Genomic DNA, 125300 nt, shown 5'->3' with positions numbered 1-125300 from the left:
GTCCTTGTTTGTAAATCATTTCTCTTTACTGGCACATGCTTACTATTTATTGAGTAAAGACAAAGTCAGTCATATTGAAGTAAGGGTAGCTCAGTCCAAATCATTAAAGTTTGTTGCTTTGACAGAAGCTATTCACGGTCAAGTTGCTATGACATACAATGTTCATCAATTTATGCATTTGGCACAGAGGGTATTTGATTGGGGTCCGTTGTGGAGTCACAGTGGCTACTGTTTTGAAACTGGTAACAGAAAATTGACGCGAAAAATTCAAGCAGCAAAAGGGGTCATTCATCAATTGTGTAGAGTTCTTAACATGAAACAAGCTGAGTATAAAATAAAAGAACATGTTAAAACTAAGCCGTACTCTAGATTACAAGGCTTTATTTCATATTTGGACAAAAAAGAGGCAAAAGTTAGTTTTAAGATATCACATGCTAGGTACTTTGGCATACACCAAAAAACAGAAAGTATATGGCTTAAAAGGTTGGGACTATCGGAATGCAGCCCGACATATAAAAAAATTGTGAAAGACCAATGCATCTACACATCGTGGACCAAAACAAACTTTCGTTCTAGTAATTCGTATGCAATAACGAAAGATCGCAAGTATATTCGCCTTGTGGATTTTATAATTGATGAAATGACCAAAAAGGAAATAACATTATGTAACATTATTAACATCGACAATTTTCTTGACTCACCGATCCATCTAAAACGAGTTAATATAATATTTCAGATGAAATTACTGTTATTGAAACAGACGACATCGATCGTATATGTATTTTTATTAATGCAAATAACAATTTTTTTATTAGCACTTATCCAAACCTACATTCTTTTAAAAAAAATATCACAACCATTGCACAAAACAATATGTAAATATAAAAAAATTCAGCTAGCAAGAGAGATACACATGCATCTTAGCCATTTTTGTAAAAAAATAAATATTCTTATGTCCTATGTAATTATTTTATTCGATAATACCGTTTTTTAACTTGTTTATTTAAGAGTCTATAATAATCTGATTGAATTATTTTGAACCAGAAATTTGATTAAAAGTTGTAATCTAATTCTCCCATGCAAGTACATTTTTTGTATAAAGTCGAAATAATTTTTTGTTCGCAAAAATGTTTCTGTAAATAATTATATCATAACTTCTTTATGGTTCTGTAATTTTGTTCTGTACAGGATACATCATACCCCCCATCTACGACAATCAAGTGAGATCTCATATGAGATATCAGGTGACTATCTCATGCCAAAAAACTCATCTGAGATTGGAAAAAAAAATATCCTCACCCAAAAAAAATTCAAAATCAATTTTACGGTATTCAAAGTTGCCCCGTTGACGATACCATTTGGATGGTACATCGAAAAACACATGTTTCAAAGTTTTTCTGTCGGTTTTTAAAAATCACATTAATTTTTCATATTTTGTGGTGGGATCTCATCTGAGAAAGTACCTGAGGCCAAACCTGAGGAATTCATTTTATTTTTAAAATCTGACATGAAACACTTTTAAAGAGGTGGTTTTCGATGTATCATACGAATGGTATCTCAACGAGGCAGCTTTGAATACTCTAAAATTAATTTTTCCTTAGTAAGGATACTTTTTATGAAATCTCAGGTGAGTTTTTGGCATGAGATAGTCACCTGACATCTCAGGTGAGATCTTACCTGATTGTCATAGACAAGGTATATAAAAAAAAACACTATCTTACGAAGTAATATATTCAACAAATGTCATGGTAAGTGTCACTTATGTGCATTACAATCAAACGTATTTCAGTGTGTAATAATATAAATACGTAAAGAATTTTCCTCTTTCTTTATTGAGAGGACAACTCATCTACCAAAATAGTATTGTTCTTTTTCAATAATTGTAGTATAAGCGTCAAGTCGTATGCTAAACTTTTGCCAGTCAACGAACCATAACCGTAAATTATAAAAACAACTTTTGTTATCATTTTTTGTCATCTTTCGAGTAGCTTGTGCTTGAAATAAAAAATGCACATGCATCATTGATTTTTTGGGTTAAAACATTTATTTTGGTGTACATGTAAGGAAATATATATTTTTTCAGTTGTTGTTTTTCGTGAAAAACATATTACCTTCATTATTTTTATGAAATTAGAAATAATATTGTAAACGACAATTTTGTGAATCATAAATCATGTTGCGTCAAGTAGGTCGAAAAGAACGATATAATTTCTTGTGTTATGCATCCTATTTACACGTAAAAGTATTATTTTATATGTACATTTACAAAGATATAATAATGCGTGTTACAACTATTACGTATACGGACTTAGATGTAGCATATTGTAATAACACTGTTGTACAAAATTCTTGCATTTTATAAGCATTGTACATATTATGTTGCAACACAATTAGATTAAATACAGTTATTTATTACGCAAGTATTATTTATTTTTCCTTTGTTACCTCTGACCACCAGTTATACACTGTATCACAATTGACTTAATAAATAGTCAAATTCTAATTCTATCTGTGTTTATTATTTCAACATACTTCAGTATCAAATATTTTAAAATTGTGTCTGATACCGTATGACTTTTTTTATATTATTGTGAATGATAAGCCTTGTGAAAAACCTGTAAGCCTATTACTTTTCAACACATCAAGTTTTTTTTTATGCTGAAATAGTAAATCATGTAGTCTGTTGAACTTACACGATAAATAAATTAACACGTAAGGATTGCATGTTTCGTCTTTGACGCACCTTTCATTAAAATTTACTAAATAATAAGAATCTAGATTCAGTCATACTTTTTACAAATTCGACAGCGTATATTGAATTTTTTTCAGTGTTTTACACAATATAAAGAATTACAATTACGACGTTCCGTATATTTAAAGTTTCTACTAGTATTATACGCGATCGGAGAAACCATGGCTTTGTTCATTTGTAATTTTATGAACATAAATTGATGGTCTCAGTTTAAAAAGTAAACAAAAAGGCATCATGAAATTGCTCCAGTTATTCGGTGTATCCTAATTATTATACCTAATATTCATTCACGTTATATCGACCGGAGAATATTTTTTTCCCGAGCGTATGATCTATTATACCGGAATATCACAACTCTTAAAATTTACTGACTTCCACGTGGCTTATCAACTTCCATATGGTCTCCTACTTCCATATGGTTTACCTACTTCCATATGGTTTATCCATATGGATATTTGAAATAAAAGCCATATGGAAGAACCACATGGAAAATCTATATGGATTTTCCATGTGGTTTTTCCATATGGAAAATGTATATGGTTTTTTTCAATAGAGAGACGAACCAAGTCTTCTTTTTGATTCTTCAAAGTTTGAGCTAAAAAAATATGGAATGTTAAGACATGTCATGTATTATATTTTTTACGACGCGCATCGTTATATCAACGATGATAAATCAGTTTTTGTACACATAATGCAACTTTGTGATATTTATTTGAGTGTGCAATGTTCTAAACACATTAAAGATATTTCAAAAATTTTTAAAAGATGATAAGACCTTGGTATTACTCGATTTTTGACGATTTTCTATTCTAGAAACATTTTTTTCAATCAATGCACTGTTACGAGATAGTAGAAATTATCATAATAACACAGTAAATGTAACGTAACATTTGGCACAGTTTGACTATTAATACAGTATTATGCATGTATATCATTTGTTTTTAATTTTACCTTACAAGTATGTATCATTACTACTACAAGTATGTATTCATATAATATTGTTTACTCTTAAATTTCTAGTATTCATATTAGTATGTAATTCGGTGTTGCGTTATACGCATACGACGAAACACATCGATAAGGCATCTCGTGAAGTTCGAGCAGATATGTCTGTCAAAGCTTTTAAGTGATTAATATTTTTACGCTTTCATCAAGCAACCTCATATTTTTCTGTAACTTTATCCAATTTTTGTTTATTTTAGTCAGACGCACTGGGAGAAAAAAAGAGCACTGTCCCTCTTGATGCCCAATGAAACTAAACTGAGAAACCTTACAAGCATGAGTTGAACGAGGGGCCATTAAACCCAAGAGATTATTTCATCATCAATGGATTAGAAAAGATACAAGTAGTCTTGCATGAACATTAATGGGAAAGAGTGGAGTAGTAAATGATAAACTTCAGCTTTGTATTTGCGATGGTGAGCTGGCCAAGCCCCGTTGCTGCATAACACACTCTGGAGGTACGTTATGTCCTGCGGAGACCCTTTGGTCACTTTATTATGTGCATTCTGGGCAAAAGATTATAAACATCTGCAGGCACTAGTATCAGTGGACACAAAAGAAGGAAGGCTTGATTGAATTATTCATTTTGTATTTCAAAGAATTATTTGAGCCCTAAAAAATTTCACAACAACAGATATTAATTTATTTATTTTCAACGTACCAACTATTATTTATTTTTCTTAAAACTTTTCAATTCTAAAGTTTGTATTGATACATAAAGAGATTAGTGTATTAAACGCAGTATTTATGTATGTGCCATTGTATTATGCTCATATTAGATTAGAATTATTATTACTGGGATTATCAGGAATTCAAAACCAAAATTTCGTATGTACAAGAATCCAAGGAGCATTTTGAGCAATTGTTAGAATGAAGTATCTGAAAAAATTGAATCAAAAAACATTGTTTTGCTAAGTAGACAAATTATCTAAAAATTTCTGGACGAACTGCTATGGAAAGAGATGCATTGTACTAAACTACTAAACAAAACAACAAAAACTAAACAAAACAAACAATATTTATTCACCAGACATGAATTTTCTTGCTTTGCTTGATAAACTTATTTTTCAAAATGTTGTATTGAAGTTTTTTAATCATGTTCAGATAACGATATTTATCTGTTATAAAAATAATCGACAGAGAAACAGGTTACTCAGCTAAAATTAACTTATATTGTATTTTGTTTATTCATAAATAAATGTATTTTTCATACAAAGAATGAAAAATAAATATACAATTAATAATTTAGTAAACGAACATTTTATTTGCATGTCTAAAATACTATTTTCATGTACAAAGTAATCAATATTTGAAGTTTATCGCTATGTTTAAGTTGCCCAAGTGATATCATTTAATGCATTTTGTACGATATAACGAATATTTGCATGAAGAAGAAATCCAGCAGGGGTAAAAATACTTTGATGGGACACTATGTCACAAGTAGTGTGGACACACTAAGTTCTAAGATAAAATAAATGTAGGTATTTGTTTCCATCTTCCTTGATAACACTTTATAGTAATTAATTTTTAATGTAAATATATTTGTATGATTCATGAAATGTTATCTTAAGAGTCCATATGTATTTGAACAGTTGCAATTATACTTGCTGCACATTGTGTAACGTGTGCATTCATACATGATTATAAAATAATAATTATAGAATTACACAAGGCTCATTATCCTTCTTTTTCATTTACCTACGGATGTTAAAGAAAGAATTCTACATTGGAATCATAATCGTTTAGAAAATTTTTTTGTTACGTATTATTTTTCCTCACTGTTTGACTTTAAATACTTTTTAGTTCATTGGAAAAGAGCGAATGTTTTTGCAACAAAAATGTGCAAAGTTTAAAAAAAAACTACAAGTATACTTATGCCTCAAAAAATATGAATTTTATAAGATATAATACGTAATTCATTAAATGAGAGCCACTGGTGGCTGGTGCCAGTTTGGCAGACGACGCGTTCCGCGCATGCATGAAGTAACCAAGTGTAGCCAACTCACAGCAACAAAAACTCCTATCTACCATTGGTTCACCCAAGCTATTTGTTATTTCATATTTTATTGATATTAATTACTTTGAATCTGCAATTAAATCATAGAGTAATTTGAAGCGCCCTAAAAGCAGTTTTTTCTAATAAAAATTTCTTTTAAATATTGATTATTAGCTTTATAATGACTCGCGAAGTATTGCCTGTTACCGGGCACTTTAATTTGCATTAATTAAATAAATAGAAAGGAGAAGTTTTTACTAATTGCATTTCTGAAAAGAGCAGTTTTTAATACGTCGATTCCATTAATTTGTTTATTGAATATTTAATTTTTCTCGGGCTAGGGTGGCGTTGGTCGACGCAGCGACTGGCTGCGGCCAACAGCAATTCCGTCTATAGTTTATCCGTAGGCCAGTTATTTATACAAACTGTACATGAAGCTGCGGCTAGCTACTGCTCTCTGCAACCAGCCGCTGACTTCTGTGATTGGCTGCTGCTAACTGTATAGACAGCAGTGACCAGCGACAGCTCCAACTGCTCACTATAAACGATCCCTCAGCAGCCGGGGCTGGCTGCAGAGAGCAGTGGCTAGCCGCAGCCTCATGTACAGTTTGTATATACAACTGATTAATGGATGAACTATAGATTGAGTTGCTGTTGACTGCAGCCAGCTGCTGCCTCGTATCTTCTGTGATTGGCTACAGCTGCAGTAGCCAGTGACAGCTCTGACTGCTCACTGTAAACGATCCCTAAGTCTGCGGCACCACTACGACGTTCTTTATTTTTTTCTCTTTCTGTCACTTACAACAAACACACATGTGCACATACATACTCATCTACGTATATATGAAGATGTATAAATAGGAGTGTGTGATAGCTGGAAAGGAATGCTACTGAAACTAGAATCTGGACTTGTGACGTTTAATAAAGGTTGAGACTTGTCACATTGGTACTGTAATTGTTGCTAGCGCATGAATAAGGGTGCCTGTACATGGGTGTCTGAATGTCTTAAGACTGTAAGCCAAACCTATGGCGGGTGATTCAATTCGAACTGATGTTAACTGAATACTAATATATATTGTTTTAAACAAGATAATAGGCGTCCTGTTCGTAACAAGACTATATTACGTGATTGCTTTATAATATTGGAAAGATATTTAGCCACCAAAACTTAAAAAAATTTTGCTAACGCTGAGTCGTTAAATAGAGAGGTTATGTTGACAAAATTGTATTCACATGAATTGTAGAAATTTTTCATTGGATGCCTTAAAGACGTTCTAACCTTATAATGTAATCACGTTACATAGTTTTATCATGAATAAAGTGTCCATTTCCTTGTTTAAATCATTTTATATCGGTATTCAGTTAACGTCAGTTTGAATTAAATCAACCGCCATAGGTGTGGCTTACAGGCTTAAGACTGTAAGACGCCCAAGTACAGGCACCCTTACTTTTCTAATTTATTTGTAACCAGGTTTTAAAAGATGGTTTTTGAACTGATTGCTTGGATAATAATAGTATGATAAAGGTTTAGTAGAAATACTGGAGTTTATCAAACTAAAACTAACTTCGGTAAATGAAACTAGCTACAAATGTATTACGGTCTCTTAAGAATGTAAATCAAAAGTGAGGAATTGTTCCGAAGATTTTTTTTCACCAGAAAAAGTTTTTAACAAGATAATTTGATGTTCTGCAAAGAATATGATTTCTAACGGTGGGAGCCTATGCTAAAAAATTAAAAAGTTAGACCCTTACTAAGTAAAATGTCGTAGAACGAAGTTACTGCGTCCTTTATATCTCACATGCTAGATTTTAAAACAAAAACACTCTAAGTTGAGGAACAGCAACGTTTACACTTATTCAAATATTGATTCAGGGTCTCTTAAGCTTTTTTCACATCACAATATTCAAACTTGAACTGTAGCTCTTACTTAATGTAACTGCTGAAAGTTTTGAAAATATTCTTAAACTTAACTGTCAAGAGAGATTCAGCTTTGCCATATAAAAAAATTAGATTGGTAAAAGGTCTGAAAATTAAAATTTTTTCTATTTGGTCCTCACTATTGAATCTACAACTTATTTCTGAGCATCGATATCTCTTATAAATAATATTTTAGTTTGAAAAATTATTATCGACAATTATTTATTCTTTTCTTGTTATCTTTAATGTCGTAGGAGATAGCAGTAATGATGATCAGCCAGACCAAATTAATCCAGATAGACCTGCTTTTGAACCTGATCATGCTCAACGTGGTATATTGGAAAGAGTTCCTTAGCAGATGGATGTTAATTTAAAGAACGAAGAGACAATCGGTGTGCTTGTACAATGATACCATTGTTTTAGTGACTCTATAAAATGTTTTTCGTATTGACTGAAATAATTTAACCTCAGAGAACAACAGTGACTCCGACAGTAACTCCAATCAATCTGGTAGATTAGATCGAAATTATGAACATCTTTCAGAAAATGAAGATGAAAATTTAAACGAAGAGCAAGAAATTATCATGCCTGTAGTATCAGCAGTTTCTGTTATTCGAAATGGTATTATTATATATTTAATATTTATATAAATAAATATTAACAATGTATACATTCTTGTTCGAAGTTCATGCATATGATAAAATACATAATCTTATGAAATACTCATCATTCAATAGATGACTGTGTGAACGTATCTACTGGAGCATCTGAAGACAATGCAGTTATACGTGCTTTACCAATAGAATTAGCCAATCCTGTTATTTCTGGTCCCGCTCAGTCCAACCAGGTAGTAAAATCTTGTTTGTTAATAAACATACATATTTTTTTAAGTATATATCTAGCGTAATGTTGTATCTATATACACTGAATTGTCATAAGCTTTCATTTTTTTGTGTGGAAAATTGTATTCTTTTTTAAATTAGGTAGAGAAAAAAAATTGTGGCCCGAGTAGGCGAACACGTCGAAACCAAAAGCGCAGAACAAAAGCACGTCAGCAAGCATCAGGTCAGTATCTCTCCCGAGGACAAAGAAAGAAAATGCACATCAAGCAGCAAAAGAAAATAACAGGTAATAACATTGTTGATAAGTCTAGTGCATCGTTAATTATGTAACTGTTTATTTTATTACTGGTTAAATATATTCATCAGCCACATGATGGCTCTGTCGGTAGCGTGTCTGCCTACAGATCTTGATGGCCGGGGTTCAAATCCCACTCTGGACAAAAATTTCATCAATGAATGAGGTTTTTTTCTGGATGGGATTTGTACTTCAATAAACCTACCGATCTATCTACCGTATTCCCCTACTGTTATTAAACCCAACGTATGGCTAAATACACTTTATAGTGTCAAAATAGCTATGTCTGAGCCCTTAAGGGGCGATGATGAATATAAAAAAAAAATATATATATATTCATCACCAAAATATATAAGAACTATGCAAAAGAAACTTAGTCGAGAAGTATACTCAAAATGTAATGAATCTTTAATATTGAAAAAATTTTTAATATTGGACGTATATTTCTGAATTGTCTGTTACATAATTTATATTGCCTAGAGTATCAGGGAAATCGTTTTTCTATATTCTTTAAATTTTTAAATTAACTTACATTATAAATTTTATTAAAAAATTATCCTTTTTTTATTCAATACGTCCAAATGGCTTGAGTTTTAAATTATTTATTTTTTAGTGTAGTAATTTTATATAATGTACATAGTTAGAAAGTGACAAACGATTTCCCAATGTTATTACTGCCGTAAGGCAAAACATGATAAAAGAAATATAAATTATACATAATACATACATGTTCAATTAACAAATATATCTGAATTTCTTTTTATGTGTTTGCCTTCTGGGAAGTAAGACATGTCATTAAGATTTTTATAGATAAAACATATACTGAACTGATTACTTGGCAGATTCATTTTAAATTAGAGCTAATGATATTTGATTTGCTAATGTAAGTTGCTGTTACCAAAAAAACATGTTTATGAACATTTAATTTCGTTTATTTTTTAATAGAATGCACATTGACTAGCGGAAAAATTTCGGAAAAAAATTCAAAAGCTGAGAAAGAATAAATTTTTATATAAATAACCGAAAGGTATTTCTAAAGAAAAAAACTACTGTTGTCTTGCAACATTAGTCAAGTAATGCAATCCAGAGACTTTTTGAAACATGGTATTAAATAATTTATTCTTAAGCGCGAAACCTCGTCTTGCTCATCATAACAGTATAACTATGTACAATCAGTCTTAATACAGTGACCACTTAGGGCGATACGAACATGAATGCATAGTGTCTATGATTAATTTTTAAAATTGAAGGAAATTACCGGCCCAAAAACTAAGTTTTTCTACCTTCAATTAGTTTTTTTTTTTTTTTTTTTTTTTTTTTTTTTTTTTTTTTTTCCAGCATTGCAATACTTTTTTTCATTTATATTGTTATACGGTTTCAAAGTGCGAACCCAATGTCAGAAAAGTAAGTTACCTGAATGTGTTTTTTCCGAAGCGCATGAGGAGAGGTTTATCTTGTCATTATTCATGGAGTATGATGATAGATCAATTCTTGAGATACGAATAGTCGCAGTAAAAGCAAGATAACGTAAAATCTGTTTTACTGATACTTGATCGTGGCTTCAGAGTGCAAGCTTGATGGCATTGGTGTAAGTTACCTGAATGCGTTTTTCACAAATTCTGATAACTACACAAATTGGGCCGATTCGGATACGAATAGGGATAGACTACGGAGTGATACAGCACCTACCGCGCCCCAATGTACAGAAGATACATATGCTACACACAATCATAACCATCCACAAAGACCGCAGAACGCGCAACTAAACATTCTGTCCACTCTAAGTCATATGGCAAGTAACATTCCGTTCTTTAATGGAGACCCAATCAACCTGCCACTATTCGAAAGGATGGTAAGGATGACTGCGGAAAAGGTGGGCCCAGAAAATGAATTATTTTTTCTCGGCACACTTGCGAGTAGACTAAAAGAAAGAGCGGCTGAACGTTTCGCGCCCAGACCGGCTCGATTCGCGACAGTTCAGGAATTTCTTCGGAAACTTGCAAGGAGATGTGGGAGCATAAATAATTCGGACACGCTGATGGCACAGCTGAAGATAATTATACAGTGGAACGAGGGGCACAACCAACCCGTAGATAATACCAATACCAACAGAAATGCCTATAATTACGGGAATGGAAATGATAATCTTCACAACTATAATGATTATAATTATAACAAGGGCTATAACAATGGCCCAACAGAAGCTTATAACGGGAATAGTAACTACTACGACAGGCATAACAACTACAATAACAGAAGCAACAATTACAATAATGGAAATAACAGAAATAATAACTACAACAATAGAAACAACAATTATAATGATAGGAATGATTACAATAACAGGTACAATAACTACAATTCCACAGTCAGTAATTATTACACCAACCGCGGCTACGGTGACCCGTATAATAACAACAACGTGGAAACACTCAAACGTTATGAAAATAACAATAAGAATCAAGACAGCAGGAACGGCTATAACAGGGATCCAGTTAGGGACGAGCCACCACAGAATGGGAGTCCACAGCAGCGAGATAACGGCGTATACGCCCCTGACAACAGGAGAGACGCACCCGCAGCTTTAAACTCGCAAGATGTTCAGCGTGCTCCTCAAACGTCGAACATAAATTAGAAAAAGAGACGGAGAGAAGCGTGTCCGGCAAAAAAGAACGTGCGAGAGAGAGGCCGCAAGAGTGTAGCAAAAAATAGTGGAGGCAGAATTGCGCATCAATAGCCTGAGTACTTACGCAGTGCGGAGAAGTACAGAATGCAATACTGCAGAGTGCGAAGACACTCCTACACAACAGGGGAGCAGACGCACGAGGAAAGGCAGGAGGGTCCGCAGAAAGAGTAATCGGATAAGGGCGCCGGGCACATATGTAGAAAATGACGAACCCAAGCTTTCAGAGTGTGACGAAGAAATTGAGCAGCTTCCCAAAATAACTATAAAACTTTCGGGAACAGGGCATATGCCACCATCGGTCTAGTTACGGGGACCACAATTAAAGAATGGAAAGGCGACTTTTTATGCGGATACAGGCGCAGAGATTTCGATTATAAAGGAAAATTTTCTTAGCACAGACATGCTAATAGAGAGTAGGTATCGAGTGGCTATTATCGGCGTGACTCACGGAGCACGCAAAACACTGGGCACAGTACAGGCTCAGTTGCACAGATTAGAGTACACATCATATGTCGTTCCCTATGACTTCCCTATTGACGCTTAAATTAGATGATGTAAAGATACTACTGTTAAAGCCGGAGTGTTTTAAAATACCTGCAAAATCAAGACAAATAATTTATGTGCGAATAATAAAAAGCAGGAATGAAGCATAATATGGCTGGATACCCCTCTAAAAGATGGAGGGAGGAATATTATTTGGAAACTTTATAGCCAGAAATATTAAAGGGAAATTAGTCGCAAAATGCATTAAAATGAGTAACGAGAAAAAATACGTGCCTGTTCCGGAAGTAGAGCTGCTAGATTATGATGAAATTTACTGGGATCATTTGAAAGACGTTGAAGGGAAAATATCGAAAGCTTGGGGGAAGCAGTGATAAGGTTATCTAATGAGGGAAAAAATTATGATAAAGAAAAAACAAAATTTTTTGAAAAACGAAAAGGAGTTAGAGAAACAAAAACGGGTGGACAAGATAATGCAACTTGTAGACACAGCCGGTTGCAACGATAAAGAAATAGAACATGTGAGAAAACTGATCGAGTCAAACCCTTACGTATTTGGCCTTGATGGAGAACTTCTCAAGGCAACACACCTATTGAAACATCGAGTTATAACGACGTCGGACAAACTTATCGTGGCGAAAAGATTTAGATATCTACTGGTGATAAGGGATCAGATAAAAATCGAAATAAAGAAGATGCTTAAAAAAAAGATAATTGAACCCTCCACCTCGCCATATAGCTCGAACACCTGGATAGTGGCAAAACAACAGGGGCTGAACAATGAAAAAAAGGGGTGAGAAAAGTCACGGATTTTCGACTACTAAACGAAGTTACGGTAGGCTCATGTTACTCGCTACCATTTCAGAGTGGTATCTTAGAGAACCTAGCGTCGGCACGTTACATCACGGAAGTGGATCTCAAATCGGGATTTTTCCAGGTGGTAATATGGGAAGACGATGCACATAAGACAGCATTTTCAGACCTAGATGGACACTACCAATACAAGAGAATGCCAATGGAGTGTAAGGACTCGCCTAACACATTTCTAAGGGCTATTGCACTAGCACTCTCAGGATTACAAGGCCATGAAATAGAAGTGTATCTTGATGACATAATGATCTTTGCCCCTGACCTTGCGGAACATGAGAGACGATTCACAAACCTGGTAAAACGGCTGGCAGCTGCAAACCTCACGATTAAACCTAAAAAGTGTCAATTCTTGAAAAACGAAGCAAAAGTGCTCGATCACATTGTAGGCAATGGACAAATAATGACTGACCCAAAGAAACTTGAAATTAACCTCGACCGACAAACGTAAAGAGAGTAGAACAATTTTTACGATTCGTAGGCTACTACAGGCGATTTGTAAAAAATTATGCACGAATTGCCCAGCCTACATCAAGTCTCCTTAAAGCAGGCACTGCATTTAAATGGGATGACCAAGAGGAGAAGGCATTTAAAACTCTCGTAGATACACTGTGCAGTGGACCTGTACTCATCGCCCCAGATTTGGAAAAACCCTTTATCGTCACGACGGAAGCATCAGATTAGGCGATTGGAGCGATTCTTAGTCAGGGAGAGATCAGAAAAGATAGACCGTGCGAGTACGCGTCTCACTGCCTTAAAGAGAGCAAACTCCGCTACTTTTATTTTTATTCGTCTAAAAAAACTGACATTCGCTTAACTTACTTGAAGTGGAACTGAGAGCGTATGAGTTCAAAGATATTATGTATATATATATATATATATATATATCGCCCGGGTGTAAACAACAGACCACCTAACGCATTATCATAAAACCCAGTACTACAAGAGGGGGAAGTGAGTCCCGAACGGCCTCGCCAAGAGCTATATCAACTAGCGAATGAATAAGAGAATGAAGAACTGGCTGATAGCGATGGACCTCCGGCGCACATATTTGAAATACGGGCAACTTTCAGGAAAAGAATTCAAGGTAAGCCGATGAAAATAAAAGTCCATTGTACCGATTCAGAAAACTCGAACGTCATAATACAGAAAAAAAACGATATTGCGGTGAGAATATTGAAAAAGCTTTAGATATGAGTACAGAAGGTCAAGAAAACGGCGATGTTGACTCTGAATCAGTGGAGCCTTACGAAAAGAATTCGCCGCCTTAACAAGCACTGAAGGGGCAAAACGAATTAGAAACATGAGATGCTGCAGATAAAGGAGGACTTATTTCACAGGGGCCAGCAAACGGGAAATTAAGCTATATCATGAAAGGACCAGGCTTTAGAAAGGGTATAACGGCTACAAGCACGCTAGCAATATTAGAACAAAAAAAAAAAAAATTACGAAAAGCACGTAAACGACAACTTGACACTTTGCACAGACACAAACCACGTTTTTCAGCCACGCAACTGACGACAAACCCGTCAAAAGAATTAACAATAGCGAACGGTGACACAATATTACCTAGCGTTGCAAATAAAAATCAAGACTTAATTACAGAAAAGCAAAGAACTGATATAGGAGCAAAAGAAGGAAGCACGAAACAAGCGAAGGAATTTTTAACAGACAAACAAGAAGAGCCAAGTATACATGATTTATTAGAGGGAAGGACTGATGAATTGGGGGCTCTAGTTATAATCGACATTAAAAAGCAAGATGTATAAGGCAGATCAGGAATAAGGATAAATATGTGGAAGCCTAGCGAGATAGTAATGACAGACAAAGCAGCGCTATGCACGAGAGACGAAGTAAACGAAAACACACATAACGGGGGGAGTATGACTCAGTCAGTGAAAAATGAGAACACGGTACGAAACGAACGCGATGAGCAGCTAGAAAAAGTTGAACCGCCAGATAAATGGCTAGAGTATTTGAAAAACGAAACGCGAAGGAAAACTTGTGAATGCGCACAACCTGGTATCACTCTGGCAAAAATATCGGAAATACCGACCCATCCGACCCATCCGACCCACCCGGAAACTGTTTGTTTCACAGCCTTATATGGTTATACGAACTTGATATCTCAACTACTGAGTTAAGAACGATTCAGCGCAATTCTAATTTATTACAAAAATGCAGAGAGCCGGAAGAAACAAAGGAAATTTTGGAATCTTAAACAATGTACGGAAACAGCGATTGTACTTATCTGTTCTCTCAAAAATTTAAGAAAAATATTTGTGTACATTTTGCATTAACCAATGGAAATTATATTTATACTCATTACATTGCTACGACAGATGGTGAATTTGGCTGTTCACATCTAGAAGGCGTAGGTGAAAATGCACATTATACGCCTCTTGTACGAGTTTCTAGCGCGATAAATACAGAACTTGAGTCAGGGGTAGAGAGCCCACAAAAAGACCGTAGCATTAGTGAAGGAAGTGAGGAGCGTAAGCATAGGTCCGAACTAGATAAGAGAGTGGACAGAGGCAAGCGAGGGAAGGAGGACAAAAGTCATTTAGAAAAGGAGCAAGACACTTTCGAAAGTGTAGTGGATACAAGTAATCATACGGAAAAACGGAGAGAGAACAGACAGCAAACAAGCAGCGACGACGACAGCAATGAAAGTACAGCAGAGGAAGAAGGAGAGCAAGCCAACGAACTGAATGACGCGCTATGCGAAGCAGAGAGCGAAAACAAAGCCAACACAGTAATACACTCACCATCGATGGAAAAATATAGAGTATGTAGAACACGCCTACCAACGGCAAGGCCACCATGAGCACCAAAAGAGGGGGAAAACCCACCCCTACTACAAAAACTAAACAGGATCGAGGGCCACCCATTTAAGTACTTCGACAATCTAGCGTTTATGACGATAACAGAAGCAGTACCCAACACAGAGGTCATAGATGTGCTGCACGAGAGGGGATACATCAATCCGACATGCAAGAACAACGAATAAAGAAACGTAGGAGAAACCAAAATGACAAATGCAAGAAGAATAAAAATTATGCACATGTATGTAAAGGAGCACTTTAAAGAAACGGTGCTTAAATCAAACATTAAAAAGTGTATTAAGGCCTTTAAAGCGGTAGTAGTAGCAAACGAAATAAAAACGATTGGAATTGTCAGGGATCCAACTATTCTCAGTCTAACCCAGGGGGGATACTTTGTCGATACTTTTGAGGAAGTATTCGGAAATATTAGACTAGCAGCGGTACTCTGCACGAACACTCTAGTAATCCCACCAGTAGATCAAAGATTTATAATCATTAGAGAATACCACGAAGCGGCAATAGGTGGACATAGGGGAATGAATAAGACATATATAACAGGATCGCCAAAGACTACTATTGGAGAAACATGCGCCCGGATGTGAGACAAGTCATCTTGGGATGCACATCATGCCAAACAAAAAAAACTCGTCCGAATTAACAGGAAACAAGCCATGCTCATCACCGATACACCCAGTAGACCGTTCGAAAAAATTTCTATGGACTTCTATGGGCCCATTAGTAAACCCTCAGCAAATCAGTATACACATATTTTATTTATACAAGACTGGCTAACGAAATTTACAGTTCTCGCACCTGTGAAGAGAGCAACAGCTGAAGAAACGGTAAGAGCGATAACAGATAAGTTTATAGCGTACTTCGCTAGTTTATAGCCGCCGGAACATTTATTACCGGACCGAGGCACTCATTTTATGAACAAAAGTATGAATGAACTTGGAAGGCTGTTTAAAATAGACAAAATGGGCAGCACAGCATTCCACCCACAAACGAACGGCGCCATCGAACGCATGCATCATACTCTCACAGAGTACATCAAGGCCTATGTATAACAAAATGTTCACTCGGACAAACATTTACCTATGTGCATGCACTCATACAATACCACGGACCATCAGAGTACGGGATACTCACCGCACAAACTATTTTTGGGCAAAGAGCCAGAACACCATCCAGTATCAAACTACCACCGAAGGGCCAAACTTCGGATGAATATTTCGAAGAGTTAATAGAGACCCTGACAGAAATGAGAACCAACGCAGCAATGAACCAAGTTCAGGCGAAATACCGATCACAGTATTACTATGACCGCCAACTGAATACAAGATATTTCTTATAGGAAGAAACGGTTTATGTGCTGAAAGAGCCATCAAAAGGTAAATATGATTCACAATACGAGGGCCCGTATAAAATAACAGGTATTGATTATATCAACAAAAACGTACAACTGCAGAGAGGTAACGAAATAAGAGTACGTAGACAAAATCAAAAACCATGTATGGTAAAGGTACCGCCAGAGAATGCAAACAAAGTGAGGGACATGAAGGTAAAGACTTGAACATTCGACTTCGCTTAAAATTTTCGCGACCCCCGGACGTGGCGCAAAAATATGACAGAAAAGAGGGATCAATTAGATTTACGATAAAAGTTTTTGCAGCCCCCGGACGCACCACGAAATAGATATATACATATATTAGACTTAGATACGCAAGCTCACAGAAAAAAATATAATGGGGAGGTACGCATAAACAAAGCATTAATAACATCAATCAACAGTAGAATTTGCATAATATGAATTGAAAAAAAACAAAGCGAATGAGGGGCGCGTGTGGCACTTTCTAATGAGGAGACATTCTCCAATAAGCGTAGAATTGATTCACAGGATAAATATACGTATTATAGATGGTACAATAGAAAAAATTATGTATACGTGTAGGCTGAGATAAACATGTAAATTTAATTAAATATATGCGAGAGGCACACAAACAAAAATTAATGTTACATTAGCAAACGAAAAAAGTATGAACAAATAACAATTTCTTTTTGTAGCCCATTTATATCGTTGTTGTGTAAGAAAAACTTATTTTAGCAACTATTGTTAGGTAGAGAGGAGCACAGAGAAATGAAAGTAAAATAAATTAGGCAATCGCAGAGAAAAAGTTTATTCTTTAACAGGTCCACAAGTTCACGTCGAGTACGAGAGGTTGAACCTCCTTTTCTTTCCCTTTTCCGTCATTCTCCATCAGAAAAAAAGCCTACTCCTTTCGTTATGATCCGCTGACAATCAGAACGTCTGAAACGACATACACAGTCGTCATGAAGTATCGAATCGACTGCCACGTCCAAGGCAACGAACAGACTGTTCGTCAAACCGTCCACCTCAAAGTCAGCATAATTTTGCAAAAACTACATGGACCAGAAGTTAATCGTTCATTTAAGGAAAACTAATAACAACGCACCCAGATCACCGGTCGACTATCGAGAGGAATAATCGACCAAACCGGGTGTGCGATAGTTTTTCTGAAAACTTGGCCATCGAAGGACAACGTTACCAGGCCACCCTTATTCAAACAGGGTCGTCGATATTGAAGAGAAAGCATACAAATCTACAACCTGCATGCTTAACTGAAAAAAATCAAAGGCGACTGCAATCACATAAGCTGTTACTTACAAAACGACATTACGCAATAGTGAACGGGAGCTGCTTCTGCTTTTGCAGAAAGGGAAAAAAATAAAATTGCGTCCATAAGGACCACACACGGAGATTCTACTGGCACAAAAAAAAAAAATCATGTGACACGAGTAGAGTTAAGCTTAGCTTTGAGAACTCAGTCAGACGCGCAAACACCTTAGAAAGTACACTTTCTCTAGACATTATAGAGGAAAAATAGAAGCTTTGCTGTTGTAAGAAAAAATAACGAAAAAGCAGCGAACGAAATCAGCAAATACGTCTACGGCGTCGAGAGTGGAAGTCAACAAAAAATACCCTTATAATTCCTTCCCTAAATCCGACTTCATAATAAAAGAGAGGAGGAGTATGAGGGATAACATAGAATGTAATATAATAAGATAACATAAACATAGAATAAAAAAATGTATGGACGAAAAATACTAGAAAAATGTACGATACAGGTCAAAACTTAAATGTGGAATACACCGCCCTAAAATTATCTTTTTTTTATTCATACCTCTAAGCTTGTCTCGACCAAAAAATACAAGTGAAATATAAGGCAACCAATCGTCAAACTATCTAACTCTACAGTGTTTTCGAATATGTTATATGACTCCACAGGCAATATGGGGCGCAAAATATTATAACCGACTACTCACAAACTCAATAAGCGACTCATATGCGCACGTAGAGCCAATGCGAAATAAGAGATAACGTAATGAAACATAAATAAGATTGAGAATTTTTAACTAAAAAAAAAAGTACCCACATTGACAAAAACACTAAAATAAATTACAATAATTATACAAAAAAAGGAAAGAAAGAGAATAAGAAGATATACGTTCATTATTATATACTCAAAATGTAAGGGGAGAGCCACACTCGAAGTTCAACGCTGACAAAAAAAAGGGGGAAAATAAGAAAAAGGGTATGTTTCATACAGTAATACACTTAAATAAATAGATATCGATAGAGTATACATAGTATATGGGCAAATATTTAGCACATGGACTAAAATTCGTGCTCTTAGGCAGGAACCAGGGTTAGCAACTAATAGTTAACAGTTTTATATATTACAGGGTTGATAAATTTAGCAATGGGGCTTCTTTTTCTTATGTATAAGTGCCTTCTCTATCGGGGGGCCCTACTACTAATACGTTATAGAATGTTCGCACGTAGTCAGCGTGGAAACAACTCTGAAAGAGATGGGACTGCGGCAGTCAACTCGTCATTGCCTCAGCCAACATCCTTCAAGGGTCGCGAGTCCGCATAAAACACGTGACGTAATAGAGCGATTCTCATTACCGGAGGGAAAATAAATAAAATTAAGGAATATAAAATAATAAGTAATACATAAGTAAAATGACAAGTATATTGCAATGGCAATAATAACTATAATTTAACAACAATTCTATCATGAGAGTAATAATGACAATGATATTAATAAGAAAAACGAGAATGAGCGCCGGAAGTCGCTCAACTGTATCGGGGGGCGTAGTCCGTAGAACAAGACTCAGAAAGAATTTTTTTTTTTTCCAAAACATGTAATGTCAAGAAAATTATGTTAAAGCTTAATGTTAAAAAAAAAAAAAAAAAAAAGAAAAAACTACCTATCGTCGATCACAATACATGGTAACTGTAGCTAATATAATTATAAGACTAAGCAGACAAAAATGAGTGCCGGGAGTCGCTTGACTGTATAGGAGGAGGGGGGGGCGCAGTCCGTAAGACAGAGATAAGAAAGAATTTTCTTTTTTCCGAAATACGTAATGACAGTAAAGTATTTTAAGTTTGATTATATACGAAAAGTACTACCGTCGACCACAATACATGAAGTAAATCAATAAGAAAATTAGTAGATATGAGCGCTGGCGCTCGACTGTATCGGGGGGCGCAGTCCATAGGACAAAAACAAGAAAGAATTTTCTTTTCTCGTTTATACTAATGGTAAGAATTTTGTATGGGAATTTTTTTTTTTGCAAAATAAACAAATGATAAATAGGTGTATGGGAAATGACAAAATAGGAACTTCATGTAAAATAACGTAATGTATAATTTCAAATTTATAATTTTTTGTATGCGAAACAACACTTAGCCTAAAGTAGTCTTAAGCAGATGCCCAATTCGCGGCAATTTCAAATATAATTATAATATAAGGCAAAGCGCATACAAAATCAATATTGTAATACACTTAACATATAATGAGAGAAGACTGAATGATTAAAAGAGGGAAAGTATTAATGCAAAGGGAACAGCGGTTCTTTACAATTAAATGTAAGGATAAGTGTGAAATACTAAACAACATAAACAACACGGAAAATAGAATACAGCACAGCACACACACGCACAATCGTAAGCAAGTCTACAGGCTTAACTCTGGATAAATTGAAAGGTCAGCATCGTCGAGGGAGACGACGTTGCGGCCTCGGACGTGTAACGTACGATATGCAAGGCATATCATACTGACTCTCCCTAGTAACAGCGAGGCTACTTTATCAAGAAGGCATCGACAGGTAGGAAACAAGGTAATATAAGGCCCAGCGAGCCTCAAATCGCAATAGTCGGGCACTCGCGCAATCGGGAATTGATTCGCGCTCTCGGCCTTCCGTAGTCGATCGCTATCAAGAGGGTCGGGCGTTACCAAGGAACTCGAGCGTTACCGAATCAAGACGCCAAGCAATAACCACGGAAGGACACAACGAGCCTAGAACGGAACCACACGCTCGATTTTGCCTTATAGATGGGTATTTCGAATAAAAGTGTTTAAGAAAATATACATACTGATCGTTCTCACGACGCACTTCCTAACCAATATCTTCCCTACATAACAACGAGAAAGAAACAGTTGATTTAAACTCTCAAGTTGAAAGAATTATGAAAATCATTGGATGGTCTCACAGTAATGGTCTGCAAATAACCGAAAAAGTGGGTAAGATTAGTAAGTACTGATTTGTACTTTTTTTCAACATTTCGATCAGCATTGAACTTTTCGAGGAACTTTTACATAACCTATACTTGAAATTTTTAAGATACGGTCGAAAGCATTTGTTACTTGGATCGTAATTATGTGATGTCTTATTCAGTCACAGTATGGCTAAATGTTGGCAAATTATAGTAAAGAAGCATGGACTGCGGAAAAGCTGTATGCCTGGTTCAAACATGGTGCGTTACTATATGCGTAAATAGGAGAAAGAGAGAATGTGTATCGGAGAGAGGGAAATCCAAGCCTAGCCGTAGCTGCCTCACTCTAAGAAAATTGACCAATATTTCGCTATTCGGTAACAAAACAAGACGCAATAAAAATCAGCTATTCATTATTAACATATCAACTAAAAATGTGTTCTTTTCTTTATTATGTAGGTACTTCCACTCAAATAGAATACGAGTTTCTAAGTGACAGCAGCGACGTTGAAATGATTTTTACTGAAGGTATTTTGTTAATATTTAAAAAGAAATTTCTACTTTGTTAAGCTATATATAATAATTGTATGAATTTATGTTTTTGTACAGAAGAGACCGAGAAAACATTTGATGAAGAAACAAAAAATGTGTTAAATACCACGACTAGTACAGTCTTCCAAGATGTTACTAGAACAAATGAAATTGATTTTAAATATTACATTGATCCACACTTAAGTACAGTTACGAAGTCTTAATATTTTTTTGGAGTATACAATTTTTCGATCTATCGCTCTAACAGAGACAAAAGAGGAAAAAACAACTCTAGAAACTCCAGTTATCGACCTTACAGAGTAATAATTTTATTGAATTTTGATACGATCAATGTAAGTTATAAAGATTTGGATATGAAAATAGATCTCATAGAAACTGGTATTAGTTTAAATGTTCAATATTCAAAACTAAAATATATAATTAATGCATTAATTTAATACATACGGAATTTTTAAAGGATTACGAAAGGAAAAAAAAAATTAAAAAAAAAAGACTTTAAGTTAAAAAAAGAGCAGCTAATTAAGACGACCCCCGAAATACCAACAGAATCTACTGTGAAGTCAAACAACAAACAAAAGACCATGCCACACCATACTACAACAGACCACAACATTAGCCGATGTATGACAATTTATAACATTTAAAACTTTGCATGAAACAACTTTTAAGTTTACAACTTAATTTTTACTATACAGCGATGAAAGATAATATAAGCAGTGCAGTCAACGCTGTTTTAGAAAATACATTATCTATGACTAAATTAATCCATAATTTACAAAATTTGATGGTGGTCTAAGATAAAAATAATAAGGACAAAATGAAGAGTTAAAAAAAATGAATCAAAGTTTAATTAAAATTACTAAAGTATTAGAAGCGAGATATGTGAGGCTAAATTAAGCCTAATCATTGATAAAAATGAAAAGGCATGAGTATAAGTAGTATTTTATAAAATCAATTATTAAGTTCTTAAATTTAAATCTACATTTTATTTTTATTGGAATGAAGAAGTCAACAATAATTAAAATAATTATTCATGTTATTTTAATTGAATTACCTCTTAACTTACTTGCATTATTTTATAGTAAAGTGTACACTGACTTGTTGTAAGGTGTTTCCTCGGATGTTTCTTTAAAGATTAACTTTGATTCATTAAAATGTTTTTTATGAAATTTCTGTCTTACTAATTATATTTAAGTATAAATAGAAAATTATTACTATAATACTGGTCCCAATATATTACTAATTTGATCAATTAGCAAATATCACACGAATATACAGACTAAACTTAAACTTAAATTCAGACCGTTATTTTCGATTTTGCCTGCGGTGTATGTATTTTTTTTCTTTTTTTTTTAAATAAATACCTACTAACGCAGTGTATTTATTTTTTAGGCTTCATTGTAAGCGAGTACATATAGCCTTGGTACAGTAAGGCACATTGTTACATTATATTACTTATCTAAACTTATAATATTAATTTTACATGATTTTTTCGGATTTTATCTCTTAAATTACACTTTCTATGTTGTTTACGTCCAAAAGTCAAGTAAAGGTTTCATGACATATTTCTTTCAAAGCAATACCAATGCGTTGCTAGTTCAAGTCTTTGATAGTTTTTTTTACGTTGAATAATATACAAATAAAATAATGATGCACAAAAAAGTTTTTCCTGGTTCTGCAGAACCATTAATAAAAAAATTTTATAAATTTGTTTTCATATGATTTAAAAAAAATTTTTTTGATTATAATTTAACTGAAGAAACTTGAAATAAAATATGTATTGACGTGATACATATTTTTTATGTTATTATTTTAGTTCAAGATAATTTTTATCTGGACAGGTAAGTTGAAGATACGCATAGTTTATCTCCAGGTTTAAAAATGTGAATTATGTATTGTAAAGCATGGTTTTTTTTTTATTATCAACAAAATCTTGGACAACTTTTGAATTATTTCTTTAATAAACTTTTTTTAAATCCAGAGATCTCAATCTAGAACAGTTTTTGTCATGTATAATAATGATACTTGTAATAATGATCGTGAGAGCACTGGAATAGTACTTAGTAAAGTCCTCAGAATCTAAAATATAAACTTTCTGAAATAAAATTAGGAAAACTAAGTAAGTTTTAGGAAGTTATTTCACTAGAATTTATATTTACTAATTGGGTTTCACCCCCTCGTATGCTAAACACGCCAACCCTTCGCTACTCTCACGTAGAATAAGACAACTTTTTTTTTAATATCTGAAATATTAACGTACTAACATTTAAGTTTCTTTGTATAACTATGAACTTTATAAATCTACATAAATTTATGAATTGATCATGTTTGTTCACATTTTAACAATGGACATAATGTTTGGAAGTCTTTAATTTATTTCATTGGCAACTGCAATTTGTAAGTCATAATTATTTGTCATAGATTCATTTTGTATTAATACAATAAATACATTTTGTTTTAAATTTGACAAGGTATCGAAAGGAAAATACATTTCTACACTGCATTTTTTATTTGTGAACTATTTACTGACTTTATCAGTATAAAATTGTTATTGGGATCCTTATATCTTGAGAAAGCAGTATATAATTTTTTATTTAAAACAATTTTTTTTTCTTATGAAAAAGTTAAAAAAATACTTTGTTTATCTCTATTGTACCAGTTATGATTTTGAAACATGTTCTTTCCGAAAATGCGAAAATATTTTCTTTCTGTTTTCAAGTTGGACTGATAAATTAAAAAAGGTTAGGCAAGTCTTATTATCTCTATTTTCACACTTGGCGACGATTTGTCAAAAAAAAAATGATCCATACCTGATACGTATTTTAGACTTTAAGAGCATTGCGAGTTCTTTCTTGGGCAGAGTGATGACTAGAAGTGCATTAAATCCTCTTGGTTTAAGTAGTGTTTTTTTTTTTATATCCTTGTAACCGTCCTCTCGGTATTGTTTGCTTCCTTGACTATTCAGTGCCTCTTGCTCCCAAAAAGCTGCAAGCACCTACCTTCTTCTTGTGAAAGGCGTCAGTCAGAACTTCTTATCTATAAGAAGAGGAGTGTATGTGCTTAAACTTGCTGCTTTGGGATATGGTGGCCCGAGCTCCTGTCCCTGAAATACAGCAGGTCGAGCCCTGAAAAGCAGTAGCCAAACCATGAAAAGCCCTAATTACTTTTTTTGCTGTGTTTATTTCTTTGTCGTCATTTATGTCTTCACAGTTACTACAAAAATCAGGTATTCTAAGTTTCTCGCTTGTGTGAGATTCGAGCGGTTAAAGATTTTACATATATGTATATGTGTATTGTTTTTATGTAAACGTCTATCAAATATCGTAAGGGTTAGAAAGAAGGTAAGCTCCTCATACAAGATATCGTGAGATGCAAAGATTAGATCTAATATTATCTGCTCCACGTGCTGTCATCTCATGAAAGTCCTTTCTAAATAGATATTTTTTGAATTTACAATAATATATGATTCTTCAAGTTAACATTACGAATCACTGGTCAACTTAAACAGTAAGTATTGTAGTAAATGGACACTAAAGAATTTGAAAGTCTGTATATCTTTTTGGTGCATTTACAATATTTACTGTGGCTACTTTGTAAGTTTTCAATTGAAAGAAAACAGTTTTTTAGATTTCTCCTTTAAAAGGATCTTATAATCGATTTCAGCCATTAATAGTTCAACACCTTTATCTGATTTGTAGAGTTGGGACGTTGCATTTTTCAGCCCTGTTCATGTTTACGCGTCGACCTGGAGCCGCCCCGAATACAATGCTCAAAAATTAGCATATACACGAACACTACTTAATACACCAAAATACTCTGATACGACACACCTTCTGACATTTTTGTTTTGCTCTGCTATGCTCTACGACTTCCGTTTCTTTGAGTGTAACCCCGACTAGTTGGCGGTATCTACCTGAAAAAGAAAGACGGAATTCCATGTGTGATTACTTCTGTAATACCTTCAGGAAAGCCATGTGGCATTATATATGGATTTACGTATGGCATTACATAAGGGGCTTAAGCTTGGTAATGCCATATGTAATTCCATTTGAAAAAACACATAGAATTACAAATTGGAAGAAGGAAAAAAATTTTGTTATCTAGAAATAACTGCAGAATACTGTAATGCGTCATTTACTGTGAGCAATTAGTGTTACCATCAGGATGATAACTCCAAAACAAGGGGATTCAAGTTATATTTTAGGAATAAAAAAAAAAAATTGAAAAATTAAATTTTTTTATATAGAAGCAAAATCAGCTGAACCCTCTTGTTTTGGAGTTATCATCCCGATGGTAAGACAAATTGCTAACTGCAAATAACTTATTATAGTATTTTGCAGTTATTTTTAGATGATAGAAATTTTGTCTTTTTCCAATTAGTAATTCCATGTGTTATTCCATATGGAATTACGTATGGCATCACCAAGCTAAAACCCTTTATGTAATGCCATATGTAAAACCATGTGTAATGCCATATGACTTTCCTGAAAGTATTACAGAAGTAATTCTACATAGAATTCCGACATTTTTTTTCAGGTGGGTAGTCAAAGAATGGCTAAGAATTTTATCTGTGTCGGTGAAACTCTAGGATTAAGAACCAACACACAATCGAACACAGTAATTACATGTTAAAGGGCGGGTTCGTTGCCTAGTGTAAAAAAGCAAAATTGCTCGGGTTGCCAGTTCTGTGAAGAAAAATATCTTAAAGTAGCTTTTATCTAAATTGAAATTAAGTGTTGAATAATCTATAAATCCCTGCAATATATACTAAATTACAAAATTGCTTATAATTAAATTCTCAAATAAACCTTAAGAAATATTAAGACTCACAATCACCTATGGAGGGGTAGGTTTAAATAAATAAGTACAATTAATTACTCTCTTTCTTAAATTTATTCACTTTTATTTTAATAAGGAAATTATGTTTTCAATCACTAGATTTTTTCTTGTATTGATTCAAAGAAATAGCGCAATTTTGAAATTAACAACCAAAAAGTTTCTATTTTATTTCAAAGGATGTGAGACACTTCAGGATGAGTTGAATTTCGCGCTTGAATACAAAATGAATTATATTTTTAACTTAAAATTTTGCCAAACTATAATTCAAAAGATTTTTAAATTTTCCTGCACAAATTATCTGCGACGTACACTTGGTTGGACTAGGATAGATAATTTGCACAGCCACGGAGTGTTAGTTCTGGGCTCTATGCCTATCCTGGAAGAGTAACGTAGGGCTAGGTCGTTCTCGGGGCCTTGGGTACCTGGAGTAAAGCTCTAGTAATCTACCCAAGTACTTCGCCAAAGAAGCGCCGTCGCTATCCCTAGTATCTCTACAACGTGGTCGCTCTCTCTCTCGGCGCGTGCTCGTCGCAGTTAGCACCGGTGCAAGGAGAGTTCCAGGGTTGGGTAGGCAGCGGATCTCCGTGTCCCAGGTCCGCTGGAGGAAGAACGTGTTTCCCCTCACGTCGGCGCCTTCTATAGCCGACTTCGAGATAATTCGCCACCGTAATCTGCGCTTTCTCTCTGCACACTATCGATTATACATATTTGCCAATAATCCTTGTAGGCCAATTAATCTACGAAGGCTCAATGTTAAATTTGACATAATTGTTAACAGTAAACAAAAAATACGTTGATATAGAAGAAAATGATTCAAGAAACATAGCGTTTTGTTTTTTCGGTTATTCAGTGGCTGAGTTAACCTAAAAAATTCGTGAAAGTCCGAAAATCACTTTTTTCGCGTTTGAAAAAAAAGTTGACCTCCAATGCCGAAAAGTTAAATGACAAAGTTGTAGATCTTAAAAAAACCTATCGATTGACGCGCGTTGAATATAATTTGAATGCGTAGTTGCTGAGGAAACTTGAAAAAACCATCGAAAATCGTCTTTTTTTAATTTGTTAATAACTTTTTTTTTTTTTCAGATTTTAAAGTTGGTATTTGGTCAAATTATGAGTTTTTAGTTCACAAACCTTTAGTTGTTTTTTTAGCCAAAAATATTAAAAATTTTTCGAAATATCGCATTTTTTCGAAAAAAAACACCTTTCGTAAAAACTTCAATAGACGTCAGGAAATAATGCTGGAGCGATTTTTCAGGGCTTAATCTCTTTGTCTAGACTTATTCTATCATGCAATGTTTGTAGTAAGTAAAATTTTTAAATTTTTCATGCCAAAATCGGACTCCGAAAAAAGTACTTTTTTTTTCTATCGGTTTTTTGTATTTTTTTTACGTATTTTGATAATTGCACGTATATAACTAACTGCAATGCATTGTACTTATTTTTTTACGAATTTAAAAAAAAAAAATTTTATGATACGACCATGTGGAGCCAAGTTAGGTTTTTTTTTTTAAAAAAAATCCCTATGCGACGGTGAAAAGCGTAGAACTCTGAAACTTGCACACTTTACTAACAAATACCCATTTTGCATTAAAAAAATTATTCGCAATCGTTAACTTTAGCGGAACGATGGGTATGATAACGTTACAGTTGAGTCTTTTTTCGCGTCGCGCATCGACTGCCTGCTGGTATGAGGTGTGTCTGGCTGGTTGCTCTTACTCAAGCGCTCCGATACGGCTCCGAAATGGAGTCGGAGTGGTGAGAGAAAGATGTTCTCCCCTCACGCAGCTGCTCCGGACCGTGAGTCTCTGGAGTACATTAGTGCAGAAATGAAATGTATCATTGAATGACCTTCGCTACCAACAATTCAGCAAGTGCACCGTTCGTTATACGTTTCACTTGCCCAGTATACCGCCCACCGAAGGTGCAGCAAAACAGCATGTATTTCGAGCTTACCTGCAACTACAAAAGTGGTTGGGAAATGACATAGAACCAACCCTTTGGAGATGGAAGTTATCGAACAACGTAATTCTACCCAACTATACCGACGAAGCCCTAGTACCGGATGAAATATTAAAAATAATTGCATGTGGGTGCGAAGGTTCTTGCAAAACAAAAAATTGTAGTTGTTTCAAGCACGGTCTGAAGTGTTCCAATGTATGTGCTCATTGCCAGGACTCGCAGTGCACAAATTTTGAAGAACTAGATCATGCTATCTCACATGAGCAGTCTTTCGTGGAGAATACGGATATTGGTGATGTAAGTATTTGACAATTTCCAACTAATGAAGACATGTTTTGCAATTTGCAAATACCGGCTTTTAATGATCCAGTACTGGAATGTACCATGGATCATGAATAAAACGAGGATGTGCTTGATGACATTACTGAGCAACCCTATAAAAAGGTGCGAACATATAATATGAATTAGTTTTACTTTTTTTAAAAGAATGTGTATTATTGAATAAAAAAAAAGAATTAAAATATATTGCTTTTTTTCGTTAACCCATTACTTATTTTTAATGAACCTGTGATAACATCTACAAATAAAGTCAGGTAACCATAATAAAGGTAATATTTACAAGACTTGACGTCCCCAAGCAGCGTTGTCCGAGCGCCCGAGTAAGAGCAACCAGCCAGACACACCTCATACCAGCAGGCAGTCGATGCGCGACGCGAAAAAAGACTCAACTGTAACGTTATCATGCCCATCGTTCCGCTAAAGTTAACGATTGCGAATAATTTTTTTAATGCAAAATGGGTATTTGTTAGTAAAGTGTGCAAGTTTCAGAGTTCTACGCTTTTCACCGTCGCATAGGGATTTTTTTTTAAAAAAAAAACCTAACTTGGCTCCACATGGTCGTATCATAAAAATTTTTTTTTTTAAATTCGTAAAAAAATAAGTACAATGCATTGCAGTTAGTTATATACGTGCAATTATTAAAATACGTAAAAAAAAATGCAAAAAACCGATAGAAAAAAAAAGTACTTTTTTCGGAGTCCGATTTCGGCATGAAAAATTTAAAAATTTTACTTACTGCAAACATTGCATGTTCTTATCACAAACATGATAGAATAAGTCTAGACGAAGAGATTAAGCCCTGAAAAATCGCTCCAACATTATTTCCTGACGTCTATTGAAGTTTTTACGAAAAGTGTTTTTTTTCGAAAAAATGCGATATTTCGAAAAATTTTTAATATTTTTTGCTAAAAAAACAAATAAAGGTTTGTGAACTAAAAACTCATAATTTGACCAAATACCAACTTTAAAATCTGAAAAAAAAAAAAAAGTTATTAACAAATTAAAAAAAGACGATTTTCGATGGTTTTTTCAAGTTTCCTCAGCAACTACGCATTCAAATTATATTCAACGCGCGTCAATCGATAGGTTTTTTTAAGATCTACAACTTTGTCATTTAACTTTTCGGCATTGGAGGTCAACTTTTTTTTCAAACGCGAAAAAAGTGATTTTCGGACTTTCACGAATTTTTTAGGTTAACTCAGCCACTGAATAACCGAAAAAACAAAACGCTATGTTTCTTGAATCATTTTCTTCTATATCAACGTATTTTTTGTTTACTGTTAACAATTATGTCATCTTTTTCGTAGATTAATTGGCCTATTGTGCATATCTTATCTATCTTCTTGCGCGTACTTGACAGTGCACACTATATGCTTCGCATCGACTCTTTAAATTTAAACTTGACGAATGAAATGTATTTTTATTTATTACTTAAAGGAAAGTAAAACAAATAATAGGACCAAAAATTGTATATTATAAATTCCTAGGTGATAAAGAATGCTCCCTTGATTGTTTGTCGGTAAGCAAACAGTTCTGGTGGGAAATAATCAGGACACACTCATTAGACTTAAACAATAAAATACACAAAATACAATATTCGTATCTAAAGCTCGATCACACCTACACCCATAAACTTGCACCCGTAAACCTACACCCACACGCTTACACGCACATACTAATCTTCACGCACGCCACCCAGAGAACAGCCAGCATAGTACGCATGACTGCGCATTGTCTCTTTTTCTTGCACGAAGTCTGACCACAGTGAGCTGTTGGCCCCACCAGCTGACCAGCTGATACCCGTAAAATCCTGCGAACTCTCTCTCTCGCGCACTCATACACACTCTACGATGTCCTACTGCAACGGACAGATGGCCCCTCACCAGCTGCTAAGATTCGGACAGCACTATCCAACCTCAAATTTTCACTACACTTAAGATACCTGTAAAACGCACAGTGTAAAAACTTTCAATCGTCTTAAATGCATTGGTTCGCCCACGATTATGGTGATTTTGGCCCACGACTTTTTATCAAGTAGCGCGGTTGCGCAACAAGGCCAACAAGCAAGTTTTAGCGGACGACACATGGCCTGGTGCTATTATCTGCTTTTAAATTCAGCTCCGGAAAATTATTTTATTTGTTTGTTATTCAACGTAAAAAAAATTTATCAAAGTTTTGGACTAACAGCGCATTCGTATTGCTTATAAAAAAACAATCTGTCATAGAACTTTTGGTTCATTTTTGAACGTAAACAACATAGAAAGTGTATTTTACTCGTATGGAGTCATTCTTTAAGACGTTCAACATTGCAGAGACTAATAAGTCCTACTATGTTATACTGTTAAACGCTGCTGAAGCCAACTCCAACATTAATCTCCAAGATAAAAATGACCAGGCAATAAAAACTGTGTTAAATGGAATAGGTCTGTCTACGTATATCAAATCTCAGAGACTAAAGAAACTTTTACCATTATCTAAGTCAAGATCTGTTCAAGTAACCCTTGCAAATAAGAGACGTTATTCAAATTATCTCTTATAGAACACAACTATCAAACGAAATCAAAGTCTCAACAGACAGAATAAAAAATAAAGGACACACTTGGCTAAACTACATGGCAATATGAGGGAGTACAATGCCACTAATCCACCAATAAAATGTAGAATAAAATACATTATTAGTGTTTCTACAGTTATTGATGATAGTACCTCACATCAGCTACCATTTTGTGGATTAGGAACAAGCCTTCAACATGCCTTTGAAGGGGTACAACTTTTACTGATGCAATACACAAGAGGTACAATCTTTAGATTAGAGAGGAGGGGTTCTCGGCATGGTCACCAATTAACATCAGTCTTCTTAGATAAAAGTCGATTCCAACGTTAAGTGTCTTTTAGTATGATTACTGCTATAAGGCCAGAACTGCATCGTTGTATGTGCATATATACATACTACCTGATGAATCTGCACCTTTAGACGACGAACTTTGCAGAATAATAAGGAATACGAAACAAACCTTCAACATCTGCAAATTTATAACATGTGATAACCTCAATACTAATTGAAAATAACTCTTCCACCGTTTTATGACCTTTAAGAAAATTAAATTTATTACGGTACTTATAAGTACAGGATATTCTCAAAGAACAAGTAAAGTGAAAATTAAAATAATAGTCTGAAACGCTCTTAACATGACCTTACAATATAATATTCTTAAAAATTCAATAATAAAGTAGTATGCAAACGCTTCGATTACAAGTTTAAATTTATGTATCTTTTTTATTTTTCATGCTAAGTGTTATGATCGACCCAGGTGAGTCAGTGACATCTAAGAAGCCAACAAAGTTTTCAACTTAAGCATGTATAACATATAGTAAGGAGAGGTAATACTCTTCGAAGTGTTAACAAAGGGAACGATTGTTTTCACAGCAGCTTATGTTTGCAAAAATGAGCTTCACTAGCAAATAACCATCTTCATTTTATATATCTTTGATTTAACATATTTTCTTATAAACTGTAGCGGTACGCTTTAACATGATAATTTATCTTCGTTACTTGAATTATGACGATCATAAGCCCCTACACAATGAATTGCAAAATCTTATGATTTTTAATGCTTTATTTAAAAAATGAGACAACGACTTACAAAATAAAAAAAAATAAAAAAAAGCAAAAATAAAAAACAACAAATCACTCGATATTTTAGATATTATAAGTAATAAGCACGGCAAAGAGGTCAAGAAATATGTTGGATCAATTTTGACGTGGCTGTTCCAGCCGGAAAACAGTCATCCCGACACTTTGTCACAAACTCACTCATATGTTACCCTTCTCGTCCCTACATATTGGATTTCTCTCCTCCATTTAGTCCTCATATATTTATACTCTAAGAATCGTAATCGCCTCTTTTTCTTAGATAAATATACGCATTGATACACGGTGCATTCAATGTCGGTACATCTGTGTTGATGTATATGTGTTTCGATCGTCCTCACTGTTGAACTTCTCCTTGGCTCAAACTTATCTCACATACACACTTTATCTTGCACACTTCGTACCGGCCATCATCCTCGCGTTTGTCATTGACACAAAAACGTCGCTCACACTTACTTACGCCTCTTTGAGATTTCCCTTATACCCGCATGCACACACCCACTTGTTCGCTCGGATCGATCGGATACCTCTATCCCCGTATTTGATTCAACTGTACTATGCACAGTACACTCATCTTTCTGATATCCTTACGATCAGATTGCGCTACCGGGAACTCATCCTAGTCTCGGCGGTGGCTCGGTCACAGCTGACTTCCGGTAATTCTCTTCACGGAGGAGAAAATCATGGAGCAAACGCATAGCGGCGATGAAAGTGCCCCCTCCTTTTTTGAACCTATGTGATTGGCTCACGTGTGTGCTTTCAACGCATGTAAGCTATAGCCCACAAGCATAAGCGCTGAGCACGGAGCAAACGCATAAAGGCACTGGCTTTTTTTCCATCGTGCTTATGCGTTTTCGAGAGAGAGGGGATACCGTCCTATAGTCAGCTATAGTGCGTAGCAGACAAGAAGTGTATACGTACCTATACTGACTGTTATAGGACGGTATCCCCTCTCTCCCGAAAACGCATAAGCACGATGGAAAAAAAGCCAGTGCCTTTATGCGTTTGCTCCGTGCTTAGCGCTTATGCTTGTGGGCTATAGCTTACATGTGTTGAAAAGCACACACGTCATGAGCCAATCACATAGGTTCAAAAAAGGGGGGGCACTTCCATCGCTGCTAAGCGTTTGCTCCATGATTTTCTCCTCCGTGTTTGCGGCAGCAGTCTTCTCATCCATAGCTGGCTACTTTATATTATTATATCGCTCGATTCTTCCTTGACACTATTTTTTGCCTACTTTAAATCACTAATCTCTCTCTCTCTCTTTGCTATTCTCTACTATCTCACCTATCACTTTCTCTGTATCTCTCACTATCCTTCCTCTCTGATTACTTCTTATGCTCTCTCTTTCTCTCCTCTACCCGATACAATACTGTCTACACTATGCAGTAGGCTTGCATAGGCGCTCGCGTCCCTCCCTTTACATTTGAAACCTCCAGTGCTCCTAAAAACTGGCAAGTAGTAAAAGGTTTTAAAAAAATAAGTCATCGATGCGACCAACCGACCCTCGATTCGTTCGAGGTGCGTCGCGAGGTTCTGTATGTTTTCGTTCTCTCTCTGACACACATATATCATTCAATCATACTTCACAGACATCCAACTTCTTTTAGCGTCTGCTCCTTCTCTTTCCTCTTAGCTCGTAGTTAGCGGCACCAAGAACCAACATTAAATAATGCGTCGTAAAGATATGTATAAAAAATATAGAGGACTAAACTATTTTGAGACTCGGTAGCAATTGATGGCTTGCTCTAAATGTGCAACAATACACGGTGAATTCAATGTCGATACGTCTGTGTTAATGTATATGTGTCTCAGTCGTCTTCACCGTTGAACTTTTCCTCGGTAGGCCGATAGAGTTAGCAAATTCACGGGATAAAATTCCTTACAGTATCTCACATGGTTTATTCGAGTTATTGGGTGGTAAGGAACACATCTTTAAAAAAGCGCGCATTTAAAATGCGGCCATAATTTTTTTATGAACAATTTTTAGGTATTATTAAAACGGACGTTTTGCGACCGTAGTTTTTAAAATCGATTAATAAGTGTTTAAAGTAATCGACAAATAACTTCAAAGAAATTGACCTTATTAATTTTTTATTCCGTCAAAAAATTTTTAACAGCTCTGTAACTCAGTGAAAATGTGTTTTCCGTAAGCATGAAACTACTCTAATTTTTTCGTTGAAAAACATTTTTTACTTTTTGAGAAAATGCATTTATGTATTCAAAAGGTGTCAAATGTTTCATTCAATCTTATCTGGTTGCCGTTATCTGACAGGGCCCAGCGGGAGCATATTTTTTTTTTTCTTTACAAGTTGAGACTTTTTGACGAATGTTTTTTTTTAGAATATCTTATTAACAAATTAACATATCGACATAAAATTGTTATATTCTATAAGCTGAAATCTTTTTACTAATCAAAAGAAAAAAATTTATTGTAAAATGTTCACAAGGCGAGATATTTTTTGAAATTTTTTTTCATGCCATTTGTTTATTTAACAATACAGACGTTTGAAATGTGGACTATAGGTAGTTTAAGGATGTTATCGTGATATTTCATTTTTTATAGAATTAAAACAAAAAATTATGAGACACTTATTTTATCACTACACATAACATTTCAAAATTTTAGAGGAACTAGCTTTGTAGTTTTTGAGAAAAAAAACTTAAATTTGTTCTGTTATACACGAGATCTTATGGAGAGGTCGTCGTGAGCTCGCTGCCAAAGATACGTATTTCAATAGAACTCGTTTGATTACTTATAGATTTTCGTAAAAAACTAGTATGTTGAAGCTGACTATATTAAGAAGCATTGTCCGAAATTTTGGAAGGCTTAGCTTTATAGTTTATGAGATGTTGCAATGTAAAGTAGCACATTTTTCCTACAATTTGATGAAAATGAAGCAAACAGATGACTAGACTCGAACTTCGCATGCACGAATACATTTACTCGTAAAAATTTATCGTTACGGGAAGAGAAAGGTGTACAATCAGCTTGGATTTTGATACACCAAATTTTTAACACGTATTGTACCACGATAACCCCTGTAATACTTGAATTTTTTGGTCATATATATATATATATATATATATATATATATATATTTTTTTTTTTAATATTATGTTTGTAAGGGCTTATTTTAATGTTTATTGACAGCCGTACAATCGAGTCGCAAAGACACGCTTGTCATTTTTTACTAGAATTTTTTCAATTGAACGACTTTAAATTCACACGTTGAGGAAAAAAATATGTATCGCGGTCATTTGTGATCCAATTTTGACTTTATGTTTATGTATGGTAGTGTGGTAAATTGTTAACAACTATCATATTGTTATTGTTGAGTATTTGTTAATAACAAATAATTTTTTTTTCTTTAGGCATGGAGTTTGGAGAATACATGAAAATGAAGACAGTTGTTTTTAACACTAGACATTTTCAGATAATTGTAAGATTCAGTGATCACACATTATTTTCTAACCCATTTTATTTTGCTTGTGTAGGAAATTCGGTGTTTGGAATATAGATTTGTATTAATCAATTATGAATACTATATTTACACAGATTGTATTTTGTTGTAAAGGCATTGTTTATTTACACGTATTATTGAATTGTTGATACAGAATACTTTCGTTAATAGAAATACAAGGAAGATGCGCATACATTCGTACAACTTATTTATATTTCATTAAAAGTACGTTTTCGTGACATGGGATGCACAATGCTGCTGTCGGTTATTTCTTTCACTTCTTTGTCCTCTTTTCTTTCTCTTCTCTTAATCCTAATTTGATGAGCGCAGCGGGGATTTCGAAAGGTAAAAGAAGACCTACTAAATACTTAAAAGTACACCAAAACAATTAAAAAAAAAAAATTAATGAAAAATAATAAATAAGTGTGTACCACATCAATTTTGATACAATGTAAAAATGGTACAATTTTTTTCATGCTGCTCTCCAGCTTGCTGTTTTGTATTTTGTTGTTAAAGTGCACCTATTTAAACAATTTTTAACGTTTATTTCAACATGAGAACCCTTACTGAGAGCGCCAATTGAAAAAAAAAAAATTATTTGTGTATAATAAATAAATAAACAAATTATCAACAGTAGCAATACGGTATTTGTTAATATTTCATCATGCTACCCCCAATAACAAAAAGGTTAAAATTGATAGATACTAATTTTTTTCCTTAAGATTTGAATTTGAAGTCTTTCGCTTCAAAAAATTCCAAATAAAAAAGACAAAGATACACGACTCGATTAGATGATTGTAAATAAACATTCAAATTAGCCCTTACAAACATATTAAAAAAAAAAAAAAAGTGCATGACCCAAAAATTCAAGTATTTTACTACCTATAGTCCAAATTTCAAGCGTCTGTGTTGTTAAATAAACAAATGGCATCAGAAACAATTTAAAAATTATCTTAGCTCGATAACATTTCACAACAGTAATTTTTTTTTTGATTCGTAAAAAACTCCAGCTTATAGAATACACCAGTTTTATGTCGATATTTTAATTTAATAATGATATATCAAAAAAAAAACATTTGTAAAAGAGTCGCACTTTTGTAAAGACTATTTGGTTGATGAAAAATTGCAAACATCGATATGCTATCAAGAAATTCTTAAACGAGATGTTACAACAAAAAAAAAATTAGCTCCCGCTGGGCCCTATCATAAAGCGGTAACCAGATAAGATTGAATAAAGCATTTGACACCTTTATAATACTTAAATGCATTTTCTCAAAAAGTTAAAAATATTTTTTAACGAAAAAATTTAAGTAGTTTCATGCTTACAAAAAACGTATTTTTATCGAGTTTTAGAGCTGTTAAAATTTTTTTGACGGAAAAAAAAATTAATAAGGTCTTCAATTTTTTTGACGTTATTTGTCGATTACTTTAAACAATTATAAATCGATTTTAAAAATTCCGGTCGCAAAATGTCGTTTTAATAATACCTACAAATAGTATACCACAAAATATAGGTATTGTTGTTTGGCTTAAAGATATCATTAAAAAATACGATTTTTAGCGTTTTATTGCATAAAATCGTTACTTAAAAAATGATGCCCACATTTCAAATGCGCGCTTTTTTGAAGATGTGTTCCTTATCACCCAATAATTCAAATAAACCATGTTAGATACTGAAGGAAATTTTATCTAAGATTAGCCTTGTAACCAGCTAATTCTATTGGCCTATATATATATACACAGCATGTTCTCTAAACAGAAATATAAATATTTTAAAGAAAATTTCTTTATCTCTCAGATTTTCTGTAGTTAAATAAAGGTTGAATATAAAAAATGAAGATAGTTTCGTTAGAAGTAAGTAGCTACAAAAGTCCCTATAGTAAATGCATGTGAAAAAACGCGCTGCTGTCTGCTATTTGATGATTTTAACCAATTTTACTGATGTTTCTGGAACAGATATTAGCAGGTCGCAAGAGCCCCCTTAAGAAACCTCAATTTTTTATAATTTTTTTATTGTTTCATTTTTAGATCGAAAAATTACATTTCTTTTTTTAGCTGTCTAAGTGTAAACAACATTTTTGTTCAGTTAAAATGATTTGCGAATAAAAGATGTGACAAAAAAAGTCACCTGTAATTAGTCAATTTTTTTATTGAGAAAATGTGTACAATTTATTTATATCAATAGTTAATGAAAAATGTATTAACTAAGTCCTTTGTTTTAGGGTTACAAAAAGTCAAAGCTGCGCTTGGACCCAATTCTTTGAAAGTCTAAGTATTTGATAATATATTGAAGCAAATACGCTGTACAGGCAACAGTAGGCGTGAAACAAATTGCGATTGCGTCAAATAAGGCTTACGGTGTCCAGAATTTCGTTTGAACTGCGAAGTTGACTGTTGGAACTGCGAGACGGATTTGTACAATTAGATCAACGAGAATGAGATTGAAGACAATGCTAAACAAAAAGAAATTGTAGATGATTTGATGATCCTTTCACTGAAAGATTAAGATTGGGAAGATGTTGTTACTAAGATGGATTTAAGATATCGAAATAGAGTATTTATTTGTCGAAAAATAAACAAAATTCGGCCTATTTAAACAAAATTTAGGTACATTCGTACATTAAATTGTATTACGAATAATCCAAATGTTATGTACATTACTACATGATGTATTTAAAACTTAACAATGTTTAAAAAGCATTCTTGGAATTACAAAAAAAAAGTATCGGAAAGTTTATTTAATTCTGTGGCAGAACCTTGAATGATCCTAAAAAAAGCTCCAAAATTAATAGATAAAATTTTACAAAACCTACTAGAAACAAACAAACCTTTAAGAAACAAAAAAATTGTCATTTGGGGTGGTTTCTGACGAATTTTTCCATTAAAATTTTATGAAAAAAAAGTAATAGAAATAGAATGACAACAGAAACAATGAAATTTTAACATTTATGGCCATCATTTCAAATTCATACATTAAGTGATAACCTTTGTTTAAATGAAACCAAATTTTCGAAATTATGATTAAAAATTGAAAATGGACATGTAGAGTTATTCGTCGTTCCAAGAAAATGGTTAATGGATGATGCATGTTTTAAAATATTTGGTGAAAAATCAGATTCTTATTTAAATAATATAATTTTAAAAATACACATTGCATGTTTATATTTCTTAAATACAAATTTTGAGTTTAAATCAAGGAGAGACAATTACTCATTATAGTGTAGATAAAGCAACATCTAAAGATATTGAGAAATCTGATAAAATTTCTATAAATTTTGAAACAGAAGTTTCATTTGTGAAGGTCTTCCAACTGATAAATTGAATTTAAAAATTGGAGCAGTAGTATGAATCAGAAATTTTAATACAATAGATGGATTATAAAATGAAACAAGATTAATAATAACAGAATTATTGGAATAAAATGGAGAAGCAATAATGACTGACATTTAAATCGCGAATGAAGTATTTATCGCACGTATAACCTTGTGCGTAGGAAATTTAAAATCTCTACGGTTTTCTTAATTCAAAAATAATTTTCGATAGTTTAAGCGTTTTCTATAACATTATATATGTATATATATATATATATATATATATATATATATAAAATCAATTAATATATTATCATATATATATTATATATATCATATCAATATATATTTATTATCAATTAAGGCCAAGTAACGATGAAATAACACAAGGAGCCACTTGCGCGCTGCTATTGCCATGGCTAGAAGCATTGAATAGGAAGAAAATTAAATATAGGAGCTACGTAGGCCTGTATCTAAAGTTAAATATATATCATTTAATAGGTAAGGAGAGCGTACGTGGAGAGGGGTTAGAACCATTTTAACCAGTGACGCCTACCAGCTTTTATTTGCACTCACTGCAGCATGAGATTTACGGCTGCCTAGCACGGATTTTTCCGGTACCAGTAATATCCGGTAAATTATAATATTTTAGTTATATATATTAAATAACATTTTTTTAAAGTATACTTACTATGAATGTCATTAAAAATATCGATTTGGGATGTAAACCGATTTTCCAGAAGACCTCTCTTTTGTTAGAAGAAAAGGCGTATTCTGATACTTGTTAAAATTCTTATTGCATTTATTATAATACACGGGAAAAAAGCTGTACTAACATATTGAAAAAATACGGTGCCAAATGTTGAAAGTTATTCTGGACACTGATAATTTTTTTTAAATACCTTCAGTTTTTTTGTAAAAAGTTGGCAAAGTTTAAAGGAATGCAGTTTTTACAAATTTTATTACTTTTTAAATGATCGTAACTGTAGTTTTTTACATTGTTAACACTTTGCGTTGAACTTTGAACTTGTACAATACGATAACAATCATTCAAGAGGTATATTGTATGCTTTGAATGTCAGGAGTTTTTACGTATGCATGCATGCCATGGCGTAGAGGTTCAATGGACTTCAAGAGTTACAGTTTACTGTCAATAAGTGCTATAACAATCACATATAAATGATATATCTCAAAGTTTTAAAAATTATCAACACCAAAAGGAACTCTTGTCTATTTTTCTAGTAACTCAAAACTTATTAAATTTTATACTCGAACATTAGATTTGTTGGGACCCAGTATGTACATAATATTTTCATTTCTCATCAAAGTCCCAGTGTTTCTACGTCTCTGTAATATATACATTCATTAGGCAATTTACACATACATGAAAATACCGGATATAAATATGTAATAAATATGTAAGTATCGGATAAACTTTAATATATATATATATATATATATATATATATATATATATATATAAAGTACAGGGTTCAATAAAAATTTAAAGCTGGTATCGATTGGAAAAAAATTAAATTAAAATTTTTATGTACTGTTTGAAATTTTTTCAAAACCGCTTTCCTTCAAACTTTGCTAATTTTTTACGAAAAAATGGAAAGTTTTTGAAAAAAAATAACGAGAGATTTTTTTTCTGCTTTAGATAAGCTACAGATGCTTAAATAATTAGGATTGCATAAAAATACGTTTAAAAAATAATGAATACGACAATGGTTGTACTACGAAATTTTCATTCGTTTTTAGAACAAAGTTTTGGCTCATGCAGAATACAGCTTGAAGGCCTTCATCAGATTCGAATAATTGATCACTCATAATTAAAAATACCAATAATACCAATGTTACTCTTAAAAATCATTTATTATTTAAATCTAATGAGGGCTTCAAGTCTTCATTCTGCACCAGCTAAAACGTTGTCTTAATAACAAATAAAATTTAGTAGTAGTGTAACTATTGGTTACACTTATTTTATCATCTACTGTCATTTGAACCATTCAACATACATTATAAAAGTCAAGTGTCCTCATAGAATTTCTAATGGCCATTAAGACCTCTTCAGCGCTTAGATTTAGTCATCTACAGTTGGCCAACAAAAATTATTACATTAAAAAAAACTTTTTCTAATAGTAACTATGGTACAAAGTTATCGCTTATAACTATTAGCACTGTATTACTGGTGCATCTGTCAAACCTACCAAAACAAAAAAATATGAGTACAATTATAATTATTGCTTTTGATCCACTTCTGATTTTTGTAAAGAAGATGATGTAGGCTTCTCATTTGAACTATGATGAGTGGGAGATTCCCGTGTTTTATTCCAATCTTTTAAGCCTTCTGGCAAGCTCGTATCTTCTTCGAAGGATCCTGTACCTTCAACGAATTGTTCATAAGTAGATTTTTCTGGGAAGGGTCTTGGTCCAAGCAGCTCGATCATATCATCTCGACTTAAAATTTCTTGCTTCAATAGTCGCTCAGCAACCTATAAACAATATAAATAGAAACAGTAAAATTATTATTCTGTAAATTTTTTAGAAACTTACGGCTTGTATTTGATTTTAAGATAAAAAAATCTCAAGAATTTTTACTATTTTAAATTTTAGTTTACAGATCTTACAAAATTATTATACACAATCAGCTCTTTACTTTTGTTGTTAAAATCTGGAGTTCGAGTAATTTAGTATTTAAGATACTAGTAGATAATAACACCTTAATGTTGAAGTACCTATTATTATAAGTACACATTACGCTATTGATTTTTCTTTTATTCTATGAAAACATTTACAACTTAAAGAAAGAAAGTTTTTGTGCCTGTCAGCACTTTTATTAAAAAAATATATAATTTTTTTGGCATCAAAATACTTTTTTATACAAAACTGACGTGTCCAACATTACGCTTTACACGGAGTACTACAAAAAATTGGTCTTTAGCTACAGTGTTGCGGTCATAATTGACTTTCTAAATGCTTATCTACAACTTAATGTAATTAAATATAATTTAATTCTTAAGAAAAAAAAAAAAAAAATAGTAACAAACAAAATTAATTTAACAAAGGCAGTAATCCCTTTTTTTTAATATAACAGAATGTCAAAAATTCTTCATTTTTCGCGTTCAATATCTTTAAATTTACATACTCTTATTCCCATCTATTTTTTTTTTTTTTTTTAACAATAAGCTCTCTATTGGATTCTTTGTTTCATAAAATTTTCTCACTTAAGATATTTATGCTGCTTAGAAGGTCTAAAAGATATTAAAGCAATCATGGAGTAACTTGAAAATATCAACGTGGCAAGTCAAGCAATCTGAGTGCTGTAAAAAGAGTAACAACAATTATTGTACTGCGTATTCGCAGTCACAAACATTTGTTAGAGTACGTACTGCGTACTTGAAAAAAATTTATGATAAATATCTTTATATAAAATGTGGTTGTTAAGTTAGGGTATTCTGCACTACCTTCACCTCTGCCCAACCAACCTCCCTTTACCCTCACAAAATAAGAAAAGTCTTATTTTATCTTTGTTATTTTAACCCAATAAAATTACATCTGGGGTCTGCAGAGCTTAGTCAATCTGCACAATTATTAGAGACCTCTTTCAGGACCCGCTTGCAAAATATGAAAAAATCCCGTACATTTATTCGGTAGTTTAACCCAATTAAACTTTTCGTTTTTTTTTGTGACCCCTAAACGCTCACCGTACAATCATCCCTTAGGAACTCAACTGCCTGATTTTAAGCTCCTTTCCCTTTAACCTAACCCCAGAATACTCAGCACTGTATTCAAAACACATACCGCTGCTTCAGCACCCTCCCCCTTGCGAAATTGAGGAAAATTCCATAGGTTTGTCAGATATTTCACTGAATAACATTAGTCATATTTTTTGTCATGTCCGTTTTCTTTCCAATTGCAAAAAATTTAATAAATGTATCTGTTATTTTTATCTAATACAATTGTTATGTATTTTTCTCACTCCACCTTCTGCAATACATTTAAATCCACTGTTTTCCTCAGCTGTACATAGTTATCTCTTTAAGACCGATTATCTGTCGACAAGAATATCAAAAAAAATCTAATACAGTTATTATTTTATTGGAACTTGCATAAGTATACAATCTTAGGTACCATAACTTTTTCTTTTGATTCTATTATTTATTTTACACCTTAAGTTTTAAATAATTGAATACATCATATGACATAATATAATCATACATATTTTTTTATATCGAGCAATATAAAAACTAAAAAACCATGGTAGTCACCGCTAGTAGCCCTAAGAAATCATAAAGAGACAAAACACTCTGATACCCGATTTGAAGGAAAAAAATAACAATTGATTAATATAGTAATTTTATAACTTATTCTAATTTTTTCAGATTGTAAGGGTTATACTTATATATAGATTTATGAGGTTTAACTCTTTTTTAGAGGAGTTCGTAGACATGACGTTATGTATTCATCTGTGTAAGTACGTATAGGATACACCTTTAAAAAGGATAGAAGACAATAAGGGTTCGTAGGTACAAAGTTGGATTCGTACTGGCCATAACACGTATTACGAGACATCTTAGTGAGACAATGTAAGGACGACTCCTGACCTGCTCCTGACCACAGTACACAATATTTCGGTGTTACTTACTCCATTATGTACAAGTATATACTCTCTTACACTACTTTTGGGCTCAAAAATTTACCAATGCCTTAGGATCGCTTTAGTCTGCACTGCCTTAAAGCTCAGCCGGCTTATCAGTTACCTTACCTAGAGGATCGCTCTAGTTCACATTGTCCCGAAGATCCACTCATTGCTCTGTTAACATGAGAGAGTAGCCATTCGTAAGTGCAGAAAACTAGGAGACTGCTATAGCCTTGTCGTCAGCCGTCTCGCGAGGATATTATATATTATATCGGGTACAAGTTATAGAGTGAGAGTTGAATATCTCTATATTACATGATAATTAGTGTGGGACGGTTCACAAAACCTCTACAACACTCCCAAAGCAACTCTCTATAAAATAAGAAAAAACTATGTATTTCTCCGTTACTTAAACCCATTTAAAAACTAGGTATAAGTGGCCCATGAGAAAATAAACGTTATTTACTCTAACAAAACTAAGGCTATATACTTAAATGAATGTACTACTTTTATACTTGCATCTTGAAAAGGCTAAGTATGATTGGCTCTCAGAAAACAAAGGTTTTCTTAAGTGTAAACCTACATAATAAAATTTTTTAACCTGAAATTTATTAATAACCATAGGAAATTCCACAGTTGTTGAGAATTGCTTATGATGTAAAATAAAAAGTACTTAAGAGTCTGTTTCAATATATGATGTTTAATTCTTGGAATACGAACTGGATATCAAATTTTTTCTTTAATTGTTACTTCCTTATCTACGCTGTACTTTAGTTACTCTTTATCGTATACCTACTTACTTCAGTAACTCTTTAACTTGTACCATTAAATAACTTATTTGGTATACTTGAATTTTTTTAACCTTGATTCGATTAACAATGAAATAAAAAGATGAAAAAGATAACAAGTCAGAAAAACCAATTATAATTGATAAATTTGATGTTATTCCTCCAAAAGATCAGAAGCACCCAAACGGAAATTATTTTTATGGTTGATTATCACTATCCAATACTTGACTTTTAAAATTTATAACAAATAAATAGTTATTAATAATTCTTCTGTTGATCTGTTATAAAGAGATTATTTTTATTGTGTTACATTATATACAAAATTAAAAAACTATAAAAATAATCACCTTTGTAGGGATTTGTTATACCAATCGATCTCACGAACAAACAAAACTAATAATAAGTATTAAAAAGTTGCAGTAAGAACTTGCAACAGATTATTGTGTAATAATAAGTTCTTTTAGTTTTCTCTGATCTAGACTTTACAAACTGTTACTATTTTGTTTATAATCAACTTTTATTTACATCATACTTTAAGTTTGAAACTGTTGTAACTAATTAATCAAATAAAATTATTCCTGGTTCAGATATTGTTAAAAAATTGATATTAAATAAAAAATGGTGCTTTGTGTTTCATACATTCAAAAACACATACAAATATTTAAAGAAACTGCAAATAGCATAGGTTAAAAAAAATACAATTTGCAAAAAAGTTCTTGAGTAAGCAGTTGTGGAGTAAAACCATTTTTATTACAAAGATTTATTTCGTAATTTTCTCTTTTGGAAGACATTCTAGGTAATAAAACTTATAATAAACAAAAGTGATATAACCTACAGCATAAAAATGTTAAGTTAACTGTATTCTCTATCAAACAATGAAAAAACCAGTGGGCAGTGGGTGCTTAGGTACCGAAGTATGAAGTTATACTTCTATGAAAGTATAAGGCAGACAATATAATTATCATTATAAATATACCTTCTATAAAAGTATATTAAGTACAAAGGTAATGCAATTATCGATGGAATAAGTATACCTACGTTAATTGGGTGTAGTTTCAGTTAACATTTTAATGTTTAACAAATGAACAATCATAAATTAAATATTACGAATAATACAATAACCAGTGGACAGTGGGTGCTTGGGTGCCCGAATAAGAAGTTATATTCCTATAAAATTATATGGCAAATAATATAATTATAAACATAACTATACCTCGTATGAAACGATATTATGTACAAAGGGGGTGCAATTATCGTTGGAATGAGTATACCTACGTTAGTTGGGTGTGATTTCAATAAATATTTTAATATCTAATAACAGATTAATATAAACAACATTTTATGGCACAATTCAATATAAACAATATGGCAGCTGGCCAGTACAAGACTGTGTTCTTTCATCGAATCTTCCGATGGTTTTTGCGCCGATGACTTATCCAAAATATACAGATGTAGTGGCGTCATAGCTTCACCTCACAGAAAATTATAAGTTAATTTAGGGGTGTGGAGGAGCTATGAGGATGAGTATTCCACAACAGTCCTGTGATAAAGTATCTTTACAATACATTCTAAGGTTTTATAGGAAGATGTGATGGAGGGCGAATTACCCTACATATACCCATCTTCAACATATTTTCATTATAACAGCATTATTATAACATTTTCTTGAAAATATTGTAAGTTTTTATGGGGGATTGTGGGGGACACTAAATTTATGTGGACGGCTGAGGGGGCAGTAGAGGGCGTGGGTGTGGTTCACACAAATTTTGTTGGGTTTAATTCAGAGAAAAAAAAATTTTTCCTTGTATTGTGGTGGAGTTAAGGGGAGGCTGTGGAAAGACCATGGGAGATATGGGGGGGTATGTGGAGAGCCCCACCAATAATGGATATGTACATGTATATACTAGTTGGGCTTCGTCCCCCTGCGCGCTTCGCGAGCCAACCTCTAAGAAATATTTAAAACTTAGAAGTTTAATAACTTTAGATGATGTAAATTTAATGTCTAAAAAGTAATGGACTTGTTAAATAAATAATAAATTATTACCCAGTTTGTTTACTTTTCTTAATGCTGTTTCTAATATTTCAATATACTTAAAATATACGTACAACATATAGTTTCGTATCACAATATTTTATTTTATGAAATAAAATTATTCAAAACCTCTGCGCGCCAACCCCCCGGTTTTAAATAAGGATTGCTTAACCTCTAACAAAACTCTTATTGATTTTCCTCGGGGTCGATTGGTTAGAGTCTATTATGATTTATTTGTGTGCGTTTGGTGTGCGTGTGTGTATGTGTGTGTACGGAATAAACCCGCCCCGAAACAGCCGGGGTTACATAGGAACTCTTACCGATCAAAACAGTTTTTGAAAAAATCTGCATTCACCGGGAATCGAACCTACAACCCCTAGAACAGTGTTGTATCAGTAACAAGCACGCTTTCCACTGAGCCAAAGCCACTCTTATTGAAATGACAAATTAAGTCATTTCAAATTGATCACCAATGACATGTGCTATAAATAGCGGTTATCCACCGCACTGTCCCTCAACCCACTGTACCACAAGTCGGCCACTCCCCCCACTTCAGCACAGTTGTCAGTGCCAAAGCACTAAGCTAGAATGTTTTAAATTAACCATATTTTAACAACAGTTAAAGGCTAGCAAATGATTCTAAATTATTTATCAGTGATATCAATGTAGTTTATAGCAAGCGTTATCATAATAGAGTCGATAAAAGTATGAAGATCCTATAAAAGTATGATAGATACGCAGCATTCAATGTATGTAAATGGTACGCCTGCTCAGTGTTTTGTTCTCAGCGTTGCTATATATATGGTTAAGCAGACGCAACAAATATTTTTGCTTAAATTTTTAACGGCTGTTAAGACAGAATGCCAGCAATGATTTACATGGGGTAAAAAGGTATTTCCTAATAATAAAATTTACTTCATGTTTTACGATTTATGTATTATCATGCATGCTTACTTTTCAAACTATTCAAAGATATCTATGGACTACGTAAATTTAATGTTATGGGCTTCGCTCCAAATTTTACTTAATAAACACCATAGCATTGGCACATTTCGTTTTATCCCCGCCAGGTTCATACTCGGTGCCAATAAGTAAATGTGGCTAACTGCAATTATATCCTGATAATGTTTGTTACATGAAACATCGACTAACGTGATTTATAGAAATATAATTTTTAGAATTTTTAATTTCTGAATTCGTTATTTTAGCATCTTAAACAAAACGAAAGTCAGGATTACCAGCACATCGGCTTCAATACTCTTTAATGTACCTAGAAAAAAAAAGATATAAAAAAGTACATTAACACAAAACTCAACTTTTACAGTGAAATATAATTTAATGGACATGTTTCATAATCCCATAAATAAAACCATTATTTCGAATACACTCAATTAACGACAAAATAATTTTCGTAAAACTACATTATCGTATCTCGATCGATATTCTACAGGCTCCAGCATCAAATTCAGAAGTGTATTCATGCCATGAGGCATTACGATAACCTCTCAATTGAAATATTATCACTTAACCACAAATTAACTTTTGTCATCTTCATCAAAAGTATGTAGATCAATACATCACTTGCTCTACTGTTTCATCTCGAAATTTATTGTACTGTGCAATAATTTTACTACGTCTTTGTATTAAATATGCTCACTTAACAACCAACAACTTTATTATGTAGTTGTTTTTGTGGGTTATTTTGCTTCAAAGTCTTGATTATAAAAAATAAAGATTCTAGAGCGAACTAAAAAGTATGTATGATGTCAGAGTTATGGATTGAATGACTGCAAATCATCGAGAAGAAAGAGGTACTAACAATGATGCTCAATATACATTTTGTACCTTGAGAACGTATCAAGAGAGGTCGGAAGGAATAGACATTGATATTTTTTTATCTTTAAACAGTGTTAGAAAATGTGCTTGACATGCAGTTTACAAAATCTTAACATAAAAAAAAAGAAACTGGTTGTTTTTCAAATAATGTTTAAATCGCAATAATTACAAAATTTTGAACCTCTTAAACTCGAAGTTAACTTAATTTAGCCTCTTTATGTCGAATAATTTCTTAACTCTAATTACTCTCTTATTTGGATTTATCGGTCCTTTTAAATTCGATTTACTGAGGTTCTACTATATTATAAAGTGAATCAGAAGGGCTATTTTAAATGTAATATTTTTAGTGGTTAATTGGGGTAAAGAAGACTTATTTATTTTTTTTAATAGCTAATTTAGAGTTATAGTTTATTTCTGAAATTGTGGCTAAATTTTTTCCAAGCTATAAAGTGAATATATAATCAAGTACTTCTTCAATACACAAAAAATATGTATTTGAATTATATTTTATTAGATCTATTCACTTTAGGAAAACGTTTATTAAAAAAGGCTACTTGATAATCTGGCACAATTTTTTCTACGATCTATTCACTACTTAATGTTATAAATGTTTCATGATTTATAAAGAAAATTATTAATTTAAAATCCACAGGAAAAAACAATATTTTTAATGCAATAAATCGCCAAGATGGAAAATAAGCAAAAAAAAAAAAAAAAAAACAAGCAGAAAATATTTATATCTGGGAATACATTATTTGTCAATTCCAATTACAAAGCAAAGCACATTTTAATTGATATCTTATATTTTATAAGAATAATAGAAGCTATAATTGTAAATGTGAAAAGTCTTTTCAAGGAAGGACCTTAAAATTACTATTATTATTATTATCATCACAGTCATCATCATCATAACTGACGTCGTCGTCATCATAATCATAATTATGAATATGATCATTACTATTATTGTATTATTTTTTTGAAATATTATGATGAATATTATTTTCATTACATTACAATAATCTTTGTCACTATCACTATTATTATCACTATTATTGTTATTATTATTATTATTATTATTATTATTATTATTATTACTATTATTTTTACTATTATTATTACTATTATCATTATCATTATTAATATCAGTATTACAATCATTATCGTCATTATTAACAGCAAATTTGTCATTATTATGCAGCTCCGTCACATTTTCACGGATTGGTTCGCAAAAATATAATTTAATGAAAGTTTTTCAGAAGTAAAACGAAAGTCATTGTATCTTGAAACTGTAAACAAGGTGCGTATGATCTTGTTGTTTAACAGTATATTAGAGTCAAGAAAAAATTAAAAACAATTTTTGTAGCAGAGTTTAATGCAACATTTAATGCAAATGTACCGCAAAGTAAAGCAAAGCAATTTATGATTAAAAATGATAAAGTCAAAATTGTCGTAACTATTCTTTTACTTTAGAGGTTTAACGTAAAAAGTCACTTATACATACATAACGATATTATAACCATTTAAAAAACATTAACATTGAACAAAATAAGTAAAAGAAATCACATTGAAATTTTAAAATAAAATTGAAAGGAATATCATATAAAAAAAAATTATCAACATTTATTATGATCTACAAATATGTTAGTTGACAAACTGAAAATGTATTTTGAATTAAAAAAGAAGATAAAAAATAAACTAATGGCAAGCAAATAAAAAGCAATAATTTTATCAAAAACTAAAACGATTACAAATTTTGACGCATAATGGGACAAGTTATCACAATTCGTAGACCGAATGATATGTCACTTAGTGTTTCCCTTGGAATATGTAAGTTGGATCACAAACACTTTTAGAAAATCATAAGTGTGATTAATGTATCCTAATTAACACTTATTGTGAACATACTGTTTACTGTTAAAAAACTAAAAAAAATTTAATCCATCAACATACGTTAGTAACGATTTATAAAGTATATAGTAATAAAAAAATTTTAATGTTATATACATTACTGTTTTATATAATAAATTGATAGACTCATATTTTTCGTAAGAGAAGTGGGGGGATGGCACGCAGAACAAGGGGTGGTTAATATATATCTTCATAAATTACATAGTTGTTATTAGGTTCATGCTTACCAGCTGACCTGCCACACCCTTGGCCATTCTGTACCGCCCTACCAGCCTATCATATAAAATCACGTAAAATTCTGCGTGTTTTTAAGTAATTAATAAAAAAAAAAAAAGTTAAAATAAACACTACCCCACTCTGCTCCTTACCTCTCCACGGAGATTGCCTTAGAAAGCCTTAGAAAAAGTATTCTGTAGAACCGCTTCATTTCATTTTTTTATCGGGTTACCACATCAGCCTACTGGCCTAGTTGCCGGGGCCACCCACTTACCACCTATGTGGTGGTGTATTGACGCACCCATTTCCAACCTTTTTACTGATGTTATACCTAATCCATGAGCATAGTGTAAGTATCTCCGGTGAAACACCTTGTCAGTTAAACTGACACTCTCTGCACCAATGGTGCATTGGGTCCACTCGTCACTGTGTAGCCTTTCCTTAAAGAGGACTCTACGTTTCAGGACGTCCACGCCTCACCGATTAAGGCAGTGCTCTCGGCCGAAGCATCGGATTCAAGCTAATTAACATCCCCAGAGAAGTCTCAAGTTTCGGGGACCACTTCTTGCCAGTAAGGCCAGCGATCCTTGCCTAGCACATTGGATTCGCTAATCCCTACCTATAGCCCTAACACTGTTTCGCATTCACCCAGGCCCGAAGACCTGTGGGGCAAGAAAAAAATCCTGGAATTACTCCAAAGGAAAATTCAACAAAAAAACCCGCCCCGAAACAGCCGGGGTTACATAAGAACTTTTCCCGATGAGAACAGTTTTTGAAACAGCGTTGTAATCAGTAATAAGCACGCTTACCACTGAGACAACGCCACCCCTATAGAACCACTTTATCTTTCATAAAATATTATTACATGCCAGTGAATATCGCTTCATGACGTTTACTACACATAGATTTTAGATGAATTTTACTGAAACATCTAACTTACAATTGTTGTCGTATGAAAAATACCTACAAAAAATTGCGATCGTTCAACTGTACTGTTATTTATACGTTAAATTAAACAAAATCTCAATTTAACATGTCACCTTCTGGATGAATCACATGAAGTCGCAGTTGGATGATCTGAAGAAACTTTTCAATTTTTTTTGTACGGTAGATTAATACAAGATAAACTAATTACATTTTTAAATGGGTCGATTAGGCAGAAAAGCTTTATATAGGTATATCCGTATGACGGAAGTAATTGCTAGATTTGCTGCGTACTTTCATATTTTCTCTCCTCTTACCTTTCTGAACACTCACCCTGCTAACTGCTATGAACGTCCTTAAGTAAAAAAATCACGTTAGTCCTAAATGAAAAACTGTAAGAGAATATTAAAAAGAAAAATTGTTAAAGAATTGATTTAATTATTTTAAAAGTACGAAATTCTTTAATGTTAAATAAATATTCATCATTATTTAAAAATACAGCGACAAAAAAATATTTATCTTTTAGTTTTAGAATGAGTCATTGTATTGTATAAAATAAATTGTTACTTCAGTAAATAATTTATGAATTGACATAGTCGGTAGTGGATTCTAATTAATTAAAAAATAGTAAATAAATATCAAAACTACAGATAAGTTACGAACCACACTATAACAAGAAAAAAAAAGTTATTGTATAATAGGAACGGATTGTAGCAGAGTAAATAGGGTACTTGGCTAGTATGCAGAAGATCGTTGGTTTGATTCTTGAGGAAAATGTTTTTTTTATTTATTTTTTTCGGAGAATTAGGTGTAGTGTGACGTCCGAACTTCTAAGTGAAGGGCGGAACTCATAGATTCGTTCTACAAACAAATTAATTCAATTTTTGTTCGTCAGAAACCAGCCATCGGCCTAAAGGCCTTATTTGCTCATACTTACAATATGCTTTTCTTTTAAGTCGTTGACTCGGCGTTGTGGTGTTAGGTTTTAACGAATGGTATGTGTAGAGAGGTGTTGGTATATCGTACGCCGAGCTGGCGTTGACCTACTATTTGAATTTATCTGATGTAATACGGTCGTAGCGTATTTTATTCGTCTCTGTATCTTACGTCCTTGTAAGGTCTTTGTCATCGCTTATGTATTTAATTTTTCCTTGGTATATAATTTACTTATCAAAGTAAAATTTATGTTTCTATCAATTAAAATTTCTAATTCTTAGAATACTTTATGTAATTTAGTGATTGGAGTATTTTTATTAAGAAAAGAAACATAATCAACAACCAAGTTATGTCTTATCTGATGATTTAATAATTTAAGTGATGCCAAAAATAATTAATTTTACAAATAATATAAATTATCAAGGTTCAGATTCGCGTTTACAAGTTTTTATTTTTCTTAACTTAACTTACTTCTATGATCGTTGGTTAACCGCTGCTTGCGCGAACGCAGTCGCAAGATCTTACAAAGTTGACCGCAATGATGATCTTAATCCTACACGAGAGTACTCGTGGCGATGGAAATAATTAGGCTGCTGCTTTTAACGTCAAAACCCAAGTCGACGTTCTTTCTTTCTTGTTCCTCCTTGATTCACTTTTTAGGCGAGTTTACAGTGGCCTGGTTCGCTCAAGTTTTTTTCACACAGCTTAGTCACCGAACTAAGTCTTACATCCGCTTTAAAGACGCAACAGAACTCACTCTCCAACCTTTATAGTTACTTTGGAGCACTTGATGAAAGAGAAAAGGCAATTATTGGTACGTGCAAGGAGTTTTTATACTCTTGTATTTAAAGAGGACATGTCAAGTTGGGGATCCGAACGACCAATCAGAGCTTAACCGAATTACTCTCAATTTACACAAGCATAAACGTGGTGCAACAACTACACCGCGAACAATGGTAAAAATCGCTGATCTCGCGGATTTTGCATTTGGTACAGTTGATGTTGAAACTGTGCACGACATTCACTGTGGATCATTCTCAGTAATAAATGTTGAAACTGTTGATTGTTTTCATTCTTGCTGACATTTACTTCAAATTGATTTTGTAAGATTAGCGCTATATAAGATTATTTAGTACCACACTTGAATTAGTTGGTGCAATTAAATCGACGAAAATCAACTACCCAACAAAACGCAATCAATTCAGAAACTATTGAGCTCATCAAATCTAACTAGACCTGTGATTTAACCGCACAAACAATTTATCCCTAAGCGATTAAACCAACGCCAAGGTAACTAAATTAACTCTGGGAAATAATCTTGACCAAAAAAAATTGTTTAATGTATAAATATAAATTGAGGGGCATGGGTGGGTGGTACAGAGGGATGGGAGGAGGAAGAGGATCAAAAGGGATGTTATATAATATAAATAAACAGCAAAAACGTCCTCTGGAGCCTCAGCAAACTACAGCCATAGTCATTCGGCTGGTCGTATTCACTCTACAGATCGCGGTAAATACTTTAATCCCAGGCACCCGTTCATGGCAGAGTGTCCATGCAGACAACACAGCCGTGTGTCAGCTGAATGTTCAGCCCCAGGAAAAATCTTTTGCTTCGACCACGAAGGACATGGCAACCATGAGGGAAAAAACTGTCCTAAGCGAAAGGAGGATGAAAGGTATTGTACCACAAATAAATATGATAAAGGAAAACCTCAACGATCTCGTCATTCGAAAAACTCGCGCAAAAGAAAAGTTAGCTATTCGAACGACAATAATAAAAATTATAAACATGTCAGATTCGACAACAGAAAAGAAAAACCCAAGTACAACAAGAATCAGGGCAGTTACGATGAAAATAAAAACAAAACCAATAACAAAGGTGAGGATTCTTTAGTCTGTACAAACTTTCTGTTCTCTAAGTTTGACTTGAATGCATTCAATAACACAAGTCAACATGGTTTTGTTATGAGAAAGTGAAGGGTCATTTCCGAAGTAATTTTTGTGTAGAGTCAGAATCCGGAATCCGAATCGCTCTATCACGTCAGGATTTTGAGATATCCTAACCTAAAAGTGCCAAAATCGCGATTTTTGGCTATATTTGAGGTTATGTAGCATCGCAATATTCTTTCTTCTCAAAAATCGACCAACGACAATGTAAAGTAGAAGACTTGTTCTGTGAAATGCCGTTGAGTTTACTCAAATAGCTTATTTCTGCATTGAGATATTCCATTTTAAAGTTTTTGAGTATCATATTTTTCGTTACTTTTGAAATGTACACGATTCTGCAGTTTTTGATGTTGAAATTGGATACTCATGTTGATTTTCTAGATCCTACATTTGTCTTAATTCTTTTTCCATCAATAGGTTCTTTAAAACCAAAAATTAATAAGCATTAGGTTTCAGCACCCAAAACCATCCTAAGTATCTTAGCGGGGGTGAAAAACTCTAAAAACGGTCTAAAAGTATTGTAACTCCTGACTTTCTACATATTTCTGTATAGTTTTATCTAAATAAGTTTAGTAATGTGAGAAAAAATTTTACACAAACTTATGTCTGTAAGAACCACCCATGAGCACTTAAAAGGGGGGAGGGTGCAAAGGGGATGAAAGTCTTCAAAATCGATCTTAAAGTATTCTATCCTTTGATTTTTCTCATATTGTAACGTTTGTCCTTTCGCATAATTTCTTTTACCTAAATTTTACCCCAAATCCACAAACCCCACATAAATCCGAACCCCACATAAATCCGAACCCCACAAATCCACAAATTTACCGGACAGTTTTGGACTGTTATTTTTAAGTTCAGGGTTCATCAATTTAGGGTTTGTAAGTATCTAACAAGCAAGGGGACTCACATTAATCAAGCACCCCGATCGTGAGAGGCAAGGCGACTCACGTTAATCGAGCACCCCGATCGTGAGAGGCAAGGGGACTCACGTTAATCAAGCACCCCAAAGGAAACAGCCCTTACTACGCCCACGTCGTTGTTTCTGGGTAGTGCTGAAAGGAAGGTTATTACAGTTTGTGAAAGGCGAGGAGATTCATGTTAATTAAGGGATTGGGATACGTGCGTTTGGCATACGTGAATTTAGGATTTTCTCATTTGAAGTAAGACTAGTTCTTGACGGTTCTTAGCATTTTTCACCCCTTTTCATCTCCTTCAAAGTACTTAAGGGTCAGTTTGGGTGCTAAAATTTAGTGTACATCGTCTTATTACTCTAAATAATTGATTTATATAAAGTACACCAAAAAATATGCTGAAAGTCAAAAGGTAGAATACTTTTAGATTGATTTTAACAATTTTCACCCCCCTTAAGATACTTAGGGGGTTGTTTGGGGTGGTAAAACTTCGTTTACATTGTTTTCTTACGGTAATGAACTTATTTACTTTAAACTACACTGAAATATGAGGAAAATCAAAGGATAGAATACTTTTAGATCGATTTTGGTGACTTTCATCCCCTTTGCACCCTCCCCCCTTTTAAGTGCTCATGGGTGGTTCTTACAGACATTAGTTTGTGTAAAATTTTTTCTCACATTACTAAACTTATTTAGATAAAACTATACAGAAATATGTAGACAGTCAGGAGTTACAATACTTTTAGACCGTTTTTAGAGTTTTTCACCCTCGCTAAGATACTTAGGATGGTTTTGGGTGCTGAAACGTAATGCTTATTAATTTTTAGTTTTAAAGAACCTATTGATGGAAAAAGAATTAAGACAAATGTAGGATCTAGAAAATCAACATGAGTATCCAATTTCAATATCAAAAACTGCAGAATCGTATACATTTCAAAAGTAACGAAAAACATGAAACTCAAAAACTTTAAAATGGAATATCTCAATGCAGAAATAAGCTATTTGAGTAAACTCAACGGCATTTCAAAGAACAAGTCTTCTACTTTACATTGTCGTTGGTCGATTTTTGAGAAGAAAGAATATTGCGATGCTACATAACCTCAAATATAGCTAAAAATCGCGATTTTGGCATTTGTAGGTTAGGATATCTCAAAATCCTGACGTGATAGAGGGATTCGAATTTCGGATTCTGTATCCAAACAAAAAATTACTTTGGAAATGACCCTTCACTTTCTCATAACAACTCAAACCATTTTTTTTACAGACCTGTGTAATTGTTCAACTGTGAGATTTGTCACTGATTCGGGTGCTACGGAGCACCTCGGAAATTCGACAAATTATTCTAAAATGAAATTCGGAAAGTTTGGAAAAATTAAATGCGCAAACAAAGATTTGACAGCTGATTTGCAAACACAGGGAGTTGTCAAAAACAATGGATTTATAAACAATAATGGAATTAAATTGAATAACGTAATTTGCTCTGATCAACTGGTTTAAAATCGGCTATCACTTCGAAAGTTTGTTGACCAAGGTTTATCCATATATTTAGACAATCAATATTAACATATTCGACCTAAAGTCCAGAGAGTCAATTATCTTGGGCATTTACCAACAATCTCATTGGTTCGTAGAAGAAAATCTCTTGAATAGAAATATTTCTAAGAATGAGCTCATGGCTTGCATCGCCAAAAATTCGAGCTATTAACAACCCAAATACTTGACTCGAAGGGCTGCTGCTGAACTTGCCAAAAATAAAAACTAAAATCACCTACCATGAGCATATGGAAGTAGATCTGTTGTCCAGTGAAACTTCCACTCCTTACGTAAATGAATCATCGATAATAAAAACGAATCAGGATTCGAATGATAACGAGTTAAGTGAAAAACCTGCAGAAGAAAACTTATCTGACTCAAAAATAGAAAACTTTAAACAAACAATTTGTGACAGGAAAATTAACTGAAAATACAGTAACCGATGACTTTTCTGGTGAAAGAAAAAACGACTGGTTCTTTAAAAATAACAAGGCCATGATGTGGCACGTTCGTTTTGGTCACGCATCAGTGGATTATCTAAAGGCTTTGCAAAAGCGTTTTCCTAGTTACAAGTCTCTAAATGACGCCGTCTTTGACGATTTAATCTTGGACTGTAAAGTTTGTAAAATATCCAAGGCTACCAAGCTACCTTTTAAGAATACTCGAACCAGAGCCTTGAAACCTCTCCAGATTATCCATGCTGACACCATGGGTACTATCAACCCGCCATCTCATCCGAAGAGATATAGGTTTATATCTGTATTCGTTGATGATTATTCGAAACTTGTAATGGCATACCCCATGACGGCGAAAAGTGAAACTGGAAAGTGTTTCGAATCATTTGTAAAATCAACTAGAAATATTTTAGGATTCGACGCCAAAGTTTGCTATTTGAGATCAAATCAAGGCACTGAATTTACGGGCGGTTACACCCGTGAAGTACTAGAAAGACCAAATGCAGAATTGCAACTTGAGTGCCTGGACACACCAGAATACAACGGTGAAGCAGAAAGGTTCAATCGAACTATCCAAGTCAAGACGAGATGCCTTCTATATGACTCAGTTCTCCCGGAAACCATGTGGGATTTCGCTCTAGCAACAGTTGTTTACGCATATAACCGGACACCGCACAAGTCAAATGGTATGCAGGCTCCATTGGAAAAATTCGAAGAAAAATATAGTTTTGGTATAAATGAAATTCAGTTGTGCAGCCTATGTGCTTGTGCAAAGAAAAACTGGCCCCAAGTTTGGATGCGTTCGGAGAAGAGTGTTCTTGATTGGATACACCACAACTGGATATATATTGTTGAAGCCTGAAGAAGGAAAATACTATGAAAGCAGAGATGTTCGTTTTAATGTAAAGCTACTATACGGTAACTTGTACAAGAAAAATAGTATTTTGAATTGAGAAAATCTATCCAAAGCCGTGGATAAAGAGAATTTCTTCAAAACATTCGAAGATGAAGAAGAAACTTTATATACCAATTGCAAAAAAAAAGATACTCAAATTGTAAAAAGGAAACAAGGAAGACCTCGCAAAATTTCAAATTTGACTAATTACCATGTGAATGACTCCAGTTTCACAGAAGTACTAACCAATAGTGACAACAGAAAGAAAGTTCATTTTGTTTTTGGCAGAGGAGACGAGAACTTTCTAAACTCCAATGACGAAGTCTCTCGAACCGTGTTGGCAAAATTAGATTCGAATATTGCAGTAAACAATAAGTCTGATTCGAATATACCTGTGACAGATGAGCTGCTTCATGTATTACTGGCTAAGATCAATAAAGATCCTTCCACTTACAGAGAAGCTATGGTTTCTGACGACAGAAAGTTGTGGAAACAAGCTATTGAAAATGAGTTGAATTCCATGAAGAAAAATCAAGTTTGGAAAATAATGAATTGTCCTATGAGAATAGAATTCAGTAAAAGACCAAACATCATCGACTCTACATGGATTTTAAAAAAGAAAACAGATCAGGACGGTAAAGTCAAGTACAAAGCTTGACTAGTGATTCGAGGTTTTAAAGACAAACCAATATGATCTGCAAGAAACTTACGCTCCGGTTTGAAGACTTGTCCTAGTGAGAGCAGTATTTGCCATCATCAACAAATTTGACTTAGAAACCTGACAATTAGATGTCAAAACTGCGTTCCTGAACGGTGAAATTAAAGAGGATATATTCATGGAAATCCCTGAAGGCATGGAAATTTCAAGTAACGATCGAAAAACGAAAGGGTGCAAACGACAGCGTTCACTGTATGGACTGAAAATAAGTCCAAAACGCTGGAATGAGCGTTTTACACAAGCAGAAGTCAAAATTGGGTTAACTACCCACGCCACTGAACCTTGTCTGTTTACTTGGCGAGAGGAAGGAAAATTCGTTATCTTGCTATTGTATGTGGATGACATGATTATCACAGGAAATGACATTCGTAAATTAAATAAAATCAATTATCAACTGCAAAAGGAATTCGAAATTACTTACTAATAGGGACAAAGAATCTTGGACTTGCTTATCGAGGAAAAGGAGATAAATTAGAAGCATATGCATATGCTAGTTTTGCAAATTGCAAAGGCTCTTTAACAACTAGTGGCTTTGTAATTCGATTATTCGATGATTCGATTACCTGGAAAACGCACAAACAAAGTTATGTGTCTTTATCAACCTGTCAGGCAGAATATGTCTCAATGAGTGATGCCTGCCAAGAGTTGGTAGCACTGAACAACTGGATTCGATGAATACTTAACTATTCGCTTGTCCCGATGAAATTATAGTGCGATAATAGTGCGGCTATCGTTGCCGCAAAAATAGGAGGGAGCGGCAAGCTCAGACATATGACTGAAGTGTGTGAGCACTATGTAAAGGAATGTCTCACGAGGTTACTTGTGGAAATAGCTTGGATTAGTTCTAAAGCTCAGATTGCTGATATTTTCACGAAACCGTTATCATTCGAAGTCTTTCGTAACCTGACAAATCTATTGTTGAATTCATTCGAAAAATAATTTTCTACTTATATTACTTATATTATTTATATGTACAACATGATATTTATATATTTATTGTCTGTGCAGGCTCGAAGCCTTAAAAAGACAAAGGGATTAGTCAACAAGGCATATAAGGGTCCTTTCGTCCTGCCAGAAGCCGTGAATATGCATTTGACGATCAATATTTGAAAGTTCTTATTATAATTATAATATTTAGTTCTTTAACTCTGAAATCAATAAGATATAAAGATTCATTAGTTTTAAGATTTTAAAGCCACTTTGATAAAACCTTGTATAATGTTTAATTGCCGTAATTCAAGTACATTCGATTGTGATTATATTTGACGCTTATATTTGACTGATTATATTTGACTGATTACAATTATCTTGTAAAATAATACATCTTACTGCGAATCATTAAGGGAAAATTTTCCCGGGATATGTTCATTGATGTAATGTAATTTTTGATTACTGAAAGCTGTGCTTTTGTAGTAAGTTGACAGTTCATAAGGAAGGAAGTCTTAGAAATATTAGTAGTTCAGGCTTCCTCGCACATGCTGTGTATGTTGCCTGTATGTACAGCTATATACAGTCGCAGCGACTCACTGTGTTCAGCGGTGCCTCACTCTCTGTAGACCACTCGGGCTGGACAGACGTGCTCTCGCTGTAAAAAGCCTACGGCTGTTTGTATTACTCGAAACCTCTAAATAAAGTTGTATTTTGTATTCCTGCCTATTTTACTTCAGGTGTACCTCACCCAAAACTCTGCCCACCTACGTAATAGCCAACAATTATAAATAATTTTGGTTACATAAAAAATACTTTTGAACAAAAAGTTACAGACTATTGAAGACTTGAGTGTTAATATAATACTACTTCCTTATCATGCTAGTAATCGGTCAAATCATTCTTTTATAAAAAAATTCATTCTGCTTGTATCATGTTGTGATTTGGTTACACAAATGAGTCCTTCGGAATCTTCTCCAAACAAATCTTCAACACATTTTGAATTATTATTAATATATCGCTTTATAATATCTGAGAATGAGATATTAGCATTTACATTTTTCTTTCCAATAACAACTTATGTCATGTTTACATATGACACCTGCTCATATGATCGTATGTCACACGTCACCTACGCGTCTCATCGAAACATTTATTTAGCGCTAAGATTGGTAGAGAAGCATAGTTACATTTTTCTAGTGACATTTTTCAGACATTTCTAGGTTGGCATTTATGACTGAGGTATCTCCTTGAACTTAACATCAATATTTGCTCAACTAACATTTTTTAATTATTATAAGATATTGGAGACGGAAAAATCAAGTAAGTACAAGTGAAAAATAAATGGATAACAACTGTTTGTTCTGATATTTTTGGTAAAGATATTAACTTTTCAATAAATGACAATGTTTTTCTCTTAACTTTTTAATAAATGTAATCTTTAATACACTTCAATAAAGAGGGAAAGATGCTTTTGATCTTTTCATAGACACTACAGTTACGAGCAAGGTCTACGGTTTCAATATTTTATAAGATTATTCGTTCTTTTTTTATTAAGTATAAAAAAAAAATTATGTCATATTTGTATGCATATTTGATAATCCAATGAATAAACTTCTTAAGAATTTAGAAAAAAAAATTATGAGCGTACCATAGTGCTACCTCAAGGGTGGTGTGAAAATGTGTTAACAAATTATATAAATAAAATAATTACTACGAGAGTAGTGGAAAGTGGCTAAAGAGGGGTGAAACAAATATTGGAGTGTTGCTCAGACAATATGTTTAGAAATTGAGAAGGCTGAAGGGGGATTCTTACAAAGTGTAGGAGAAGCTAAAAGGGGGGATGCCAAAACTAATAACTAAAATTACTGAAACAAAAATTTAATTCAATGAAAATAAGTAAAAACCCGATGAATTTTTACCTTATTTAGAAGGCGGGCGAAGGAGGGGAGGGCGTTTGAAATCGAGCAGAAGAGCTGGGGGGGGCGGCTAAACAAAAATTTAACCTTATGAATATAAGGTAAAAACCAATAGATTTTAATATAATATAAGAAGTTTTATCTAGGAAAATATATTAGCCCCCCTGTAAGCTGCGCGCACCAACTACCCACTACTTCAACTTTAAAAAAAGACTTTTCATTTAATACATGAAATAGAAACATATGTAAAATTGAAATTTTAGATTTCTAAAACCAACGATTTTAGATGAGTGACTTAAAAAGAAATGTAACGGAATTAAATACATCATTTCATTTCACCAACCCCACTACGATTGCAAAGAAAGAAAATTTGTGAATTTTAATTTTTTATTCTACACCTCACAGTCAACTACCCTATCCACTCAGCTACAATCCATCCCTATTATAGTTTAACTTCTTTTTTCATGTTGAAGTACGGTTCGTAACTCATCTCCACTATTGTTATTCATTCACCGTTCATTAATTAGTCAGAATTGATTATACATTATATCAATTAATAAAGTGTTTATTTGACTAAAAATTTTTTTTAAGTAAGTGAATAATTTCTATCCAAAACTCAGTTATAAGTATTTTTTATTAACTGCTTTTCTTGTTTTTCTATCAACTTATTCATTTTATGGATCCTATCATGATATGAAAATACAAAGTTTGGCGTTGCACATCCATTTTGATTGATTAATCAAGAATGTTTCCAACGCGCCGCCATGTCTGTCTGTGAATTTCAAAAGCTTTTAAAATATAAAGCATATTAACATCAAGAAACTAGTGAAACAATAAATATTTCATATTTCAATATTATTATCTCAGTTGTTTTAGTGACCAAACACACAATTCATGAATATTTATACAGAAAAAGCTGACTAAATAGTTAAACATTCATCAATTGATGTATATGTATATTCATATGTGTGCCTATATCTATGTATATGTCTCAATTTGAGGTGGATGCGGGGGATAGATTTTAGTTTTAACTTTGGCCAGTTCGTTTCATTGTAAAGGCTTTTCGGCGCTGTAGTAGTCACATCTCCCTCAAATATGGCGTCGCGATGGAAGGCGCAAAATGGCACGAAAATAAGACCTCGGAACGCCACCCCTTGTATTTCTGCATGATGGGTCCTATGGCTTTCCCTTTTTTCTAGGGAGATTTAGGATGGAGTACAAGTTACTTCTGAAACTATTCCAAATTAAATGAAAAACTTACTATGTTGCAACATTATACAAATATACTGTCTTACAGATCAGATAATGAAAATTTTAGTCCCTTAATAGAGAAAGGTTAACTCAAATATACTTACACATGCATAGGGTTACATTAAACATGATTTCGAAATTAATAATATTTTCGAAGAAGCGAAAAAATTGTTTGTATACCAGTTAAGGCAACTTTCAGCTTGGTTTTTAATATCAGAAAACATTGAAGGAGATAAAATACGAAATAAAAATAAAAAATTTTCTACGGAACACTTTCACAATGATATTGATAATTGTACTCTTCTACAATTTTATTAACTTTAGAACCAGAAACCAAATCATGTGAGTCTTTTAATTTACCAGTACTAACCATCGGCAACTATATAAAATATTGTAACATTAAGAAAATATCTTTGAATTAAAAAACATTTGATATACTGTAAATAAATATGAATCAAGTTTTAAAAAATAATTTTAAAACTATTTGAGAACGAGATGAAAAAGTATATCCCATAGATGATCCTGAAGCATCCGAAAAAACCTACTTATATCGGACACTAATTTATTACAAATAACTATAAGCTCCCTTTACTTGATTAAATGAAAAAGTGGACTTATTATGTACTGTCGATCTTCACTTTATTCGTTAAAAACGTGTTACAGCTGTTTCGGTATCACAGTACCTTCGTCAGACAGATGTACATCAAGACTTAATAATATACAGCGCTCTCTCAAGAACATACACGTTGCGCCGTGGTCGACAATCAGATAACAGGGGCTATACGCGTACATACATTCACACACTCATACGTACACACATAAATGCATACAGTTTGTATATAGTCAATAATACTGGTCATTTCAAAGCTAAATTAAGTAGAGGCGAATTATTCAAATTTAAAATGTCATTCAACAAGATATTAGAGTCATTTAATTTATTAATTTCTAGTGCTTCTAATGCATCTAATTTTAATCCTTTGTTACATGTGTGTAAAATCTTAAAATTGTTATTGTAAATATGACTACATTTGAGAATGTGATTGGCATAACTAGAAGTATCTAGTTGTTTTTCGTAGGCATTTTCGTGTTCCTTGAGTCTGAACTTGAAAGCTCTACCTGTCGGTCCTCTATATTTCTTATCACAAGAACCACAACTAAGTTCGTAAATACCTGATTTGTTTTCTTTTTCCGTCTGATCTTTATTATTTTTGATGATAGTTTGTAAAGTTTTGTTTGATTTAAAAGCTATGTTTATATTGTACTTCTTCAAGTGTTGTTTAATCTTTTCTGACAATTTGCCTACGTAAGTAATTACATGATACGGTGCAGTTTCTCTTGCGGACTGAGGGAAAACTTTGTTTATAGCTTTTTTATACTGTATATTTTTAATTAACTTGTCGATAATGTTGGAATCATAGCCATTATTGTGAGCTATTTGTTTAATTAATTCTGATCTTTTTCCTTTACTTGCTTCTTTGTCATCAAGAATAGTGAATGAGCATTAAAAATTTTGTATTCTGGAGTATCACTGTTCATTTAATATTTCACCATCATACTAACAGCCTTTTCAGGATTTAACAACTGTACTTATACATAATTAACCATCGTAAAAAAAACAAAAAGCAATTAAAAATTATAATTATCTACCAAATTTATGTATACATTTTTTAAAACATTAATTAACCATGTAGATGCCAAGATAATACGTAGAACAGACACTCGTCAACGCTCCATGGCTCCTAGAGATTCATCTACGAACTACAGCAGAGTACCTTATAAACTTAGGCAGTACCAAATCCATATTATGATAGTTAGAAAGTACATTGTAGAATAAATAAAAAAGTCTCAAAAAATCACATGAAGTCAAAACACAAATGTTTACGGCAAAGTTAGTTAGGTCAAAGACATAAACTAAATAAACACCAAGAGAGCAGTACCTGAAAGAGACCTAATACTAAGAATGTAAAAATAACATGTAAAATGTATATAAAACCATAAAGTTCGTATAAAAATTAGAAAATATTTTATATATACTAATGAAAAACTGAAAACTATAATTTATTTTAATTTAATTTAAAGTCTAAGCCCTATGAACATTGTACAGAATGGGCGTATAATGCAGACCTCTTGACCCTGTATTTAATGCAACGTTCATGCACACGCATGTTTCAACTCGATACTTGGTTTTCTTCATTGTTTATGAAATTCTTAAAGAAATCTAAATATTGTGTTGAAAATTCTTATGAAGTGAGAGTTCAATAGTAATGTTAATTTGAAATTTAAGTACATCAAACGGCTTGTGTAACGGTACGTTATTACGAATTACTAAATTATTGAAGTATCACGTAGAAGGTAAAATAGTTACAGGAGAAAAATTGATATTCAAGTTTTCAGTACAAGAATATCATTAAATATTGGAAATACTTCACGATTACCTTTAATTTTATGTAGAACACAATTTCTATTGGTTGTAGCATTTACTATAACTAAAAACAAGTCTCAAGATGAAAATTTCGATAATGTGGGATTATACTAGGAAAAATGTCTATTTTCTCACAGTCAATTGTACGTCACTTTATCAAGTTAAAACAATAATAATTTTTTAAGTAACTTCTGTTAAAATTAATGGAGAAAACATTTTAGATATTGAATATTAGCAAAGAAATTTTTTATTAAAAGTTATAACGGTTATATATTAAATAAGTATCTAATAGTAACAAGATGATTTCAGTATTCTTATGCATATAAACAAAGTCATTACTAAATGATACATCTCATGAATGTATATTACGTTCATCTATTGTATTAATTTCTGAAATGATTTCATATTACAAATCTGATTTGAAAAACAGAATAGAAATAAATCAAAGTTTTCGTGGTTGAGTAGAGCTCTATGAGTTGTCTCATAATAAGTCATCTTAATGCGAAACTTCTATGGTTTGTATTAATGATAAACGAAGTGTAATTTGAATTTTTGTATGTATTGTTATCATTAATACATATACAAATTAATATAATAAATACATGTTGAAGATTAACATTTTAAACACAGTTTATCATTATTATTAACTAATGCAAGCTTAGCACACCAAGAACTTATTATTTACAAATAAATTCAAATACACTTGTTTAAAATGGTTCATCATCGTACTATTAGTTGTATAGATAGAATGGTTATTTCTTATTCGTATGTATACAGTCCATTTATTTGCGTTCTGGGCAGTGTGAAAAAATAAATTTAAATATATTGATAAGTAAATATTAAGTATGTTTAAAGTCAGTAAGAAAAAGAACATGTTATTGTTAGTTAAAACTTCCTTTACAATTGAATATGTATACTATTGGCATAATTACTCCCACTGCGAGAGACTTTTGGGACATGACGTATTGCCGGGAAGTAAATAATAATCAATAAACTCCACAGTACACTAAATACAGAATCTAAAAAAGCGTTTATTTATCTTATCCGTACTGCCGTTTTACAAAGGCTTACCGTCGTATCAAAATCTGTCTAAGAGGCACACACTGGCTAACAACAAACTAGACCATTGCGCAGCATCGGGCACACATTTACGTACTACACATTCATATGTACAAATGGCGCTCTATGTAAACTCCAAAATCAACATATACAGTATAAAATTATATGCAAGATATTATTATTAAGATATATTTAACAATATTTTTATCGAAACATAATTAAAAAAATAAATAAATAATCTTTTAGCTACAATTAATTGTAAGTCAATTAAAAATAATAAATCTAAATTGATTTAGCCATGTAGAATTTTTTTGTCTTATCGCAGTTTGATGATAAAGTGGATCAAAAATAAAACCAGTCGTGAGGGGTCTACGGACCCCCGGTCTAAACGAAGTTCCATTCGCTTTTTTGTAGACGATGGCTACATACAGCCATAATGTATAGGATAAAACATCAAGTTAATGAAATAAAAAAATTAATAATTAAATATATTTATCATGTATATAATAAATAACGATAACTTACAGGAACATTTAAAAAAAACAACAACACATTATTAGAAGTGAACCGATCAAGTGACTTGGTAATCTAAGTATGTATTAGGTTCGTGAGTACAGTTATAAATTTTGTTTGGTGTTCGCACATGTCCTACGGAATCAGAAAAAAGTAAAAAGATGAATTGTGACTGTGTCAACAGAACAGCACAATTATTCTTGCAAACCAATAATTAAGTTTGTAATAAAACTTTGGTGTATCACTTTAAAAAATTAATTAACAAACAACTAATAATTATTTTCTTATTTTAAACATAGCTTCTTATTGTGTAACGTTATACCTATGTTTTCTTACGGTTATTTTCAAATTGACTAAGTAGTTCTTTTTTCTACGCCGATCGAAGGTTTTTTAGTTTACAAAATTTGTTTTTTGCCCTTTGTTACCATTAGTATGTTATAACAATAAATAATGAATTTCCAAAGATGTCTATTTTGTACAAAACTTGATGACTAAAAGATTGACGGTCGTAAAATTACTCTATGAGTAATAGAAGAGGAGATAAAAGCCAAAAACTAAATAAAAAGTTGGCAACTAACCGTACACTTTTAAATAAGTAAATGAAATCAACTTCTGATTTGGACAAAACTATTTATTTCATATACCTGGAGAAATTTTACAGGAAAAAGACCAATTTTCTCTCTACTAAAAAAGATAAGATTGAATTGTATTGTTCGTTTTCAGGCAATGGACTAAACAGACACTTTTACAGCCAGTGCAATCTGTGCAATTGTGTGGGGCGCAGGAAGCGGTAAGGGACTAATACGTTATAGGTCGAGTCAAGCTATATGTATATACTTACAGCAGCCGCTGTAAAGGTGTAAGTATAGTGCTGACGGTACGCGGCGCGGGGAGAAGCTACTGGCCGAGTACAACAGAAGGAGGCCGAATAAAAGAGAGCCGTCGCGTCGGGTCCTTCAGTGCGCGTGCATGAAGAGAGGGAGAGAGCTGCGCGCAGCAATGTATATAGCTTTATACACGGCTGTATTACTGTATATAGGGCGTCCTGGGGCTAGGAGTGAGCTGACAAAAAGTGACAGATTTAAAATGACCGACACGCTTTCCCCACTCCGCTCAGTACCACAATAACGGGACGTGTGTATACATATATATAGCTGCTTCTACTACTGCTGCACAACCAGTTTTAGCGATATTCCATTTACATAGATTTGCAGCACAAAAAAATACCAACAAGTCACATAACGTAACCAAACCGCCCGATGGCTCAAAAGAAAAGAAACAAGAATCTTAATTAATTTTAATGCTCCGAGAAAAAGTATCAACACTCAGAGGGGCTCGAAAAAAGTTAGTAACTCTTCTAGAACTCTGTCTAAAAATAGCAACACTCAAGTTCTCTAACGAGCAGAAGTATTCTATACCTTTTGACGAAAGCTAGTGGCAATCATAGTGCTCTGAGAAAAGCTAGCAACACTTGGAGTGCTACGATGAAAAACAGCAACAGAGGTCACTATTGGACAAAAAGAACAAGTTTTAAGATACCTTCAACAAAAACTGGCAACATTCATCCCGCTTTGACGAAGAGTAGTGACTACTGCTACACTTTAACGAAAAACAGAAACTGCCATGATATCTCCGGTGAAAAGAGACAAATTGTTCTCAATTTGTTTTATGCTATTGTCCAAGATTGTATATCCCAAGTATGTCATTTCTTTTCGTGACAAAATACATTTTTTGGTATAGTTTTAAACCATGTTATTGTAAGACTTTCAGGATTTTGTGTGATTTAAATGATCTAGAAAGATGGTTTAACGATCTTAAATATCTTTTATGTTATCTATGGTAAAAGAATCCATAAAATTATTTCTAATCATACTTCAAAGAATTATTTTTGCAAACTAGAGTTACTGGCAAGGCATATAGAATATACGACTTTATTACATGTCCTGCATTCAATAAGTTTTTTTTGTATTTCTATTTAAAATCTGTCCAGAATTGAGCATTTCTATGATTTTTTTTAAAAGGATTTGTTTTCAGTTAATTTTAATGTCACTTCAAGATACTTAACCATACATATCAGTATAAAGTATTTTTTAGCAAATATTGAATTATGTTTTGCTGAAAGATTATTTAAATTTTTTATTTGATATTCGTTTCTAAGTGTTATTTTAACACTTCGATTGATTCTTATACCTACATTTTCAATAGTTAAATTCAAACTCTGAACTATTTCTAAATTTTTATTTTGATATAAACGAAATTTAATTGTACAATACAAGGGGTTCAACAAATCGTCTTTAAATAAATCACACTTAAAAAGTATACATAATTTTTTTTAATTTTAAGGATCTTTGAAACTATCGTGGGTATTCCATACATATGGATCATTCTTTTACAAACCGAACGGATTTTGCTAAAAATTAATCGTCACCTCTTCGATTCGGCTGAAAATTTTTTTCCAGTTTCTGTATTGAAAAATAAGAGATAAGTGTCTGAGAAATTTTTTTTTTTATCGCCTATTTTCGAATTTATAAGTTATACCAAATTTCATAATAGTGGTTGGAGCCTTATTTTAAACGATATATAGCTCCGAATCCTTAAGAGCTACAAAATTTTCACTAATGGCACTTTTGTAGCTAAAGAGTTGAACTTGAAGAAAAAAAAATGAAAAAAAAATTATCCATAAATTAATATTGTTATTAAAAATTAAATTAATTTAATCGATTTTTAACAATTGCCCCAAAAATGGTTCAAGTTTTTATTATTACTATCGTATTCAGAGTCAAATTTTACGTAAAAGTCGTGTTTTTAAAATATAGAGACTTTTCAACTGTTATTGTTAATATATTAATTTATGTAGCGCGTGATGGTAAAAAAAACTGTTTTTCCGCCCTCGGGTGGTTTTGGAAGGCTGGTACTTCCTCGGGCGAAAAAGCAGTTTTCCGGAACTTGTTCGAAAAGTCTCCTTTACGAACCTCGTTACGTCCCTCGCCTTCGGCTCGGGCCGCAAACCTCTCGGTTCGCAAACAGAGACTTTTCAAACTCGTAGGAAAACTACTATTTCGAGTATAAAATGATATTTTCGCAATAGTGTGCGGAAAATTAATTTTCCTTACTAATATCAGTGCGGAAAACACCTATTTTCCTCACACTTATTGTGAAAAAACTTGTACGCAACTCGTGCGGGACGATTTCCCGCACTCGTATGATTGACTCGCACTCGTGGCCGGTAACGGTAACTCGTGCCGTGCGATCACACTCGTGCTACGGGAACTTGTTCGCTGCTACACACTTATGTGCTCAACTGGCACTTGTTCCCGTCAACTCCGGCCACTCGTGCGAGTCAATCCCGACTCGTGCGGGAAATCGTCTTTTTCGCACTTGTTACGTAAATAACTATTGTACCTCGGAACAAAAAAAGTCTGAAAGGTCTACAACTTTTGTATTTACCATTTGTCAGTATAACCTCAAATTTTCATATTATCATGCAAAAAGCGAGAAATCACCATTTTATTAATTGTTAAGAGTAATTTTTTACGTGTAAAATGGAGATGAGCAATAGTAACTAAAGAAATTATATTTTATTGAATTTATAAAAATGTGTAATAAAAAAATAAGTAAGCATTGATTGCTTAATATTTATTTATAGATGTAAAAAAATGTTCATGTATAAATAAAACTTTTTTTACAGTTTTATAACAAAATTATGTCACTTGAAAATTTTTACAATATTTGTTTTTTCGCGCAAAGAGAACAGACTTGCTTCTAACTCTTGACAAGATAGTGGAACCATGCTATGATATTTTAGCGCTACTTTAATTTTTATTGTTTTGTTAATTGTCTGCTTTAATACAAAAAATAGATTTTTCATCTCTTTGATTTTTTGGAATTTTAAAATTTCGAGGGGAAAGCCTTCACACAGTACGATTTATGATTCAAAGTATTACCCACGCCACTCGCGTACATTCCCCGTATTACAAGTTCCTTGGTTTTTGGATCAGCTGTGCGTTAATTTTGGTCCGCTACCAAGACATATTCTCCCTCGTAGCTATAAAAGCCTTTAAGGTCTTAATAAAGCTTATTTTCAAAACTAAAAAAAAAAAAAACTATTCTCCCTTGTTGTAATTTAAAGTTAAATAATTTTTACTTTGCAATAATGCCACGGAAAGAGGCACGTAAAATGCAAAATACTAGTTATTGATCAGACTGATGTTCAATCTTTTTAATCTCAAACATCCAACAACAAACACTTCTGATTTGAGGACAGTAAATGAAAGCCAACTTTTGAAACTGGACTTGGCAATTTCGTCAGATGCATTACAACAAAAAATTTGTTCTTCTTGCCGCTGGAAGTTATCAATTTGAAAAAAGAAGATACAAACAATGGGTTACGGTTGAAAGAACCTTATTGCATACCCTAATATCTCCAGTTGATGAATTTTTACAGAAGTTAAGTGAAGGTTTGTAAAAACTGTTGATTCATTTATTTTTGGTTAACAAACAAAAGAATTTTTTAAATGAGATGAAAAATGAACTGTGAGAAAACGAGTGTATCGTGATTTGCGACTTCTTAGAAAATTATGCTTTCACAATTTAAAATTCGGTTCAGGGTATACATTGGAACAACGATTAGGCAACCGTACACTTATTTTCAATTTATTACAGGAATGATTTGGATGAATTAAAAATTTCAAGTTTTGTTTGCATTTCTGAATGCCTACATCACAACACTATTGCCGTATATCTGTATCAAAAGCAGTTGATTGAATTTATTAAAATAAATTTACCGTGTGATAATAAAAGAATATACATGTCTGACGGTGCAAGTGGACAGTATAAAAATAAAAAGAACTTCATTAATCTTACTCATCATTTTGAAGACTTTAAAATAGCAGCAAAGTGGCATTTTTTCCCACTTTACATGGAAAGGGGCCATGCGACGGAATAGGCGGGACTGTTAAACGACTAGCTGCCAGAGCAAATCTTCAGAGAATAAATAATCCCATTCGAACGCCTCAAGAACTTGTTGATTGGGCCACAGAATCACTGCCAAATATTACTTATCGTTATTCTACAAATGATGATTCCGAAGAAGAAAGAAAATTAGCGTCAGAGAGATTTTTGAGAGCAACAACGATTAAGGGAAAGCTAATCAAAAATATCATAGCATGGTTCCACTATCTCGTCAAGAATTAGAAGCAAGTCTGTTCTCTTTGCGCGAAAAAACAAATATTGTAAAAATTTTCAAGTGACATAATTTTGTTATGAAACTGTAACAAAAGTTTTACTTGTACATGAAAATTTTGTTACATCTATAAATAAATATTAGGCAATCATAATGCTTACTCAGTTTTTTATTACACGTTTTTATTAATTCAACAAAATATGATTTTTTTAGTTATTATTGCTCATCTCCGTTTTACAAGTAAAAAGTTATTTTTAATAACTGATAAAATGGTGATTTCTCGCGTTTCTACATGATAATACAAAATTTTGAGGTTATACTGACAAATGGTAAATACAAAAGTTTTAGATCTTCCAGATATCTACAACTTTTACTTTCAATTTTTTTTGATACGAGGTATAGATATCATTTTATACTTAAAAAACAGTTTTTTCACCATTACGCGCTACATAAATTAATATTTTAACAATAACAATTGAAAAGTCTCCATATTTTAAAAACATGATTTTTACGTAAAATTTGACTCAGAATACGATAGTAATAATAAAAATTCGAACCATTTTGGGGGGCAATTGTTAAAAATCGATTAAAACAATTTAATTGTTAATAACAATATTAGTTGTGGAAAATTTAAAAAAAATTTTTTTTTCTTCAAGTTCAACTCCTTAGCTACAAAAGTGCTATCGGTGACAATTTTGTAGCTCTTAAGGATTCGGAGCTATACATTGTTTAAAATAAGTCTCCAACCACTATTATGAAATTTGTTATAACTTATAAAGTCGAAAATGGGCGATAAAAAAAATTCTCAGTCACTTATCTCTTATTTTTCAATGTAGAAACTGGAAAAAAATTTTCAGCTTAATCGAAGAGGTGACGATTAATTTTTAGCAAAATCCGTTCGGTTTGTGAAAGTATGACCCATATGTATAAGCCTATTCAACGTTTTCATCATTTTTATCTTGTTTATTTTGTTTGTTAATTGGAATTCCTTATGAAATTTAGGGTTTATTAGTCAGTTGAAAATTTATCAAAATAATTTTCAGAGTCATTCAACAAATTTTATGTGCTAAGTCGCTAATTTTCTGCGCATCCATGTTGATTTAAATATTACTATTCTTAACACATTGTTATAAGTACAATTTTACCATCAGTAAGTTTAATTAGTAGAATGTTGTATCAAAAACATTTAGAAGGTCTATGTTTAAATGACAAAAATTGCTATAAACAACTTTTGTGAACTACATTGTTTAATTTTTTATTGAACATTGATCATGTATGGATAGAAAATTTTATTATTAACGGCCTGAGAGTCATTTTCTAGAATCTTATGTGGTATTAAATGCATACTCAATTATTTTGTCACGATTCAAGTAAATGATACTTGTTTGAATAGTTTACTGTAATATATGTAATTATTTCTGCATTAAAAAATCAATGATAATATTTATGATAAATTTAAAAAAAAAAGATTTTTTTTTTTTTTTTTTTTATAGTACCCCTATCATCGAGCTCTGAAGAGAAATCAGTTACATTGTCTGTTTATTTTAATATGTATGTATTTTATGCGTATGTATGAGTTAATAAGTTCTGTGTACATTGATACTTATGTACATACATTTTTCAAAGGTTCATTTCATAAATAAATTATCTAAAAAACAATTGTGTTGCTAATCACCAATGCTTGCCTGCCTAAGAATGTAGTTCGTTAACTTATACTAAAGGGAGCAGCGTTGGCTCAGTGATAGGCGTGCTTGTTACTGCAACAACACTGTTCTAGGGGTCATGGGTTCGATTCCTGGTGAATGCAGATTTTTTTTAAAACTGTTTTCATCAGGAAAAGTTCCCATGTAACCCCGGCTGTTTCAGGAAGGGTTTTTTCATGGAATTTTCCTTCGAAGTAATCCCAGGATTTTTCCCTTGCCCCACAGGTTATCGGGCCTGGGTGAATGCAAAACAGTGTTAGGGCTACAGGTACGGATTAGCGGATCCGATGCCAGGCATCGGGCAGGGATCGCCGGCCTTACCGGCGAGGAGTGGTCCCTGAAACATGGGGCTTCTCCAAGGATGCTCATTAGCCTGGATCGGATGCTTCGGCAGAGAGCGCCAGCTTAACCGGCAAGGAGTGGACGTCCTGAAATACGGAGACTTCTCCGAAAAAAGGCTACACAGTGGCAAGTGTGACCCGATGCACTATTGGTGCAGAGAGTGCCAGCTTAACTGGCACGGTATTTCACCGAAGATACTCACACTGTGCCCATGGTTTAACATCAGTAACAGGGTTAGAAATGGTTGCGGCAATACACCCCTACACATGGGTGGTGAGTGGCTGGTCCTGGCGAACTAGGCTAGTAGACTGTCGCGGTAACCCGATAATATATATATATATATATATATATATATATATATATATATATATATATATATATATATATATATTCACTAAAAGAGCTTTGATGGCTTAGCAGATAGCTTGCTAGCCTCCTAACTAGAGATACTTAAGGAATCGTGGGTTCGAATCTTGTCAAAATCTTTCAAGCTATTTTTCTCGGGCTTTTTCGATGAATGAGTAATAAAGATGCCGAAACACTACTTATCCGATTTTTAAAACTAATAGTCGATTTTTCTGGTGATGTCTGGACCTCCAGTACAGCGAACTAGATGATTCATTTGAAAATTAAATTCCGGAATTAATAATAGCTGGGTTGTGCTTGAGACAATCGCTGCGCCCTGTTAATAGTACTCAGCAGGATGATTGACCGAGTTATCTGAGGACAACTTTGCAAAGAGCGCGCACGGAAGATTCGCACACCGTACAATTAGGGCAAAAAAATTAAAAGCAAAAAAGGTCACTTGTATGGTAAAAGCCGAAAGACAGTCCTGAAAATCAATATACCAATACTAATACCAACTAACTGTACTAAAAATCAGTTTGACCGATAATGTCGGTTCTTGCTTGCTTGCGAAAGGGCGCATTTAGTAAATAAAAAATACTCAAAAACAGTCTTGTGGCCAATCACCAACGCTTTTTCGTGCAAGGATATATATTGTTACTTTACTGTACAAAACAACGGTGCAACCGCAAATCGCTGATGTTTGTATGTCTAAGGGATTATTTCATTAATAAATGATACTGAAAAACATTTGAATTGCTTATAGCCAATGCTATTTAACCTAAGGATCTTTTTATATTCAACTATGATAAAAAACAGTTAGGTTACTAATAGCCATTGGTGCTCACCTCAAAACACAATGTTAAAAAATACTAATAGAAACTAGTTAAGTTGCTAACTACAAAGACTTGCCTGCCCAAGGATACATTTTGTTACTCAGTTATACAAATAAGCCGGTTGGTTTGCTAATCGCCATTGGTTGTTTGGTGAACGGCACATTTTATCTTACTTACATCAGTGTTGGCAAAAAGAATCTTCGCATACCCCTACCAGTATCGGAACTTTCCGTTGAAAAAGTTCCGAAGCCAATCAGAGCAGACCCACAACAAGCATGCAAGGAATACTTATTTTTCCTACGGTTCCCTTATACTAAAGCGTGTTCCGTCAATGTCCCCAAAACTAGTATCGAACGTAAGCGCGAAATTCAAATAAGGTCCAAAAACGTAAACGCCTATCACCCGATGACCCGAGGTGCTTACTGGCCACATTATTAAAAAATTAATTATTAATGAATAACACAAGCGCCTACCACCCAATGATCCTAGGCGCTTACTAGCAACTCAATTATTTAATTAATGATTGATAAATAACACAAGCGCCTACCAGCAGATGACCTGGGAAGGTTACTGCATACTCAATTAAGTAATAAATTATCAACTAATAACACAAGCGCCTCCAGGGTGATTACTGGCCACTCTAATAAATAATTAATTATTAACTATTAACACAAGCGCTCATCACTCCATGACTCGGGGCGCTTACTGGCCACTGTACTAAATAACAAGACGATAATTAATAACCAGATCGCCAATTACCAAAGATGTTTGTAATATCAGACAATTATTTAAAATATTAAGTGCTGACATATGTTTTAAATTGTTATTAGTGCATGTTCGCATGTGTTATTAGTTGATCATTTGTTATTAAACAGAGTAGTCAGTAAGGGCTTCGGGTCATCGGGTGTTAGGCACTTGTGTTATTTACTAATAATCAATTATTTAATAGAGTGGCCAGTAAGTGCCCCAGGTCATCGAGTGGTGGGCACTTGTGTTATTTATTAATAATTAATTATTTAATAGAGTGGCCAGTAAGTGCCTTAGCTCATCGGGTGATAGGCGCTTGCGTTATTAATTAATAATTAGTTATTTAATAGAGTGGCCAGTAAGTGCTCTAGCTCATCGGGTGATAGGCACTTGTGTTATAAGGTAATAATTAATTATATAATAGAGTGGCCAGTAAGCTCCCCGGGTCATCGGATAATAGGCGCATGTGTTATTAGTTATTAACTTCTTATTTCACAGAGTAGGCAGTAAGCTCCCCGGGTCATCGGATAATAGGCGCTTGTGTTATTTATTCATAATTAATTATTTAGTAGAGTGACCATGAAGCACCCTGGGTAATCGGATGATAGGCGCATGTATTATTAGTTAATAATTTGTTATTTAACAGCAAAGTCGCTAAAACCGTTTTAATCGCTAACAGCGAAAATTACTCAACCAATCTGGCCGAAATTTTGCAAACCGATTATTGGCACTTCCTAGATGGTTTCAATATAGTTTTTGTTTTGAAAAAATTAATAACAATAGCAATAATTAAGCTTTAAGTTTTGCAAAAAAACGCTAGAATTTCCCATTATTTAATACCAGTTATTTTTAGTTATGTTCTGACAACAGATTTGTAGTAAGCGACTCTAAAAACCTCCCATACCTATTTTTAAGTAAATGATATTAATTTTTTACTTTTATACATTAATACGATCAATAGTATACAAGCGAATCTTGATACATCTAAATCATTGTATCAAAAGGTGCATATGCATAGATGGCGGCACTTTCAATACAAGCACTGTATATCCTCCATACATGCCCTTTTTTTCAATATCCAAAATACCATTGTACTAATATACCAGCATTAGAGTCACATAACTACTTCATCGAGCTTAGGTGAAAGACAGCTCTAAAAATTAAGAGTAAGAAACTTATCTAAACTTGCGGTGCGAGTAAATGTACAGCTCTTCGGTAGCTCAAGGGGTAGAGCAACTTTCTAGTAAACAGGAGGTTGTGTGTTCGATCTGCACCTGGGGAGGATATTTTTCTCATTCTTATTTATTTCTAAGAAAATTTTCTTGAAGAAGAAACTATGTAGTTTAGTATTATGAGTGTTAAGTATATTGGATATTAAAAAAAAGGCATGTATGGAGGATATAGAGTGCTTGTATTGAAAGTGTCGCCATCTATGCATATGCACCTCTTGATACAATGATTTAGATGTATCAACATTCGTTTGTATACTATTGGTCGTATTAATTTCTAATTTACCAACAAGCATTAGAGTCACATAACTACTTTTTACTTTTATGTCTAAACCTGCAATTTTGTACTCTCCTTTTTGACAGCATATTCTTTCTCAGCGATCTGAAAAACAACTTTTATTTGTTTTTAAGAAAAAGAAAAATCAATTTTTTATTAAACATTTTCTTCGACATTTTCGATCTACTTTTTTTCTAGGTAAGGGTATGTTAAAAATGGGACAGTCATACATTGTACTGTACGCTAGTAGGAGTAATGCCTTTTTTTGAACTGTAACTTATGGATAAAATGTTGATGATTCCGTTACAACTCATACAAGTGCTGTTAATTTACTATCTGAGATTACCGTCGTTGTAAATTCTGAAGCGCTAACTAAAGATAGCGGAGGGAATGTATTGAAAAACGCAAAACGACTTGACAATATTGAACTGCTAAGGCATTTACAGAGCAAACGCCAGCCAGTCTTCCAATGAAATTATAACTGAAATCAATTAAAATAGCAAGTGTAAGTTTCTTTGCATTTCAAATACGACTATACGCAAAGCCAGGCGTAGTCACCCTACCGTCAGTCTATACCTAAATATGTATTTGCCATTATAAGTAACAATAAGTGTGTCTTGAAGCAGCGTTTTCATCCTTTCACCTTAGTATACTGCAAGAATCGGCACAATTTTATGTCCTAAAAATTTTCTAACTCAATAAAACTATTTACTTTTTATATTTGTTTTGTCTTTATTTTTATTTAATAATAAACATAAAAAAACGTTAAAGAAACTCCTTTGCCAGGAATCGAAGTCTTTAGACTAACAGAAGCAAAACCTACTTAACCATCGTTAAGATTAATAAAAATAAATAGATAACTGTATTCAAATTGTTCACAGTGAATTAAGTGTGAAAATGTCCCTTACGCTTCTAATGTCAACTGTCACTACGGTACTTAACTAAGCTGGGATATCGAAAAAACTGGCTGCAAGGTTTGTCTAAAACATGGCCATCTATGCTATATTACGCTGCGCGAGCGCTCAAAGTCACTGTTTTCAGCTAATTTTCTCGGCCTTATTCCTATCCTACACAAAATGTTCCAAACAGCATTTTCGATGTATTTTTCAGTCAGCTTTTTGATGATATGGTTAGTTTTCCGAAAAAGTTTAATTTTCATTAAAAAAAACACAACACATGCTATATCTCGAAAAAGGCATTTTTAATTTGTATTTTGATTGGCTAGATGGAAAGCTGAGGTATTTTTTACATTAAAAATATCTTGCTACACAGTGTGCTCTCACTGAAAAATTCGAGTAAAACAATAACAAAGTGTAGACGTTCGGCCTTCTAAATGCGCGCCAAAGGCCGGTGCCACGCCGCGCACCACCCAAGTTAACTAATGTTAATTTATAAATACTTTCTAAACAAATACTTTCTATTATTTTTTAGTTTAAGATGAAGTTTGAGATGTAGGCTTTTTGGTTTTATTATTTTGTTTTAGAAAAAGTTGATACTCAGAGTTCATAGATGTTTTTTTTAATTTCAATGGTTTATCATCGATTGGAATGACAGCATGGAATTGCAAAGTACCTGGTATTAATTTTGTTTCATTCAATCGAGATTTGAGTTTAATTTTACATTTTTCATACGACTCTTTGTGCAAATAAAGAACTTTTGTTTCCTTGCAATAATTCTTTGCCTAGTCGTACAAGTTTTCTGCTGTTAAAATTCGGTCATTAGAGGAAACTTGAAGACTTGCACGCCTTGCACCTCTATTTAAGTTGGCTCAAATACCGTCTCACGCTCCCTTTCCATGAGCAGTAGCAAAAAAATGCCATTCATAATTAATTTTAAATTTTTTCTTGTGGAAAAGTATGTTTCTAAAATTGCTCTTAATTTGAAATGGTGACTGGTCCCATCAGTTACGTAAAAAATTTTCTTCACTACAAACTTGGATTTCAAATAATTTATTATAAGTTTTTGATACCCATTTACAGCAATTGTATCATGATTCAGATTATCGGAAATAACAGCAATACTTTTGTGTTTAAGCTCACCTTTTTCTTTATAATTAACTACAACTGTGAAAATGAAAGCTTGGTTATTGTTCCCATGAAAAGATTGGGTTGAATTCTGTATAACAAACGCATAATTTTCCAAAAAATCACAAGTTACAATAAATTCTCCACTTTTAAGATCTTTTTTCAGTTGATTAATAAAAAAAAATTGTTTCTTAGAAGATAAGAAAAATTTTTCAATAGAGTTACTGCACACTACTACTTTAATACAAACGTGGTAGTTTTCAAGAGGCAGTTCAGTATTCTGTATTAAATGTTCCAGATCTATAGCTTCAATAATTAGTTTGAAATAAAAAATCAAAGATTCTATTTTAATTATACAATAAAATATTAAGTTATATCGTATAAGCATACTTCATCAATAAATAAATAATTAAATGTTACAAAACTAATAATATTAGTTAACTTAGGCGGTGCGCGGCGTGGCACCGGCCTTTGGCGCGCGTTTAGACGGCCGAACGTCTACACTTTGTTACTGTTTTACTCGAATTTTTCAGTGAGAGCACACTGTGTAGCAAGACATTTTTAATGTAAAAAAAATCTCAGCTTTCTATCTAGCCAATCAAAAAACAAATTAAAAATGCCTTTTTCGAGATATAGCATGTTTTATGTTTTTTTTTTCAGTGAAAATGAAATTTTTTGGAAAACTAAGCATACCATCGGAAAGCTGACTGAAAAATACATCGAAAAACTGTTTGGAACATTTTTGTAGGATAAGAATAAGGTCGAGAAAATGAGCTGAAAACAGTGACTTTGAGCGCTTGTGCTGCAGGCCTGGGACGCTTGAAACGCCCCATATATATATTATTTATATTATATATATATTATATAATATATATTATATAATATATAATACAGGGATATTCTTAAGTACTTGAGAAGCGGGGACCAGCGTGTGAATCAGCTTCCCCTGAGTCAAAATCCGTTTACAGAATAATTTTTTAACAATTATTCATTAAGTAAATGGATTTACAAAAGTGCTCAATTTCAGCGTGTTTAGAACGCAAATTTCAATGGCGCGGGCTGCCATGAAGTGCAGTGTCATGGATCGCAACAACATAGCAACAAACCTCTAGGTCGGTAAACAAAGTCTGAATAGATCCCCTAGCGGGCATGAGATGGCGCTCAAATGTGATTAAAATAGTAAAAACGTGTAGCTATAAAATTATTAGAAAGAGATGAAGGGCTGAGTATCAGAAACGTAAAAACAAATAAATAAGCATACAAAAAGGTTATTTAGTTAACCAGAGATATTATTATGAGATCATTCTACATACGATGAAATTGACAGTGACGATGAAGATGATGATGATAATGATGAAGATAATAAGCATGATAATTAATGTAATAAAAAAAAGAAGATACAATTGTAAACAACATTAATAATAATAATAAAGAAAATGTTTAGCTTGAGGGGTTATCAGGTAAGACTTGGGCCGCACTTGGGTAGTACTTGAGCAGTGGCGCTTGGGCAGCACTTGGGCCGTACTTTGGCGGTACTTGAGCGGCACTTGGGCCGTACTTTGGCGGTACTTGGGCCGTACTTTGGCAGAATGTGAAAAGCGGCACTTAGGCGGTACTTGGGCAGAATTTGAGCAGCGGCACTTAGGCGGTACTTGGGCAGCACTTTGGCCGTACTTTGGCGGCACTTGGGCAGAATGTGAAAAGTGGCACTTGGGCGGTACTTGGGCAGTGTGTAAAAGCGGCACTTGGACGGTACTTGGGCAGAATTTAAGCAGCGGCACTTTGGCGGTACTTGGGCGGTACTTGGGCCGTACTTTGGCGGTACTTGGGCACAATGTGAAAAGCGGTACTTGGGCCGTACTTTGGCGGTACTTGAGAAGAATGTAAAAGCGGCACTTGGGCGGCACTTGGGCCGTACTTGGGTGGTACTTGGGCCGTACTTTGGCGGTACTTGGGCAGAATGTAAAAGCGGCACTTGTGCGGTACTTGGGTAACAACAAGTGCCACCCAAGTGCCGCTTTCACATTTTGCCCAAGTACCGCCAAAGTACGGCCCAAGTGCCGCCCAAGTACCGCACAAGTGCCGCTTTTACATTTTGCCCAAATACCACCAAAGTACGGCCCAAGTGCCGCCCAAGTACCGCACAAGTGCCGCTTTTACATTCTGCCAAAGTACCGCCAAAGTACGGCCCAAGTGCCGCCAAAGTACGGCCCAAGTGCCGCTCAAGTACCGCCAAAGTACGGCCCAAGTGCTGCCAAAGTACCGCCCAAGTGCCGCTTTTCACATTCTGCTCAAGTGCCGCCAAAGTGCCGTCCAAGTGCTGCCCAAGCGCCACTGCTCAAGTACTACCCAAGTGCGGCCCAAGTCTTACCTGATAACCGCTCAAGCTAATCATTTTCTTTATTATTATTATTAATGTTGTTTACAATTGTATCTTCTTTTTTTTATTACATTAATTATCATGTTTATTATCTTCATCATTATCATCATCATCTTCATCGTCACTGTCAATTTCATCGTATGTAGAATGATCTTATAATGATATCTCTGGTTAACTAAATAACCTTTTTGTACGCTTATTTATTTGTTTTTACGTTTCTGATACTCAGCCCTTCATCTCTTTCTAATAATTTTATAGCTACACGTTTTTACTGTTTTAATCACATTTGAGCGCCATCTCCTGCCCGCTAGGGGATCTATTCAGACTTTGTTTACCGACCTAGAGGTTTGTTGCTATGTTGTTGCGATCCATGACACTGCATTTCATGGCAGCCCGCGCCATTGAAATTTGCGTTCTAAACACGCTGAAATTGAGCACTTTTGTAAATCCATTTACTTAATGAATAATTGTTAAAAAATTATTCTGTAAACGGATTTTGACTCAGGGGAAGCTGATCCACACGCTGGTCCCCGCTCCTCAAGTACTTAAGAATATCCCTGATATACATGCACACGCACACGCACACACACACACAATCACATAAGTACTACGTACCAGTTACATTTCTGCGCGAGGCCCACCAATATCCACGAAAAGTTCCGACGACGCCACAACTCTGGCCCTTGTGACCCAAGGCTCCCAGATTTTCGGGAGTTTGACGCATGTGCAGTTTTTTTAAAATTTTTAAATCAAAAATTCCAGTATTACCGTAATTCAAATTATGAATGCAGTTACAATGAGCGTGCGAGTTTGCAACACCACGGAAAATTCAAGCAACGGTTTGTTTTTCTTAAGCTTAACATACTTTTTTCAAATTTACTTTCAATTTTTTTTTCTAGCCCTAATAACGCTGTGCTTATTGGATGCATTTTCCATTTTCTATTATTTTTATTACATACACCCTTCTTTCTTAATACAATTGAGTGAACAATAAAGTAAAATGAACTATAGGATTATGGTTAATTACGCAGACAATATTGTTCTTTGCATCCAGCCAACTTGTATATATAGTCACTCAGTGATGTTGTCATGCTCGAATCTCCTTCAGCTAATTTTTTGCATGAATTTTAATAATTATTGATAAGTAATATTAGCTGTTGAAAGCTTACCTTGATTACATTATCTTTATGTTCATTTAAAAGTTTAGTAGTACGTTCATGTGCGAGATGAATCATGGTTCTGACTTCTTGATCTATAAGTTGAGCTGTGCTTTCAGAATACGGCTTGTCAAGAACCATATCCCCTGGTTGCGGCATTTCAAAACTTACTTGTCCAACTTTTTCATTCATTCCATAATGAACAACTTGAGCATATGCACTCTGTGTAACCTAATAAAATTTCCAGGCTTCAACTTATATATTTAAAGATACATGTAATAATTATAAATGTCCTCAACAGACTAAAAATTGTTTTGAAAAAGGGTTTTTAAATACTTAAATTAAATTTATATACCTTTTGCAAGTCATCCTGTGCACCTGTAGTAATGCGACCAAAAAAAATTTCTTCTGATACTCTACCACCTAAGGTCATGCATATCCTATCAAACAGTTGTTCTTTAGTGTAAAGATATTGTTCTCGAGGTAAATACTGAGCATAACCCAATCCTTTTCCTCGTGGGATAATGGATACCTAAATAGGAATTTTATGAATGTTTTGTAGTTTTCAGTTTCGTTTGTGTAGGGTTACTACTTGAAATTACTTTTAATAAAGGATCTGCATGTTCAAGGAACCACCCAGTTACTGCGTGTCCCGCCTCATGATAAGCCACAGTTTTTTTTTCTTCAGGTTGCAAAACATTGGTTTTCTTCTCCATCCCTGCTACAACTCTTTCAATTGCTTGCTCAAAGTTTTTCATTTCTATGCTGTCCTTATGATCACGAGCAGCAATTAATGCCGCTTCATTACATACATTTGCTATTTCAGCTCCTAAAAGTCACAGTAGCACATTTCAACGAATTTTTGTGAAATACATCAATAAATCGCTAACGAATATAATGAAAACAATAGCAATAAAAGTTTACCAGTAAAACCTGGAGTTAGAGCAGCCATCTTTCTTGCTAAATCTATTTTGTCTAAAGTCGTTTTTAAATTTTCTAAATGAACTTTAAAAATCGAGGCTCGTCCCTTAATGTCTGGTGCTGGTACAAAAATTTGTCTGTCAAATCTACCTGGACGTAATAAAGCTTTGTCTAAAATATCAATCCTATTAGTTGCAGCCAGAATAACAACATTAGTTGTTGTATTAAAACCTTGAAAATGAACGGATACTGTAAGCTTTATGATTACTTCAGAAAACAAATAAATGAAACAACGTACCATCCATTTCTACCAAAAGTTGATTTAACGTATTTTCTTGTTCCGAATGTGATCCAAAACTTTTTCCACCTCGTTTTCTACCCACAGCATCAATTTCGTCGATAAACAAAATACACGGGGCATTTTTTCGAGCCATAGAAAACATGTCTCTTACTCGAGACGGTCCAACACCGACAAACATTTCTAAAAACTCAGAACCAGATACTGTTAAAAAAGGTACTGCTGCTTCTCCAGCAGTAGCTTTGGCAAGTAAAGTCTTGCCCGTTCCAGGCGGACCTGAAAAAAGAGTAGATAAATTTGCGTAAAACATGATGTTTCGTGTGCAAGACACGACCGATATACAGATCGCCAAAGCAAAAAGTGTGATTTTAGTAAAAAAAATTTATTGTTCGACTATTCTTATTGTTTAATCTCACATGCAAACAACTTTCTTAATATTTGTCCTTTAAAATATAAAACTAACTACAACTTACATAATATTTTGACAGTTAATGTCCACTGAAATAAAATAGTTATATTCTACAAAACAATTATTTGGCCATTTTGTAACAGTTTTGGTTCTTTCTTGTACATAGAGATACTAGAATAGAGAACGCCAAGGGCCTAGCAGCCTGTAAAAGTACATCTTTACGATTTGTTAGAAACTGCTTATGGTGTGCAGCGTATTGACGTCACTACATGTGAGAATTTGAGATCATTAAATATTGTATAATAAATAATCAAAACACCTGTTTAGTCACTTTGTTTGGATATACATAAAAAAAAGAATCAGTTATAACTATGAGTTAAACTTAGTGTGCAACGTTAAATCACTAGAAAAATTATATTTACTTCATAAAAATAGCTAAACCTCTTAAATCATCGTCTGTTACACAACATACCCACTTTTGCGCGCTTTGTACGTCAACACGGTTCAACTTACTTTACCCACGCTTAATTAAATCTGAAGCAATATGTTACTATGCTAATGACTATAGCATATGTATAATTGCTGTAAAATATTTTTAAAAAATATGTACATCAGTCATTACGTTATGTATGCATCACACTGCAAGTGGCTTTCAGCAAACCATGTGTTAGGTGAGAGTCGATGCTTATGCACACATATGAGCAAACGCGAAAGAGTATGTGTGTGCCGGTCTGTGTATGTATGGCGTAGAAGTGAGAACGGATAGGTCACAAGTGCGAGATATGTAAAGCGAGCGACCAGCAGTCAGTCCATAGATAACTGCAAACTAGCGCACACATGTAATTAGGAGCACTGAATAAATTAATTGTTAAGTTACATCTCCAGTTAACTCCTTTATTTGATCCCTAACTACAAATACACAACAACTGGCGATGAGGATGGAATCCTTGTAAGTGGGCGAGATCTCGAGTAAAGTGTTGTGGGAGCATGAAGTGCTGACATAGTGCAATTGACTTTTTGTGGCATGCCATGCGTCTTTGGGTAGCACAGTCTGTTATTTTCTGTCGGTGTAATTAAATTAAAAATTCCTCATCCCAAAATGACTACAACGAGACAAGTAACGATACTAAAAAATAGGACTACAACAGCTATTACGTACATGCAGTCTCCATCATGATATGTGGAGCCTTTCGTCCCAGCAAGTTCAGAATCATGCAAATGGCTACAGAGACTGGAAGGAGTTTTTACAATTATAAAGCTGAAACTAGAAGAAAAGATTCAGCACCTACTATACTACATAGGTGAAACCGCACTTAATAATTTGTGTAATAATATTGGCACGGAAAATCTTTACGAAAAATCACACGACACTCTGAAAGAAAAATTAAAGGAGTTATACACCGCAGCAGTAATCGAGATCGCAGAATATTTTAAATTTACAAGCAGGAGGCAGTTAACACGAGAAAATACACAAAACTATGCAAATACTCTAACAAAGATAAGTCTTAAATACAATTTCGGAAGTTTTAAAAAAATCGCTTTACGAAATCAGTTTGTTTACGGTATTTCAAATCGCCAGATTTAAGGTTGACTTATAGAACAAAAGAGACAACCCTTACAAAGTCTCTACAAATAGCATTAGCAATGAAACTTTCCGAGAAGAAAGAAAATGCGTTACATTAAAATACGGTACAAGTTAACTACAACAACACAAGTACACGTAATTATAAGCAGCGTACATCAAAACTAAAGTCGAGTTAAAGCTATGATGCAAAGGGCAAGCAAGTTTACAAAATATATTCAATGCAGTTTATGAAATACACGAATTACTCGCGTGTGGGGGCACGCGCGTGCCCGTGTGTGTGTCTGTGTGTATACGCCCGTCGAGCGCCAATTATTGATGAGCTCTCAGCACAAACTCGTGAACCTGGCAGACTTACGAGAGTTACTCAAGGGCCGCTGCCCTTTACAAACGACTACCTGCTGACAGGTACTTATGGCGACGCTGATATGGCTTCGCTGTACGAACGCTCCCCTGTTATGGTGTGGCGTCGTGGAGGAGCACCAGCTCGAATCAACAGGCGTCCCTGTTGACTAAAACCAAGAGCTGATGTTCGTCGCTCGTCGTCTCGCTGATCATCAGCTGGCTCACGAAAACAGGGTCACAGCACCAGCATTTCACCAGGAAGTCACGTCGAAGATGAACGCCGAGGACCGCTGAAAAACAAGAAAGTTCAAGAAAACGCCTCTCGTGTGCAACAAAAACAAAAACCTCACTTCAAGCGCGTTCAACTGCCCAAGCTAATCGAAGCTCTCCTCGCTTTTCCTCTTTTCCCTCTTCCCTTACCTGACCTACTAATAATGGCTGGACGGTATCTTACTGTCACAATACATAAGGCGTCTATCGGTCTATTTTATATAATTCTCCTAAAGTATATATGTATACTGTACTTACAGATTATGACCTGCCACGAAATTTTCATTCAGATCGTTTCGAATGAATAATTGCTTGCGGACCCATATTTGCTCGTCAGTACACCATTCGGAACGAGTCCTATATTGCGAGTAGAATACATCTACAAGATTTAGTGTGTGCAAGTGGAATCTTGGCACGCATTGATTAGACAAGGACAACAGGAGACTCTTGTGGACAACTCTTTTCTCTACCTCTGCGTAGCGTTACCACTTTAAGGTACATTTTCACGGTGTTCTGTATTTGTAGTTAAGGATCAAATAAAGGAGTTCACTGGGGATGTAACTTAACAATTAATTTATTCAGTACTCCTTATTACATGTGTGCGCTAGTTGGCAGTTATCTATGGACTGACTGCTGGTCGCTCGCTTTACATATCTCGCACTTGTGACCTATCCGTTCTCACTTCTACGCCATACATACACAGACCGGCACACACATACTCTTTCGCGTTTGCTTATATGTGTGCGTAAGCATCGACTCTCACTCAACACTTCCTTCCAACGAAGAATGCCTGTATAATGTAATCCTTTAAATGAGTTGGAATTTTCCGTTCTCTTACTGGATTTATGCAAATTATTTTTAGTGTATAGAATTCTTTGTCATTTGTGGAATCATCATTACTTTGTTGGGACGGATCTTTTCTTAGTCTTTTTCCGTTCTCTGGCTCGTTTGACAAATGGACTACTGTATTTTCTCAACTCTATAGAGATATTACTGTCTACAAACGAAGTTGACTTTGAAGATATTGAAGTGTTAGTCTTATGTGTAATGCATATCTTTTCCTTCACAACGAAAAATTCTGGAAATTTTTCTTTCTTTTGTACATTCCCTATACCCCGCAATTGATTCATATGTTGTCATCATCCTCTTCTATCGTGTAATCTAACTTCATAATGCAATTTACCTGTTCGACGCACTATTTTACCAAAAATCCATTTTTCTTTGTAGCCGTATTTTCTTACTTCTACGTTGTCTCCTACTTAAAAATCTCTGTACTTTTTATTTTCGTTATACATTTCGTATTGTTTTACCTCACTACGTCTTAGTAGGTCAAGCTTACATCGTATTTTTCTACCAAACTTTAATTCTTTCGATGGAATTTCTGTTTTCGCATGAGGCATTTGCTGGAAATATCGTCTAATAAAATGAAAAAAGTCAAGCCAACGCCGTGTGGGCTTGCATCGGTTGCCAGTACGAGAGGTAAGTTTAGGTTATAATACTTTAAGTATTCCTTTGTTGACTGGTAAGAGGTTTTTTTTCTTCAAGAAATGCTTTTTCCTAGCAGTTTGGCCACAAAAATTTATTTTGTGTGCGTAAGTGTTCATGCAAAAGTTCTCAAATTAAACTTACATTTTTTACGAATCTACCAAAATAATTAACAAATCCGACGAAAGCTTGTTACTTGCCAAAAAGCAATGCTGGAGCTACACCGTACATTAGTCGATTACATTTAAATATCTCTAATATGTAATAATTGTAAGTAAGTTGGCACTCTTATCATTGACTTGTAATTGTTAATAAGCTAATTTAAAATCTAATTTTGCAAACGCAGTACGACCAGCCATTTCTGAGAAAAGTTCTTCTACTGTACAGGTACCGGGTATGTATTAATTTTTAATAGTGGGTTTATTGTAACGCTATAGTCTCTGTAAATCCTTACTTGGTTATTTTTCTCAAGTACAGGTACAATAGGAGTTACAAAATCTGAAGTGTCAACTTTTTTTACAACACCTTCTTTAACAAGTAAATCTAATTCTTTATCTACCAAAGGTATCAATTTGAACGGTGAGGCCTTGGGCTTAAGAAAAACAGGTTTAACTGCGCTATATAAGAATTAATCTGCCTGCTGTTTTGTCGCAAGGGTATCATTAATAATCAACAAAAGTTATAACCTATCTGTAAAATAATCTGAACATCGTGTTGTAAAATACTGAAGTAAATTAAGTACCTTGATATTTATAAAGTAATAATTAAGTGGATACGGACTTTTTTGTAACTATCTATGTTCTAAAACTAACATAGTTGGCATCACTGACGCAAGAGAACATAGGCTAATCTGTAGAAATAAAAGTATTGTTTGATTTTCAAAAGAATAGCTCGAAACTTTTTTGGGTAACACTTCCTTCAATAGGCATTACTTAAACTCTGCCTTAAGACTACGTGTTAAAAAGCGCTGCTTAAAATTATCTGGAAGTTTTGCAGCATAAGCAATGTAAATAATAATACCATTCGATTCAGCAGTTTTGAACTATTGAATTTATCTGGTGTAGGTTCGGGAACCGTCACAAAAGAGCCTCCTTAAGTAATAATGCTACAAGATTCAAGTCACTTAAAGTTTTCACAGGCGTGAATAGGTAATAAAACCAGAATAATAAAATCGGTAAAATAGGTTACAAGGACGATGAGATTTTTCATTTTGGTCGATTTGATTGACTTGTTCGTGCAAGAAAAATCATCACAACTTCGTGATTTACAATTTATGAAAATTTGTTATTTCTCAGCAATCTTCCATTAAAGCACTGTTATATTTATTCATAAAGTTAAATAAAATTGAAAAGAAAAAAAATAAACACTGCACCTCACCAGACTGTTGGGCTTATAACTAAAATTTATGCAGTTTACATGTCAGATCTGCTACAAACAAAGTTTCTGGCGATGAATTTTATTGATCCTTGAGGTACTGTGATATCATAAAAACTGAGAATTGGTTTTAGAACAGTGATAGTTACAAAAAAGTACGTACCCACTTACGGGGTATGTCTGGAAAGTATCGGACTTACAACTCCGCGCTGGCGTTATTCTTCATCATCCAGTGCAGGGCATCCTTCAAAGTGATCCCCATTTGATTGAACAACACGGTTACAGCGATGTTTCCACTTCTCGGAACAGTCTTGGAACTCGTTTTTAGGGATGGCCTTGAGTTTTCTCGTCACATTATTCTCAACCGTAGTTTTGTCATCAAATCATTGTCCTTTAAGTGATTTTTTCAGTTTTGGAAACAGCTAAAAGTCACAGGGGGCTATATCGATACTGTACGGAGGTTGTCGCAATAATGCTATGTTTTGTTTAGTCCAAAACTGTTGCACAAGATTCGATGAATGCACTGACGCATTATCGTGATGAAGGAGCCAGTCACTACTTGACCAAAAGTTTAGGCGTTTTTTTCTCACTGCTTCACGCAAACGTTTTAAAACTTCAACGTAAAATTATTTATTGATTGTCTGACCTGTTGGTGCATATTTGTGGTTCACAACACCTTCCTAATAAAAAAAAAACAATCAACATTGACTTAACATTACTTCGACTATCAACAAAAGTACAGCCTTCTTTGAAACGATTAAACCACTCTTTTATTCGTGTTTTGCTCATGCATTCATTCCCAAAAGCCTTCCGCATTATCTGAATAGTTTCAGAACTCGTTTTTCTGAACTGAAAGCAAAATTTAATGCAAATTCGTTGATCTTGCTTTTCAGTCATTTTTAGCAATCACAAAATCTACCAAACTCAAAAATAATTTTGGAAACAAAGACACGCTGCACATGAACTATGCGTCCGAAAGGTATCAACAAGCAACCACTGAGTTCGTAAGGCCTTACTGTTTATGTTTATGCACTACAGAGGTTGCTCGAACACTACGGCGCGGAGTTGTAAAGGTAGGCCCGATACTTTCCGGGCAGACTTCGTAATTATTACTTTATAAAAGTTAAGGTACATAATTTACTTCAGTATTTTACAACACGATGTCCAGATTATTCAACAGATAGGTTATAACTTTTGTTGATTAATTCGCTATGCGCCTATGTCAGGTGGCGCCGTCGAGTGAGAGAAATTGTCCCTCGCTAAAATCGCCAGAATGCATGGAGCCTCATAGGAAAACTTTTTAATAAGTTAAAAAAAGTTTATTAAGAATGGATTGACCAAATGAATCAGTGATTTAAGTGTGTATTATGTTAATGTACAGTAATAAGTTTTGGTTGGTGTTGTCATATGTACTACAAGATTGGAAAAAATAAAAACATGGATTGCGACTGTGCTAACACAACATATATGTGTGTATACACAGCATATGCTTGCACTTGTATGGAGCTTAAGAAACACAAGTACTGCTTACATTTATCTATTTCTCACAACACAGTGTTCAATAAAAAGTAATACTAATGACAGGTTAGGTTAACTTTTACACATTTATACTACGTTTCCATGGATTACTTGTGTTTTTTTAGCTTTACACAAGTGTAAGCATGTATATGCACTCAAATATGCTGTGTTCTCATAGTCGCAATCCATATTTTCATTTTTTCCAATCTTGTAGTACACATGGCAACACCAAACAAAATTTATTACTGTACACTAACATAAGACACACTCAAATCACTGATTCATTTGGTCCATTCACTCTTAATGACCTTCTTTTTAATTTATTAAAAAATTTTCCTATAAGACTCCATGCATTCTGGCGATCTTAGCGAAGGACAATTTCTCTCACTCAATGGCGCGACCTGACATAGGCGCATAGCGAATAATGATAACTTTGCGACGAAGCAGCAGGCAGATTGATTTCCATACGAATTAAAAAAAAAAATCTCATGAAAGTCGTGGTTAGTCCAAAAGCATGATCACGATGTTAACGAAAAATCGAAGTCAAGCCTTAAAAAATAAATAAAAAATTTACCGAACAAAATGAATAAAAAAAAAAAAAAATACAGTTTTAGGATTTTCATCTATAATGTTTTTTCTTTCTCTTCTTTTTATTAAGCTACTTAATTGTATGATTCTCAGCAGTTTGTTTTTTCAGCTAATAACAGGAATTCTTTCCAACAAAATGTGTAAAGAAAATACCTAATAATTCTACGGATTAAAAGTCCCAAATGTGTTATTCATTCAACTAGCTTTTACTATTACGTCTTTTTTATGTATTGATGGAATCCAAGCATTTCAAATTAGTTATTTAGTAACTAAGAAATTCTGACAACAAATAGTTATTTATTATGAAAAAACGTACGAAAATCGTACAAACAATGTACAATATACAAACAATTATTTTTATTAAATGATTTCTTATTTCACTACTACTTAAAAATTTATTATTAATGTCAAATTATTAACAACCCAAATTTCTCAGTTAAATGTAATTTGAATTATAATTTCTTAGTAATAACCCAATATTTGTTAGTGAAACTGTACAATAGGAATAAAGAGACTAAATTAAACCAAAATTTATCAGGCATAAGTACTAGCAAAAATACTTATTGTTCGATATTTGAAAATTCGGGTATGCAAATCTGAAGTAAATAGCGTGGTCACCAAGGCTTTGTCTGCTTTCCCAGTTTTACCTCCTCACGCTCCCGTGCGACTCAATTTTAAGCATGCAAGGGTTTGTAACTATTCACGTTTTGTTTAATGCATGTGAGTGGCTCTATTTCTACACTTGATGCCCTGTGCGTGATACTGACTAAGTTTGACTAAGTGACTAAGCACCTAAGCACGTCAAAGCTTGTCCACCTGACAAGTTACATATTGTACATAGTTATGTATAGTTATACAACTTTGAATTTCTTCAAGTTTACTCATTCACAATTCCAGGATAGGCTATGCCCCTATGTACTAAAATTCCAAAGCTTGAATGAAGCCAACTTAAGGACAAAAAATATTCGAACTTCTTTAATTTTTTTTTTTTTTTCAGTTTTTGTAGCTAAATATTATAATACAATTTTGCAATACAGTATTCATACAAAAGAGGCTATAATTTCTTGGTTTGAAAATAATTGTATCAGTATTCAGTATACGTTAGTTTAAATTAAACTACCTTCCAAAGCTTTGAATGGCAGTGTCCAGACTTTAATTCTCCCATATACAGATGTACAGCTACCCTAACCTTATTACAATGTTTAAAATTTAAAATATATTGTTGCATCTTTATTTAATACTATCGTAATACTTAGCCAGGAAACATTTCGTGTCAAAATAATCTAAAAATAATTTAACAATAAGAAACAAATCAAGACAAATCAAAAAACGTATCAGCCGTTTGGTTTTACTGCAGATGTACAGCCAGTGGGCAGCGTACACCATAGGCCCAATAATTAAATCATCATTAATGAGATTAATACACAAGTTTTCGTTAGTGTTGACTTTTATTTGGAAAACAGTTTTGAGGAGAAAGCAATCAATTACTGTGCTTTTACTGTAGTCTAGTTCATCCTCAAAACAAAGTTTTATCATTGTGAAATTATTTGGTCTACGCATGAACCGTAGAAACGGAATTGAACCAAAAGTCACTGGATAAAATTAATCAGATATTCTCAATTAATAATTGAATTCATTAAGCTTTGTTATATTAAATTAAATGTATAAACGCACTTCCATTATCCGAAAGTGAGGAGGAATCGAATCATTAAGAAAGAATTAATTTTTAATTCAATCAAGCACTTAATACGTTTTTTTATAAATGGGAGCTGGACTCCTTGAAAACTTTTTTTTTGCAAATATTTCATAAACTATTGATGTGCAAATGATAATTCGAATATAGATGAATTATGCATGAGAGGAAGAATTGTTTCTAAATGGCTGTGAAACAATAATATTCAATATTAACGGACGCTAGCTTTACAGGAAGGTGGACTTACTGGCTAACATGGCAATACACTACTCTGCAGAAGTGTACTCCACCTACACCTACACCTATACGTGGGAAGGTATATTGGCATGAGCATCTACATCGATGATTCGGGTGTACTTAATTTACGTGTATATCTATATCTATATATATATATATATAACCTCAGTTGGCAAGAGAGGCAGCCTAAGTAGGCCCTACTGTACGCCTACTTACGATTTCTGTTCAGGTCTCGTCACGCTGCTACTATACCTATATATAATTTAGGTATGTATGTTTCTACGCTACAACTAAACCGATGCGCTTTTGCGCAAGCTGAGGTATAGGTGGGCTGCGTTCACAGTGAGAAAATTTTCTGGCAGCCGAGAACCCTTGAACGCCGAATGACCCTTAGCGCCATCTACAATGATTTAGTGTTTCAAAAAAATCTTTAGGACGCTAGGTTAGCTGGGCATATCCAATATCAGTGATTATTTGCAGCCTTAACTATCATTGACTATCATCGGATCCTATCGTGAAAGCCATTGCATCGGTATACCTTAACTTTGCCCGGCGAACCACTGTTGAGTAGACAAAGCACATTGGTAAACTTTCTAGACAATTTAGGATTTTTACTAGCTCGTCATGGAATACATCACATACGATATCGATCACTCCCTGGACTATACACATACAACCAAGCAGGGCGTGCCAACGTAGCTCGTGTAAACCCCGAATATGGCACGCATATAACATGAAAGTCTTGGGCGATGCCTTACTTAACTTGCGTATGCACTTGTAAGAGATCCAATTGCTAGTTAGCATGGTATAATCTGACGAAATTTAACCTATGAGTGCACCACCGTAACTTCCTTGAATTTTAATCTTATAATCATGCATATTGAATTGAATAGTTTTTTATCGGCTTCGAACGTTACATCCGGTGTGTTTTGGTGCCATCTAACATGCCCCTATGTATTATAGGCTATGCGTACCAAGACTACCTATCACGTCTTATCGTCTTGATCTATGACGAGTGATTCCAGCCCTACCTAGCCCCATTTGGTATTTATGCACTTATCAGACATTCTCCAGTGCCATCTAACACGCCCCATGCGTGGCCCCGCGTATCAGATGTACCTCAGCACAACCGACAATATTCTTCAGCTATTCCGCACGTGTGCAATGTTCGAGGGAGTACCATCTGATCCATTTTTTTTACATGCGACCGTCTTCACGTAAGATTAGCCCTAGTGCTACCTGACACGTCCGTGCGTCTTTGGCATATCACAGCATCACCTAAAATTGTCCCCACACGTCCGTGAGCCTTTAATGTGCTCGAGTGCAACCTTGTTAGTCCCTCGCAGAAGAATGCGAGTGTTAGGCAGAACCTAGTGACAGTGTTTTCCACCGTAAGACCTTACCTGCTCTAGTACTAGCCAGACAACTATTGGGTGTCTCTTACACCCCCACGAATGCGTCCGATGAATACTAGTGTACACAAACGGTTATGAGGGTATGCGAGCGTAGGCAAACACGTCCGAGGAATACTAGTGTACACTAGCGTGTCCGAGGAATACTAGCGTATGCAAGAATACGTGAACACAGCTGAGGAATACCAGCATATGCAAGTGCATGCGAACACATACAAGGAATAATAGCGTACACGAGTGCATCCGAGGAATACTATATTTTTTACGAGCACGTCTCGGAAATACGAACTTATACGAGTGCATCCAAGGAATACTAGCTTGTACAAGTAATTTACTAGCACACATCTGAATGACTAAGCAGATCGTGTTCACTAGTTTGAGAATTTATCCACTGTGCTATGTGCGATCCATGCTATGAGGCTCTTTTACCGTCAAGCTTGAATCAGATGGCGCCAGGGCACGTCGCGGCTGTCATACTTACACACCGTCAAATTTACAGTTGTGTATTGTGTTCGTGAGCCTATCTGTGTAATGAGCAAAGCAGAAGACATAACCTTTGTAAATGATTGCTGTTGTTTACAGACAATTTTTGTTTGCATTTACGTTTAAAGATAGTAGGAAAAATGAAGTGCAGTGTAATATCCTGCGATAAAAAAGTGAAATTTAAATTTCCTTCTGATAGTGTGATAAAAAAAAATAAGTGGCTCGAAGCAATTGGGAGACCAACATTTTTGCCGCTCCCAAGTCATGGCTTTACCTGTCCACGAGTTCTGCTTTTCTTTCACTGACTCTTGCTCCTTTCCCTTTTAAAAGCTTTTTCAATTCTGAAACTTTTAAGCTCCCATAATATTCTTTCTTGTCTTCCTTATTCATTTCAAAATTTCAAATATTGCGCTTTACCACTACACTTTAATTTCCTATGTACATACAATACTGAAAAGTAATGTTGTGTGAGTGAGACGGCCATGACAGCCGCGACGTGCCCTGGCGCCATCTGATTCAAGCTTGACGGTAAAAGAGCCTCATAGGAATTCGATTAGTACATCTTATCTTAAGGATTAATACTTATTGTTTTTGTTTATTTTTAGATACTGTAAATCAATTTATTTGATTTAATTATAAATTAAATGAAAAATTAGCACTATTTTGTTGGTTTTCAAAAAAAATATTCAATTAAAAAAATTATTTTATTGAATAAATTATTCATTCATTTAATTTATATTTAAATTAAATAAATTGATTAACAGTAAGTAAAAATAAACATAAAAAATAAGTTTTAATCCTTAAGATAAGATTTACTGATCGAATTCCTATAGCATGGATCGCACATAGCACAGTGGATAAGGTCCTAGACTAGTTAACAGAAGAATGGGGGTTCAAATCCATTTCGATACAATTTTTTTTTTTTTTTAATAATTGAGAAAAACAAGAGGAAATAAAATTCATAATATTTAAAATATGTGGTGTGCACCAGCGCTCGCTCGATTGTGCTAGCGCGCCCTTGGATGCGCCAGCGCCCGCTCGATTATGGAAGCGCGTCCTCGGATGCGTCAGCGCCCGCTCGATTGAGTTAGCATGGCATCGGATGCGCAAGCGCTCGCTTGACTGTGCTAGCGCACCCTCGGAATCCTCGGATACACCAGCACTCGCTCGATTGTGCTCGTGCGCCCTCGGAATCCTCGGATGCACCAGCCCTGGCTCGAATGTGCTAGAGCGCCCTCGAAATCTTCGGATGCACCAGTGCTCGCTTGATTGTGTTAGCGCGCCCTCGGAATCCTCGGGTGCGCCAGCGCTCACTCGGATATGCCAGTGGTGCCAGCGCTCTCGCGGTTGTGCTAGCGTGCCCTCAGATACGCTAGAGTACATTCGGGCAGGCTTGTGTACGCTAGTATTTCTCGAATGCGTTAGCGTACACTCGCATATTCGAGTGTTCCTCAGATGTGCTCGTGTACGCTAGTATTTCTGGGAAGTACTCGTACAAGCTAGTATTTCTTGGATGCACTCGTGTACGCTGGTAGTCCTTGTATTTGTTCGCATGAACTTGCATACGCTAGTATTCCTCAGATACGCTAGTGTACACTAGTATTCCTCGGACGTGTTTGCCTACGCTCGCATACCCTCATAACCGTTTGTGTACACTAGTATTCATCGGACGCATTCGTGGGGGTGTAAGAGACACCCAATAGTTGTCTGGCTAGTACTAGAGCAGGTAAGGTCTTACGGTGGAAAACACTGTCACTAGGTTCTGCCTAACACTCGCATCCTTCTGCAAGGGACTAACAAGGTTGCACTCGAGCACATTAAAGGCTCACGGACGTGTGGGGACAATTTTAGGTGATGCTGTGATATGCCAAAGACGCACGGACGTGTCAGGTAGCACTAGGGCTCATCTTACGTGAAGACGGTCGCATGTAAAAAAAAATGGATCAGATGGTACTCCCTCGAACATTGCACACGTGCGGAATAGCTGGAGAATATTGTCGGTTGTGCTGAGGTACGTCTGATACGCGGGGCCACGCATGGGGCATGTTAGATGGCACTAGAGAATGTCTGATAAGAGCATAAATACCAAATGGTGCTAGGTAGGGCTCTCGGCTAGTAGCGCAAGCGCAGAAGAACCATGCTCTCTCTCTCTCACCAGACAGGTAGGAGTAGGGGAGCCCCCTCCTAGTCTTCAACTTAAGCTCCGCCCACTTCTCACGACTTGAATATTACTTTTGACTCTAGGTCCGTATGTCCCTCGATGGTCGAGTGGGCTAGCTGTTTTGCCAACGCATGACTTGTAGTCGGGTAATCTTCGATTCCCGACTATGGCACATTTTTTTTTTTTCTTTTTTAATATTATTTTTATTAGTATCATTATTATTATTATTATTATTATTATTATTATTATTATTATTATTATTATTATTATTATTTTATTAATATTATTATTAATATGAAACATCAGAAATATAATAAAAAGTGCAATAAAAATACTAAAAATAGGAGATACTATTTCCTCACCACCTTGCGGTAAGTATCAGGGCGCGTTTTTTTTTTAATGAAAAAATAAGAAATAATGTCATTATTAAGAAAGGAGTAATGAGGCTACGACTTAAATGAAAAATACGTTGAAAAAATTTAGTAGTTATAAAGTGATTTACTAATTAATGAGCAGTTTTTTTTCAATAAAATTTGGAGTAACTCTGATTCAGTCATGGGCAATTTATGCTCTGGTGCATTACAATTCTGGGAAAGATTTATATGTTCATCGACAACAATACATATCTGTCAAGAGTTAAGAATCCTCAAAAGCACAGCAGTCATCATCAACTACTACACGGCATGAGAAAAAGAGGCGCGCCAACAGGCAGCGTAAAAACAAAAGCTGCGCGTGAAAATCGCGGCTCACTCGAAGCCTTCGTGAAGGTTGTTTGCTTTGATTTCGCGACATGCGTTGTTTTTCGAGTATACATATATGCAATACTCTACTGCAGCGTGGAGAACTATGTTTTCTTTCTTTTAGCGTCTGTCTTTGGAGGAAGCAGGTCCGGATATCACAAGGTAGTTAAGTAATACGTACGTATTTTTGATATATTACATTAGTAGCGTAGTTTAGTGTACTTTTAATTTAGTAAGTATTTACTACTGTCTATTGGGCGTGATACGTGGGTAATTAACTGTTGGCCCAGTATAATCTTGCGAGTTCGTAAAGCAGTTTATTTCACTTTTTGATTAGACTGTTGAGTAAAATTTTTGTTCACTTAATTAGCGCTTGCATTTACTATTGTACTTATTAAAGAATATTCTGATATTAAAGCTAAAATCATGTCTTCCAGTGCGAATAAAAATTCCAAGCGAAAATCAAAAAAGAGCGGTGATGTTGGTGCTTAAAAAAAAAAATAAGAGTAGTTGCATTTTTGTTTTAGCGTGATTAGTAGATCCTTTGTTTCCAGATTGGCTTTTACATAATGTTTTAAATGTGGAGAAACCTGCTCGTTGTTCTTTTCGTAGTATTAACATCACGTGCTATAACAGGCAAAATTTAGTCAAGCACGTTGCAACAGAAAAACATCAAACTAGGGCGAATATTGAAAAACAAAAATTTAATCCACCTAATGATTCACCTTTTAATGATATAATTACTCAAATTAAAGAGTTTGAATTAAAAGTAGCCCTCTTTATAGCAGAACATAACTTGCCAATTCATCTTGTAAATAACTTGATACTTTTTATACAGGAGCTCTGCAAAAAACCAAAAATTGTAGAGCAAATGGGCATGAAAAGGGACAAATGTGCAAGTTTGATAAAAAATGTTTTAAGCGCTTGTGAATTTAAAAAACTAGTTGATATTCTTAAAAATCGAAGGTTTTCAATTTTAGTTGATGAATCAACAGATATTACATTAACAAAAATTTTTTGCGTTGCGATTCAATATTTCAATCATGAAACGGGTAAAGTAGTTTCTCATTTATTACATTTAATTAAATTGGATGCAAAATTGTGTGGGGCAAAAGAACTGTTTCAAGCGTTTGAAACATTTTTTATTAAACATGGAATTACTTTCAGCAATATAGCAAGTTTGACATGCGACAATGCTAGTATAATGACCGGCTAAAAAAATTCTTTTTTTACCTTTTTAAAAAATAAAGTCCCTGATGTAATTTTGCTTCCTTGTATTTGCCATACTTTAGCTTTGGTTGCGAGAAAAAGTTGTGCCGAAATTCCATCGTATTGCCAGACTTTGCTACAATCGATTGCTAAATACTTCTCTAATAGTTCTAAGAGATGCAAGAATTTAAAAGAATTTCAAATTTTTGAAGAAACTTCGACTAGAAAAATTTTAAAATTAGCCAGCACAAGATGGCTTTCGCTTTATAATTGTATTGATCGGGTACTTGATAATTTATCAGTTTTAAAAATCTTTTTCTTACTCGAATCTCATGAGAAGTATGCTGAAAGTAACGATGAGGAAAAAAAAGCTCACCCAACTATATATATAATTTATTAAGTGATAACTCAGTGATAGCATATTTGTATTTTTCACACTATACTATACTTGATTTTGATAAATTTAATGCATTTTTCCAAACTAAAAAACAAGTCATTTATAAATTAAGAAATGAATGTTTAAAAGTTTTAGTAGCAATAGGCTCTAATTTCCTCACCAATGCAGCACTAAAAAAACTAACACAAAATTTCAATTACAAGGTAAACGCAGATGAAGACTTCAAACCCATAGAGGATGTGACTGTTGGTGATAATTGTAACAGTATTTTAAAATGTTTTCCAGAACAGGATGCTGTGGATGTTCGAAAAAATTGCTTGAATTTTTATGTGACTGCTTTCAACGAAATTCAAAGGAATTATTTTAAAAATGACGGTATGCTTCGAACCCTTTATTTTCTTCAACCTACGAATGCCTTGAATAGTGAATTTTGGAGTCAGAATCCTAATTTAATTGACGACTTTCAGACTTATTTTCCGTTTTCAGATATTGATTTTAAATTATTAAAGAGAGAAATTTTGCAGCTGCCATCACGTTTTGATTTAAATCATTCAACTTTTTGCAATGTTGAAATAGATGAGTTTGGAAGAAAATTATTGATTTACGCTTAGAAAATAAAAACTTAGAGTTCCCAAATTTAAAAATTTTTATTGAAGCGATTTTATCTTTTCCACATTCTAACGCCGAAGCGGAAAGAATCTTTTCGATTGTTACAGATACAAAACCTAAAAAACGGAACAAAATGGAAATTAATTTACTTAATGCGATTTGTTTTATTCGATCTTATTTTCCAATTTGAAGTATTAATGCAATCAATTTCAAAATATCAAAAGAACATCTTGAATTATTCAACTCAAAAATGTATAAACGCGATTCAGCAGTCGATCCAGAAATCAAAATTCAAGGCAACTTGTAATCAGTTTAGTGTTTTTAAATTTTTATTAACTTCTAAATAATTCAGTTTCAAATGTGTTCAATAATTTATGTATTTCATGCAAAATTAATTCTTAGATGTTTTCATGATAACGTGGAAGATTTTATATTTTTTTGTTTATTTTTAAAGCTATAATGTTAAATAGTTAGAAGTGGTGGAATTATTGCTTTGTTTTGTGTTAATTGCAAATTAAATTCAAAAAGTCATATTTAGATAAGAAATTACTTTTATTTGAATCATATGTAAAAAATTTAATTAATTTATTTATTTACTTAGTTTTACACTATAAGTGTATAATAAAAAATTTGAATTAGTCATTAGATTTAAATCACTTTACAGTATTAATTAAAAATCTAAGTTTTTTTTTTTCATCCAAAGAAGTTTACTTAAGTGATGTTTCATTAAATAATGTATTATTAGTGTTCCTACGAAATAGTTGTTGCTTATAAGAGTAACGTTGATAGTCACTTAAAAAAGACTGCTTAGTAATGTACTAATTTATTTATTTAATAAAATTATTAATTTGATATTTATTTATAGTATCCAAGTAGATTTCTGAATCGATGATTGCTTTGAAGTAGGTTATAACTTTTTAATTTTGAAATTAAGTTTCATTATTCTGTTCTCGTTTTTTTTAAATTAATCGCTTTTTTAAGATATCGATTCAGACATCATCATTAGTGGAATAGGCCTATAGGGGATACCACTAAAAGAAAAAGTTACAGTTATAATTGATATTTTTTTTATTAGTCCAGTTTATTTAACGTATTTTATTTTTTTCGTATAATTAGTTTACTCAGAAAAATTGCTCATGAATTAATAAATCTTTTTTATAATTACTAAATTTTTTCAACGTATTTTTCGTTTAAGTCGTAGCCTCATCACTCCTTTCTTAGTAATGAAATTATTTCTTAATTTTTTCTTTCAAAAAAAAACTGCACCCTGATACTTACCGCAAGGTGGTGAGGAAATAGTATCTCCTAATTTTAGTATTTTTATTGCACATTTATTTATATTTCTGATGTTTCATATTAATAATAATATTAATAAAATAATAAAAATAATAATAATAATAATATTAAAAAAGAAAAAAAAAAGTGCCATAGTCGGGAATCAAAGATTACCCGACTACAAGTCATGCGTTGGCAAAACAGCTAGCCCACTCGACCATCAAGAGACATAGGTACGGACCTAAAGTGAAAAGTAATATTTAAGTCGTGAGAAGTGGGCGGAGCTTAAGTTGAAGACTAGGTAGGGGGCTCCCCTACTCCTACCTGTCTGGTGAGAGAGAGAGAGCATGGTTCTTCTGCACTTGCGCTACTAGCCGAGAGCACCCAAGAGAAGTCTTGGGTACATCGCAACACTGGCTGGAATCACTCATCATAGATCAAGACGATAAGACGTGATAGGTAGTCTTGGTACGCATAGCCTATAATACATAGGGGCATGTTAGATGGCACCAAAACACACCGGATGTAACGTTCGAAGCCGATAAAAAACTATTCAATTCAATATGCATGATTAGAAGATTAAAATTCAAGGAAGTTACGGTGGTGTACTCATAGGTTAAATTTCTTCAGATTTTACTATGCTAACTAGCAATTGGATCGCTTACAAGTGCATACGCAAGTTAAGTAAGGCATTACCCAAGACTTTCCTGTTATATGCGTGCCATATTCAGGGTTAACACGAGCTACGTTGGCACGCCCTGCTTGGTTGTATGTGTATAGTCCAGGAAGTGATCGATATTTTATGTGCTGTATTCCATGACCAGCTAGTAAAAATCCTAAATTGTCTAGAAAGTTTAACAATGAACTTTGTCTACTTAACAGTGGTTCACCGGGCAAAGTTAAGGTATACCGATGCAATGGCTTTCACGATAGGATCCGATAATAGTCAATGATAGTTGAGGCTGCAAATAATCACTGATCTTGGATATGCCCAGCTAACTTAGAGTCCTAGGGATTTTTTTGAAACATGAAATCATTCTAGATGGCAATGGGGTCATTCGGCGTTCAAGTATTCTCGGCAGCGTTGGGTTAGGCGGATTCAATATCGGAACTTTTTCCCTAGATCGTATATGTAGCTATACGATCTAGGAAGAATGTTCCGTGGAGCAGACAGCACAGCAGTGAAGGGGCATTGCCAAAGACACGCGGAAATTCAAAATTGTAATATTAATAACACAAGTGCCTATCACCCAACGACCCGGGGCGCTAACTGGCAACTCAGTTAAATGAATAATTATTAATAAATAACACAAGCGCCTATCACTCAGTGACTTGGAGCGCTTACTGGCCACTCTGTTAAATAAATAATTATTAAAATAACACAAGCGCCTATCACCCAATGACCCGGGGCGCTAACTGGCAACTCAGTTAAATAAATAATTATTAAAATAACACAAGCGCCTATCACTTAGTGACTTAGGGCGCTTACTGGCCACTCTGTTAAATGAATAATTATTAAAATAACACAAGCGCCTATCACTTAGTGACTTGGAGCGCTTACTGGCCACTCTGTTAAATAAATAATTATTAAAATAACACAAGCGCCTATCGCTTAGTGACTTGGAGCGCTTACTGGCCACTCTGTTAAATAAATAATTATTAATAACACAAGAGCCTATCACCTCATAACCCGGGGCGCTTACTGGCTACTATTGAATAATAAATTATCAAGGAATTACAAGAGCACCCTTTAAAAAGATCTTTGTCGTACTAGATAGGCAATCAATTTTGTGATATGTTTACGTATGTTATCGATTACCTTTTTATTATTTAATAGTGTTGCAAATAAGTGTCCTGGATCATCAGGAAAAAGGTGCTAGGCATTTTTATTAATAATTATTTATTTACTAGATTTGCAATTAGCGCCCAAGGTTATACGGTGATAAGTGCTTGTGTTATTAAAAATTATTTATTCAACAGAGTGGCCAGTTAGTGCCCTGGGTTATTGGGTGATAGGCGCTTGTGTTATTAAAAATTATTTATTTTACAGAGTAGCCAGTTAGCGCCCCGGGTCATTTGGTGATAAGCGCTTGTGTTATTTTAATAATTATTTATTTAAAAGAGTTGCCAGTTAGCGCCCCGGGTCATTGGGTGATAGGCGCTAGTGTTATTAAAAATTATTTATTTTACAGAGTGGCCAGTTAGCGCCCCGGGTTATTTGGTGATAGGCGCTTGTGTTATTTTAATAATTATTTATTTAAAAGAGTGGCCAGTAAGCGCCCCGGGTCATTAGGTGATAGGCGCTTGTGTTATTAATAATTTTTTAATTAACAGAGTGGCCAGTAAGCGCTCCAAGTCACTGAGTGATAGGCGCTTGTGTTATTTATTAATAATTATTCATTTAACTGAGTGGCCAGTTAGCACCACGGGTCATTGGGTGATGGGCGCTTGTGTTATTAGAAATATTTATTTAACAGAGTGGCCAGTTAGCGCCACGGGTCATTGGGTGATAGGCGCTTGTGTAATTATAATAATTGTTTATTTAACTGAGTTGCCAGTTAGCGCCCCGGGTCATTGGGTGATAGGCGCTTGTGTTATTAAGAATTATTTATTTAACAGAGTGGCCAGTTAGCGCCCCGGGTCATTGGGTGATAGGCGCTTGTGTTATTAAAAATTATTTATGTAACAGAGTGGCCAGTTAGCGCCCCGGGTCATTGGGTGATAGGCGCTTGTGTTATTAAAAATTATTTATTTAACAGAGTGGCCAGTTAGATCCCCGGGTCATTGGGTGATAGGCGCTTGTGTTATTAAAAATTATTTATTTAACAGAGTGGCCAGTTAGCGCCCCGGGTTATTGGATGATAGGCACTTGTGTTATTAATATTACAATTTTGAATTTCCGCGTGTCTTTGGCAATGCCCCTTCACTGCTGTGCTGTCTGCTCGACCGAACATTCTCCCTAGATCGTATAGCTATATATACGATCTAGGGAAAAAGTTCCGATATTGAATCCGCCTAACCCAACGCTGATTCTCGGCTGCCAGAAAATTTTCTCACTGTGAACGCAGCCGTATAGAGAAAAGGCGACGTAAGAGAAAAAAGCTGTACACACCTGTACTAGAGGAGAAGTATGAGGTCCCTACGGTCTGTAAACTTAGCATGGATGGTAGCAAGAGGAAAATGGCGTCACAGTGACAAAAATATACTATCTATGGTTTTCTGACGTCAGCGTGACGGATATATTGTCACATAAGTATGTTCACATTACCGTATATTGTCGCTACCTATAGTAACAGTGTATCAGTGGTGCCATTTTTCTCTTAGCTACAGTACGCCATCCATGCTGAGTTTGCTGATCATAAGGACCTCATACGTATGTATACTGTATACATAAATACGTGTTGCATGTCCCGGTCATTACATACATGTTTATATGTATACATGCATGTAAGAAAACGTGCATCAAGTATTAAATATGTGTAATACCACTAGCTAACCTTAGAAAACAAGATAAAACGCTGTATCTCAAAAGGGACGCAAAATTGGCTAAAAATCACCATCATTACGGGTTTCCGACAGGGGAACTACATGATTGAGGTGCACAAATATAGAGGGGTTGGACTATGCACAAACATAGCCTCAATCATTTCTTTTTTTGACTGTATCTTGAAAAGAACTTCTAAAAAATATTTTCTTTTCTATGCTGTATCTGAAAAATTAATACGGACATTTACAAAATCTTCGAAAAATTTTTGCACAACATGACCTATTAAAATTAGAAAAACAGTCGTATCTTAAAAGAAAAGCCAGATAGGACAAAAATAATTCTACGTATAGAAAATAATTATTGAGGTGCAAAAATATATGTTACACGGATTCATACAAACAATCATAATAATTCTAAAAATAATGAGTTACATCTCAAAGTCAAAGCTACATCCTACATATTCTAGCGATAAATCAATTCATTTTCGATTGTCCATCACATTTTATAATAATAATTGTCACGTGACAAAAACCTATATTCTTATTATTAATTTTGAGATAAGTAGCTAAAATTAAGAAAAAACTTTGTTTGTCGAATACAATGATTCCAACAAGAATTGCTTGTACATGTATGATGTCATATCAAATGCACGAATAGTAACTTTAAATAAAAAGAATTTTTGTTTCACGTAACTAGACAAAAGTACCTATTTTCGGGGCAGTATGGTGAAAATTTTTGTTTCGTTTTGCATTTTACGACCAAAAGTTCGTACATGTATTAATACATATATCATAGCAAACATGGAAGTACTAAGAATGCGAGAATCACGTGTACATAAGTAATATTTTATGCACGATCGTGCTCGAATACGTAATAAAAAAATTTCACTTTTTTTAATACCGGATTCTTAAAGACCTATTGAGATGGTCTGGCTTTTTTTTTTTTTAATGTAATTCTTATCATTTTGGTATAATTTTTTTACTTATAGTATATATATATATATATATATATATATATATATATATATATATATATTACTTATATATATTTAGGGAGAGAGAGAGGAATTCCCAGTGGTGGGGTGAACAGCAACGAGGGAGCAGACCAGACTTTACGTTGGATATTTCCCCTTACGCGGCTATTTACTGCCCACCATAAGATGTTTTACATCAAAAAAACAATTGTGTTTTATGAATGGTTATTATTGTCCGGTACAATTTTTAACTCGATAACATTGTCTTTAGTGTCTTTAAATTGTCCACCGCATCTACTTTTTTGTCATTCCAGTCGTCATTATCTTCATTGTTGTCGTCGTTTTCGTCACCTATTTCGACAATTTAATTGTTATCGTTGTTATTATAGTTATTAGTATCACAATGATTGCAAAAATCTTGATTAAGAGCATTACTTTATTCTTAATTAAATTATTACAACTAGCATTATTGTGATCATTACTTATTTTGCTATGTTTTTAGAAAAATCGGGCGATTACTTGAACAAAAAATTGCGTGATAACTCGCGCGATATTCATCTCGATAATGTCACGCAACTTTTCGCATGATAAATCATGTTTTACAATTTATCACATGATAAATGGTGCAAATTTCGTAGGCAGAGCAAGCGTCCGTAATCATACCCTCTAGTAGTTGTGTACATTTAGAGCCCAAGAAATGCTAAAATTCACATATTCTTGGCACCACTCTTTCACTGGCCACTTATAAAAATACATTAAAAATTTGTTTACACTTCATGTATACTAATAAAACTAAACTATATAAATAAACGTCCGCAAGTTTTAAGGCATTTTATACCTAAGAACTGTTTTATAACAGAATTTTTCAGCAAATCATTATGCATTAGCCAATATGTTTCTTGTGAAATGACTTACATCATCAAGTCGACGTATGATTACATTACTAAAAATAACTTCGACTTTCGCAAGCCTAACCTTATCCTGCAGTAATGTAGTTATACGTTGACTGGATTGTGTGTCTCTTAACATAAGAACTACTGACTTATGCATCATTATCTTAAAAATGTTGTGATTTGAAATATTGTTCAGGTGTACATTTCTCATAACTAATTTAAGGTTATGATTGCAAACGTTCATACTTATAGATCAGTTGTAATAGAGTACAAAAAGTGTTGAATGATTTGTTTTGTATTTTCATCACCAGCGAATGAAAGAGTGTCGCCGAAAATATGTGATTTTTAGCAATTCTTACAATCTTAATATTTAACTGCTAATCTTAACTGGTAGAAGTTATAATTTCAGACACCTTCACTAAAAGTTTAGTTAGATTAGTTTTACAAGAAGCATAAACAATTTTTTTTTGTATTTTCATCAGCGGTGAATTAAAAAATAGCGCCAGATATATAAGAATACATAGGAATTTTTGCATTACATAGATTCTCAATATACATAGCTGATAGAGGTGACAATTGCGGACGCTTATACTCATAGATAAGTAATGGTAGTCTACAAAAAGTATATTAAAATTTTTTTTAATATTTCCATGACTGGCGAATGGAAGAGTATCGCCGGAAATATGTGAATTTTTGCATATTTCGGTATTCTTATCACATATAGCAAAGTGAGGTTAGATTTGCAAGGGTCAAAGTTCTTTTTGATAACGTATTTATACGTTGACTTAATAATGCATCTCATTTTACAAGAGAACTACGGGCTACCGCATCATTATCTGCAAAAAATTTAGATTTAAAACATTTTTCAGGTGCAAAATGTCTTACAACGAAATAAGGTCATGATTAAGGACATTCGTACTTTGAGTTAAGTTGTTCTAGAGTACAAAAAGCACTTAACAATTTTTCATTTTTTATTTTTACCACTAGCGAATGGAAAAGTATTGCCAAAAACATGTGCAATTTTGCGTTTCTTGGGCTCTAAATGTACATAACTAATAGACATTATGATTGCGGATCCTCAGACACGTAGTTTGGTTGTATTGGTACAGAAGAAGTATTGGAAAAAATGTTGAAGTTATACTTCTAAGATCGCGTTATAAGCAAGAGTAAACCAATGATTTCATATTGATGACCTTCAGAAAATGTGTAACAGAAGTGGATTTTGCATGTTACTCCCCATTCTCCTACTTCCCTAACCTACCACCCTTACCTTCTTCCCTTTCACACCATACCACACGGTACTACACCACCACAGCACACATAATAGCACACATTTTGAATTGAATTTGAACCTCCAACCCCTTGCACCTAAACCGAGCTCCGTACCGTCTCTTCTATGAAAGGTCCCGATATTGTATACTTGATTACTTCTTGTTATGGTATGGTTCGTAACTTATTTATTTACTCTTAATAAATTAATTTGGTTTAATTATGAATTTCATTAATAAATAAATGATTTATTTAAGAAATTAATTTTTTTTTGTTTAATGGTTATGTTAAACTTGAAAATCATTATATTTAAGCAGAGTGGCTTTTATATGTACAAATAAATATCAATTTTTGAAAATATACTTCTATAGGCACGTTATGCGCAAGGGTAAATCAACGATTTCAGATTTTGACCTTAGAAAAAGTGTGACGAAAGTGGATTTTGCTTGGTTGTCCCCCTTTCCTTCGCCCCTCATGACGTACTTCCGGTTTCCTCTATATCACAATCGCCACGCATTTTAAATTTTATAAATTTAATTTCTTTTTCGTTTAACCAATTAAAAAAAAAAAAAAAAAGTTTCTAAAGAGATTTGGACCCCGGACTTTCTGCACACTGATTGAGGCCCTTACCAACTCTGCTGTGAACGCGGATAATTCTCAAAAATTAAAAAAAAAAATTTTTGTACTGCACAAATACAATAATTAATTTTTATCGTGTCAAATATTTTTTACAATCTACAAGACAGACCAACCAAAATGTTTCATGCAAGATCTTAATTATTCCATTCGTGCCAAAGGTGATTTTTTGGCTTCAAGACGTTTATGGTAGTTAGCGGGGAAAAGTTCAGAGAGGTAAGAGAAGCACTAATATAATGCAGCAACACCGGCAATTTTTCTCCTCATATGAATGTACTTAAATGCATGCTTTTACGAATACTTAATCCCCTCTTTCTTATTTAAAAACCAAATTGTGGATCTATTACATTAGTGGATAGTGGGTGCTTGGGTACCCAAGTATTAATTTATATTTCTGTGAAATTATATGGAATACACTACAATTATGGGCATACAAATACCTTCTGTAAAACAAAATTGTGTACAAAGGTGGTGTAATTATCGTATAAATGAGTATACCTACGTTGATTGAGTATGATTTCAACTAATTTTTTAATATTTAATAAATCAACAATTATAAACGATATATTACAAAACAATACAATATTAAAAATATTTATGCTGGCCAGTACGATTCTATCTATAAAATTAAGAAAAACTAAGCTGTAGTGCAGCTTTTTTCAATAGATTAATAGTATTACATGCCAGTAAACGTCCCTCCAAGGCGTTTATCGCACAGGTTTTTTTCAGGTTAGATTTTACGCGAATAAACGTGAAATCTAATGCATTTCTCAACCTCCGAATGTGGTGCGTATTCTGTTTTTCATCAATCTAGCGCCGAGAGAAGGGACTTTCGTCCCGATTTCTACTTTCCCACTTTCAGCGCAGTATGGTGAAAAAGCATTTTAATAGTTCTAGTTTTTTTATTTGAAGCCTGGATGAAAAGTATCAGGCTACATCATAAGCCGAAAAAGGAAGAAAATGATTTGCGTCCGATTTTTTAAGAATTACTGCTACGAGTACCAATGAAATTTTAAAAGTTAAAATTTTCTCGAAACGAGAGGTTTTTTGTGTATTAGTAAAATAATTTGGTATTTATACAATATGTAAAATATCTGGCTACATTTTACGTAAATGATTTTTTTCAATACTTATTTATTAAGATGCAATAATTGGTTTGCCAAGCTAGTGCCAACGTATGAACTTCAAGTGAAAGCTCGAAAAACAAGCGTTGATCAAATTTTTAAAATTATAATTTTCAACTGTCAACTCACATCTAATGTTTTTAATTATATTTTTACAAGCAATATTTTTATTTTCAAACAAAAATTGTAATTTAGGACCCAGTGCATTCGATAGACATTTTTTACCCTATTATAAATAATTCATTCGGACTTGTAATATTTTTTGGGCGTCTTGCGAATAGAAAAAAGAAATTTCGGCTCAGTGCAAGCCGTGCTGGCCGTTCCCCTCTCTCCTCTCTCCATGCTCTCCCCCGCCGCACGTGGTGGTGGTACTGCTACTGGCCGTCGACTAACAGGGTAGTATATCTATATACAAATGTAACTTTGCATTAAGTCTTTCACGGCCGTTTTTCTCGAGATTTCAAGTTGGCCAAAATCGAGTAAATAATCGTTTTCTACGTATTTTTTTCTCCTCTTTCGAATGGTGCCAGTCATTTTTTATACGCATTACCGTTCGCTAGATATTAGCATTTTTTAATTAAAAAAACATGGATCCCGTAAACTAAGGGAGCTGAAAATTTTACCAACGTTTTCTATGACCTCGATTTACCTGATGATTAATAATGCAGACATTTCAAACACCAGATTGTTTGTAAGCTATTTTTACTGGTCTAACCTTCTCATATTTTTCAAATAGCCGGGTGCCTACCACCATCGGATTGACGTGTACCTTGCTATTTTAGATTTGTGAGACCCACACGCTGTATGGGCCGCCGTTATTTTTCGACTATTCAATCCAAGAATTACCGCAGCGCCCTCTACTTCTGATTTTCAACCTTCTCGTAACTTAGTAAGATTTTTTAACACCGGCAAAGTCTCAACATGACACCAACTTTTATAATAAGCTAGTGTCTATTATATGATTGAGAATTAATTGTTTCTCAATGTAATTCCAATTTTTCAAGATAGTACATAACGAAAATTTTTCATATTCGATTTGGTGCAGTAGCGTACCTTCAGATTGCACGATTTTTCCACCATAGACGTTGGCGTAAATTCCTTCATCCTCTTCACTTTATTCCCGGAGCCAATGCGTACGGTTTGTTATTGTCCTAATTCTTAGGAGTTTTATATTGGCCGTTTGAGTATAAGTCAGCTGCTTGCTTTAGAGGATTAAGGAGGTTTCAGCGTCCTAGTATTGCCATTTTGAACGTATGTCATTAAATAGTTTAGATTACGCTGAATCTAAGGGTACTCTTTTTTGTATTCTTAACCGGACAAAATCTTGAGAAATTCATGCTTGAAGTTCACTCTTTCAACTAGAACGCTTATGGAAGGTATTCTAAGATTAATAATTTCCAACTGGAATCGAAAGTGTCGGGTATTATCAGTACACATGTGTTGTAGGTTATAACTTTATTTTTTAAATGCCGTCATCAAATAACTGGAAATATAAATAACCGGAAACAATATTGAGATATTCTATTCATAATTTATCGAATTGTTGTATTTCTGTGGGTTGACCTATATTTTTCTAGCGGCAGTGGTGCCAATAATCAAAGTTTTTTGAGCAAATAAAGGCTCCACGGAGTGGGTTGGTATCCCTACTTCCTGGAACCTCCTTAAGGTGGTTCTTCACCTAACCCATTTACTTAAACTTACAGAGAAACTTGAAGGGATTGTTATTAAAGTTATAAGGCATCTTCTCTTAAAATTTCAAGTCCCTTTATCAGCCAAATTTTTTGAAACAACTCAGTCAAAAAATGCACTTTTAACATGTATTCTTATGTAGGTTACTTTTCCATACTACGATATCATGTAATATCTCGTAAAGTAGACTTAAGATCGTAATAGAAAAAGTTTGTAGTGAAAGAAGAACTTTTCAGCTTTGTAATAATATAACAAAAGTATGGGCTAATCGGGGAAATAGTATACGATATTTAATCGTAAACGTAATCAGTTATCGATCATGCAGAAATCGGCGGCAACGTCTGCTTGAGTAGGAGCGTACATGCCATTTTCAGAACCTTGCGTCAAAAAAAAATTTTTTCATAGCTCTTACTCTGACTTTATTAGCACGTTTATTTGTATGTAAATGCAATGATATTATAGTCAAGTGCCAGTACAACATATTTTATGTTGCAAATAATACGCTAATCGAAAATTAGAAAACCACAGGGTCCCGTGTCGCTTTGATACGGCACCATCGTGAAGAACCACCTTAAGCGAACTTTCTGAGTCGTTATGTTGGTTTATGCTGTTTACCTCTGTAGATTTATTTTAGAGGTCATAGCCATGGTTCGGTTTTAAGTGTGCGTGTGAGTGTGTGTGATAGAGAGAGTTGACGTCGATTTTATCTGTGTCCACCTATTTCTCTCTTTACTCTTCGCACCATGGCTTCTTCATTTTTTTCTTCATTTTTTGCCATCTTCTGATAGTTTATCATATTCTTCGGACGCCTCGAGTCTTTTCGCCTCTTTCTTGTTGTTGCCTTCAATGAACTCCATGCTTTCTTCCATGTCATGGGGATATGTCTTTCGAAAGTTTTCTTTGGAGTCCACGTCCACGTCCATGTCCCCACAAGAGGCTACCAGCAAAGCAAAAGCCTAACTTTTTCAAACACTAATAAGTGGCAAAATATGAGGTTCCACACAGCACAAACACTCACTGCACCCACGCAACAGTATTTGGTGGACTTGAGCAAAAAACAGGTACCTTAATAGCACTTTGAAGTAGCAAAGATCGCGAAGTCGCAAAACGATCTCGCTGGCTCGATACGGTAAGGAGCGAATCAGAAAATACCCTACAGTGCTCGGCTCTCATGCACTGTCTGTTGGATCTTGAAAGAAGCAGCACAAATATGATATAAAATAAATAACAGCAGAAGCCGACTAAATCTAGAAGTACGAGGCTCATTAGATGTCGCTGATCTCAATGTTATACTAAACAAAACAGACGATAGTAGTGTTACACGTACTACTACTGCTACTGCTACTGCTACTGCTACTGCTACTGCTACTGCTACTGCTACTGCTACTGCTACTGCTACTGCTACTGCTACTGCTACTGCTACTGCTACTGCTACTGCTACTGCTACTACTACTACTACTACTACTACACTACTACTACTACTACTACTACTACTACTAGTGACGTACGCTGTAGTGTGCTATTACTAGAGTGTACTGTGTTTAAAATAAACGAAACATGTATAATATAAGAACTCATTTCTTCGTCTGCGGTGCTTAATAATTGAATGTTGACCTTTTTACTGTAAAAGCTATGTCATTTGACGTGCGTTTGGGCTCGATGGCAAAATTTCTTAAATGGTATTGCAATATGTGCATCGTGATGTCAGTGGAGCAAACAGGATAGGGCAAAGGGTAAATAACAATAATACACCTTAGGTCTATAAGTATACAATATATCTCCTAAGTAGATATGATTTCTTTATAATGGTAGTCGTACTTGTTACACCGTTAGAGACCAACTGACTGTACGAACGCACAGCGCTCACAGGTTGAACACAAATGTGCGACAAGCGCACCACCTTCACACATATAAAATTAATCACTTGTTACTACACATCGTTAACTTTTTGTCCAATATGACTCCACTGCTGCTTCAAATCCGTGCAACCCAATTACTCTACAGTATCTTTTGTTTTTCTATCAAAATGAATTTCATTATTTAAACAGTAACCCATAAATTCATGTTAGGGGAATGCATATGCTCTACGGTACTGGCTTACCTCGATTACAGTTTTTCGTTTGACGTCGTTAAAACCAGTGGAAAAAAGTTTTCGTTCTCTGAATCACTAAAATTATTAATAACGAAGAGCGGAATGGTCTTTCCAAGAAATCCGTGAATTACCATTCTCACAGTTTTGATGAAACAGAGCAAAATAATGACGGCTCGGTAAGATAGCTATTGTAAACATTCATATATACTGGATACACATGCACACGCACACACAGACACACACACACACCGAGCCATGATTTTTCTGCTCTGTTTTATCAAAAATGTGCAAATGCTAATTCGGGAATTTCTTGGAAATAAGACCATTCCACTCTTCATTTTCAATAATTTTAGTGATTCCGAGAAGGAAAACATTTTTGACTGGTTTTAACGACTTCAAACAAAAAACTGTAATCGAGGTAAGCCGGTACCGTAGAGCATATGCATGCCCTTGAATACTTACTTGTTTTAAAATAAACATGCACCCACAATCCCACAATATGTTTACAAGAATCAGAAATTTCTGCCTCATAACTGCACATTGTATTAATTTCTTTGTTATTATTGTAAGTTTTAATAATAACAATTTTGTGGGGTAACTATTAAAAAAAGACGTTTGCAAACACAGACCAAAGTATTTATCTAATTCTTTATTAGATTTTTCATAACGACCACATAGACACAAAATATGATTTACATTTAAAATTATGCTGCTTCCTTCAAAAGGTTTAGGGAAGAACACCACCATTAACATATTTAATTCACTCAAATATTTTTGTTATAGGACACGACATTGTGATTAACATTAACAATAATATAATATTAACCTGCCAACATTGTAAACAAGTTTGTACTTGCCACTTTTTATCACGTGATCTTAGTATAACTTCAAGATATTGAGCTACGAGGGAGTGAGGAGACAATTTCCGCCATTTAAGGCTTATAGGGAGAGGCGTAAAACGCAGTATTTAGCACATAGATATACTTCACGATGTACATATTTTTTTTTTTTTTTTATATTATAGTGCTTTACGTCCGGCTCCTTTAATAAGGGCACTACTATGGGCACTTAGCACTTGGGAAAAGGACAAGGAAAGGGATGGGAGGCCTCCTATTACTGGGAGGGGGGTAGGGGGAAACTAGGCAACTTTTGCTGCGAGAAGGTCGCCTAAACCCTTCTCGAGGAGCATTGCGCAGTGAAAAAGCACATGTGAAAAATCACAGAGGTACTTGCCCGAAAAAAGTCGCACTGTAGGCCAATTGATCTACGAAGGCTCAATGTTAAATTTGACATTAGTGTTAACAGAAAACAAAAATACGCTGATATAGAAGAAAATAATTTAAGAAACAGAGCGTTTTGTTTTTTCGGTTATTCAGTGGCTGAGTTAACCTAAAAAATTCGTGAAAGTCCGAAAATCACTTTTTTCGCGTTTGAAAAAAAAGTTGACTTCCAATGCCGAAAAGTTAAATGACAAAGTTGTAGACCTTAAAAAATTCTATCGATTGACGCGCGTTGGATATAATTTTAATTCGTAGTTGCTGAGAAAACTTGAAAAAACCATCGAAAATCGTCTTTTTTTAATTTGTTAATAACTTTTTTTCTTTTGAGATTTTAAAGTTGGTATTCGGTCAAATTATGAGTTTTTGGTTCACAAATCTTCAGTTGTTTTTTTAGCCAAAAATATTAAAAATTTTCCGAAATATCGCATTTTTTCGAAAAAAAACACCTTTCGTAAAAACTTCAATAGACGTCAGGAAATAATGCTGGAGCGATTTTTCAGAGCTTAATCTCTTCGTCTAGACTTGTTATATCATGCAATGTTTGTAGTTAGTAAAATTTTTTAATTTTTGATGCCAAAATCGGACTCCAAAAAAAGTACTTTTTTTTTCTATCGGTTTTTTTCATTTTTTTTTACGTATTTCGATAATTGCACGTATATAACTAACTGCAATGCATTTTACTTATTATTTCACGAATTTAAAAAAAAAAAAATTTCATGATACGATCATGTGGAGCCAAGTTAGGTTTTTTTTTTAAAAAAAATCCCTATGCGACGGTGAAAAGCGTAGAACTCTGAAACTTGCACACTTTACTAACAAATACCCATTTTGTATTAAAAAAATTACTCGCAATCATTAACTTTAGCGGAACGATGGGTATCATAACGTTACAGTTGAGTCTTTTTGCGCGTCGCGCATCGACTGCCCGCTGGTATGAGGTGTGTCTGACTGGTTGCTCTTACTCGGGCGCTCCGATACGGCTCCGAAATGGAGTTGGAGTGGTGAGAGAACGATGTTCTCCCCTCATGCAGCTGCTCAACTGTAACGTTATCATACCCATCGTTCCGCTAAAGTTAACGATTACGAATAATTTTTTTAATGCAAAATGGGTATTTGTTAGTAAAGTGTGCAAGTTTCAGAGTTCTACGCTTTTCACCGTCGCATAGGGATTTTTAAAAAAAAAAAAATCTAACTTGGCTCCACATGGTCGTATCATTAAATTTTTTTTTTTAAATTCGTAAAAAAATAAGTAAAATGCATTGCAGTTAGTTATATACGTGCAATTATCAAAATACGTAAAAATAATGCAAAAAACCGATAGAAAAAAAAAGTACTTTTTTGCGAGTCCGATTTCAGCATCAAAAATTAAAAAATTTTACTTACTACAAACATTGCATGATAGAATAAGTCTAGACAAAGAGATTAAGCCCTGAAAAATCGCTCCAGCATTATTTCCTGACGTCTATTGAAGTTTTTACGAAAGGTGTTTTTTTTCGAAAAAAATGCGATATTTCGAAAAATTTTTAACATTTTTGGCTAAAAAAACAACTGAAGATTTGTGAACCAAAAACTCATAATTTGACCGAATACCAACTTTAAAATCTCAAAAGAAAAAAAGTTATTAACAAATTAAAAAAAGACGATTTTCATTGGTTTTTTCAAGTTTTCTCAGCAACTACAAATTCAAATTATATCCAACGCGCGTCAATCGATAGATTTTTTTAAGGTCTACAACTTTGTAGTTTAACTTTTCGGCATTGGAAGTCAACTTTTTTTTCAAACGTGAAAAAAGTGATTTTCGGACTTTCACGAATTTTTTAGGTCAACTCAGCCACTGAATAACCGAAAAAACAAAACGCTATGTTTCTTGAATCATTTTCTTCTATATCAACGTATTTTTTGTTTTCTGTTAACACTAATGTCATCTTTTTCGTAGATTAATTGGCCTACTGGCCGGGAATCGAACCACGGTCTCCCGCGTGCCAATCCACGACCTAGCCGACCGAGCCACCGCGCGCTCACGATGTACATATATCGGTGTGAATGTATACATATATACAAGTATATGACTGACGTCCCCAGAAGCTTCAAATGGCGGCTGACCATTCAGCAGCGGTCCCATCGGTGTTCCCTTACTCCCTTGAAACTCAGTGCTATGAGATAGTGAGCTTCGAGGGAGTGAGTGAACAATCTTAGAACCGCTCGTGATTGGTCGACCGCCATGGGTCGAGGCTACTGGGGACTTTAGTCATATACTTGTATATATGTATATATCCATACATATATATGTACATCGTGACGTACATATGAATATGCTAAGTACTGCGTTTTCAGACTCACTCCTTTCCCTATGAGCCTCAAATAGCGGATATTGTCTCCTCACTCCCTCGAAGCTCACTACTTTGAGATCAGCATCAGCGCTATTTAACGGGGCGTATAATTTCGAATAAAAATATAACTCTCTTCTTTGATTATTATTAAGATTTTCAGATGTCTGACTATGATCATAGCTGTGATAGTCATAATTCTATAGTAAAGTATCATTGGTAAGCACTCATAATTTACATCAAATGCATGGCACCGAACGTTTGCCGCCAAAATGGGGGAAACTTTTTTTTTTTTTTTATGCAGTGGCGTTCCGTTGGCTACTTCCGCAGCCATGTAACCGCGGCCTTACTGTGCTCTTTTCGCATTTGCGTGTAAAGACCCTTGGCCACTAGCATGCAGTATTCTCATAGAGGTATAAGAACTTCTTATACCTCTATGAGTATTCTAGTGTCCTTATTCCCTATTCGCCTGTGTTAAGAGTTAGGGTGCCTGTACATGGGCGTCTTACAGTCTTAGGCTGCGTATACATGGAGTCTTGAACATCCAGGACCAGCCCATGTGCCCTTGTGAGTGCGAGTCAGTGTTGGGGGCAGGATAATTTGTCCAGCCCTCAGTGACTAACTTCAGCTCGCCCAATACTAGTTTTCATAAAAACTGTCGTCAGCTACGTTGAAGCAGTGCTCTCAAATGTGACTGGCAAACTTGCGGTAAATTAAAATTGGCTATATGGAGCAAGACGCAAAACCCCAGATAACTCGACAATATTTCATACACCATAACTTGATAAATTAATCCTAAGCTATTTAACCCAATAACCCAACGCGCCTAAAAGCAGTATCACAAGCTTTATTAATTAATAAAATACATTAAACAATAACGCAAGCGCCAATCCCCGCACAACCCGGAGCGCTTACTAGCCGCTTTGTTTATTAATTGAATAAATAAAATAACACAAGCGCCAATCCCCACACAACCCGGGGCGCTTACTGGCCGCTTTAATAATTAAACTGATAAATAAAATAACAAAAGCACTAATCACCAATCAACCCGGAGCACTTACTGGCCGCTTCGTTTATTTATTGAATAAATAAAAAAACACAAGTGCCAATCCCTACACAACCTGGGGCGCTTACTGGCCGCTTTGTTTTTTAATATAATAAATAAAATAACACAAGCGCCAATCTCCGCCCTACCCGGAGCGCTTACTGGCCGCTTAGTTTATTAATATAATTAATAAAATAACACAAGCGCCAATCCCCACACAACCCGGGGCGCTTACTGGCCGCTTTAATAATTAAAATGATAAATAAAATAACAAAAGCACTAATCACCAATCAACCCGGAGCACTTACTGGCCGCTTCGTTTATTTATTGAATAAATAAAAAAACACAAGCGCCAATCCCTACACAACCTGGGGCGCTTACTGGCCGCTTTGTTTTTTAATATAATAAATAAAATAACACAAGCGCCAATCCCCGCACAACCCGGGGCGCTTACTGGCCGCTTTAATAATTAAAATGATAAATGAAATAACAAAAGCACTAATCACCAATCAACCCGGAGCACTTACTGGCCGCTTCGTTTATTTATTGAATAAATAAAAAAACACAAGCGCCAATCCCTACACAACCTGGGGCGCTTACTGGCCACTTTGTTTTTTAATATAATAAATAAAATAACACAAGCGCCAATCCCCGCACAACCCGGAGCGCTTACTGGCCGCTTCGTTTATTTATTGAATAAATAAAAAAACACAAGCGCCAATCCCTACACAACCTGGGGCGCTTACTGGCCGCTTTGTTTTTTAATATAATAAATAAAATAACACAAGCGCCAATCCCTACGCAACCCGGGGTGCTTACTGGTTGCATTATTTGTTTGAAGAAAGCATTAAATGATAAAAAAAGTCAATCGCAACTAGAAAGTGCTCTTTATTGTTTGGTGATGGGCATTCGTGTTATTACTTTATAAATTTTATTAATTTTCAAAATCATCATCTAGCGCTCCGTAATGTGTGGTGATTGGCACTTGCGTTAACTATTTTTTTAATTAATAAACGGAGTGGCCAGTAAGCGGCCGGGGTTGTGTGGGGATTGGCGCTTGTGTTATTTTATTTATTATATTAAAAAACAAAGCGGCCAGTAAGCGCCCCAGGTTGTGTAGGGATTGGCGCTTGTGTTTTTTTATTTATTCAATAAATAAACGAAGCGGCCGTAAGTGCTCCAGGTTGATTGGTGATTAGTGCTTTTGTTATTTTATTTATCATTTTAATTATTAAAGTGGACAGTAAGCGCCTTGGGTTGTGTGGTGATTGGCGCTTGTGTTATTTTATTTATTATATTAATAAACTAAGCGGCCAGTAAGCGCCCCGGGTTGATTGGTGATTAGTGCTTTTGTTATTTTATTTATCATTTTAATTATTAAAGCGGCCAGTAAGCGCCCCGGGTTGTGTGGGGATTGGCGCTTGTGTTATTTTATTTATTATATTAATAAACTAAGCGGCCAGTAAGCGCCCCGGGTTGTGTGGTGATTGGCGCTTGTGTTATTTTATTATATTAAAAAACAAAGCGGCCAGTAAGCGCCCCAGGTTGTGTAGGGATTGGCGCTTGTGTTTTTTTATTTATTCAATTAATAAACGAAGCGGCCAGTAAGTGCTCCGGGTTGATTGGTGATTAGTGCTTTTGATATTTTATTTATCATTTTAATTATTAAAGTGGCCAGTAAGCGCCCCGGGTTGTGTGGTGATTGGCGCTTGTGTTACTTTATTTATTATATTAATAAACTAAGCGGCCAGTAAGCGCCCCGGGTTGTGTGGTGATTAGTGCTTTTGTTATTTTATTTATCATTTTAATTATTAAAGCGGCCAGTAAGCGCCCCGGGTTGTGTGGGGATTGGCGCTTGAGTTATTTTATTTATTATATTAATAAACTAAGCGGCCAGTAAGCGCCCCGGGTTGTGTGGTGATTGGCGCTTGTGTTATTTTGTTTATTATATTAAAAAACAAAGCGGCCAGTAAGCGCCCCAGGTTGTGTAGGGATTGGCGCTTGTGTTTTTTTATTTATTCAATAAATAAACGAAGCGGCCAGTAAGTGCTCCGGGTTGATTGGTGATTAGTGCTTTTGTTATTTTATTTATCATTTTAATTATTAAAGCGGCCAGTAAGCGCCCCGGGTTGTGTGGGGATTGGCGCTTGTGTTATTTTATTTATTCAATTAATAAACAAAGCGGCTAGTAAGCGCTCCGGGTTGTGCGGGGATTGGCGCTTGCGTTTTTGTTTAATGTATTTTATTAATTAATAAAGCTTGTGATACTGCTTTTAGGCGCGTTGGGTTATTGGGTTAAATAGCTTAGGATTAATTTATCAAGTTATGGTGTATGAAATATTGTCGAGTTATCTGGGGTTTTGCGTCTTGCTCCATATAGCCAATTTTAATTTCCCGCAAGTTTGCCAGTCACATTTGAGAGCACTGCTTCAACGTAGCTGACGACAGTTTTTATGAAAACTGGTATTGGGCGAGCTGAAGTTAGTCACTGAGGGCTGGACAAATTATCCTGCCCCTAACACTGGTGCGAGTAAGAGAGTAATATGTTCTTGCTTCTCACTCGCACTCACACGTGCTTATGGGCTGGTCCTGGAAAGTTCAAGACTCCATGTATACGCAGCCTCAAGCCTGTAAGCCTCACCTATGGCGGGTGATTTGATTCAAACTGATGTTAACTGAATACCTATATAATTTGTTGTAAACAAGGAAATAGACACTTTATTCATAATAAAACTATGTAACGTGATTACATCATAAGGTTAGAACGTCTTTAAGGCATCCAATGTACAGACATTAAGACTCCCATGTACAGGCACTCAGGCACCCTTAGGACAACAAAGAAACATGAGAAATGTATTATATGATCAGTAAGTTGTACATTTATAGTATATTACGCACCTAGAGAGCCAGGTCAAGAATGTCGCAGATTTCACGTGAATAACGTGAATAACGTGAAATCTAGGACATTTCTTCACCTCCGAACGTGGTGCGTATACTATTTTTCTGCATACCCTCGCCGAAACAGCTGATTATCTGTTTTGGAGCAGGTCAGATATGAAGCACTTTCGGCGGGGGTATGCAGAAAAATTAAGTGCGTAATATACTATTTCTGCAAAAGGAAATATGAAAAAGTTATATGCTATCTAACGATTATTTTGTTGAACGCGAACATCAAAATGGACGCGTTGCAAGATATAACCAAAGAACTTCATTTTTTCTTTTGGAACACTGCAATGGAAGTTTTTTTTATTGATCCCTTAACTCAACGGAACCGTCTTAATTAAAACCATTAGCTGATAATTTTAAATGCAAAGTTGCCTACCAATTTCAGGCTCAATGGGGTCGTAATTACTGTTAAGTTAATCAAAAAACTTGGTTACATCCATACATACATACATACATACATACACACACACACACACACACACACACACACACCATGGAACCTACTGAGCCATCCTTATACTCAATTCAAAGTTTGTTTTACGTTGTAAGCAAATGATTTTATGACTGGTTACATTTTTTGCTCTATACATTTATAGGGCACTTTCATACATTGATCATGCCTAAATAATTAGGAAGTGCTTAGTAGTGTACTTAAATTTGAACTTTTTAAAATGCAGACAGCTATTTACCTGTCAGCAGTGCACCTTTAGGGATTTTAGCTCCTAGGTTGATGTACTGTTGTGGATTTTTTAAAAAATTTACAAACTCCATAATTTCAATTTTAGCTTCTTCGCAACCAGCAACATCCCTAGTACAATGATATTGATACAACTCAACTTAATAATCGAGAATTAACGTTAGATCATGAAAAAAAAATTCTTTCACACAATTTTGTTACTAACTTGAATTTGACTCCAATTTCATTTGGATTTATCAGTTTAGCTGTTGATGATGTAACATTTCCAAAGAGTCCTCTACCGCGACCTCCTTTACCCGAAAACATGCTTGTAGTTTGCCTGGTAAAGTAAAGTAAAAATCCTGCAAATCAATAAATAGTTAAAACATTTATTAATATTTCATGAATACACATTGTTCAATTACATAAAGCATTATTTTGGTCAAAAATAAGTCATTACCTATTGTCAAAAGACTTGGAAGGTACGATATTATTTGTACAGGTTCTAATTCATTTTTATAAATAACAGGTATATAGTTTTGGGGTTCAGTGTTCAGTTCAAGCTGGGCATTTTCTAAATTTCTTTCAAATGTGTCTGAACTTCCAATATTAAACCATAGTGTATCCTAAGCCATATAAATCCAGATTTAGTGATAATTGTTGAAGATTATATGAGGCATGTGGAAGTTAAGAGAAGCAACTTAAAAAAAGAAAAACTCACATCTGAATTGGAACCGGGTTGAAGTCTAACTCTCACCCACTTTTTGTTTACAACTTCCAACTTTTCAACTGTTCCTTTGTTTAAGTAGCTAAATTGTATAAAAAATAATAAGTCATCAGTCTAACTCTTCTAATTGATAAAAAGTATAAGATGATAGTAAAAATGAGTAAAGTATTAAGCCAGGTTTGATAAGGTAATAAACCTGTTAACAAACTCTCTCCAGGTAATTTCTTTGCCTCCTTCAAGAAAAATCATTGCTCCAACAAGTCCAATAGCCCCTAGAGCTCCTAAAGTTGTAAACCATTTGTCACTTTTGAAGGGACTGTCGCTTCCTGATCCAATTTTTTTTGTAGATCCAAGACCATAGCTAAAGTCCTTTTTGAAATTGTTTGAATTATCTTTGCTAGCTTGGCCCTTGGAGGAAGGCTTGCTTTGCTTGAGAGGTTCCTTTTCTTTCTTTCCCGGGAAAAACTTTTCAAAGCCTTTAGGTGGCTTACTGCAGAAAAGTTGCCATTGTTGTATTCCAGGTTCATTAAGCCCGCAAGGGCCAAATAGATACTTTTTCCACATCTGTTAAGTAAATTCAGCTATATCAGAAAATTGTTCAAGCCAAAATCAGAATTACATATTATTTTGTAAGATAATTATTTTTAATGACAAAAAAGACCTAGAAACTTTCAAGACATCCCAACAATATATAATTCCACTAAAGAAAATAAAAAAACACTATATAATTCACTGTAAAAAGCCGCCGGGAAGTGGCATACACAGCATGCAGAAAGCAGAAACTTATGATTGACTATCACTAAGCCCTATTTATAGTAGATACACAAGTCAGTAGGTACTAAGGCTTGTACAGCTAAGATGTAAAAATTTTATCCTACTTAATATTTTCCACAGTTTACAGTACCTGACGGAATAACTGTAACTTTTATACGTGGAAGTGTACTCAAGAGTAAATATTCATGTACATGTTATTATCCTTACAAATTTTAATTTTAACATAATTGCGACATCTAATTCCACAAAAAGTATGAGGTGAAAAAGTAAGATTAAAGAATAAACCTTTAAATGACACAGCCGATTTAGAAAAAAGTGCTCAAATTTACTAGCCGAGAGCATTAGAAGTTGGTTAGCCATAATTCATTGACATAAGGTAATAACGTTTTACTGTCAATGACAGAAGAATTGGATTTATAATTTATAATAGTCTTCGAGAACTTGCTGCCTCTACCCATAGCCATATGAAGAATAGACCGCTTACCTAACAAGAAATGACCACTAGACGGCCGTAGCTGAACACCAAGCCCTGGCCAGGCGGCCTGGGCAGACTCTGGCCAGTGTTGTAATCATAGAGATATTATAGATAGAGTAGGCAAGCCACCGATTCTTCTGTAAGTGGCAGCGTTAACACGATAAAAAGAGATGCAACATTGAGCTACCTTTCTAATGAGGTTATCGAAAGGGTATGGCCAGGCCACGGTGTAAGATAAGACAAGGGTACGAAGTACCACCTCTGCCGAGTTACAATTTTGTAGCAGTACCAAGTTTTCCACCAGATGGATCAGTGTCGAAAACTTAGAGAATATATACATGGGGGAAGCATTGTATGCTCCGACCGCGAGACGAGATGAGAGAGACAAAAGACAAATAGCAGTACAATCTTTCTCTCTCTTACACGCCTCTGATTGGTTG

The 125300-nt window shown here is 34.2% G+C and overlaps 1 protein-coding gene across 4 annotated transcripts; it reads right to left on the bottom strand.

The window, feature by feature from the left end:
- Window positions 1-40916: 40916 nt before the first annotated feature.
- Window positions 40917-124934, bottom strand: Afg3l2 (AFG3 like matrix AAA peptidase subunit 2). Of its 4 annotated transcripts, none has more exons than XM_014359995.2 (12): window positions 124870-124934; window positions 123808-124175; window positions 123606-123693; window positions 123345-123510; window positions 123111-123246; window positions 122898-123016; window positions 84661-84936; window positions 84366-84593; window positions 84044-84270; window positions 83797-83973; window positions 83454-83672; window positions 40917-41882 (listed from the first exon to the last, which is right to left on the bottom strand). In XM_014359995.2, the coding sequence occupies exons 2-12, from the start codon at window positions 124173-124175 to the stop codon at window positions 41628-41630; spliced, it is 2259 nt and encodes a 752-aa protein (XP_014215481.2). In that variant the 5' UTR covers window positions 124870-124934; the 3' UTR covers window positions 40917-41627. The 4 variants fall into 4 exon arrangements, with proteins under 4 accessions (XP_014215481.2, XP_014215480.2, XP_089454819.1 ...); XM_014359994.2 differs by lacking the exon at window positions 124870-124934 and adding an exon at window positions 124671-124849; XM_089598693.1 differs by lacking the exon at window positions 124870-124934 and adding an exon at window positions 124516-124577.
- Window positions 124935-125300: the final 366 nt, after the last annotated feature.

The sequence above is a fragment of the Copidosoma floridanum genome, unplaced genomic scaffold, assembly GCF_036245765.1.
Source record: "Copidosoma floridanum isolate Cflo_tuat_1 unplaced genomic scaffold, Cflo_Japanese_pri ptg000006l, whole genome shotgun sequence".
Classification (NCBI taxonomy): domain Eukaryota; kingdom Metazoa; phylum Arthropoda; class Insecta; order Hymenoptera; family Encyrtidae; genus Copidosoma; species Copidosoma floridanum.
This window is presented reverse-complemented; position numbering and strand designations above follow the sequence as displayed.

Bases quoted from the DNA above. Each gene is read 5' to 3' on its own strand.
- Afg3l2 (XM_014359994.2), bottom strand. From the start codon at position 124,745: ATGGCTAACCAACTTCTAATGCTCTCGGCTAGTAAATTTGAGCACTTT. The intron at 123,694-123,807 runs GTTTATTACCTT...TATACAATTTAG, and splicing joins TGGAGAGAGTTTGTTAACAG to CTACTTAAACAAAGGAACAG. The intron at 84,937-122,897 runs GTAAATAGCTGT...CTCTTTTTTCAG, and splicing joins TAAAGGTGCACTGCTGACAG to GTCCGCCTGGAACGGGCAAG.